Genomic DNA, 144,179 nt, shown 5'->3' on the forward strand with positions numbered 1-144,179 from the left:
CTTTATTCTGCTAAATATTACAAGTCACAATTAGAAAACATTATACCTTAACTGTAACAAATATGAGTGCAACACTTAATTCCTATTAGAATGGATTAATCTAATCTATTAATTAAGGAATTAACTGGTCGCTATCAATAATGACAAAAAAAACTGAAAAAATGAAAAGCAGGAAATTTAAGAAATCTAACCAATACATAAGATTAACAAGATGTTATGTGTGCATATGTAATATGTATAGGTCCATGCATACACCATAATTATTACCAAAAACAAGTAAAATAAACATTACATAATAGTTATAATATAGCAATTTTTAACTCATTATAACAGAAATCAATAATGAATCAGAAATCAAATATAAGCTTCTTTCTGAAATTCGACACAAATCTTTCCTTTTAAATAGCTGTTACGTCAAAGAAGAAATACATATCTATAAAGAATGATGATTGAAATACTAGTTATAGGACATTTGGGTTGAATGCACAGAGATACAGAAAATTATCTACCTTATATGGTTCTTTCAATAAAAATAAACTATAAAATCTTACAGATGATGTGTGCAACTCACACTCTTGAAAAGAGAGCACACACGTATAGAAAGAAAAAAGATGACAAAATTGTAAATATAAATGCAGAATTAAGAGTTAGAAAGGAAAAAAAAGACATAAGAATTAGTTGAGAACCAAAAATCCAGATTAGATGAAAAACAAAATAAGATAAATTCTATCTAGCTTATTCACATAAAGGGGAGAATGCACAAATGTAGAAAATATTCTGACTAAAAGGACAAACTGAACTAACTTTAAAGATGACATTCCAGTTATGACACATGAATGAATCACATTCAGAATTTAACAAATGAAGTAAAAACAAATATCCTACCAATTTACATCACTAGGCATAGTCATCTTTGGCATTTGTTTGCCAGGGAAATGTAGCAGCATTATCATTTTCATAGAGATATATGAAATATGCTTCCCAATGATAAAGTGATGATAAAAATTCCCATGTGTAATTGTTCATGAGAGCAAATTGCAAGTCATCTCTGGTTGTGATACACCGATTACTGATGGCCTAAGAAATGTTCTGAGCCATATGACAGCTGGTTGCACTGAGACACTGGAAATTAACTCCTCCAGAATATGGCTATGTTCAGAATGGAACTACTTACAAGTGGCAAAGGAGTAATTTCCATCACTATAGTGGCAAAATAGTAAATAATATATCCACAATTAGATTTTCTCAATGTTCAATAATCATTTGTATCTTTAGGGGCTCTTTTAAAGCATGTGTCCTTTATCATGTCATTCAATATATGGAATGGAGCCTTTTAAAAAGTTGTTTTTTATTAAAGGTAATATGGTGTTAAAACATTGAAAAGGTTCAAAATAAAAAACAATATAAAATAGTATAAACTGAAAACTTTCTTATATACATTTCTATTTATCCCATATCTACTTCTTCAACCCTGGAGAAAAAAAATGAAGTTTCAAAAATTTTCTTCAAATCTTTATGCAAATAAAATGTATTTTTTATTTTCTCCCCTCTTTTCTACAAGAAGTATACAATATATGCTGCTCTCTACCCTCTCCATACCCTTTATCAATGTATCTTGATAATTTCTATACAACTATAGTGATCTTCATTTTGGGGCATGTCACTATTAAGAATTTATTTATTTTACTTTTTTGAGACAAAGTCTTGCTCTGTCACCCAGGTTGGAGTCAGTGGCATGATCTTGGCTCACTGCAACCTCAGCATCCCAGGTTCAAGCGATTTTTGTGCCTCAGACTCCCTAATAGCTGAAATTACAGGCACCTGCCACCACACCCAGCTAATTATTGTGTTTTTAGTAAAGATGGGGTTTCACCATGTTGGCCAGGCTGGCCTCTAACTCCTGGTCTCAAGTGATCCACCTGCCTCAGCCTCCCAAAGTGCTGGCATTATCTAAATATTCTAATTCTAATAAGTGCTTCACAGCATAGTACATTTTAAAATATCCTTAAAGAGAAGCACTTTAATTTTTTACATTTTATTACTTCAAAGAATATAGCAATAAATAATGATGTACAAATATAATTTTGTGTGTAAATGGATCTAATCATAGAATAATTTTTAGAGAAAAAAGTACAGAATCAAAAGGAAAATTTAATTTTAATTATAACAGAAGTTGGCAAATTCACCTCATTGAGAGATAAATCATTTTCCATTCTCAAAAGTCATGTGTAGACACCTTCATGAATAGAATGTGTTGTCAACTTTTGGATAACTGCTAATCAGATGGATGAGAAATAATTTGTCTTTGTAGCTTTAATTTTCATATATTTTATTATGAGTGAGGTTGAGGACCTTTTCATATATTTTACTATGATTCATATATTTTACTAATCATCAGTTTATTTCTCTTGTAGACATTTTATTAATGAGATATTTGTTCCGTTATTATTGATGTCTAAGAGCCATTTACATTACAAAAATAAATTCTTTGTGGCATGGGTTTCAATTTTTGTTTTTCAGTTTGCTACTTAATTTCTTTTAAAAGAAATGTGTAACTTTAATTAGCCAAATATATCAATATTTTGTTGTTCCTGCTTTTCTTTCTTTCTTTTTTTGAGACGGAGTCTCTGTCACCCAGGCCCGGAGTACAGTGGCGCGATCTCGGCTCACTGCAATCTCTGCCTCCCAGGTTCAAGTGATTCTGCTGCCTCAGCATCCCTAGTAGCTGGTATTACAAGCGTGTAGCTTCTATGAGCAATCAAGAACACAGAAAACATACTTTCCTGTCTTCCAAGAAGTCTTTCCAAGACTTCTTCCTGTTTTAAGATATAAAGAAAATTCCTAATTTAAGAATTCTCGTAAATCTATTTCAGTGCTTTCATTTAAAATACTGGTTGGTTAAGTTTGGTATAAGGTGATATTCATAATTTTTCTTCCCAGTGGTATTTATAAGTAAATATGATTGCCTATTTTTTGTTTATCTGTTTTAATATTTTATTATGTAAAAAATTTACATACCTAGAAAATTATAGAGAATAGTTTGGAAGGAAGGCAACCAGACTTGATCAGAGCAACACCACTTTGTTTCTGTATGCCATCTTACAACTGCCTGACCTCAGAATGCACTTGATGCTGCAGACAAAAATTGCTGACACTGATAAAAAAGACTTTATGCTGAGAACTAAATTTTTCTAAACCCCTGATTCAAGGACTTTCTTCTAGAAGCAGATGAATGGTTATGATAACATTTTACCACCAATCAAGATAGTAGGTTTTGAATGAGCTACTGAGTACTAATTTATTTCCTTTAAATATCTGACTCAAAAATAACTGGTCAGGACACAATTTCAGATGCCTCTGGAATCTGTTTCCTCAGTTGCCATTCTAAGACCACCAATAAATCCCTTTACTTGGATTTCAGTCTCTGTCACTATTTGCTTCACAATAGTGTAATGTAGCACCATTTATAGACTCCCCAGTTCAAAAATCATTAGTCATGCCCAATCATTGCTATCTTTGTTCACAATCCTTCATTTTTTATGTTAAAGGAAATCCTAGATATACGTTTTAAATGATGAATAATACAATATTTATCTCTAAACTTAAGGACTATTAAAAATAATCAGAATATCACTATCAACCTTAAAATATTTAGTAATAATACTTCTTAATACATTTCAAGTAATTAGTGCTCAATATTCAATTGCATGACTGCCATTAATATATTAAATATATTCATTTATCTTTTCAAAATTCAAATTCCTATAATCACTCCATAGAAGAGTATAAAAATATTGCTCATTCTTCCTATGGCTGCAGAACGTATTGTCTATAGGTGTATTCAGCCAACACCCTTTAAGATAAATTTTTAAATTAGTTCCATCCTCTTCTATGAAAAATATTCCCGTAATGAAGAGTTTTGTGCATATGCCTTTCTATATATTTACATTTTATATTTAGATAATTCCTTGAGCTGAGAAGGTTGCAACAAATGGTAAATGATATGTAATATTACTACAATTTGAGGTTCTTTAATATTCAGCAATATAAAATTGTTACTCATTCCAGATTATAAAGGAAAAAAATTTGCAATTTATCCCACGGTTTTTATGGTTGCCTTCTTTTTTTTTACATTCAACTCTGATTCGTTTGAAAATTAGCCTTGCATAGAAATGAGTTTAATTTGTAACTTTTGTCTGTATGTGAACATCAATACCTTATTGATTTGAAGTGTAAACTTTGTGGCAGTGGAAATACACAAAATTGGGAAATTTCCTGAATTTGGTATTCTGTTTTGCTGATTATGTTTATTCATCACCAATGCCATACCTCTTTAGTTATATAGGTTTTAAAATATGTTTTAATATCTGAACGCACTTACTCCCCTCCTCACTCTGCTTTCCCAGTATGTTTCTCTTCACTCTTTTGTGTTTGTTTATCCAAATAAGTTTTATAACAAACTTCTTTAGATCCCAAAAAACAACTGTTAGCATTTTAAACAGCTAACACACAATTACAGATTACTTAAGGGAGAACTACTATTTCTTAAGACTTTATATTCAAGAAAATAAGCTGTTTTTCTACTTGTTTATATCTCTTTTGTGTCAGATAGCTATCTGGATTTGCCTTGTTAAAATTTTGGATGTTCTATTAGTCTTTTTCTCACACTGTTAATAAAGACATACCCAAGACTGAGTAACTTATAAAGGAAAGAGTTTAATTGACTCACAGTTCCACATGGCTAAGGAGACCTCACAATCATGGCTGAAGGAAAATGAGGAGCAAAATGATGTCTTGCATGGCAGTAGGGAAGAGAGCTTGGGGAGAGGCATTCCCCTTTATAAAAATATCAGATCATGAGACTTATTCACTATCACAACAGCAGCATGAAAAAGATATGGCCCCATGATTCAATTACCTCCCACCCAAGTTCCTCCCACAACACTTGGGAATTATAGGAACTACAATTTAAGATGAGATTTGAGTGAGAACACAGCCAAACCGTATCAGACATCCTATTCTATTCTGCTTTCTTTTTAAAATATGACTCCTTCTTAACCCTAATATAAAGTTCTGCTGGCTGTAAGATTTTGAAAAATTTTTATGAAGATGAGGGTATAACATAATTATTGAAACTCATAAACATAAGCTAAAAGCAAAACTTGGGTTAATAAATATTATCTAAATCATCTCTTATTTTATTTTAGGGCATTCTGATATTCACAATGATGTATATATATTTTGGACATTCAGTACAGTCAATAAAGATTCTGAAGATAACATATAGATGCATAGCTATGTTTACCATTTTCTGGGTGAGAGAGTGAATACTATTTTACCAAACATAATATTTTCTGGAATTTTTCTAGCCTCAACTGTGTTTATGCTCATTAGTCTGTGCTCATATAGTGAAGAAGTTATTAGATAAAATGAGTGTCTTTACAATAATGATTCAGAATATACATTCTGCTCTAGTAAGCTGGGATATAAACATTTTTATTCCACACCAGATGGTATAGGCTCAGCCCCATGACAGTAATTATAGATGCATTTTTGCAACATTATGGGTAAGCAAACAAGTATTAAACAGCTTCAACAATACATTTGTAACAAAAAAGAAGTATTTCTGTGCTAATGTGTCAGCTATTACACACAGAGCTCATTGTCATTAACAGTAAAATTTTGGATTGATAGGGCTCTGTAATGTGACAATGCACGTGGGAATTACACTACTCATTAATCATGTGTAATGCTAGAATACAGCAAGTTGACATTAAGAGTTAGTTCTGAATAACACACTTCCAAGTGCCTAACAGAGAAAACAGCTGTATTTTCCATTATTCCCATTAACCACATGTTTGATCTGAAAAACCAATAACAAACTATCTGCAAGGATATCCTGATGAACAACAATAGCATTATCACAAAAATCTCATAGTATCAATCTCACACACATAAAGAATATATGAGAAACCATGTGGAAATAATTTACAGTTCAGTTTAAATTTTAAATAAACAATGGCTGCATTTGCTTTTTTCATGACTAATACATTGAAAAAGCCATTAACTGAATAGCAATGCATCCATATATTTTGATGTTAAAGTTTAGAAAGTTTAGAAAGTTTGGAAGTTGAAGTTTAAAAAGTTTAAACATTTAAATATGATTTCTCTCTTACAGAATTTCAGTCTAATAAGGTATATCTTTAAATGTTTACATTTTATGGGTTAATGTAATCTTTATAAAAGAATATTTTATAATAACATATGTTTCCTTCCATTTCAATCTATTGGTTATCTACTATGTAATACTTTAAACAGTAGTTCTTATTAAACTAGAAAGTATTCTGAATTAGTGAACCAAAATTTACAAATGTTAGTAACGAAACACAAGCATGCTGAAAGAAGAGAGAATTGAATGGAACAAAATATTTTGAGTTATAAATCCTATTACAAATTTCAAATATTCATGCATTCACAGACAAATAAACCTTTGATTAATTTTCTTTGAATACGGTAGCTTTTATACAATAAAACATACAAACAATTCTATTACCTCCTATGACACCTTTGTGGGTTAAATATTTGAACCTGCTAGAAACTAGAACACCCCTTCAGAGAAAAATCACACACACACACACACACACACACACACACAGACACACACACACACAGAGTTTGTCAGTCTTCTCTCAAAATTATTTTCGTTCTAAAGCCAGACAAAATGTGACATAGAACTTGCCAATCTAAAACAAATAAATGATCAAAACTCAAAATACTACAAATGTCTGTTTTCTTATTTTGATAAGAACTCACATTACATGTTTGTGCATGCTAGTACTTGGACAAATGGGATAATGAGATTTTGACCAAGTCATCTTCTGAGTGCTATGATTTTCATAGTGAAATGGGAGACTACATCAGTTACATAAGATGTAGTGGGAGGTAAAGCTAAGAGGTTGAGAAGAATGTAGAGGTATGAAATAAACACCCAGGAGAGACGTGGAGTGAAGACTGATGAAACAAATTAAAATTTTTGGGCAGTTGTAAGGAAATACTTGAAATGCCAGATTGCATTCAGTATAAACTTTAACTTTTGTAGCTATAAATTATAGTGAACAACTAGCATGGCTATTAAGTACTTTTCAGCCAGGTTCTGTCGCAGAGATTTGGATGTTTATTAGAAAGAAATTTGTATGTAATCAAAATTCTGCTGTTCTTACATGAGTACTACAAAATAAACAGAGAAATGGAGTTGAGGTACATGAAAGCAACTGGTAAAAATGACTGACTATGGAATTTCACCTTTAGCCTGTAGTACATGAGGCTAGAGAAAGGAATAAGGCAAAGGTGATATAATTAATGAAGCTTAAATATTCATTAGTCAAAAGATTTTGGTGTGAGGAAACTGGTGAGAATACATTCAAAGTACAAAGACCAATGAGCATCAAGTAGAATGTATGCTTTCTAATTATAGACAATGTGTTGCCATTGATAAAGATAAAGGGTTTGGTTATGACCAAGGGAATAATTAGTCACAATAGGATGGCGGACAACATTACAGGGGAAGACAAATTCCAAGAGCTGAGAATCTAGACTACTGGAAGGAACTTCTACATCTATATAAAATTGACCATGATTCAAGATCAAATTAGATTTGGAGATACTGAAGTTAGTTAAAAAAAAAATCATTTAAAAATGAGAAGCTATTGGCTGCCATAAGAGGACATAAGATTCAGGCCTGATGGTTTTAGGCAAGTTGGAGGCAAAATATTCTGCAGGTAACTCTCAGAAAAAGAGCATTTTTCAATCCAGTGTTACTAGAGCTGTGGCAGGAAACTCATACACTATCCTACATAAGTCTTCATTAAATTAAACTTATAAAAATGGTCAGTGCCAGTTGTGGGTTGAGTTGTGTTTCTCTAAATAATATGTGAAACCTAACCCCAAGTAGCTGAGAAAGTGAATTTATTTGGAAATAGGTTCTTTGCAGATATAATCATATTAAGACAAGGTCATTAGGATGGGTCCTGATCAAATATAATCAAAGATACTTTATAATAGAAGAAACACAGACATATAGACACACACAGAGAAAGCCATGAGATGACAGGAGCAGAGAATAGAATGATAGAGAGAATTCAAGGAATGACACAGTTACTGCCAACTATCAGAAGCTGGAAGAGATAATAAGCAAGAAGTCTTCTGTAGAGCTTACAAAGGGAAACACCTGCTGACACCTTGATTTTGGGCTTCTCATCTCCAGTCTTTGAGAATAAATTTCTGCTGTTTTAATACACCTGGTTTATGGCAATGGATTACAAAAGCCTTAGAAAACAATGCCTAAGACATTTGCAGGGAAATTGACATTTTCAGGGAAAAACATTATGTTTTTTTGTCAGAGTAATTAGGGAAATACAAGGGACAGAGTTGTGGTTTTGTTGATTATTGGACTAAATTCTAAATGGCAGAGTGAGAGCTTGTTATAAATATTTTCTCACAGTATAGATATTGGCTTAATGCTTAAAAATAGATTCCCATCTTTATAAATATACACATCGTCTTATCTAAAAATACATAAGACAAAGTTTATAAATTAAATTTAATTATTGTTTATTGTAGTATTGTGAATAGAATTGATCTGTTATTTCTAACACAATTAAAAGCTGTAAGGATATAATCATTTTTATTTCAATAGGTGTATAAAAACCTCAATATATTGATTCTTTGTTAATAATCAATTTCAAAGAAATATTCTTCACATGTAAAACAAATAAAAACATTACAATAAAAATGAAAAGAAGAACATACATATGTTCTATTAAACATATATAATAGAAATAAAATACTAATACCCTAATTTCTTTGTCATGGACAATGTTTCACTTTTTAAAGTAAATTTGTTGATGAAAACAGACATCACTTAATTTCATCATAAATCCCAAAGAGAAATGGTAATAAAAATATGTCCATCTTCTTCTGTTCATTAGAAGCTATATTTATCTATGGGAGATGAGGCTGTTGTTTCAATTCAATTAAACTTAAACATAAATTAAGTATTACTATTTCAGAAAATATTTTTAAAAATCAAAGCAAGTTTTAAAATGGTAAGAGCCATGTCTTTGGCACATGCTGAAAAAAATTTTGCTGTTATAATGAAGCAAAGGTTCTGGTTACACAGTGGCTGGTAGTCAATTGTTTACAAGTCTACTCAAAGTTTTACTCAAAGTAAAATATGTTACACAGTAGTCATTCCACTATATACTGTTTGGTATGCTTTGTAGCAATCTTGGTAAATGCCAACATTGACATTTAATAATTAAAGGGTGGTAGATACTAGCACTGTAAAAATATTCTCCTCTAGGCTTCAAGTATATTAATTTATCTAATTTATCTTTTTTACTCAATTTAAACTACAGATAGATATAGTTATATAGAGATATATACAGATACATGGATATTCAAGAGATGGATATGAAAGCTATTAAACAAATGATACAAATAAATTATACTGATCTTTGAGCACTTGACCCTATCTCTCTTCCTTTCTGTAGCAGTTCCTGTTGGTACCCAATGATACTCAGTTTTGCTTGTATACACTGAAGAGTTTCTACTTTCAGAACCTGTGATTCCCTGTGAATTTCATCGGCAGGACAAGTTCAGCCTAAGTACAGGCCAGGTCAGAAATGCTACTTAGTTAATGATCCCAGTAGTGTCCTCACTCAATGATAGAAAGGAATTGGTGAGTAAATTACTGCAGCTCTTGTTCTTTGAGAGATAAAACCCTGAGTATACTCCATGTGGTCTTTCAGAGGTCTCAGTATTACTGAAGGGTAGTCCTTTCTTATCCCCTCTTGCTTTGACTGTTCCCTTTGTCAGGGATGTTCCTCTAGATATTCACTTGTCTAATTTTCTTTAATATTTGCTTAAGTTTTATTAATAAAATATACCATTTCCATTATATTTAAAGTGAAATGACAGCCTATACTGTCAAAGGTATAGGCTCAAAATAAGTTATTAGTTCCAATCATATTTGGAGTATCAAGCATAGGTCCTGGGTCTTAGTAACCCCATTCTTCGATAATATTTAATTGCATTCGGATTGTTAATCCTATCCACTCATTTCAGCAATCATGATACAATTAATCCTCCTCAAGTTTTCCAAAACATTAAAAATTTTAATATATTATTTATGCACGATATTTACTTTTTATTAACTCCTCACATCACAGAATGCATGCAAACCAGCAATGTATTCAAAACATATATGCAGCATTTAATCTCCTGATATACTTTATGTTCCTAGCACAGTGTCTTCCATGGAATAAGCACACAGCCAATATTTGACTGAGTGAGGCAATTAACAAAGAATAGCTATTAACATTTTCATTTCTATGCATCAAGAGCACAGGAATTTCAGTCTATTTCTGAAGTGAAATAAACATTTTAATTTACATTTCCATAGTTCTTTTATTGTTAACACTATTACATTTGAAGACTTACGAATCTATTTGATGAATACACTTAAAGGTATCAAAAAAGTATACCTAAATACCCACAGTGGCTAGGTAAAATTATTAAAAATGTATCAAACCAAAGGCTTAATTATCTAGATTGATGTTCTGAAACAAATCTCTTAGTTTGTGGCTCTCATTCATTTAATATAAATGTTCATTCTTCTTATCTCTGTCCACCTCCTTTATATTATTAAATCAGTTGGACAGAAAGGTATAGGCTCAAAATAAGTGATTAGGTCCAATAATATTCAGAGTTTCAAGTGTAGGTCCTGGGTAGTGACCCCATTATTAGATAATGAATTGTATTCTGATTAATTTTCAAAACAAATGATTGTTAATTTTCAAAATGAATCATGCTCATTATCACTCAAATTGTTTACTCTCCATAGCAAAAGATCACAATACACACTTGCCCAGAAGAAAAGAAATATAAATAAAGTCATGAGTATAAAAACATGAGATGTGGAGACTCTTTTCTAATGCAGCATTTATACCCTCTCCACCTAAATGTTATCTTAGGAAAACCTTCTGTGTTTTGAAGAAAAAGTGGGTAAGCATATTTGTAGAATGTGAAACAATATTTTGTTTGTTCCTTTGTTTAAAAATATTGTTTGAGCTACAACCATCCAAGCCAAACCAAACTAATATGTGAAATGGATTTGGCCTGCAGGCTACTAATATGTGACTGCATTACTCCATCATCCCCAGAAAAATGACAATCTATTAATCACTGCATTTTTCTAGGTTAGCAAACATTTAATAAGATTAAACAGTGTCTGCAGTATTCCTTAATCTTTAAAACCTAGTCCACAACTTTGTTTTTTCCATCCATAGTCCCAACACTTAATAGAGAGTTGTAAAGGAGAGCGATTTTCTGATAGTTTATGATTAACTCATAGTCGTATTTTCTCTGTATTTTATTATGTTTTGATTTAAACAATGTACCTGTGTACCTACCTGAGTTTGTAATCTGGATGTATATGTATGAATGAGTACCTCCTTTATTTTCATTCTAAAGTGTCACATCAGTACAAAACAATAGTAACATCAAAGGCACAGGCAGCAAAAGAAAAAGTTGACAAAATAGACTTTGTGAAAATTTAAAATATTTGTCCATCAAAAGGCGTTATCAACAGAGTAAAAAGACAATTCAAAGAAGGGGCGACTATTTGTAAATCATATATCTAATAAAGGATTGATAAACAGAATATGTTGAGAACTATTAAAATTCAACAACAACAACAAAACAGATTCAAAAGTAGGCAAAGGATTTGAGTAGATGTTTCTCCAAAGAAGATGTAAAAATGGCCAAGAAGTACACAAAAAGATATTCAATATCACTAATCATTAAATAAATGAAAATCAAAGCTACAATGAAATACCCTTTAGGAAGGCAACTATTTAAAAAAAAAAGAAAAGAAAAGAAAAGAAAACAGAAAATAACAGAGGAAGATGCGGAGAAGTTGGGTTCCTGTGCACTGTAGGTAGGAACACAGAATAGAACAGATACTATGGAAAACAGTATGGTAGTTCCACTTACAGTTTTGTACCCCTGCCCCAATTAAAAACCAAATCTTAAAGCGATACTTGTGCACACAAGTTTTTGGCAACATTATTTACAATAGCTAAAATGTGGAAGCAGCCCAAGTACCCAATAACAGATACACGGATAAGCAAAATATGGTACATATATACTATAAAATGTTATTCAGGCTAAAAGGGAAAATAATTTTTTAAAATTTATTATACTTGAAGTTCTGGGGTACACGTGCAGATCATGCAGGTTTGTCACATAGGTATACACATGCCATGGTGGTGGTTTGCTGCATCCATCACCCCATCATCTACATTAGGTATTTCTCCTAATGCTATCCTGCCCAATCCCCCAACCCTGCTATTCCTCCCCTAGCCCACCACCGCCCAGGAAAAGAATTTTGACACACACTGCAACATGAACGAGTATTGAAGGCAATATGCTAAGTGAAATAAGCCAGTCACAAAAATACAATGACTGCATGATTCCATTTATATTACCTACTTAAAGTAGCCAAATCTATAGAAACAAAAGTAGAAGAATAGTTGCTAGGTGCTGGGGGCAGGGTGAATATGAATTTATTGTTTAATGGATGCAGACTTACACTTTTACAAGATGAAAACAGTTACAGAAGTGAGTGGTGGCGATGTTGGCACATAACGAATGTATAGAAGATCACTTTAAGTGGATAAGGTTGCAAAGTTTATGTTACATATATTTAATCACAGTAAAATACAATTAAATAAATAAATAAAACAAACCCCACAAAAGTCACTTACTGCAAACTGGTGGCTTTACACTGTGGCTTAAAGGTATCCCAGTAAAAATATGAGGCATCATACCATCCTAGGCTTCCTTCTTAAATAACTGCTGATAGAATAACACTAAAATCAACACTGAAAGTGAAGCAGTTTAACAACAACAAAAAAAAATTGTATTGGTCACACTACATATCCAATGAAAGTTGGTACATAAAAGAAGGTATTCTACAATGGCACTCAGGGACTCACTTGAATCAGTTTCCCCTTCTAGAATGTTGCTGATCATCATAGCAGGAGAAGAAATAGGATTTGCTCACAATACATTGCTCAAAATGAATTACTTGGCCATGCCTAACATCAAGAAACCAGAATATGCTGGACTGGAGATTGAGACCCACTGTCTGTACCTAATTGGAACTAAGGTATTTTTTGTTGTAAATTTCTTCCTTTCAGAATATTTTGTTGTCAGTAAAGTATATCAACCTGAAAACAGTCAACATGTTCTCAAAATTAAGTTTATTGTAAATATTGTATCATTCTTAAATGTCAACTTATAAACGTAAATTTTCATATTCCAAATCATATTGTATTGATAGGAAGTACATTTTTGTGCCATTAATTCTTCCATTAATATTATCTGACTAGTGATTTCAGTGTGTATGAATGCAGCTTCACATAATACAATTCTTCAAGAAACTTAAAGACAGCCAGCAATTTTAGAGGAGCAACTATTTTATAATAACTTAGACTCCCAGCACTTTGGGAGGCCGAGGCGGGTGGATCACGAGGTCAGGAGATCGAGACCATCCTGGTCAACATGGTGAAACCCCGTCTCCACTAAAAATACAAAAAATTAGCTGGGCATGGTGGCACATGCCTGTAATCCCAGCTACTCAGGAGGCTGAGGCAGGAGAATTGCCTGAACCCAGGAGGCGGAGGTTGTGGTGAGCCGAGATCGCGCCATTGCACTCCAGCCTGGGTAACAAGAGCGAAACTCCGTTTCAAAAATAAATAAATAAATAAATAAATAACTTAGACTTTGCCTGTGAAATGTGTGTTTATATATATATATATATACATATATATATATATATACACATATATATGTGTGTGTGTGTGTGTGTGTGTGTGTGTGTATTTATATTTAAGTATGTGTACATGTAGAATGTGTAACATTCTATTTGGCCATAAAAATTCTATGCAGTGCATTGTTTAATAAAATTATTTATAAATATTTCAAATTTTAATTAAATATGTGACTTTTTATTTATGTGACAAGTAAAATGGTGTGCAACAGGCTGTTTGAAATATATACATATATAGCAAAATGGCTAAATCTAGTTCATTCACATATGTGTTACCGCACAGTGAGAACATTCAAAAATTAACTTCTTTGTATTTTTTCAGAAGGGAAAATATTATTATGAACTATAGTCACTATGTTGTGAAATGAATCTCTTGAATTTATTTCTCCTAACTGAAATTTTGTATCCTTTGATCAACATGTACCCAACACACTCACTGCTCCATTGTCCCACTCCCTGGTTACCACATTTTACTCATCTAAAATTATAATTTAATATATGTTAGAAAATTATGTGTTAAATAATTTTATGAATCACATCTAATTATATTTAAATTTTAAGATCAACACAGTTTTAAAATATGCAATAAAATGAGTGGTGAAATGTGATTTAAAGCAACATTTAATCATCTTTAGGTTTTTAATACATGCAAAATAACAGATGTTTAAAAAGAGATATGATGTACCATGACTTTAAGGGTAATGGATGATGATGATAATAATAATGAGGAGGAGGAAAAGGAAAAGAAAGAAGAGCGAAAAATAAAAGGGAGAGAAGGAAGAGGAAGACAAGGAACGTTTTTGGGAGGTAGGTTAAAATTCCTTTGATAATTTTGATGTAGCAACCCCCACTATATGACTTAGAAAAAGGAAGCACTAGCTTTTCTGAAATACCATGGAGTTCTGAATAAATAAAAAATTACATAGTAAACAAATAAATTGAACATTTGGAAATAGCACAGTTAATATATTAGTACCATCTTAAAAGTTAATGTGATCCATGACATTCACGATTTGATCTATTGTATATCTTTCCCATTAAGTTAATTTTAATGTTAGTTATGCATAATTTCATTCATAAGTGGTTATGATATCATGCAGAATTTGTATAAACAGTGCTTTCTTGTATATAGGTTTTGAGGAGTAAAAAATTTTCTCCTTATCTATGTCCGGATAAAAATCTTACCAGACCACTTTATTCCATGATACCACCCACCAAATGAAAGGCCGTCATGTATTATTATGACTTATAACCCTCATTACTAATGATTCTTTAGATAAAAAAATATATATATTACCCCAAAAATTTCTGGAGAATGCTTATTAAATATGATACCTCAGATTGGTACATTCTGCCACATAAATAAAACTGCTGCCTGCTTTGAGAAACCTATCTTTTCATACTTAAAGAAAAGAAAAAAAAAATTTAAGCTAGACAAGCCCTCTCTGGGCATGCAGAAGCACTGTTACTTGGTGTCCAATTATCTTATTATTATTATTATTTTTAATGAGAAGGAGTCTCACTCTGTTGCCAAACTGAATTGCAGTGGCATGACCTTGGCTCACTGCCATCTTCACCTCCCTGGTTCAAGCAAGTCCCCTGCCTCAGCCTCCCGAGTAGCTGTGACTACAGGTGCTCACCACCATGTCAGACTAATTTTTGGTATTTTAGTAGAGACAGGGTTTCACCATGTTGGCCAGGATCCTGACCTCGCGATCCGCCCACCTCGGCCTCCCAAAGTGTTGGGATTACAGGCGTGAGCCACCGCACCCTGCCCATCTTGTACATTTTTCACATCATGCAATTCATTACATATCAAGTGCATGACAGGCGCTGTGCTGAAAACTAGCCATGTACAAATGAACATGCATCCCATGCCCTCTTCCCAGTAAACTTTGAATATAATAAAATAATATATTTAATAAAATAATAATATTTAATATAATGGGTCCAAAGGAAAAGCGACTCCAAAGTCAGCAAAAGATTTGAGAACAAACTTTATAAGGAATATAACATGCCATTAAAATTAACAAATGATGACGAGGCAGATTTACAGGCAGTTGGAACAACGTAAAGTGAAGCATGTGACGGAAAAGAGCCTAGCAAGTTCATAAGGAAAACAGCCAATTATAATATTTTTTAAAAATAATTGAATGGGAGGAGTCACAGGGCAGGTACGCGTGCTCGCAGCTCCCGCGGGGCTCGGCGGTGCAGGAAAGGGCTCCCGAGAGCGAGAGAGCGCGGTGGGGCGGGGCGGGAGAAAGTGGCAGCCTTGAGGAGGTTGGCGTTTGCTTGTGTCACGCCTTTGAATACTGTTCCTGCCTCGGACGGAGGAGTTCGCTCGAAAGCCCCCGTTCTCCGCCCGCAGCCCACTGCAGAGCTCGCTGACCGGAGCCAGCGGGGGCGAGGTGGGAAGTGCGCCCGACCCGCGCCCGGAGCCGCGCCCCCGAGTGCCCACGGCTAGGCGGGTGCTGAGCAGGAGCGCCCGCCTGGGACGAGCCCGTGTTGGCGCAGCTCAAGCCGGTGCTGAACGCAGAGAACCCTGCCCGCGACGCGGCGCTCTTCCCCCGCGCGGAGCTGAAGCAGCCGCACCACCGCCAGCAGGTGCAGCCTGCGCGCCCCCGCAGGCCCCGCAGCCTGCCCAGCCCCCCGCGGCTGCCTCCCGAGGAGCTGGTCCAGACAAGACGTGAAATGGAGAAGTATCTGACACCTCAGCTTCCTGCAGTTCCTATCATTCCAGAGCATAAACAGTATAGAGGAGACAGTGCCTCTGTCGTAGACCAGTTCTTCGCTGACACTGAAGGGTTACCTTCCAGTATCCACATGAACGTCTGCCTCCCTCACATCACTCACCTGAGAACTGGCCTCGACAAATCCCAGAGACCCTGCGTCACACACATCAAGACAGAACCTGTTGCCATTTTCAATCATCAGTGAAATGGCTGCTCCTCCTCCGCCCCGACCCGGGCCCTCCCCGAGTTCACCAGTATATTCAGCTCACAGCAGAGCGTAGCTCCAGAGGTGAACAATATTTTCATCAAACAAGAACTTCCTACACCAGATCTTCATCCTTCTGTCCCTCCCCAGCAAGGCTACCTGTACCAGCTACTGAATACACACCGGATCTAAATATGCCCAGCTCTACAAACCAGACAGCAGCAATGGACACTCTTAATGTTTCTACGTCAGCTGCCATGGCAGGCCTTAACACACACACCTCTGCTGTTCCGCAGACTGCAGTGAAACAACTCCAGGTCATGTAATTCCCTTGCACATACACAACGCTAAGTCAGTTTCTTCCACAAGAGGCCACTTACTTTCCCCCTTCACCATCAAGCTCGGAGCCTGGAAGTCCATATACACAAGCAGAGATGTTCCAGAATTTAACACCACCTCCATGCTATGCTGCTCCAATGGCTTCTAAACTGGCAATTCACAATCCAAATTTACCCACCACCCTGCCAGTTAACTCCCAAAACATTCAGCCTGTCAGATACAACAGAAGGAGTAAGCCAGATTTGGGGAGACGACGCATCCGCTACTGCGACTACCGTGGTTCCACTACTGCGACTACCCTGGTTGCAGAAAAAAAAAAAAAAAAAAAAAAAAAAAAAAAAAAAAAAAAAAAAAGTCTTCTTATTTAAAAGCTCACCTGAACACTCACACTGGCGAGAAGCCGTACAAGTGCACCCGAGGAGGCTGCGACTGGAAGTTCGCCCGATTCGATGAACTGATCCACCACTACCGGAAGTATACGGGCGCCAAGCCCTTCCGGTGCGGCGTGTGCAACCGCAGCTTCTCACGCTACGACCGGTGCCCATGCTGCGCGTTCCAGGTCTACTGGGCTCCGTTTCAAACGAGAAACCTAACTCTTCCTATTAAAAAAAGAAAATCACTCCTGGCCATCATGGTGAAACCCCATCTCTACTAAAAGCACAAAAAATTAGCCGGGCGTGGTGGTGCGTGCCTGTCGTCCCAGCTACTCCGGAGGCTGAGGCAGGAGAATTGCTTGAAACCGAAAAACGAAGTTGCAGTGAGCCGGGATCGAGCCACTGCACTCCAGCCTGGCGACAGAGCGAGACCCTATCTCAAAAAAAAAAAAAAAGAAAAGAAAAGAAAATCACAACAATAAAAACAGAAAACAACAAAGACTGGAAATGTATGTATTACACGTTTGAGAAAACAGGGAATACATGGTATCAATACCAAAGTGTTTAGTCTTTTCAGAATCTGGAATGCTTGCTGTAATGTATATGGCTTTACTCAAGCAGATCTCACCACATAGGCAGCCACATCTCGACATGGGTAAGGGGTAGGGGTGGGGGGAGTGTGTGCAGCGTTTTTACCTAGGCACCATCATTTAATGTGACAGTGTTCAGTAAATAAATCAGGTGGCAGGCACCGGAAGAAGGATGAATTGTATGTCACGATTTTACTTGGCATGAGTAGTGTTTTTTTAATAGTAGATAATTCCTTAGAGGTATACAGTGTACCTGGCAATTCACAAATAGCCATTTAACAAATGTGTGGGGTTTTAAAATATGCATATATAATATATATATATGTATATGAGTTGCCTATATTTGCTATTCAAAATTTTGTAAATACGCAAATCAGCTTTATAGGTTTATTACAAGTTTTTAAGGATTTTTTTGGGAAAAAGTCATAATTCTTTTGAAAATAACCATGAATACACTTACAGTTACAATTTGTGGTAAGATACCTCTCAATATTAATTACCAAATTCATTTCTTTAGGGGGAAGGAATAATCATTCAAATGAACTTTAAAAAAGCAAATTTCATGCACTGATTAAAATAGGATTATTTTAAATGCAAAGGCATTTTATGTGAATTATAAACTTAAGGGCTTGAAGATATTTACAAAATACAAAAGTTCAACCTCTTACAATAAGCTAAACACAATGTCATTTTTAAAAAGAAGGACTTATGATGTAGTTTTCATATATGACAATGTCGCATTTATGATATGGTTTCATGTACCGAAACACTGAATTTATGATGCAGTTTTCATATATCAAGATGTTCCCTAGTGCAGTACTGTTGGTTAAATGACAATTTATGTGGATTTTGCATGTAATATACAGTGAGACACAGTAATTTTATCTAAGTTACAGTGAAGTTTAGTCTATTGTTAATATGGCTCAGTGTCTGCTTTTAAATATAAATGATACATTGAAAACTTAAGGAAGCAAATGCTACATATATGCAATATAAAATAGTAATGTGATGCTGATGCTGTTAACCAAAGGTCAGAATAAATAAGCAAAATACCAAAAGGGGTCATAATTGAAATGAAAGTTTATTTTTTTAGAAAAATATTGTTTATTTTGTGGTAATATACTAAATTTTTTAGAAGACAATTTTCATAACTTGATAAATTATATTTCTTGTTGTTAGAAAAGTGGCTTTTAAGATGTGCAAATAAATGACAAATGATGTAAATAATTTTGTAAGAGCTTCAAAATTTTTTTATATGGGAACACACCTACATGAAAAGCATAAATTGGTTGCTGTTTTGTTTATTTTTCCTTCTTATTTTTGTATTGTGGTCATGTCCTATGTAAATAATGGAGCAAACAGCTGTATAGTTGTAGAGTTTTCTTGAGAGAATGAGATGTTTATATATTAATGACAATATTTTTTGAAAATAAAAAGTGTCTAAAAAATTTAATGGGAGAAAACATAATTACAGAAGATTAAGGGCCAGATCCTGAAAGTCTTTGTGTGCAAAAGTCCAGTCACTGGAAATTCTTGATACATAAAGAGGAAAAATTTGACATTTCTCTCAAGATTTTCTTTTAGTTACTAGGTTCTAGAGATTAACATTTTCTGAAGTAGATTGAAATGCTAAGTAGATTAAAAATGTTTAATATGTGTAAAAGTGAAATGTTATGGTATGTTCGGTTGAAAATGTACAGTAAATTATTATGTACATGGATAGCCAACTAGTAAATTTTGTCCTGAAGACTAAAATCAGGGTCTCAGTTTATACATGGTGGTTGAATAAATCATCATGGGTATAAAACATGATTAGGAAGAATATATGCGATAGTGTCTCTCCACCTATATTTTTGAAACATGTATTGAGATGTAATTGACAAATAATATACTCTCTTAAAGTATAAAATTGAATATATTTTACATATATTTAATATTGTCATCTGTACATCAGTGGAACCATTAGCACGATGTAAACAATGAACGTATCCATCACAATCAAAAGTTTCTCTATGTCCTTTGTAACCTTTCTCACCAGCCCTTTAGGATTCCTCCTCTCCATCCCCCAGGCAAGCATCTATTTGCTTCCTGTCACATACATTAGTGTATATTTTCTAGAATTTTATATGAATAGAGCCAAATAGAATGTACTCATTTTTTTCTCTAGCTTCTTCCAGTCAGCATAAGTATTCATGATTCATTTATGTTGTAACTTGTACCAGTAATTCATTTTTACTCCAGAGTAGCATTCCATTTAATTGTGTATTAGTCAGAATTCTCCAGAGAGATATAACCAACAGAATATATATAAAAGGCAGTTTATTAAGGGGAATCAACTTACATGATCAGAGGTAAAGAAGTTCCACCGCAAGCCACCTGCAAGCTAGAGTACCAAAGGAGCAGGTAACATGGCTTAGTCTGGAAACCCCAGAACCAGAGAAACTGACAATGCAGCCATCAGTCTGAAGCCAAAAGACCTATTGCCCCTGAGAAGCCACTGGTGCAAATATAGAGTGTAAAATCCAACACATCTGGAGTCTGAGTTCAAGGGCAGGAAGAGAGAAAGCATCCTTCCCCAGAAGAGAGAGAGACAGTCCTCTTCTTTGTTTGTCTTTCTTAGGCATGCCCCAGACAACTGGATAGTGTCTTCCTGCATTAAGGGAGGGTCTTCTTATGCTCAGTCCACTGGCACATGCCAGTCCCCTCTAGAAACAGCCTCACAGTTACAAATCAATTATTTGATAATGGTACTTTACCTGGAATATATTACTTAATATCACTGAAAGAGGCACTGAAGAAGTCAGAAAAACAGTCTTGAGTTATTGATGCAACCCCTCCCCAACTAATGGCATAATAAAAGGAATATTTTTCAATATAAAATGTGCGAAATTTAAACACTTTAATGAAGAAGATATAGACAACAAAGAAGCACTAGAAAAGACACTCAGAACTATCAGTCATTAACAAAATACAAGTTGAAACCACAATATGATACTTCTATGCACTTACTAGATTGACTAAGATTTTAAAACTTGAAAATGGCAATTGTTCATGAGAATGTAGAACAACTGATATTCCTCTATACTGCTGGTAAGAAATGTAAAATGTCATATCCATTGAAAAAACAGCATGGCAATTTTTATCTTTTCAAAATTTCGAACTCTTTTTTGATAAGTATGAAATGTTTTTGGCATTTTTAATGTGACTTAATTTTAATATGATTGAATGTTATGATAAAAAGTATGAAAATAATGATTTATGGTTTTGCCTTGCTTGCACACTTTCTACAAGCTCCCTGTGAAATAACCCAGTTACCAGAGAAAGCATCCCTCACTCACTAGAGAGAGAAGTATACAAGATTATTTGATAAATGGCATTTACAAGATAGAGTGAGAAAAAGACATTCTCAAGATGGTACAAATATTTAATACATTAAAATACAGTTAACTTTGAAATTACAAGTATAGAAAACAAAATGATACCTCCTAGGTGGAAGTTATCAACTGCAGGTTTCCCTTACTCAGTGAACTCAGTCAAGTTTCTTAAGAGCCCTGTCCTCTAGTCCCTTCATTTGCAAAATAGAAATAGTGAACCTAACTCCTTGGTTCATTTTAAAGATTAAATGATTTAATACACAAAAAATGTTTATACTCTACCTTTCCTACAAGAATTCAAAAGATAGTAGTGCTCATTATTTTAGACAGATAAAAGTTACTAGAAAGCACTTTGTGGTGAAAGGAGTGAAGCAAAATAGCTGACTAGAAGGCTCCATTAATCATCCTTCCAGCAAGAACACCAATTTAACAACTATATACACATAAAAATCACTTTCATGAGAAGCAAAAATCAGGTGAGCACTTACAATACCTGGTTTTAACTTAAAACCACTGAAAGAGGCACTGAAAAAGAAAAGCAGTCCTGAATTGCTGATGCAACCCTTCCCCCACCTTATGGAAGTAGCATGGTGCATGAGTGATGCTGTGCACTGGAGAGATGGCAAGTGCAGTGATTGTGAGGCATTGAACTCAGTGCTGGCCTATTACAGCAGAAAGAAAAACTAGACCAAACTCAGCTGATGCGCAACCACGAAGGGACCATTTAAACCAGTGCTAGCCAGATGGGAATTGCCAGTTCCAGAGGTTCGAATTTGATTTCCCACAAGCCTTGCCATGATGAGCTAAAGTGCTCTGGGGCTTTGAATAAACTTGAAAGACAGTCTAGGCCACAGGGACTAAAAATCCTAAGCAAGTCCTCGTGCTGAACTGGGCCCAGAGCCAGTGAGCTGGTGGGGGTGGGATGTGACCTACTGAGACACTGGATAGAGGGTGGGCTAAGGGAGCTCTGCAAACCCCAGGGTACATAGCTCATGTCTCCAAAAAACATTCTTACCTTCTGCTGGAGTAGAGGAGAGGGAAAAGTAGGGAGGATGGTTTGCACCTTGAATGCCACCTCAGCCACAGCAGAATGGGGCAGTAGTCAGATGGGTGAGGCCCCCTTTCCAGGCCCTAGCTCTTGGACAACATTTCTAGACACACCCTGGGCCAGAAGGAAACCCGCTGCCTTGAAGGGAAGGACCCAGTCCTGGCAGGATTTACCACCTGCTGCGGAGCTCTTGGGTCCTGAATAACCATCAGCAATATCCAGGTAGCACATTGTGAGCTTTAAGCGAAACTCTGAGACTTGCAGGCAATGTATGAGACTCAGCACATTTCCAGCTTTGGGAGCCATGGGGTGAGACTCCTGCTCAAGAAAAGTGAAGGGAAAATTAAAGGGGACTTTGTCTTGCACCTTGAGTAGCAGCTTGGCTGCAGAGGTGTAGAGCACCAAGTGGACTCTTGGGGTGTCTGATCCCAGGAGTTGGACTGTGTTTTATGGTTTGAGTGCCAGCTCAGCTGTAGCACAATAGAACGTAGGTAGACTTCTGAGGATTTTGACTCTAGTCCCTGGCTCCTGGACAGCAGCTGTGGACCAGCCCAGGGCTGGAAGTACTCATTGCCTTCAAGGGAATAACACAGGCTGTCACCTGCTGATTGTAGAGCCCCAGAGCACTGAGCAAACGCAGGTTATAACCATGGAATGGTTACATCAGGCCTTGAGTGAGAACCACTGCTGTGCTGGCTTTAGGTCTGACCTAGCACAGTCCCAGGGGTGGTGGCCACAGGAGTGCTTGTGTCATTCCACCTCCTGCTCCAGGTGGCACAGATACAAATAGAAACAACAAAATGATAACGGACAGGGAAACAAAGTTAAGGCATAGAATCTTTTCCTTTAGTTTTCCTTTGCTTGTTTATGAAAATAATGTTATGTTGTTATCAGTTTAAAATGATGGGTTATAACATAGTGTTTGTAAGCCTCGTGGGAACCTCAAAACAAAGGAAAACAACAAATATCAAAAAATAAAAAAGCAAGAAATTAAATGATATTCCTAGATAAAATCACTTTCACTAGAAGGAAGACAGAAAGAAAAGAAGGAAGAGAAGATTAAAAACACAACTAGAAAACAACGAGCAAAATGGCAGGAGTAAGTCATTACTTATCAATAATACCATTGAATGTAAATGGGCTAAACTGTCCAATCAAAAGACACATAGAAGCTGAATGGATTAAAAAAAAAAAAAAAAAAAAAGAGCCAATAATCTGTTGCCTGCAAGAAACAGGCTTTGTCCAGAAGGAAACACAGTTTGAAAATAAGGATATTGGGACAAAATAGATTTCCAGACAAGACATATAAAAAGAGACAAACAAGGTCACTATATAATGATAAAAGAGTCAATTAAGCAAGAAAATAGAATTATTGTAAATATATATGAACCTAACATTGAAACACCCAGCTATATAAAGCAAATATTATTAGAGCTAGAGAGAGAGAGAGAAAGAGAGAGAGAGAGAGAGAGAGAGAAAGAGATACCCCAGTAAAATAATAGCTAGAGAATTCTACACCTTACTTTCAACACCAGACAGATCTTCCAGACAGAAAATCAACAAGGAAACATCGGGCTTAATCTGCAATACAAACCCAATGAATTTAACAGATATTTACAGAACATTTTATTCAATGATTGCAGAATACACATGCTTTTCCTCAGCACATCAATAATTCTCGAAGATAGACCATATGTTAAATTACAAAACTAGTCTTAAAACATTCAAAAAATTGCAATAATACCAAGCATCTTCTCTGACCACAATGAAAAAAACTAGAAATTGATAATGAGAAATTTTGGAAACTATAAAAATAGATGGAAATTAAACAATATGTGTCTGAATGACCAATAGGTCAATGAAGAAATTAAGACAGAAATTAAAACATTTCTTGAGACAAATGGTAAAGAAAACACAACATACCAAAAGCTATGTGATACAACAAATGCAATACTAAGAGAGAAGTTTATAGCAATAAGTGCCTACATCAAAAAAGCAGAAAAACTTCAAATATACAATGAAACAATGCATCTTAAAGAACTAGAGAATCAGGAGCAAACCAAATCTGAAATTAGCTTAAAAATAATAAATATCAGAGAAGAAATAAATGAAATTCAAATGAAAAAAACAATACAAAAGACCAATATAACAAGAAAGTTGCTTTTGAAAAGTTAAACAAAACAGACAAACCTTTAGCCAGACTAAGAAAAAAAGAGAAGACCCAAATAAAACTAGAAAAAGGAGACATTACCGCTGATACCAAAGAAATTCAAAGAATAATTAATGACTACTATGAGCAACTATATGTCAGTCATCTGGAAAATCTAGAATAAATGAACAAATTCCTAGACACATATGACCTGCCAAGATTGAATCATGAAGAAATCTAAAACCAAAGCAGACCAATAACAAGTAATGAGATTGAAGTCATAAAAAAAATCCCAATAAAGAAAAGCCTGGAACTGGTTGGTTTCACTACTGAATTCTACTAAACATTTAAAGAACTAATACCAATTTTACTAAAAATGTTCTGTGTAATAGGAGGAGGAAATACTTCCAAATTCATTCTATGAGGTCAGTCCTACTCTGAGATCAAAATTAGATAAAGACACATCAAATGAAGAAAACTACAGGCCAGTATGTCTGATGAACATTGATGCAGAAATCTCAAAAAAATACTAGCCAACTGAACTCAACAATACATTAAAAGAACATTCCTCATGACCAAGTGGGATTTATCCCTGGGGTGCAAGGATCCTCGAGCCTTGAATGTACATAAATCAATTCATGTGATAAGTCATATCAACAGAATGAAGGGCAAAAGAAATATGATCATTTCAATTGGTGACAAAAAAGCATTTGATAAAAGTTAGCAGTGTTAGTGATAAAATCCCTCAAAAAACAAAGAACAGACCTCAACATAATCAAAGTCATATATAACAGAACCACAGCTAGTATCATACTTAATGGGGCAAAACTAAAGCCCTTTCTTCCAAGACCTGGAGCATAACAAGAATGCCACTGTTTCACCACTGGTATTCAACAAAGTACTTACTGGAAGGCCTACCTATCAGACAAGAGCAATCAGACAAGAGAAAGACACGAAAGGCATCTAAATGGGGTCAAATTATCCTTTGTTGCAGGTGATATGATCTTACATTTGGAGAATCCTAAAGACTCCACAAGAAAACTATTGGAACTAATAAACAAGATCAGATATTTGCAGGATACAAACTCAGCATTAAAAAAAAAAGAAAAGAAACAGTAGATTTCTACATGTCAATAGTGAACAACCTGAAAAATAAATTAAAAAGTAATTCTATTTATAATAGTCTCACATAAAACAGAATACTTAGGAAATAAGCAAAGAAGTGAAAGATTTCTAAAATACAATCTATAAAATACTGATGAAAGAAGTTTTCAATATGATTATTACACATTGTATGTCTGTATCAAAACATCTCATGTATTCCATAAATATATACACATACTATGTACCTATAACAATAATTAAACATTCAGAAAAAAGAAAGCACTTTGTTGTATAAAATACCTCCTGGATTACAAAAGAGAAAATTAACAACACTGGCACAGTGTAGTTCACTAGTGCTGCCATCACAAAATACCACAGAGTGGGTGGCTTACCAGAAATTTATTTCTCACATTTCTAGAGACTGGAAGATCAGAATAAACATGTTGTCACATTCGATTTTTGGTGAGGGTCCTCTTTCTGGCTTTGAGAACACCTTCTTCCTATGCCTTGACATGGCTTTTTCTCTAAAGGCACTTCCCTGGTGTCTCTGTCTTACTAGGACACCAATTATATTGAATCTAGGCCCCACTATTATGTCTTCATTTAACTTTAATTCATATTTAAAGTCCTTATCTCCAAATTCAGGTATAATTGGGGGTTATGGCTTCAACATATAAATTTTGTAGAAACATAATTCAGTCTATAAGACAGCATATGATTTACATAAACATTTATGAGACAGTTTGAATTTAAAATGAAAACATCCAAAAATATGAAAAACATTGAAATACATTACAACTATACTGTTAGTAAATTCTTTTTATTTAAAATATGTTACAATGATATCATGATGTTTTTTTCCCTTTTACTTTCCCAAGTCTTAAGGTAAGTCAATAAAAAAAAAAATTCCCATTTGTGGAAACTTTTCACTTTTTATTTACGTTGTTTTGTATATTCTTATCCATCATTGGATTAAGTGGTAACGCAATATACAAATAATAATAAATAATCTTAAATATTTTTGAATATATAAATATATTGGAGAAAATAGTATTTTATAATAATTAGTGCCATTCTTCAATAATTACTATGAAAGATACATTAGAATTTCATGTTTATACAAAATCAGCCCATTCTGATACTCTGAGACTCCATGATCATTTGAGGACTAAGAAGGAATTGTGTGGTGCAATTCTAACAGTCAGCCCAAAGAAAAGCAGTATTTTTATTTACTCCAACTATAAAACAAAGTGACACCTATATAAAAAAGGGAAAACTATACTTAGTGGCATACATTTCTAACCCAAATTGAGGCTATTCAACTGTGTCAGTATAATATATATAGAAATGGTGGTATAGACAGATTACTTAGCTAGAAGAAATTATTTATTGTATTTTTACATGGCTTTTTCCCCCAAATGTGATGATCTCTGAATACGTTTGTATTTACATTTTGTGGCATTTATATTTTTCCTAGCATTACTTAGCACTCAGATCTATATAACAACATGAAAAGGTGATGAAATTATTGTTTTGTGAGATGAGATAGTGGTATGTATTATTTAGGATAAATTAACAATAATTCAAATGAAAGCTGTGCGTGTAAACACAAGTAACTTATAAATAACAGAAATATACTTTAAAAAAAATTAGAAAATGCAACATTTTGGCCAAGTACAACATATCTATTATAGTTAATGTTGCTGTCAGCAGAAATATACATATATATTCCGTTTTGCACTGAGTCATGTTTGACTTCAGCCTTCATGAAATTCTAAGTAGCAAAATTCATGACTTTGCTGTAGTAATTATTGAGACTTATTTTGCTCAATATTAATCTCATAATACCATTATGCATATTCTCTGATCACTGTTTATTTTTGACCCCATCAAACAAATGTCCTTCATATACCATTAAATTATTCTCATTACTATTATTATTTAAATAGAGATCTTACTGAAATCCATCTCATAATGTAGCAATAGTTTCACAACCCACATTTTGTTTAGCTTAAAATTATGGTTGATTTCTACCTCTTTGTAATGTAAAGAGACAATATACAGTTTTTAGGTTTTCTTAATTAAAAATATATTGTCTAAGTTGCTCATGTTAATGTCAACAGTAATAAACTCAAACAAACAATGAATAATAATTTCTATATTTTATGCCTCTAGAATTTTCTGTTTAATTTGAATCAGATATCAAATAAATCTAGAGACAGGACATGGGAGCACTTATGAACATGAAGTAAAAGCAATATGTAGAAAACATAATGGAAAACATGACAAATATTTTACTTAGTAAATAAAACTGTAAAAGCTACAAAAAGTAAGGAGCAAAAAACAAAAAGTAAACCTAACTCTAGTTTACAAAGGCTCCAAATATGATAGTTCAAGCCTGAGACCATTTTTTTTCAAAATGTTTACTATTTTCACCTACATTTCAAAACTAAAAAAAAAAAAAAAAAAAAAAAAAAAAAAACTTTTGAACTGGGGATATATTTCTAAAATTATGTCAATACAATGCTCAAATTTTGATGAAATCATAAGAAAAGCAGAAAATTTTGTGTCTGAATAGCATATAATAGGTTATGTGAAATATGATAGCACGATTTGCATTAAATTTTTAATGAACATCATGGAAAAACTATATTTTATGACACTTCCCACACAAACAGGACTAATTCTTCAGTTTCAGTCCAACTTTGTGTGTATGTCTGAGACCAATCATAAAATAATTAAACTGTGACAGAGAGTGCATTAATGAATAAGGCAGTGATTTCCTCACTTGAGAAATTACACACAACATACCGAAAGAAATTTGACGCATTCATAAAATCTAATTTAAAACAGGATCTGAAACTTTCAAGAGTTTTCTGTTTGCACATAAGATTGTATGCTTGTTACTTTTGAGCAAGTCACATATCATAGGTTCACAGAGAAGTTTATGAAACTTAAACTAACAAATGGAAGAAAAAATAAATTATGCATTATTATATTTGCATAATTAAAGGTAGCACTGTATGGCCAAGCAAGCACACAAACCTAATCTTCCTAGAAATAAAATAAATGTAAGCATAGAAGCTGTAGAATTTCATTCACTATTTTCTCTTCTCAAAGACTCGATCAAATATTGCTAACTATTCAGTAATATAAACAAAATAGAAACTTTATTTCTTACTACATATAGTAGAAACTGTTTTTCAAGTGTGCAGAATGAGACACATGCAAGATATTGATAACTTTAAGAGTAAAAAATAAAGGTTGAAAATTAGTAACAATTGTCCAACATCAGGAGAATTAAAAAATTATGTTTCATACATGAGATATTCTGGGAATCAGTTAATATCAAGAAACATGAATCTCACAAATATAAATATAAGCACAGAAATAAGTGGCATAATAATAATATATACTAGATAATGTCATTACACAAACACACAATGCAATGAGGTTCTGAAATAATAAGAAATTGATTACTGATACATGTTGCAACATATATAAACGCCAGGACAATAACTAAGCAAAAGAAGCAATACACTAAGGTGACATACTACATGATTCCATGTGTGTAAAATTCTTAGTAAAGTAGACCAATGACTGCCTTTATCACATGGTTGGAATAGCAGAGTGCAGTCTCTCATGAAAGAACTTAAGAGGATTATGGAAATGTTCTAAAACTGCATTTTGCTGATGGTTGAATGAATCTACATATTTACTAAAAATTCTTGCATTACACTGTATTACATATGTGTGAACTTGCATTATATATGAATGAAATCAGCTATATGCAAATTATACTTTGGAAAATCTGTTAAAGGTAAACAAGAAGATATAAGAGTCCCCACAATATATGTCCATGGAATTGACATGTTATTGCTAAACTAATCCATGGCATGTATCTTAACATTAAAAAAATTTCTAAACATACAAAAACATGATAATTGATTGGTCATTGTTTTGGTTTCTTAGGTCTGCCATAACAAGTTATCATGAACTTGGTGGGTTAAAATAAGATAAATTAACTCTCTAAAAGTTCTAGTAGTTGAAAGTCTGGAATCAAGCTGTTAGCAATCAAGGTGTTGGCAAGGCCATGCTCTCTCTAAAATAAGTCTCTGGAATAGAAGTCTTTTAGTCTCTTCCAGGTTCTGGTGACCCAGAGAGTCCTTGGTTTACGGCAGCGTAACTCAATTCTCTGACCTTAACTCCATATGGCTTCCTCTCTGTTTCTCTGTGTGAAGACTCTTCTTATAAGGATACCAGTTATCGGATTTAGGGCCCTCCATAATCCAGTATGATCTCATTTTAACTAATCACATCTGCAAAATTGTATTTCCAAATAGTGTAACATTCTGAGATTCTGGATGGATGTGGATTTGGGGAAGACATTCTTTAACCCTGGTAAGAATATTGACTCGTTTAAAATTCAAGAATATTATATGAAGTGCCCTAGGAAATTATTCAACAATCTTTTTGCAAAAATGTTATAAAATAGCATGCTTAATGTGATGTAGTGGTTTTCACTGTGGCGACTATTGAGTTACTTAATTATTTTCCTAGGAATGACTAGTTTGCATTCTCATAGACATATTCAACTAACTCTAAAATTTGGAAAGAAGAATGTCAATGGATCGATGCCAACACGTTAAATTATTGACTTGTTTTGTTTTTTGACCGAAGAGTTTAATTTTCTCAGCAACTTGAGCCAATTTATCTCTGCTTATAGCCATGGCTTCATGCTCTGCTATAGAAAAACATTTCTCACTTTTTCCACAAGAAATTAATAGACATGCTGTGAATAATGGGTTCTTTAATTAAATATAGTCAGAGAAAAACCTCGTTCATCAAAGCAGGTTCTTTCCTGTCAAACTTCAAGTAGCTCCAAATTTGCTAACCTGTATAAACATAGTCCGAGAGTAGAATCCGTTATGCAGTGTTCAGTAAGTTTACTTGAAATAAAACTCCTGTTGAATGGACTATCACAGACAACTATGAAAAATTATGCGCATATGCCATCCCTTAGGTAGGAGATGGGTATGTCATTGCTGTGGCAAATCCACCTCCAAACGTGTAATCCAAGTCTTGTTTCCAAATGTAAAGCTGTGCCTTCCTCCCGGTTTATGGTAATTGGATTTCTATCTACAGCTGAAGTTTTGATCTTGATAAAGTAGTAACACCAAGTCATTTAAAGGGGAGTCCTGCCTTGTGTTTGCCAATCCTTTTTGAGCAATGTTACGCCTTAAACCAAAAACTGTGCAGCTTCTCAGTATCTGACAACAGACCTTTTTAACAAGTATTATATTTCTTAATATCGTCATCTTGAGCATATTCCAGGACAGCAATTAATTCTACTGTAGTTCCCTTAGCCCAGTTGCTCTCCAAGTCTGTCACCACTTGCTGGATCTCCCCATGGATCTTGTCACCATATGGTATTATTCCACCTCAAGTTTTAAAATTCAAATATGCACCTCTTTTACTCATATACTTCCAGGAATTTCACCATATCACTCACATCTCATTTTTTCTTCATATATTCTATTAGATCTAGGTTCTTTTTTTTCCCAGAACCTTCCACCCCAACTATTCAAAAACATTTGCTTAGAAAAATGAATTGCATTAAAAAACAAAATGGTGGAGAGTTTTACATTTTCACCAAATCAGTTATTTCTTTTCTTCATCAAGCACAATTATGATATGTCAGGTAATTCTCTAGGAGTCAGGAATACAGTGATGAAAGAGAAAAAATATCCTTGCACTTACATTTCTTACATTTTGGTAGAGAAGAAAGACAATAATCAAGATTAATATAGTATAACAATCAGTGAAAAAATTATAAGGATAACAAATTACGTCAGAAGAGGGCCTATAGAATATCTGGAAAACACGTTTCAGTTTTAGGTAGGGTGGGAAGGCAAGTCTTTTCAGGGAAGTATTTTCATATGGAAGGTCACTTTGCAAAATAACTGTGGGAAATAAGGGAGCCTGTTGTGCTTACATAGATGAAAGTTATTGAAAAGGAACAAATGCATAGAGAAATGTGCCTTGTAAATAATGCCCAATAAATTTCCCATCACATTTTGGCATGATAATGATAGAAAGAATACACTCAAAATTTTCGGAAAAATAAATGGTGTACTTATGAAGGAAAAGCGAAAGAAAAATCTTAATAAACTATACAATGTTTGAAATTCTTCCTGAATTTTCCTTGTGTATTTTCATTGTTCTTTTTTTGTTGTGCTTTCTTTGTGTATGTTTTCCACCTAGTCCATCTCTTTTATGCTGTTGGTTTTCTTTAACAGCCTTGAGACCCTTATAAAATATTTTCCCTGAATTTATGAGCTGGCATTGTGGGCAGTGTACTTGGGCAGTGTTTGCTGATGGCTGACTGCATCCTTGGATGAGTAAGGAGAAATAAGTAGAAGGGTTTGATCGCCTTACCTTCATTCCAATGCCAAATAAGGAAGACTTAATTGTGGTTACTGTGACCATCATTAAAAAAAAATAAATGTATAATTTTGAAATATTTTCCCTTATTTAAGCCGAAAGACAAATCATGCAAATCCCAGGGTGTGTGTGTGTGTGTGTGTGTGTGTGTGTGTGTGTGTGTTTGCATGCATGTCAGGGAGAGGAAGATAAAGGAGAATTGTACAGTCATTATACAGCCAAATTTGTAAGTACACAATTTTTTATCTGGACATCTCTGAAGAATTTCTCAGAAAGAATCAAGTCTATAATTTCTCAGTATTTTCTAAAATGTGGCCATCTCTCTTTTATATATTTATATCATCTTTCCTTGTTCCTAAAATTTTGTCAAAATCTTTAGACCACAGATCACTTCCAAATCAATCGTTTCCAAGAGGATTGAAATTCACTCTCCTTCTTATATTTCTGCTGTCATTTATATGAATTGTCACAGGATGATTGTTCTGAACACTTCCTGTTCACCCTGTTAATGGTGAAGAAGAAATCCCTCATTATAAATAGTACAAGGCAGTGGAACACAGAACACTTGACAATGAATAGATGTCGTTAGCAGCAGATTATTAGTCACCTATAGTCACAGCCCAAGAAAGGAGAATGTCACATGCAACGCAAGGCTACACTCAGGACAGAGTGCAACAGGAGGAGATGTGAGAGGCAGGCTTTATATTGATAGGAAGGTGGGGTGTCACCTGGTTCCCATGGGGGTTGTAACTAACTGGTTTGAAAAGGATCTTGTACCGGCAGGAATGTTGAGGACCAAGCTGGGTGCAGGTGGTTCAGCTGCAAGTGAACCTAGCTGGCTGGAGAGCCTTTCCTGCTGAGTGGGAGGGCATGTTTGATAAGAAAAAAGGTTGTAGCACTAACACTTTGGAGCCCTCAGAGGTTCAGACATCAAAGGGAGCACATGGAAGGTTGGTTCTTTCCATGCAGAGATGATCTATTTACTACCTTGGATAGAACCTTATCATTTTTTTTTTCAATTTGTACAGACCTATAGAAGAGTTTGTAGTACTTGATTATGTTGTACTGTTTTTATCATTTTTACTGTATGTACTTATGAATATAGCTGGCTGTTCTTTCTCTCTTTATTCTTATGGATTTTTCTTCAAAATTACCTACTCATGTTCTATTGTGACAAGGTACTTCTACATCTATACCTGAACATCTTCATCTCATCCTCTCTATCTTCTGAATATCTCCTTCCAAACATCTTCTGAATAGTTTTGTACTTCAGTGTTTTGCTGTTTTGTGTTTTTTTTTTTCTTCATTCTACTCATTCTTTAGAGTGATTACTCACTTTCTTTTCTGTTTCAATTAACAACCAGGGCTGATAATTCTTCATTCTCAATCCTGACTCTTCACTAAATTACACTCACTTTATTTTAGACATTTATAATTTCCTTTCTCACAGGCAACTCAAAACCAACATTTATGAAACTTAAGTTATCATATTTTAAACAGTATTGGTCTGAGGAGTCTAACTCCTGATTACAAATCTACTCGCTATTTACCAGGTGTGATCATAGATGGTTACAAGGGCTTACCTGGCAGGTCTCACGATGGAAGCTGCCCTTCCCACAGCAGGCTTGGTGCCCAGCCAGGGGATGGCAGAAAAGGAGTCAGGCCAGGCTTCTCTGGGCCATCATGTTCTTCCATCATTTGCATTCTAAGCCCAGGCAGCTTCGTTCTTAGGTGTCTTTATCTGAGGTTTTAGGTGGAGGCCTTCTTCAAATACCTCCATTAAGGCCTCCTTACTGGTGGAAGGACAGGGAAAACATGAAGACAATTTCTACACTTTGATTTCGTATCTAGTACTTTTCCACTCCTGACTCTCGCCTGCATCATCATTCTAGTCTGGATTTTTTTTTTTTTTTTTTTTTTTTTTGAGACTGAGTCTCACTTTGTCACCCAGGCTGGAAGTGCAGTAGCATGATATCAGCTCACTGCAACCTCAGCCTGTCAGATTCAAGCAACTCTCCTGCCTCAGCCTCCCAGGTAGCTGGACCTATAGGCGCATACCACCACGCTTGGCTAATTTTTGTATTTTTAGTAGAGACGTGGTTTCACCATGCTGGCCAGGCTGGTCTCCAACTCCTGACCTAGTGATCTGCCCACCTTGGCCTCTCAAAGTGTGAGAATTACAGGTGTGATTACAGGTGTGAGCCACCACACCTGGCCAGCTTAATTCTTTTGTGCTTGGCTGGTTGCTTTAATAGGCTACCCTGATATTTGTCATTTGTCAGCTTAGCTCTCTCCCCTCAGCTGGGCTCCTGACACTCCCCTAGACTCTTCACTACATTTTATGCAGCATCATATATTTTCACCATAATTAATATACCAGGAGATATGTTTGGCTTGCCCCAAATGTTTACTACCCACTACGATAGTTCAAGTTATGTCCACTTGGCTTCTTAAATATTGTAATTCTATATTGAATTCAATCTTTCCTTTTGAACACTTCTAGTATCATCTAAATCCAGTCTTCATTTTTAATTCCTTGCTTCCTGAAAAGAAATAATAAATATACCTAGAGTTACCTACAAATCTGTCTATATTGCTACCATGGTGACAAATTCAAAACCTAGACCCTGACATCTATGATCTCATGGTACCAAATCACTCCAGTTGGATGAAATCTTAGCTTATCATTATGGTTTGAACATTTTTACTTTTCCTGCCTCATAACTCAGCAATCTCTTCTATTTACATTATTTCCCGAAAGGCTAAACTTCTTCCATAGCCAAAGTGTCTTAATTTTTTAATTGTTTATTTACTTACTTCAATTTTACTTCCGTGGTTTTACTCATGCTATTACAATTGCTTAAAATACTTTACTGACCCTTTATAAACAAATTGAAAAATATTTTTATGAGTGCAAAATAGGTGTGTATATATTCATGGGATACATGAAATATTTTGATACAAGCATACTAATCATAGTAACCACATCAGGGCAAAGGAAGTATCCATCACCACAAGCATTTATCATTTCTTTGTGTTTCAAATATTGCAATTATACACTCACTTACTTTAAATTGTACATTAAATTATTGTTGACTGTAGTCACCTTGTTGTGCTATCAAATTCCAAATCTTATTCCTTCTATCTAATTAATTGACTCTTTACCATAAATACATCATCTCATTTATCAAATCCATCAAGAAAACGTGTGTGTGTCTGTGTGTGTGTCTGTGTGTGCGTGTGTGTGTGTGTGTGTGTGTGTGTTTAAAACAAAACATACCAGCATTAATTACCAGCAGGAGACTCTTAGTGCATGGAAAAACATACTGGCAGAAGGATCAGCAAAATTACTGAAGGGACTCACTCGAGAAGAGAGTACAGAAATGGGAGTGAATGTCAGAGGCTACCAGATGGTGGAAGGAGCAAAGACCAGATTTTTCCTTTAAGCCTCTCTGGAGAAGCAGGGGGTGAGGGTAGAACCCTGCAAACACCTTGATTTCTGCCTAGTGAAACTTATTTCAAAGTTTTGGCCTTCAATATTGTGAAAGAATAAATTTCTGTTATTTTAAGCCATTAAGTTTATGGTAACTTACTATAGCAGTCATGGGAAAATAATACAGATTTATTGGCCAAATTCAGCCAATTTCCTGTTTTTGTACAGTCAAAAATTTTGAGTGTTTTAAATATTTTTAAATGGTGGAAGAAAATCAGACAATAATATTATCTGACACGTGAAAATTGCATGAAATTCAAATTCAATTGTCCTCAAGTAAAGTTTTGTTGGAATATACCCAGGCTCCTTTGTACGTCATCTATAGCAGCTTTCATCCTGAACAGCAGAGATTTGTAGTCGTTGTAGAGACAGTGTGGCCTGCAAGGCTGTTGATAAATGCTCTCTGGTCTTTCCCAGAAATGATTTGCTGTCCCTTATCATGGAATATTTTATAATTGCCACTTTTTATGTTTGCCTTTTTATTGAATTATGAATTACTCGAGGACCAAAATTTTACATATAGTCCAAGTTAAACAAATATTTAAAGACTCAGTAAACTTTTTGTTGTCTCTGAACAATAAAATAATTTCATTCTAATGTCAAATATCTAAGTACCGATGATTTACATAGTTATGGTTTTCTTAATTTCAAAGCCTTCACATTTTTACTATATTCTAAATGATGTCAGGAATTTAGAATGATGCAGTTATTTGGACTAACACATCTAATATCATACTGTATAGAATCAAGATGCCTTGCAATAGATGAATTTTGGGATTATTAAAAATGTTATAATGTTGGTAATGACAAAATAGAAACAAAGAATAAATGTGAGAAAAATATAAAAGTTATCAATAATAAAAGTTGTATAACTTCCTATAACATGTTTATTAAGATAACAAATAAATTATGTTTAAGGACCAAAATTTTTAATAAAACATTGATTTTTAATTTGAACAGAGGATACTTGAGACTTAAATATTTAGATTTTAAAATATGGCAGATACATGCTAATTAAATATAAAAGAGCATAAAATATTAACCAACATACAATGTTATGGTTTAATATCTGATGGAAGAGTTCAAAGTTTTATATTCTTCTGTAATTCATGTTTCATTGCTAATTGACTTTTCCTAAATGACAAACTTGTAATTGGTAGTTACTGAGGCACATATTCTCAAAGGTTGTGACACCCCAGAGAACACTGAGTGAGAAAACTTTCTCATAAGATATAGTTATTTCTGAAGTCAGCATAAAACCAAGCTTTGTACTTTATCAACTTCTGAAGTTTAAAGGTTATGCTAATACAAAATAGATATTCATTTTTATAAAAGACTTCAAAAGAGGAAAAAAGTCAAACACTGCTCTATGGAAAAAATGAAGAGGAACTAGAAAACTTTAAATTAATAGCATCTTACTAGTTTCTAAGTTTAAAATTGACATTAAACTATTGAGCATAGAGAACTATAAAATAATTTTGTTGTTTATTTGCTCATATGGCGAAGTGACCTTTTTGGACAATTCCATAGGGGAATATGTATTAAGCTCTCTCAATTCATTTCATATTTATTATCTCTTCTTTTATAAGAATACAAAATATTCTCCTGTTACTGGAAACATGAATTACGTTTGTACTTGAAAAGAGAAGGAGGAATTTTCTGCCCTTAATTAAGAATCACACTTTTTTTAGGCACAAATCTATATGTTCAATACCAATGATTAAGTCAGCTTTGGAAAGGTATAACTAAGAGGCTAGAAAAGGCATTAATAGTGGCCCATTCATTTTTCTACTTAAAGCACTTTTTATTTTCTCTTCTCTCTTTTTCCTATCTTCTTAAGTCACACTTAATTTATACAATGCTAAATGTGTATTTCCCAAGAAACATGTGTGACCATAATTGTCATGTTACTAACCAGTCTCAATGATACTTTTTTAGATGATAGTAGGGCCACAGCTTATTGTGGGAAATGGGCACATATTAAATATTTAGAATAGAATATACTTTTTAATTAAAAAACATAAATAGCAGTAAGTCTTAACTATCTGTTGAATTGTATAGTACAATGGTTCACTGTTACATAAATGAGACAATCTGATTTATATCTTAATGAAAACATTTTTAGTTTTGTGGTCAAGAAAAAGATATATGAAATCTCATCTTGTGATTCTTCACTGAATTCTCAACCTATTTTACAAACTTAATATATAAGTACATGCATCATAGCATTCATTATTAGAAAGATTAAAATTAAATAAGCCCTTCGTTCATTGTCACAGTAATTTGAGATTTTATTTACATGAAAAATAATTGTCACCAAAATTGTTACATTTTGTCTTTATTTTTGAGGGGAATAGAAAACTGTCAACATTTTATTTTTCTGCTGATTATGTTGTGCTTTAAGAAAAATCATGTGACTAAATTTAGACTAAGTGAGCCCATCTAAATTGTTTTGTCATTTTTAATAATAAATGGTTAATAATGAATGCTATTGAGGATGAAATACAATTTCAACTTAATATTCTTGACTTCTCAGGGAGGACGATAATCATTTTATAAAAATAAAGTTCACATTTAAATCGTTAAAAATCAATTATTTCACAAATCTGCGCTCTTTCTTACAAATAATGGGAGACAAAGGTCACAGGCAAAGTTTGTAATTTTCACACTACAGAAATAAAAATAAAATAGGGCTAGTCTATTCTTGGCTGTAGAGAGGCATTCAGAATCTCATTCCAGAGCTGCTGACTGTTACATAGTTGCCAACTAAAATTTATAGGTAGGTACATAATTGACTATATATATACTGATTTATATGTATATACAGATATATATGTGTGTGTGCATATATGTGTATATATACATATAGCAGCATTAGCAGATCAAGTTATATTGTGTTTATTTCAGGTCCCTTAATATAATGCAGCCTATTATCAAATGTTCTCAGTGAGGAAGCATAGGATAATAAACAGATGATACATTTAATTTGGCCACATACACATCTAATTTCAAACTCCTATAAGCTTCTTAAATATTATATAATTTTATACTAATTATTTTTTTTACTTGACCTTTGTTCCCTCATCTACAAAATGGAGACAATAAAGTCTAATATAAAATGTTTGTCTAAGCCTTAAATGAAATAGAAAAGTGGCTGATCCAAAATAAGAACTCAAAAACTTATATTTTTGTATCAAACAAATGATTATTAAGTGATAGGAATTGCTCAAACCTGAAATCGGTCGTGTATATTAAGAGAAAAGCATCAACTTTCAAAAGGAGCACAAAAAATTTAATTGTATTATTAAATGCAGAAAAATTGACATGTTCAGCACAGCAATGTTAAGGAGAGTGAAATAACAAGACAGCTTAATCATGTTTTTAAAAATCATGTTTATACATTATTTTATTTTTATCATAAAGGAATTAAATTGAGGGAAGCTAAGAACATGGCAACCCTCTTAGGGAGCAGACATGAAGATCTTGTACAGAGAACATTGCTCAGACTCCACTCTGTTTATCTGGAAATGGCACCCAATCACCTTATGGTGTATTATGACAGTGTCACAAGAAAGAGATATATAGAAATAAGTTAATTTATGATTAGCACCACCACTGATATAATCAGCTCCACAATAATGTGACTTCTGGGGGGAAAAAAGAAACTGGGGGGATCGATCTTCAGACAAAGAATGGGGCTATCAAAGGGCCGACTCTGAATCAGGTATAAAAGGAGTAGCCAGAACTTCTCTGAGGATTCCAATTCTGTGGCTACTCCTAATAACTTTTATTTAATATTTTTAGGTAATAAATAGTTTCCATAACTCTGTTTTCTGGCAGGTTCTAAATCTTACCATAAATTTTTAGAGGGGAAAAAAATTTTAGGAAGCAATTGAAGCACATTATCCTGAGTCCTTATTTTTAAAGAGTGCCTAGAAAATAAAACAGTTGTAAATATGCTGATTTGGAGGCTACTCCTACCTTTAATAATATCCAGAGGGTCAGGCATATCAGTGTAGGGAGGAGAGGAAGGATTCCCCTCACTAATAACAGTAGCATCAATGCCACCTCCTTGAATTATAAGAATTATCTGTGAATTAACAAATCTAATTCTTATTATAGGGTAAAGCAACTAAGATTTTAAAAGATTAAATCATTTGTTTAAGTTGCATGCAGTAAATAATGAATGGGTCTACATCACAGGCACAAGCTTTGGAACACATTGTCTGTATCTATTTGTGAAAATGCACTTTAATTTGTTCAAAATATATAGTACCTTGCAAAATTTCTCTAATAAAATAATATTTTCATTGTTCCAATAAAACCTATGAAGTCACTTAGTGTATTAATAATAAATCAGAGAACTGAAAATATTTCAAACTTGCAGAGAATTAAAACATATATATTTTTTCTTTAGTGAGCTTGAAAAAAATTAAATATATATATGTATATGTATATATTCCAACTCATAAATGTTTTAATACATGAATTCTAAAAGCCATTTTTGGCAAGGTACTGGATTAACCATTTGAAACACAATACTCATTATCTTCCCAAATATTTTTTTAACCGATTTTAATATAAAGATCAGGATTGTAAAATTCCTTCAGGAAGACATATAATTACTTGTCATCGTCTTGTTCTACAATTAACACCATTTTCCACTGAAGTGAACCATACCTGCAAGCAATGGATATCGTCATGAGATTTTGATAATTAACCTACAATTTTAGCTATTAAAAAGGTTTTAGGAATTGTCTTTTTGAAACACTTGCTACATGACTATAATTTATTTACTTTAAAAATGTCCCAATTTTAGCACCTCAACATACAACATCTCATAGAAGCTATATTGACTTAGCTTTCTCACATCAACTTATATCATTTTAAGAAATGTAGGCTGGAATGCAAGTAATTATTAGAGTGCAGAGAAGTTTCTCTACAGGCGTAGCTACTGTTAATGCTCTTTAGCCAAAGACCACCAGGAACACAGCTATAGTTGAAAAAAAAAAAAAAAGGATTTATTACTCTTTGAACTGAGAATGACTGGTTACTATAGGGAAATGATGGATATCACAATAAGAAGGATAAGAAAATCACTGGTCATTAGGGAAATGCAAATCAAAACTACATTGAGATACCATCTCACTCCAGTTAGAAGGGTGATTATTAAAAAATCTGGAGGCAACAGATGCTGGAGAGGATGTGGAGAAATAGGAACACTTTTACACTATTGGTGGGAGTGTAAATTAGTTCAACCATTGTGGAAGACAGTGTGGCGATTCCTCAAGGACCTAGACATAGAAATTCCATTTGACCCAGCAATCCCGTTACTGGGTATATATCCAAAAGATTATAAATTGTTCTATTATAAAGACATATGCACATGAATGTTCATTGTGGCACTGTTTACAATAGCAAGGACTTGGAACAAACCCAAATGCCCATCAATGATAGATTGGACAGGGAAAATGTGGCACATATACACTGTGGAATACTATGCAACCATAAAAACCAATGAGTTCGTGTCCTTTGTAGGAACATTGATGAACCTGGAAACCATCATTCTCAGCAAACTGACACAAGAACAGAAAATCAAATACCGCATGTTCTCATTCATAGGTGGGTGTTGAACAATGAGAACACATGGACACAGGGAGCGAGGCTCACACACTGAGGTGTGTTGTGGGGAGGGGACTAGGGGAGGGTTAGTGGAGAGTGGGGAGTTGAGGAGGGATAACATGGGGAGAAATGCCAGATATACGTGAAGGGGATGGAGACAGCAAACCACATTACCACGTAGATACCTATGCAACAATCCAGCATGTTCTTCACATGTACCCCAGAACCTAAAGTGCAATATAAATAAATAAATAAATAAATAAATAAACAAAAACAGATAATTTTTTATAGGATTGGGACTTAGTTTGGGTGATTTGGCAGAAGGTATAGGGAAGCAAGTTTTGGGGATTTTTATGTATTTCCAAATAAGACTTCCACATTGATTTTAATACACTGGTTGATGTAAAAAGAAAGCAGGGGCAATTTTATGATCAGGTAAAAAAGAAGTAGCTGTGACTAGTTTAGCTTAAGAAGGAAAATATTGTTTCTTTATGGGCTGAGGAGAATCCTAGGTTTTGTTCTGCTTAAACAAATTCGTGACGTAACCTTGCTTTGTCTCACTGTGTCATGGATTTGAGACCTGTCTGAGGTTGAAGTTCTGTTAAATTGTTACATAAGAGAATAATGTGTCCTACAATGAGTGCTGGGTTACCTTCTGAATGTCAAGACATGCTCTTTGTTCTCTTAGTCACTGTGCATACCATAAGGATAATGATTAAGAAAAATGTCTACAAGATATTGTTTAAAAATTAAAGTATTAATTTGTATTCATTTCCTTAGATCAATATTTCTATCCTGATTCTTCAAATGACTTGAGAATACTTTTCAAAAATGGTACTTGGTATAAATTAATAAGAGAAAAATATAACTTAAATTAGATTTTTCTGGCAGCAGAGACAGAAATCAAAGTAAATTCAATTATATATTTTCATGATGTAAAAGAAACAACATTGTGCTGGTCGTCTTTCGGTTTTCTCGTCGCAGCTATTCCTTATCCTTGTTCACCCTTCTCCTTGTCCCCAGGTTGTTGGCTAGATTGTTGCTGTCTGTCTTCCAGGTAGTAGCTGCCAATAGGCATTCCCAGAGGGAGATCAAATAGGAAGGAATAGAGTGACATCAGGGTAGATGTTAGCCATTATTTTCTTTATGTCCTGGATGTGTCCCTGGACCAAAATAAACAGCTCCTGGCTGGCAGACTCCCCATGCAGCTCTTTTTCTGGATTCTCCTATCTTCTTTCACCCTTGGCCCCTTTTGGCCCACACTGTAAAGACACTTATTTTTACCAGCCAGAGGGCACTGCACTATTCATTGTGGATTCACTGCACATTGCTTGTTTCCATGTATCTCTTTCACTCATTAAACTCTTTGCAAAGTATCCTTTTTTACATTGCTAACAGTTCTTTCTACAGTGTACACATAGTATTTATATTTTGAAATAAAAGTATCATATTGATTTTGATACATTGGTTGATGTAAATATATTTCCCTATAAGGCTTTTACTAATATTCTCCAAAAGCAATGTGGAGGATTCCATATTGCTGTCAAATTGATATTTTGAAATAATTTATTGTTTAAAATGCCTATTATTTATATTATATGCCAATTCTGATAACTAATCTAGTTGTGTTTTCACCTTGATCTGGACAATGGTGTTTAATATTTCCCAAATAATCATGATGTCATGAAAAACTTATATATCATGACTTGCCTGGGAGCATCCTGGCTTATACTCATGGTCCCTTTTACCTCCAGTTTAATATGTATTAAATGTTTTTGTTTTAAAAATGTATTATTTATATTTGTATTAACACAAGCTGGAGGATTTGCTATACATTCCAATTGTTCTTCCAGTTTCTAGTAAAGTGTCATGTGGATGCATGTGAAACAAAAATTTACTACAATAATACATCACTAAACCTGAGGTGAAGGAGAACAAACCTGTCTTTCTTTTATTGACCTCACCCAGAAGCTAACATCTTTCCCAGAAGCTATCATAGCTAACATCTTCTCTGCATGGGTAGACTTGACAGGTGCTCACTGATAAAACACAAGCCTGCAGGGAAAGCTAACTACTCACGCTTGTTGGCAGGGGTCACAGAAGTAGAGTGCTGCTTTCTCTGTAAGGAATCTGGTTTCAATTTCATTAAAAAACAGAGCATGGCAAGAAAGAGGATCAAAATTAACAAACCCAGAAGAAATGAATAAGATAGCAGTTCATTCCCACAACTAATACATATATTCAATTTTTCAGAAACAAAGTTCATAATTCCTTGGATAAAACCTGTTCCGTACCTTGTGAGAAGGAGAGGTGTCCGGTTTCTAGTCAGTGAGGTCATTGAAAACTCCGGAAAATTATAGGTACAAATTAAGCAAATTTGTGCAGGAAATCGTAGTGGAACAGCGTTATGTGGCTCACAGAGAGTATACTCTAAAGGTTTAAGATAGTGTTTTAGTCTTTTGTGGTATAATACAAATCTAAATCTATTTATATAATTTATTATTTCATTGTATTCTTTTTAGGCCATAATTACATTTATCATTAAAAAGCTCAAAGAGTTTGATTAAAAGAAATAATAAAAATTAATATAACACCTACAGGCTTTCATTTTCTTTGGACATTTTTCATAAATTTGTAATTAGAAACAAAATATTTGAGAAAGTTATTCATGTTAGGGTTTATACTAATAATCATGACAAGATGAAAACCAAGTAGCACCAAACTAATTAAGAAATGTCATCATTTCTTTCAAAAGTAAAAAAAAAAAAAAAAAGTATTTAAAGAAAATGTGTACAAAACTGATGCTTTCCCAGGTGCAATTGTAGACGGTGCATTTCTATTTCTGTGAACCTTGTCACATAATTTTCTTCATATCCCGGATGTGTCCCTGGACCAATATAAATAGCTCCTGACTGGCAGCCTCCCTATGTACCTTTTTTTCTGGATTTTTCTATCTTCTTCCACCCTTGGCCTCTTTTGGCTTGCACTTCAAAGTCACCTATCACAGAAATAGAATAACTATCTCAATGTGGCTTTGATTTGCATTTATCTAATGCCTAGTGATGATGAGCTTTTTTTCATATGTTTGTTGGCTGCATAAATGTCTTCTTTTGTAAAGAAAACATTTATTGCCCACATTTTGATGAAATTGTTTTTTTCTTGTAAATTTGTTTAAGTTCTCCATAGATTCTGTTGGATAGGGATATTAGCCCTTTCCCATTCTGTTTGTTGCTGGTTCACTCTACTGATAGTTTATTTTGCTGTGCAGAACCTCTTAAGTTTAATCAGATTCCATTTGTCTATTTTGGCTTTGTTGCCATTGCTTTTGGTGTTTTAGTCACAAAGTCCTTGCCTATGCCTGTGTCCTGAATGGTATTGCCTCGGTCTACTTCTAGAGCTTTTATGGTGTTAGGCATAATGTTTAAATCTTTAATCCATCTGGAATTAATTTTTGTATAAGGTGTAAGGAAGGGATCTAGTTTCAGCTTTGTGCATATGGCTAGCCAATTTTCCCAACACCATTTATCAAATAGGGAATCCTTTCCTCATTGCATCTTTTTGTCAGGTTTGTCAAAGATCCGATGGTTGTAGTTGTGTGGCATTATTTCTGAGGCCTCTGTTCTGTTCCATTGGTCTATATCTCTGTTTTGGTACCAGTACCATGATGTTTTGATTACAGTAGCCTTGTAATATAGTTTGAAGTCAGGTAGTGTGATGCCTCCCTTTTTTTTTTTTTTTTTTTTTCCTTAGGATTGTCTTGGCTATGCGGGCTCTTTCTTGGTTCTGTATGAAGTTTAAGATACATTGAGATACACCTCCTGGCAGTTAGAATGGCAATCACTAAAAAACAGGAGACAACAGATTCTGGAGAAGATCTGAGAAAAATGAATCCTTTTATACTGTTGGTAGGAGTGTAAATTAAATCAACTATTGTGGAAGAAAGACAATGTGGCAATTCCTCAAGGATCTAGAAATAGACTCCATTTGACCCAGCAATCCCATTACTGGGTATATACCCAAAGGTTTATAAATCATTCTATTATAAAGACACATTCACATATACGTTTACTGTGGCACTGTTCATAATACCAAAGACTTGGAACCAACCCAAATGCCCATCAATGATAGATGGCTTAAAAAAATGTGACACATATACACCATGGAATATTATGCAGCCATAAAAAGGATGAATTCATGTCCTTTGCAGGACATGAATGAATCTGGAAACCATCATTCTCAGCAAACTGACACAAGAACAGAAAGACAAAGACTGCATATTCTCACTCATAAGTGAGTGTTGAACAACGAGAACACATGGATACAGGGAGCAGAATATCACACACTGGAGCCTGGGGGTGGGAATTGGGGGAGGAATAGCAGGGGTTGGGGGGATTGGGGCAGGATAGCATTAGAACAAATACCTAATGTAGATGATGGGGCGATGGATGCAGCAAACCACCACCATGGCATGTGTATATCTATGTAACAAACCTGCACATCTGCACATGTACCCCAGAACTTAAAGTATAATAAATTTAAAAAATGGATATGAGTCAAAAAATTTGGGGACAAATGCTTTAGAAATAATGCACGCCCAGGGAATCAGGAACATTTGTAAATTGACAAATTATCAATAATTTAGTTGAAACTAATAAAAAGAAAAAAAAACTAAAGAGAAAAATTAAAAAAAAGAAATAGAATACCTATCATGCTATATTTGGTTAGAAATAATTTTATCTAAAACTTAAAATTATATTTCCACATTCATATTGCTAATTTTTTAAGTGTTTTGCACATATATTCAAAGCAAAACAATAATTTTGTATTGACTTTATTATCAGAAACCTTCCACAAATAATGACTTCAGTATTGCATCAATATTATCAGAGAATTCAGAGTGAAAATCAGTAAGAATAATTCCAATAAATATTTTGAATTTTTAATTTGATTCATTAAATCAGTCAAATTTTTGAACATTCATTTTGTCAAAGTAGAAAATCTTCATTATTATAAGTGTACTTTACATTCATTTACTATTTTAATAATGCATACCAAATTATTTTTTAATATGAATAAAAATTTTTGTTTGGTGGTATTAAACCAAAACAACAACAATAACCACCTAGATTCTTATTAAATTAATAGATATATAGGGTAGAAATGTACTTGAAATTGATCATAGAAACTTCTGAAAATTTATTAATATATATTAATCGTAATATAATGCATATTATATATGCATATGTATATTATTAATGTATAACATATAAATGAACATTTTATGTATTACACATGAATATAAATGTGTATACTTAATATATAATTTGTATATAATAATGTATAAATATTCACACACATACATATTTAAAACACATATAAATAATTAAAATGAAAAAGGGAATGTTGACAACACAAACCCATTTCAGGGGGGTGTATCTGGCATGAGAGTAACCTACAGATGAACAGAACCACAAAAGATAAATAAAATATTTAAAAATCACTGAAGGCATTTGTAAAACAACAAAGTCTGCCAGAACTGCAGAGCCACAATCCTATGGGGCAGGGTTATGCATTGAGGTGAGCCCTGCATTTACTGCTGCTTTTTTCTTTTGAGCCTTTATTCAGTTCTAGGTGCAAGACATAGGGCAAACCAAGAACAGTAATCCAGGACTTGTAGCATTCCCTTAGCTGAGAAAATAATCACCAAAATGTATGACTTCCAAACATCCAAGAATGCAGGGCAATATCCTAAGAGAAAAGAAAACCGTAGGGAAATAACCCACACAGTCTGAGTACAATATTGCTGCAAGACATTATTCAACTTTTACACTGTTTGAGTACAGGTGATGACTCAGGTAAAGAAAGCATAAAAACAGCTGCTCAGAAACCGCAACGCACGGCACAGATGCAACGGTATCACAGCTCAGGAGAGACAAATACAGAGTTTAGGAATCCCTCAGCAGAAGAGAAAGGGCCTTTGTACATACCGTAGGATTTCACCCAGGAGACTTGAAAAGGTAAAACTCTACATGTAAGCACACACCAGTCCTGTATTTCTTGTTCTGTGTAAGGAGGTGAATATAGGTAGATTTTCTGCAGAGAAAAATAATACCATGCACACACTGTATAATTCTTCATATATAAGTTTAGAGAATTTAATTTAAAAATGAAGAGTGTTTAGAAAGAGGATGAAATGAACAAAAACCAGGAGAAAGGCATAAGATACTGATTCCTACCCACAACCAGTAAAGATGTTGGAGTTATCAGAGACGAAGTTTTAAATTACTGAGATTTAAATATTCAAGAATATTGACAAAAATTGAATTTCAGCAAAAATAAAAAAATCAATCAGATGGCAGGTTTAGAACTGAATAATTCAATAATAAATTATAAATTTAATGGATTGGTTTAAAAAACACTGTAGTCACAGCATGAAAGAGAACAAATAAACTGGAAGTTAGAGTGAGATAAACTGTCTGAATTGATGCATCCAAAATAGATTTAAAATACACAATAGTATTTAAAAGACATACAATTCATGATGATAAACTCTACTGAAGCTCCCAAAGGAAGAGAGAAAGATGAGTCGGAAACAATATTTGAAAAAATAAAACTGGACAACAATTTTCTAAAACCTCATGTAAATCTACAACTTTAAGGAGATCTAAAACAATACAAAACAAAATACACACACACACACACACACACGAAGGGTAAATACAAAATAAAAACACACCTATGCTACTTTGCTGAAAAAGGAAAAAAAGAAATCTTAAAAGCAAAAGGAAGAAAACACATATTTCTTAAAGAAGCAATAATAAGAATGACAGCTAATTTTCAAATAACAATAGTGGAGATAAAAAAATGAAAATATTGCTTGAAAGTGCTGAGAAAAAATAACTGGCAAGCAAAAATATTTTGTACAGAAAATATCCTCCAAAAATGAAGGTAAACAAAGATATTTTTGGCAAAAGACATAAACAGAGTAAAATATTCACGAGTAGAGCTCTGCCTTAGGAAATTATAAAGTATATCATTTATGCAGAAATAAAAATTAGTCCAAATAGAAACTGTTACACAGGAAGGGATAAATAGGAATACAGATGGCAAATATGTGAATAAATCTAAAATATTGACTACAAAAAACAATAATAGCAATATCTTATGAGGCTTAAAATAAAATTCAGAAACATAATGCACAAGAAAAAGTGGGAAAAACTGAGAGGGACATAAATGTAGGCAAAAATTCTGAGGTCTTTGAATTTCTTAGAAATAATTAGAAACATACTGATTTTATTTTACTAATCAAGAACAAATAATATAATGTGTGCAATAACCATTAAATAAAAATAAAAGTAGTTTCAATTAGCAAGTTAACAGAGGAAGAAAAGAAATATGTATTTGTTATATAACATATAGTATTCCATGAAAATAACATTTTTAAAAAAGAATAAGGAATGGTACAAAAACATAAAAAATGATAAAGTGGTACATTTAAATATAAAATCCCTTCATTGTATAAAATATAAATTGGATATATTATGCAATTGAAAGCAAACATTGTCAAAGCAGCTGAGTAACAAATTTTAAACATATGTTAGCATAACAGTGATGGTGAGCATAAATCAATTTTTTTTCAATAGCTATGTTTAAAAACATTATAAAAGAATCTAAAAATAAACTGTGGAATATTTATGATGAATTTAGTAATATAGGATACAAAGTCAATAGGCAAAAAGAAACCATATTACCAAAATAAAAAGGAAAAATGATTAATACTCTGATATAATTCATATTAGCAATTCAAATTATATATGACCATATTGGGATTATTTCTTTCTTGTAAAAAAAGCAAGACTTTCTTATTTTCTGATATGCACAGAAGACAGGCAAGGGGACCTGGAAGCTATACTTATCAGAATCTCTTACCCGTCAGTTTCTTATCAAATTTTGCCAGTGAGATGTAAAAGCCAAGAATAAGAAAAGATAATCTATATTCTGCTTCAGAATCCTAGAGCTGAAGCAACAGTCAAGGAAAGGTGATTGAGGCTCTCACAGGGTTGTTGGCCCACCCAAAGGTCTCAGTGTGTATGGAGGGACCCAACCTCTTGTCAGTGAGGTGTGGCTTCTGGTTTCCTGCTCAGTGAACAGGGTGTTCAAGGACAGTGTTCCCACATACTTAGTTCCATGTGAATTTGTGAGCTCTGGCAGCACCAACTCTCCTTTTTGATTCTTGCGTCTGGAAGCCAAGTGACTATACATTTACTGATTTCTGAGTAGAATCACTTTCCCTTTAAGGCTCTATCATTTCTAACTCTTCTACTTAATTCCACTATACTGGAAATACAACAGATCCTTGAATAACATCATTTTCTTAAACAATATTTCATTATAACATTGATGAGAAAATTTAAAAAAAATGTATTCCTGGCCATGTCCATTGTCAGTATGGAGTTTTTACATTCTCACCGTGTTCATGTGGATTTTCTCTCCAAGTTCTCTGGTTTTCTCCTCTATCCCAACGATGTGCACATTAGATTCATGGGCATGTCTACACTGTCCCAGTGTTTGTGAGTGAGAGGGGTGTCTTTTTTGTGCACCCTGTCATGAAATTGCACCCTGTCTAGTATTGAATCCTGCTTTGAGTCTTCAGCTACCAGGAGAGGCTTAGCCACCCTCTATCCTGAACTGGAATAATAGGATTGGAAAAGAGATCAATGAGTAAATGAATACAAATTATTCTCAAATGAAATTCATAAGGTATATGATAATCAAACAAATGCACAAAAACTGAAAACGTTGGCATTTGGAAACAAAAATTGACATGACTAAGACTCATTTGTTGGCAAAACATGATGGAAACTGATAGTGAAGCTATTTATAGTGTTCATTCACGTTACTGTGAATATTCATAGAAGTGTCCATTTCCTGACATCATAGTCCAAACTAGGTATTAAAAATAATTTTATTTTTGGCTATTTGACCTAAAATATTTGATTTTATTTTTGCTTGAATTTGTACTTCTATAATGATGAAGAAAGTAGTGAATATTTTCATATGTTTATTGGTCATTTGTATTTGTCTCATGTTTATGTGAATTGATTATTTTTCTCCTTTTTAAACATATTGATATATAAGCTGCCTTGTTTATTAATATAATTAGACTTTTGATAAATATTGCTTTTCCAGTATTATTGTTTGTGTATCTTATTTTATCCATGTTGATAATTAAAAGATATATTGCTTTAAGTTTCATGAGGCAAGCTAAATACCTATTTCCTGATGATCTTCATTGGGCCCTTTTTTGTTAATTATTTACTTATTTTTAGCCCATATGTAGTCTCCAAGAGGGAGTACTCTTCAGCTCTTTATTCCATGAAAACCCAATAAGAATAATGTAATTGGAGAAAAGCCTCCAGACATTGCCATTAATGTTTGGACTATGTTCTTATAATTTTGTTAATGTTGTTACCACAGTTCGCAGGTTTTCTGATTTGTAAGTCAGTGGTAAGAGATTAACATAGGTCTGGCTACTTCATTGGAAGTGTTACCAGATTTTCAACCTGCGAATTCTGGATTCTCTCACTCTCATTCTCTCTCCTCTCTCTCTAGACACACACACACACACACACACACACACACACACACACACACACACAGAGAGAGAGAGAGAGAGAGAGAGAGAGAGAGAGAGAGGTCTGTCTCCTTCATTGGACCAAACATCACTATCTTTCTGTTATTTTAGAATCCAATTTCCATATTCCAAATTCTGTAATGATTACAAATTACGTTCGGCTTCTTGTACCTAGTAAATTACAGTGGCTTAAACATCATAGACCGTTACTTCCTTTGTGTAAGAACTAATCCTTGATGTAGCCCTCCAGGAATAATGTTATGGTCTTATATATTTATCATTGACTAGGGATCTTTATATTACTAATTCTTCTGGTATAGCCCTTTACCCTAGAGCTCATTCATCAGGTAGGAGGAGTGGCATAAGGGCATACCTTCTCACTTTGAATGAGATTTCCCAGAATTCCCATAAAACTCTTGAGATTATATCTCTGGCCAGAATAAGTCACCTAGTCAGATATAGCTGTAAGGGATATTGATGATCATATACTTTATTGCAGGCTACACAATACCCAACCAAAATATTCAGGTTTTTGCTAAAGAGGGAAGAAAATACATATTGATAGACAATTAGAAGTGACTCCTATACTGTTATTTTTGATGCAATTTTCCAAGTACTTTTCTTTATATTTCTATATATAATAGAGGAGAAGATAGATACCTGCCCTTGCATTGCTTAATAAATGTTAATGAGCCAGTAAACTAAAAAATCCTTTACTTTGTGACTTACATATGTTGTAAAAGTGATGCAAGTTCCTTTGATGATAAGCATAACCTGTGAAAATTTTATTTTTAAGATCTTACTTGTTTTTATTATTTATTTTCATTATACAGGTAATATATTAATTTTATTTTCCTATGCATAAATTTTTACATGTAAATGTGTAATTACACGTTTGGAGTTATCTCTAGAGTAAGTATTCTAGTTTAAAAGTGTGTCTTTAAAATTCTTACATACTAACTCCAAGCATATTCCCTAGAGTAGTTTAAATAAAGGTTCTTTATATTTGAACACAAAACTTCTTATTGGGCACATATTTGACACAGGAAATTTTATATTTAATATTTCCCATTTAATATTCCAAAGTAAGATAATATTTTGAGACCAAACATATTAGTATGGATTTCAGGGGAATGTCAACTTTCCTTAGGGAAAAAATGAAAGAGAAAAATGCCTGCTAGAGGACACAGCAAAGCATTATACCAATTTTGTAGCCTCCTACATGGTTTGAATTTTTTCCCTGTTTATGCATATATTCCTTAAAACTCCCCTTTTTTTTTTTCTGCAGTGAAAACAAATGCTACTTGATAAGTGGTTTTAGTTACAAAATGAATTAATTTTGTATGCTGGCTGATAAGAAGAAATATTATAAGGATATGAATACAGAACTGATGGAAAATTATGCAGCTCACTCTACACATGTTTAAACATATGCCAATGGAAAGCAAAACTGTATGACACCATACTGGAATATTTTAACTAAGTGCTCCAGTTTAACATAATTCAAGTAATTTTTCTTGTTTCATTTCCAACTAGCAAATTATTTCAATGCTTGTAGATTACATCATGAAAGAAAGAAGAAATGAAGAGTTAGATTCAATCAAGCAATAAAACCTGCAATTGGTTAGATAAAATCTGGCTGCATTTTAGATTCGGACCATCTATGTCTAGTTCTCAATCTTAGCCACAATAAAGACAACCCAAATAAGCAGCCCAGTAAAGGTCCTCTTAGTAGGAGACGATGAATGAAAATGCATAGCAGCCTGGGAAACTGAAAGTAAAACTACACTTTCTTTATATAAATACAACATAATAATATGATATTATAATTTTACCAGTTACTGGATGTTGTTAAATATAATAATAGCTGATCATGGAAACATAACGTATATTTTTTCTTCATTAGAATCTAAAGAATATTTATTTGAAATCTGCAATTAGTGTTTTTCTATGTATATCAGCATGATTTTCTCTGTGGTGTAGGCATTCGCTGATTAAAAATATTAAGGATTTCTCTGGGCTCATGAATATGAATTTGTTCTTTTTCTTTTTTAATTAAAATTTGACAGCATAAGTCCTACAAATTTTATTCCTCAATTAATTTGGAAAAGCACAAGTAAATAACAAAAAAATGACAGAAAGTGTTTAGTTTTTATTTTACAACTATACTTCTCTGAAATCACACAACTCAAATTAGAAAACTATAAAATCTATGGATAACATTCAACAGTAGATCAAATTATTTAGCCAGATATACTTAAACTTTAACCCTCAAGTCATCCAGATGTACATCATTATATGACTTATAGCTTTGCTAAGCAAAATATAAATCTAGTTGATAAAATTGCTACTGTATTTCCATGTCAGCATAATTTACATTACTGGCAAAGCAAATCAAATTAAATTTGTTACCCTATGGCATAGTTGGATTGCAGTCAGTGTTTTCTAATTGCACTTCTTTTGTTAGCAACTTTTTTGCAGTTTTAGTTAATGGTCATTCTGAAGAATATTTTCGGAATAAATTACAGGAAATTCATTGGTTTTAAAAAATTTTCCACTCAAATTTGGTAAGACAGACAACATTATCCGCAAACTTGGCAAGCCTTTTTCATATATTCTTATTAACTTCTAACGGATAAAACAATGCAATGAGATATATTTTAAAAATATATTTCTTAATAATTATATGTATAATTTTAAAATTAAAATATCCATTCCCATATTGATAAACATTTCAGTTGTTTACAGTTTGACAAATAATGCTGTAATATATTTGTATGTGTGAAGTAAAACTATGGAACTATGGATAGGAAAGTTACATATCAGTTTCAGAAGAATGATTGACTCAGTGAAAGTGGAAGGGATGAGCAAATCCACATAGTTTCCCTGATGTTGATTAAAAAAATTCATTTACAAAACCATATATATCAAATGTGACACTCCTTGTAGCACAGTGCTTAAGTTATTCTTGTATTTTAAATATCATTAAAGTTAAAAAGCCAAAAGAGAAAAAAGAATGTAAGCATTACTGCATGAAATGAGTATTGTAAGTGCAGGAATTGTTTGGAACTTGTCTCTGTAACTGTATTTAATTACACCCATCTTAATCATACTTCTTAAATTTAAAACCCAGTTTTCTGACTATTATTATAAAACTATTCCTAGAAATTGGGAATATCACCTGACTGTCTTTGTATTAGTCTGTTCTCACACTGCTAATAAAGACATGCCTGAGACTGCAAAATTTATAAATAAAAAAGGACTAAGTGACTCAGTTCAGTATGGCTGGAGACTCAGGAAACTTATAGTTATGGCAGAGGGGAAGCAAGCACGGTTTTCTTCACATGGTCGCAGGAAGGAGAAAAATGAGAACGGAATGAAAGGGAAAGCCCCTTATAAAATCATGAGATCTTGGGAGAACTTATAACATGAGAATAGCATGAGGGTAACTACCCCTATGATTCAATTACCTCCCACCAAGTCCCTCTCATGATGTGTGGAAAGTATGGGAGCAACAAGTCAAGATGAGATTTGGGTGAAGACACAGCCAAACCATGTCAGTCTTTTAAAAGGTAAATGAGTTGAATCCATGTGTAGTAGAAGTCAATACGAATGCTTTTATTTTAGCCAGGAAATTAGCAATGAAATTGGTAGTAATGAATCATCAGTTTTAAGTATTGTCTTAGGATTCAGATCACTTGACTCCTAAGATAAGAGCTTTGGGGACTTGGTTAAACAATGTCTCAACATAGGGCAATTAGTACTGAAGGTTATTGGGTGTGAACACAGTGGCAACTACCACATTTCATCATCTGGGTTTATCAAAAAGAGTTAACAAATTATTCAAAACCACAAACAGTAAGTCTCAGAACCAGTATTTGATTCCAAGTGGGAGGAATTCTAAATGGAGGAAGAACCTCCAAATATAGTATCAGCATACTTGTCCAAGGCATTTATATGGAACACTTAAAAATATGAATCTTGAAGTTATGCTACCTGGCTTAAAATCTCAGGGAAACCACTGGCCAGCTGCTAGCCTTTGCATACAGGTCTCTAAATTCACATGCTAACATCTGCCTATCTGCAATTCCAAAATTCAATGGCTTTGACATATAAAATATTGTAGTGGTTTGGTACAAACTTAGTTGGTGTCCTTTAAAAGGACATTTAAAATTTTTATTAACTCTGTTACCTATGCATGTCCCTATGTATAATACAGACATGCTACTATTTTCAATGTTTATCAATATCTTTGATTTTACTGCTATAGATACTTCTAGAGTAGTTATCAAATAGAGAGTAAATGGGTCACATCATATTTCTGAAAAGTTTTAGACGCTCTAGTTTAAATAATTCTGCAAAATAAATTTGTGGTCCTTTTTTAACAATTGTAGAATTGGAGGAAAAAAGTATCTACTATACAGCATTTTCATAGAATTAAAATAATGTAGGTTAGTTACTAAGCTCAGTATCTGCCTTTTAATATTACCCAGTCCATGTTTACTACCATTAATACACCCCCAGGGTAAAAGTCAAAACTGACTTGTAAATAAACTGTTATAAAATAGTCTAAGTAACTTGAAATTTCTATCTGACCCAGATCATTGCCCTACTTCCATTTCTTTAGCATATAATTGGCCTATGTCTATAAAGAAAATCACATAAAATGAACAAATAAGGTTAACTTGAGATAGAATTTTTCTCAGCATCAAGTTCCATAAAAGAGTGATATGATATCTTCAGACTATGCAGAATCCATAACTACATGACCTAGAATTTAAATGTAACCATAAAGAACAAATCCTAAAATATGAAACTCAAATCTCAAGTTTCAAAATAGGAAGACCTATTTGATGGTGGAAACCTGGAACAAATATAAGAAAAGTCAAAATAAATAATGCAAACATGCTGTTCGGTGGTGACACAAGGTCAAGCTCTGAGCGCTGAGCCCATTTGCAATAGGATAGGCAGCTGGTAAGAGGCCACCTGATGGTCCCTGCCTCCTGGTACTTAACACCCTTGAGTAATTATTTCCTCTTAAATGTGGGCTACATTTAGATGTTTCCTTCTCATGAAAAGAATATGGCAGAAGTCAGTTTCAAGTATAGGTTGCAAAAAGTCTTTCATCTTGTGTCCTGTCTCTCCCTTGCTTGCTGTGAGATAAGACAGCTACCGAGATGTGAGCTGTACTAAGGAGATGCCTAAGTGGAGAAGTCCTGAGTCCCTGAGAAACTCAGGGCCTCTGCCTACCATCAGGTGTGGAATCCTGCCAACAACTGCATTCTAGCCTGTAGCTTATAAGAGATCAGGAACCAGAGGCACTCAACTAAGCAACCTTTGGAATATTGCTCCACAGAAACGGACAAGTAGCAAAGGTTTTCAGGTTTAAGACATGAAGCTTTGGGATAATTGTTTTCAGGGCATTAAAAAAAAAAAATTAACTATAGAGATAATGCTAAATGGCTTCTGTTACATCACTGAATATAATTTTTACGAATATGAATAAAATTAAAATGGATAGTGTAATTGGAGGTGACAGAAGGAATAGTATAATTGAGTGAAGAGCAAGTACAAAGAAATATATGTGTTCTAATTTTTAAATGGATATTATAGTAGAGGAAAAATACTATCTAGATTTCAAAAATTACAAAATGTAAATATAGGAACATGATCTGTCAATAATATGCACTAAACAAAACTGAATAATATAAAATAGTACACAGATACTGCATAATAAAACATGGGTTTTATTAAGAATAATAATGAAGAGAAGGGGAAAGGGGAAATAGCTAACATAGAGTGAGCAGTTTTTATATTGCTGTATTAGTCCATTTTCATACTGTTATGAAGAAACACCCAAGAACTGGGTACTATAAAATGAATATCGGATATATTAATTTTTAGAACGTATTTTTAATCTATGCAAAGTGTTGTCTTCATTCAGTCATGACACACCAATTTATCATGCATTGCCATGCCATTACTATATATTCTTGAATCTCAAAAATGAACCAAACAAGGAAAAAACAACAAACAAAAATCTGTTTTCAAGGATCTCAGACCTCAGGATCTATTCTAGAGAGTAGACAATTACCAGGAAAATTAAATGAAAATACAACATGGTAGGTAGTGAGGAGTATTAAGGAGAATCTGCAACAAGGAATGTGGATAGAGATTCTGTGGGAAGGTGTAAATTTTAGGTATGGGGTAAAAAGTGACTCATGGGAAGAGTGACATTGAAGTAAAGAGGTGGCCTATTGAAGAATTTCTGGGGAAGACATTTCACAATGGAAAGAAAAAGAAAAAGATATTATGGAAAGTGGTTTATTCAAGGGCCAAACAGCCAAGAAAGCAGTGCATCTGGAATGGTTAACAAGCAGAGAAAAGCCGTGAGAAGAAAAAATATCATTAAGTTCTACAGCACTGTAAGGATGTTTACTTTAATTCTAGAGTACCCATTGCAAAGTTTTATGGAGAGCAACGGCTGTCAACATTTAGTTGCATTAAAATTACCTAAAAGAACTGTCAAAAATATTGCAGAGCTCTCTCCAGAATTTCTGATTCAGTAGGTCTAGAATGTGTCTCCAGAATGTGTTGTTGGATCAATGGCCACACTAATGCCATGGGCATGGAAGAGCAACATGACATATTTTAACCAAATTAATCTGGTTTACTTTTGGAAATAGACTAACGTGGGTCGAGGATAAAAGCAAAGGTGGCAAACTTCTTTCTTTGAAGATTGTGGCTGAATTTATTTTCAGATTTACATGTTTTAGTTGTATCGTGTTAGAGTGTGTGTGTGTGTGTGTGTGTGTAATGATTTTCAAAAGACTACAAAGGCTACTTCCAGGGTAATCCCCAATCATGGCTATGTGTGCACCTTTTTTGCAGAAACCCATCCTCAGAGGTGTGTTGGGGTTTCACCAGTCCTGGGCTGAACATAACTCAGAGGCTTCTGCACAACCTCAGGCCTGAGTCTCTGAGCCATCTGCTTCTGGCAATCAGTTTGTCCCATAATTGGATAAAGTTAATATTATTTAGATGTCCACATTGTAAAGAAATTGTTAGTTGCTTGGACCTCTGGCTACTTTCTTGAAGAAAGTCATCATGCCTAACTTTAGGTGAGCTGATATGCGATGGACATGCAAGCTGCTTCTGAAGCTAAGAGGCAGAGGACTAAATAAAACTTTGGTAGGATCAGTGAAACCTACAGCCAGTCAGTCTTTGAGGTTTCAGAGGAGATGCCCGTTTTTATTCATTCTTGAGCTCTAGAGAGGGAGGCCTTGCTTTCTGTAGCCCGCCACCTTTGGTCATGGCTTAGTGGAATTTGTGACAACCCTTGCAAACCTCCGAGAGGAATTTAGCTACCCATCCTTTTGGATTACTTGAAAGACTCATTGTCCATCAGCCATGGGCACAACCTCTATGGCTCCTGTGTTGATACATCCTGGAACGTTCTAGATGATACCTTTTCCAGTTCTGTCTGCCATTTTTATTGCCCAGACAAGAACTTCAGGCAACATCTCTAGCAGGTAATTTGACTGAAATTGCTAAGGTACTGCAGAACAGAAAAAAAAAAAAAAAAAAAGAAAACACAAGACAGAATACTATCTATAATAAATAGAATCCATTTCTGACTCTTCTTTGTAAGAGGGAGCTAGAGGTTTTGTGAAAACAGTGCAGTTTCTCCTCAAAACACTGGAAGCACTACATTTGCTTCATTAAGACAGCTGCCTCCACCACAGGAAAATTCTTCAATGTAGCATGGAATTTGAAGAACAGTGTGGAAGGAATTGAATCAGTGATAAATTTGTAAGCCAACAAATCAGTGGAGTTGAAAAAGAATGTAAGAGAAGAAAGAAATGCAATCTGAATTTGAGCAACTTAAATTGTTTTTACTGAGTGACCAAGAGACTATTATTAGGCAGATGCAAGACGAAGGGATGGACATTATAAAAACTTAAACAAAAACCTTACACAATTCTCAGATCATGTATTTACATTAAAATATCTAGTGAGGGAGGTAGAAAGCACATGTGTGCACTCTGAACTGGAATTATTGAAGCTACAAGTATCCACCTGAATGACAGAAACTTAAAATATCCTGATTTATTTTTGTTTTGATTAAAGAATATTGTTTTCTACAATATTCTGGGTTGGACAAAATTATTAAACTATTTCAAGCTGATATGATTCTGCATCTTGAAACAGCACATCCTCAGCTTAACATCTTTGAGTATAGGAAAATTATGCAATATGGAAAGACAAAACAATCTTTGTTATAAAACAAGAAAGCTTTATTTCTGCTCTGCTGTCCTGATTCTAAGAAATATAATTATGGCAAGCATTACTGGGAATTAGACTTGAGTAAAAAGCCTAAATTGAAGTTGAGGGTTTGTTAAGACTGTCTTGCTCAGAACTGACAGAATCAGCTATTATTTCTAGATGATTCTTGGGCAATTAGGGGATATGCTCAGAGCAGTTATGTTGCATTGAGTCTTAAGAGAATCCAGCTTCTTCCAATAGTAAGACCCAGTAAGATGGAATTTTTTTTTATACTATGAGTTTGGTGAAGTTCCCTTTAATATTAAGAATTTATAGTTCTCTTCTGTACACTTTTAATGGTTATTTAACAGAAGCACTTTGACTTTATTTTTACACTAGAACAGATTTCTGAAGCACTTAAAAATTTTCTTTGGTAACAGATTATGAAAGGCAAAGTACCAGAAACACAACTGTTTCTTGCCATTTTCTTTCTATTTGCAGGTATAACTTAAGCAGTAAATGTAGTCTTAGTGATTTGGATTCATTTTAAGTTTTGTACCTAAAAAAACAGAATAGATTCTTCTTTCTCATTTTTAGCAACTATAAAAACATAGCAGCAATACAAATTTCATAGATGCTTTGGGTGTCAATCATCAATTGTTTAGAGATTCTGAGATAAAATATTTGAGATTTACATTACTTAGCAAATTTATGCTACTATAATTTTATGTCTCAGTGTGGCTAGGCTGTATTAGAATATTTGATCAAACATCAGTCTAAACGTTGTTAGTGAACGTATTTTTTAGACAAGACTAATATTTAAATCAATAGACTTTGAATAAAGCTGATTATTCTTCATAATATAGGTGAGCTTCACCCAATTAGTCAAAAGACTTAAGAAAAATAAAAAAAAGACCTTGAGAAAGTGAAAAATCTCCCTATGATCAACCTTCTGGAGACTAAAGCTGCAACATCAACACTTCCCTGGAATCTCCAGCCTGATGGTATTCTCTGCAGATTTTGGAATAGCTAATCTGTGCAATTGGGAGAACCACTTTCTTATAATAAATTTCCCTCTGTGTGTATATATGCATATATTGATATATATACACACACATGTATGTACATGGATACATATACATATATATTCTTTTGGGTCTGTTTCTTTGTCAAACTTTGATTAATACAACATCTAATATTTTTTTAATTTTAAAAAAGGCAATAATGAGCATGAATGGTATTACTTATTTAGAACCCTCTTTTCTGGAAATTTTAGTCTTCAAGAATCCTTCAAAGAAGAGAAACACCCATCCTCCATGTATTATTTTAAAATAGTCAAAATAAACAGAATCAGTGACTTTGTTAGGTGGGGAGACTTTTAGATAGAGTCACTGATCTGTAAAAAGAGACTCAATCACGAAACACGATGAAACACTGCTACATGGCATTTAAAACTGAAATCACAATGCTTGCCAAGAAATTATGGACATCTATGCATTGGAATTATGATATCTTAGGGGAACCTCACAGCAGTGGGAACAAAGTCATCTGCGAACTACTTTGGAGGAGTGCTGCATCTCACCCTAACCACTCCTTATGTCTTTTCCCACTATGATTAATGACTGTTAGATTAGAATGCATATTGATGTTTGTGATGACATTTCACGAAAAATATTAGTCATACCAGCTAAAAGTGTTTAGATTCGTACCCTTTCAAGCAATTTTTTATGGCTATATAAGATGATGAAAATAAAATCAAGATTTTCTACTAACAATAAAAACATAAAGCACGTACCTCAGCTTTGGATAGTGGTTTTAAGAATTTGAGGGATTCAGTCAGGGGTGTTGGTTCACACCTGTAATCCCAACACTTTGGTAGGCCAAAGTGGGTGGATCACCTGAGGTCAGGATTTTGAGACCCACCTGGCTAACATGATGAAACCCTGTGTCAACTAAAAAAATACCAAAACTTAACTAGGCATGGTAGCGGGTGCCTGTAATCCCAGCACTCAGGTGGCTGAAGCAGGAGAATTGCTTGACCCCAGGAGGCAGAGCTTGCTGTAACCCAAGATCATGCTGCTGCACCCCAACCTGGGCAACAAGAACAAAACTCAGTCTCAAAAAAAAAAAAAAAAAGGATTTTGGGGATTCGAATAGTATGTTTAAGGAATAATTCTGAAATTCAATGTTAATAAAGTCCACAATGTGAAATAGATAAGTCAATCGATATTTAAAAGAGTTATGAGTCCAGCAAAACACCAAGTGTCACAAACAAGAGATTGTTCATATTGTCCTTTTGGAAAAGGGTAGATACAGGAATCTACATAAACAGAAATTAGTCAATTAAGGCAAAATAAGCTACAATTAACTATTCTTCTCGATATCTTGCTCATTAAAAAATAATAGGAGGTGGTTAATAAATTGTGCCTGTTGACTGTTACTTCTCTCATTTACATCAGAGCCCTTATCCACTTAATGTATTTCCTAGCATGAAGACCATTGCAAAACTACTATTTATTTTCCGGTTTAGGAAATATGAAACTTATGAGCAATCTTCCTTTAACTCTCTATTGCATACACAGCACTTGATGGTGGCAAAATACAATCATTAAGACAATAGTTGGCAGAACTGTTAGACCAAAAGCCAAAGTAAGTGTGTGTGAACTCAAAACAGCAGCCACGCCTCAGCCTCTCTAGTTGCTGCAGTGGGATATTACTTTGGATTGTGTCCTTATTCAGGCATGTAATTGTATTGTATGTGGAATATTTCCAATGCATTTGATATTATTAAAAGTGATTTGTGGCAACAAGAGTATAAGTATTAAGACTTAGTTTATGCTTTGATTATCTGATATCAGATTTTAATGCAAACATTGACATTCTCTGCACAACAAAACTTTTCCAGACTTTACCCTTTTCCTCCCTTCATTTCCTTATAGTTTACTTTAAAAGTGTCTTTTCTATCTGCAATTGATGGCTGCTGTCCTGTAATAAATCAGAGTTCTAAATAATAACTTTAATAACTTTTCAGACAACGATTGAGAGAGAATTTGATATGTTGGCTTGTCAGATGATAAGGTTTGAGGATATCTTGTATAATTTACTATTGTATAAACTGGAAAAATTGAGAGTTCCAGAATCCAGAAAAAGAAAAACAAAAAAAAAGGAGAAAGGATGAGAGCTATGATAGTGGAAGTCACAGAAAGAAATAACGACAATACACTGGTTCCTGTATATATTTTTCCTTGATATTCAACCATTTTTCATTTTGCAAAACAGTATATGAAGTATGATTTCATGCTTATGTTTTACATATTGAAGTTAAAATGCTAAAAATAGTAATGTTAATTTTCTCTGCATAGACACATTTTCCTAATATCCAAACTTTTATTGTTCATATTTTTTACTTTCAGGAAATCTTTCTATTTTTTTTAATTGCATTTTAGGTTTTAGGGTACATGTGAAGAACATGCAAGATTGTTGCATAGGTACACACATGGCAGTGTGGTTTGCTGCCTTCTGTCCCCTCACCTGTATCTGTCATTTCTCCCCATGCTATCTCTTCCCACCTCCCCACCTCCCCGCCCCTCCCCCATTTCCCCCCAACAGACCCCAGTGTGTAGTGCTCCCCTCCCTGTGTCCATGTGTTCTCATTGTTCAACACCCACCTATGAGTGAGAATATACAGTGTTTGATTTTCTGCTCTTGTGTCAGTTTGCTGAGAATGATGGTTTCCAGGTTCATCCATATCCCTACAAAGGACGTGAACTCATCGTTTTTGATGGCTGCGTAATATTCCATGGTGTATATGTACCACATTTTCCCTATCCAGTCTATCATCGGCATTTGGGTTGGTTCCAGGTCTTTGCTATTGTAAACAGTGCTGCAATAAACATTCGTGTGCATGTGTCCTTATAGTAGAATGATTTCTAATCCTTTGGATATATACCCAGTAATGGGATTGCTGGGTCAAATGGGATTTCTATTTTTAGGTCCTTGAGGAATTGCCACACTGTCTTCCACAATGGTTGAATTAATTTACATTCCCACCAACAGTGTAAAAGTGTTCCTATTTCTCCACATCCTCTCCAGCATCTGTTGTTTGCAGATTTTTTAATGATCGCCATTCTAACTGGTGTGAGGTGGTATCTCAATGTGGTTTTGATTTGCATTTCTCTGATGACCAATGATGATGAGCATTGTGGCTCACGCCTGTAATCCAAGCACTTTGGAGGCCATGGTGGGCAAATCTTTCTATTTTTAAGACAAAGGTATCAGTCCATTCTTACACAACTAAAAAGAACTCCCTGAGACTAGGTAATTTATAAAGAAAAGAGGTTTAATTTGCTCATGGTTCCAGAAGCTGTACAGGAAGCATGGATGAGGAGGCCTCAGGAAACTTTCAATCATGGTAGAAAACAAAGGGAAAGCAGGCATATCTTACATGGCCCAGAGCTAGAGGAAGAGAGATAAGTGGGAGGTGCTACACCGTTTTAAACAGCCAGATCTTGTGATAACTCACTATTACCAGAACAGCAAGGGAGAAATCTGCCCACACGTTAATCACCTTCTACCAGGCCCCTCCTCCAACATTGGGGGACAGAAACCCAAACCATATCAACAAACAAACATGCCTTTTATAAAATTTACAAGTAAGTCAAAGGCAAAATAATAGCATTGGTGAGAATGAATGAAATTGGCAACTTCACACATGTATAGGATTTTCTGGTATAATAGTTAAAACACTTATTGTATGCATGCAAATTTTTAAAATATATTTTATTTGATATTTATATTTATATATTATACACTATTGATAATGTATAACATATGATGCATTGAATGTATTGCACATATTAAATATATTTGTGTATATATTATACATATACAGTAAAAGAATTGTATGCTATTATAATCTGTGACTGACTTATTACATGTAAATAATTGAAATATTTGAAAGGACACTTGAAGATATTTTTAAAAAGTCAAATCTCAGTTAATTTATCTCTAGGAGTTTAAATATCACCAGAAACCTTCGAAAAATATTTTAGTAGATTCTTACGTACTAAGAACAAAGCATGATTAGACAACTTTTAAGATGGTTTATAATCGTATATTTTAAAATACATACATTGGAGAAAAAAATGAGGGAGCCAGAGCTAAGGACACAGTTAAACAGGATTTAAAGCAGGCCAGAATGTTAAACATACTAAAATAAGCCAATAAATATTGAATAATTACTGTGGTTAAATTTGTGAGTACTTTAATCCCAGCACTTTTCTTGGTTTTCCTTCTTTAATATTTAACAGCTGTGTGCCCTTGAGTAAATTGCTTAAGTCTATATTGCAGCTTCTTTTTATATAACATAAATAAAATTGTACCTACCAAAAGGAGTTCTCTTGAAAATAAATGAGAAAATATAATGCAACTGTGGTGTAAGGATGTATACATAATGTTGATTTTTCTTACCCGGTTCCTGGTTACTAACTCCCATAGCCCTTGTTATATTTGTCTTTTGTTATAATGTTGGGGGTGCCAGGCCTCAGGACCAGGCCTCAGGAAAGAGAATCTCTCTGACCTTCTACTGCCCTCCTTTCACCTGTTCCATGGCAGAACTTTAAACTTCCCCTGCCTGCTCTTCTGATTGCAGGATATAAGACTCCCATTCTGGAGAAGAGCTTGCCCCTTACCCTTGGAGAAGGAATGTTGACATCATGAAGCTTCCATGAAAAACCAAGAGGACTGGGTTCAGAGTGCCCCCTGATGCTGAACACATGGAGGTTCCTGGAAGGTGGTGCACCCAGAGGTGCCATGTAAATTCTGCTCTGTCCTCCATACTTTACCCTGTGCATCTCCGCAACTTTATCTTTCAGAATATCCTCTAAAATAAACTGGTAAATGTCAGTGCTTCTCTTGAGTCCTGTGAACAGCTCCAGCACATTAATCACATATCAAGAGGAGATGTAGAAACCCCAACTTGAAGCCAGTTGGTCAGAAGTTGCAGAGGCTTGAACTTGTTACTGGTGTCTGAAGAGGGATCAGTTCTGGGGACTGAGATCCCAGCCTGTGGGATCTGACATTACCTCCAGGTAGATGGTGTTGGATTTGGATGGAGGAAACCCAGTTGGTGTCCAGGGCAAAACTGATGGCTTGCTGGCTGGTGGGAAGATATCCCCTCATATTTTTAGATCACAGAAATCTTCTATGTTGTTGTGTTGGTGTGAGATCACAGGGAAAACATAGTTTGAGAGCTTTTCCAAAACTACAACACCATATAATTCAATAGTTTTAAAAAAAAGCAAAAAATAAAAGTTTGATACATAATTATAATAAAAATACTTTTCTACATTATTTACATTATTTTTATAATTAGAAATGATATCTAAGCTAAGGTTATTCTATAATTTATCTAATATCAAGCTTCTTCCATATCATTGGTTCAATTTAGAATTTGGAAATATAATTAGTTTGCCTTTGTGGGAACTCCAGTATTGTTAATTGCAGAATTCTTATCATGCTTGCAATTGGTCAATGAGTTTCACTATGTACTTATATATTTAATTGTATTTCACATATAATTTGTATTAAAAAGCTCTAAGTAAGTGTGAATCCTTGCTACTGCTCTTGCTAAGGGAGAAAGGACATAAAAAGATTAGCCCTACTGATGGCCAATTGACACACAGCCATATGGGGCATAACGACATTTCCCTCAAGCAGATACTACGTATCCAATGGTGGTCTCATATGATTATGAAGTAGTAGAAAAAGTCCAAGCACCCTGTGATGTCATAACCATCTTAACTTTGTTGCACAATGTGTTACTCATGTGTTTATGGTGATGCTGGGGTTAATAAACCTGTTGTTCTGCCAGTGGTATGAAAACAGGACACATGAAATCATGCACAGTACATAATACTTGATAATGGTAAGAAACAATAATGTTACTAGTTTATATATTTAGTATATTTTATTTTTATTTTATAGTCACTCCTTCTAGTTATTAAAAAAAAAAAGTGAACTGTAAAACGGCTTCAGGTGGTATTCTGGAAGGAAGTATTATTATCATAGGAGACGACAGCTCCGAACGTATCATGGATCCTGAAGACCTTCCAATGGGACACGATGTGCCAATGGAAGCTGGTGGTAATGATGATTCTGACTATATGTGGGCCTATGCTTATGTATGTGTTTGAGTCTTAATTTTTAACAAAACAGTTTAAAAATTTTTTAAATACAAAAATAAAAATAGGAATATAAAGAGCAAATTTTGTAAAGTTGTGTCATTTGCTTGTATTTCAAGCTGAGTTGTTAAAAAAGAGGCAGAGATTTTTCAAAAAAGAAAACTTTAAAGTTTCTAAAGTAAAAATAGTTTAAATAAGCTAAGGTTAATTTATTATTGAAGAAAGAAATTTAAAGAAATTTTGTGTATCCCAAGGATACAGTAAAGTCTACGGTAGCGTATAGTCATGTCCTAGGCTTTCACATTCACTCACCCCTCACTGATTGACACACAGAGCAACTTCCAGTCCTGCAAGCTCTATCCATTGTAAATGCCCTATACGGGTGTGTATCACTATTTGTATTTTATGCTATATTTTTATTGTAAACTTTCTGTATTTGGATATGTTTAGTTATGCAAATACTTACAATTGCCTACAGTATTCAACACAGTAAAATGTTGTACAGCTTTGTACCCTAGGAGTAGCAGGCTTAGCCATAGAGATACAACCTAAGTTTGTAGTTAAGTATCTAGGTGTGCATAATTATGCTCTGTGATGTTTACATAATGACAAAATCATCGAATGACATACTTTTCAGAATATATCTTTGGCGAGTGAATCATGATGATAAACAGTTCCATCTCAGGAGGAGAAAAACAGTGTACTCAAACATGGAAACTTTTGGGCTCATGAAAATTGGATTTTTAAGAATATTAGATACATTTTTATGAAATAACAAAATTGCAATTTTCATAACTGTTTTCTTTTTATCAGAAAAATCAATGTTTGAATTTTTTGCCTTACTAAATTAAAAAAGTGAGTATCCTCTGTGTTTTGTGATATTCTGTTAGCTCATAGACTCTGAAGTGTGTTGAAATACACTCTATAATAGTGTAGAGAGAAACCATGAGGAAGCTTCCAGAAAGTCGTCCTGCATCTGCCTAAAGATATGGCCTTCGCAGATAATGTTTTCAGTTCCCTTGCTTACCATTTCTTTTTCTGCTATTGTTTTATGTTTCAGTTGCCTCCTTGACCATTTTGAAGAATGTTGGTTGAAAGAAGTTGTAATGAGGAAAAACATCAATACATAAACCATGTTTTTAAAATTAATTTAAATCTACATTAACTTCTGATTGAAGGAAAATAATTTGTTGTTCTAAAAGGCAGTTTGTAGATAATGGGTATCTGATCACATAGCAATGATGTAGGAACTAGGTGTTCAGCTAATTAGATACTATGCAGGTAAGTAGACAAGATTTTAAAACTTAATAAAAATTTATTTATACATACTAATGATTTTTAAGAGAAACAGCTGGGTTTCAGGTCAAATGAGTTATGCATTTAGTGTACATGTATTTAAGATATATACTAAGGAAAACAACAACAAAAATAATGGAAGAAAAGAGGAAAGAAAGGATGGAAGGAGAGAGCGAAAGGATGAAAGCAGTGGTAATGTAACAGAGACAGGTATTTAAAATGATTCATGAATTATTTTATTCAATGAGCATATGCCATGAATGAAAATGAGATGGGAGATGTTACATGTCTTTGCCTTCGTTCAATTTTGTCTCCTGTGTGTCTCACACTGTGACATTCTCATTTTCCTGAGTGTGAATCCAATATTTAAAGATATAGTGAAAATTATTTTGTTTCTGCCCCCTAAACACAAGCTACTTTATAGTGGACTTGACCAAGAAGCTGTGATCTGTTCTGTTGCTGGCAGAAAAACAAGGTGTGACAGACTTGGTAGATGTCCCTAAATGTACTTCATGGTTTATTTAAGAGAATGCCAGTGTGTAATGCTGATTGTAAGAAATTTCTGCCTAGCCAGAAGATGTTAAGACCTAATTAACATGTGCATAGCTCAGTCTCCCATCTGGTAGCACACAGCTTCTGAAAAGCCATGTCTATAAAGTTTGGGGTACAGTTATTTGTTAGTTTCAGCATCAGTTACTATTTATTCTAATTCAGTTTTACATTTAATATTCATCTATTTCTCACCACTCACATGTGCTCTTTGTAAGGCAGCTTGGTTCTGTCCAAACAGGAGTACCGTACAGGTTTCTGAGTTAGTGCTCCTGTTTCATTCTTGCTAACACTGACACGGGAATAGCATGTTTAAAGGCAATATATGTCTGTGCCTTCTCTGCTTGAAGCTCTTGATTTACTTCACATTGTTGTTATGATGACGTGTGGACTATTTATTATGACTTACAGATTATTACTGATGTCCTTGAAGCATGATAAATGTCATGTGCAAGTTTTTTTAAATTAAAAAATAAATAGGTAGTCCTGTCTCTAAACTCTGACCCTCAAATCTAGTCTATTTTATACCTAGACTTTTTTTCTAAGATGAGAATAAAATGATTCCACTAGCCTAGTATATCATGTCTATAGTTACTTTTCTGTTTTCTTTCAACAAATGTAAGCTTATTTCTCACCTTTTCTGTTATCCACACATCAACTATTACTAAATATTTTTAAAGCAGTCTACTTTTTTGCATCTCCATGACAATAAAAATGTCCATTATCATTTGCTTTCTTTCCTTACTCTTTAATATTTTCCTAAACTAAAGCTCTCAATTATATCCTCTCCTACTTACTTAGAATTGCAATTAGTAAACAAGTAGAATTCTACATATGCGTCTATTTGAATAGACTTTTGTTGGAATTCTAAGTATGCCTCCGTTTGAAGATACTTTTATTAGAATTCTAAATATGGTTGGCCACGCTTGGTGTTTTCCAAAATTCAGTTTAAAAGGATGGAATTCAGGCCGGGCGCAGTGGCTCAAGCCTGTAATCCTAGCACTTTGGGAGGCCGAGGCGGGTGGATCACGAGGTCGAGCGATCGAGACTATCCTGGTCAACATGGTGAAACCCCGTCTCTACTAAAAATACAAAAAATTAGCTGGGCATGGTGGCACGTGCCTGTAATCCGAGCTACTCAGAAGGCTGAGGCAGGAGAATTGCCTGAACCCAGGAGGCGGAGGTTGCGGTGAGCCGAGATCGCGCCACTGCACTCCAGCCTGGGTAACAAGAGCGAAACTCCGTCTCAAAAAAAAAAAAAAAGGATGGAATTCATTAACTTACAAATTCTTTCCAGAATTATTTGCTCCTTTTTATACCCCTACTTATGTGTTTATGGTTCTACCATTATGTGCTCTTGAGAAATGGTCATGTATGTGCTAAAGAAGACATTGACAAGGATTACACAGATATATACATCATAACATGAAGAAATTGTAGAAATATTTACTTTAAATTAAAAACAAGTTTTAAAATAATGGAGAGCATTAAAGAGAATTTAGATAATATAAACAAAGAGACAGATATGTCTTATAGGAACTTACTTCCTTTCTATATACCTTAGTAAGGTTTTTAATACAATAATAAATGCAGTGGATTTGAGTCTAGGCAAAATGAAGCCATGGCTGATGATCCTTCTTTCCAATGCTGCTTCTATCTGTATGGAAGGGACACCACACACATTTAATAGAAGAGTATTAATATGAGTGTTAGTGGGACAGAAAGAATGTCATATATTTATGAGATATGTATTTTAAGAAGCACAGAGTCCATTGAAAATTCATGAAACCTAGCTTATGGTGATTTCTTTTACCACTTGATGCTTGCGACATCAATATAGTTGTTAAAAGTGTATGGATGTCACTTTTAATGTTCATGGAGGGTTTCTAATTTCTAAAATTAAATAATTATAATAAATATGCAGCTTACGTGAGTTAGCAGATTCGATTGTGTTAACATGATTAAATGGTTTCTTCAGGGAAATATTGCTGAACATTGTTTGTGTTAATTTGTAGACCTGTAACTTGAAGACACCGTGAAGTACATATTAGAACACTATGGCCATATTTTAAAAATTAAAGTAGCATGCAAATGTCAAAAATTGTGATTTTTAATATTGAGACATTTTGAAAATAAATATAAGGCATATTTTGTTCTTATTCTAGAAAAATGTGAATAAAAATCAGAAATATTTTGTATTTTTCTAAAAGCACTGATGGGAAAGTCTTGAAATGAGATGTGTAGTTTAAGAAATTAAGGGCATTATCAGCTCATTTCTATAGTTTTGTTAATTCAGAATTCGTGGTAGAGCACTAAGGCTTATAAATACAAATACATCTGGATGCATTGAGAATATTTCTTCATGAATTATGCAATGCAATTTAAATCAGTTTACCTACTTCAAGCATGCTGGCCAAGATTATTAGAAGAAATATCTTGGGAAGTTATAAACTTAGAAATTGTGAATTACACAAAATCCAGAAAAACAACCAGTAAATAGCGGTACAGTGTGCTGTTAAATTTTTTTCCCATCAGTTCTTCTATTTAACTCACTAATAATTAAACTAGCAATAATTAATCATATTCATTTTATCTATTTATGAATGAAGGCAGAATGCAATGGAAGCTCAAATATTACACAAAAGCAAGGGAAGGAGACATTATATTTTTTTTCCTAATTGTAAATACTCTTTTAGAAAATGATTTTCCTAAATCTTTATTTATTTAAAGAACTGATCAAGGTCACAGATTCATTTGCTAACGTATACAATGTGAGTAATTATCTTAATCCAAAATTAAACTGTATATAGTTTTTCCTATTTTTTATATAGGTTTGTGCATTCACATGTATAGGTAGCTAGATGCATAGATGAATAAATATAAATATAGATACAGATATATACAGATAACGATTTGGGAGAACTGATAAAAGTGAGGAATCCAGATGGAGTGGATTTGGATTTCATTCTTAACTTTAAGTCAATAGAGATAAATCAGAAACTGTATATACATTATTTAGCATGCTTCACCATTAATAAGGATTTCACAAATGACAGTTATCACCATAATCATTATGCTTAATAATTATTTTGTCCCATGATTAGAATTTCTGTTTAAGAAAAAAATAACAAGTCAGTTTAAACGGTCGCTTAATTTACTAGGTAGTTTGATGCCTATCATTTAATTTTGTATTCACCTTCATATTAAAAAAAAAGGTTAAGTGATTTACCAAGTACACAAAGCAAAGATGATAGCTGACTTTGGAAAAAAAACAGTAATTCCTTTGTATTCTTAATGCAGTTTCTTTTTACAACATTATATGTCTTTCTATTTTGTCAGGAAAAAAAGAAATGAGTGAGAGAGGCATGAAGACTGGGTTTCAGAACAGGTTCTAAAATTTACAACTCTGTAAATTATGATATTTTATGGAGAACAATTTCATCATGGTTCAATTGGGACAAATAATACTTTTCCCTATAATTTGCCTAGATTATAAAAAGATGTGATAGTAGTAATTTAGCTTCTAATAGCTTGCTAGTGCTTAATTTGCAATTCATATGTATATATATTGTTTGAAAGCAAGCTTCTCCAGGTGTTATTATGCTTAAAAGATGAGCTGCACAGAAAAAAAATATATTTATATAGTGACTAGCTTAAGAGAGGAGGGATGAGTTGTAGCTGACAGGACAGGTGAAGGCAAGCTCTGGACCTAAGTAGTATTGACTCAGGTGTTTCCTTCATATTATTGGCTAAATTGTATGGTTTTATTATATGCACCTTCCCACATTCTTAATTCACAATAGAACATTGAAAAGATTCAAGTAAAAACATATGTAATATAATATTTACTTCTGAGCAATAATCATGCAACTTAATATACAGTGTTCCAAGAACCCCAGGGATTGCCTGAAACTGTGGATAGTCCAAACCCTATAGATGTCACTATTCCCCTACACATACATACCTATAATAAAGTTTAATACATCAGACATAATAAAAGATTAACAACAATATACAATAAAATAGAATAATTGTAAAAATATGCTGTAAAAATATATGTGAATGTGGTCTCAGTCTCTCTCTCTCTCTCTCTCTCTCTCTCTGTCTCTCTGTCTCTCAAAATATCTTGTACTGTACTCACCATTCTTGTGTTGTTGTAAGATGATAAAATGCCTCTGACAGGAGCGAAGGATGTGAATGTCTAAAGTGAGGGTAGCATCTACAGCATGGATAACCTGAACAAAGAGATGACTCACGTCCTAGGTGGGACAGAGTGGGAGAGCCTGAGATTTTATTATGCTATGCAGAGTGAAATGAAATTTAAAATTTATGAATTAGTTTATTGAATGAGATAGAGACATGAAAGCAAGTAACAAATGCTTAAGCAAGTAAAAGTAACAAAATCGCAAACTCCGAAGAAAAGGCCAAAATTTCCTTTTTCTAATGTGCTTAATTTAGTAATAAGTAAAATCATCTGACATAAGTGAGGTCACCATTGTGGCAATCTTGGGAGACACAGAAGAAATGTAACTTTTCATTCCTGTAGAACTCAGATTCGGAAAAGCAGTTTAAGAGCACCAATCCAGAGTGATAAAAAGCTGCCTTTAACCAATAGCAATGATTTATAAAGATTTCTTTGGATACAAAAACAGATAAGCCCTGGTCTCAGTATAGTCAAAATTCATCTTGAAAAAAATGACGTCTGAGCTGTGAGAACATTCATTCTAGAAGCTCAGAAGGGGAGAAAAGGGAAACCAAAAATCCATTTTTTCTACTATTTTCTTCTTTGTTTTTTCCAATTCCCAACAAGCCAATACTTTAACTGCTGATTATTGTGTCTATGTAAGTAAACTGTTAACATACATTTCCACAAACCTGTGATAAACTATTATCCCAAAAAGAGAAGTGATATTGAAAGAGCCCATTTACTGTCATCCAATTTTGGGATTTCAGGCACATTAATACACATAAAGTGGAGAATCATATTTTCAGCATAATGAAGGTGAGTATAAAACTGCAAATTGTTACCATGTATGCGTGGCTGTAAAAGTACAAAAGATCAGCCTAGAAATGAGGCAAGCAGAAATACCCTTTCTGTTCTTTGTGATATATCTGGAGTCTTCAAGGATATATCTTAAAAACCTATATGAGGTCAAATCTAGAATCTTCCAACCTGATAATTTTTAATGGTACACTGGTACCTTGGGGCCATCTAAAATGGCTTAGTTCAAATTTTGGCATAATATCACTTTAACCTACAGATTCAAACATTACAAAAGGTGCTCTTTGGGGGGTACCATATTTATTTCTCATTTATATTATAATATATTATTAAGGCAGCAGAATTTAAGACCTACATTATTAGTGAAATATGTGTACAGACCAAATATATCTAAGAAAAGTTTTTAAAAATTCCTGTCTTCATTCTGTCTAGTCAAAGGTTGGTAATAATTGATCAAATGCATGAGAAAAATGCATCAACTTGCCCATTTGCACGTAAATCAGAACATATACTCATTTTTAAAAAATTCCCTGGGCTACAACTGAATATAACGATATTTAAATAATATTTGTACTCAAAGTATTCAGTTCTTGTTATGTACAATCTACCTTCTTCTAGTAAAATTAATTTCCTAAAACAATCACAGTGGTTGGCTAGCTTCATTTGTAAGTGAGAATAAATTAAAAATTCACAGAAAAATTAGAGGAATTAATTTAATTTACTTTTCTACATAAAACAATATATATTCTCCAGTATTGTTTTCATAATTAATTTAATAGTGGTTTATCAGTTTAATTGCATATCAGCCTAATATGCCTAGGCTGATCAAATGCATGAGAAAATGTATCAGCTTACCCTTTTACACACCAAGCAGAACACAGACTCGTATTTTTCTATTTTTTTAAATTGTACTTTATGTTCTGGGGTACATGTGCAGATCTTGCAGGATTGTTGCGTAGGTACACACGGGTTTGCTGTCTCTGTCCCCCATTACCTACATCAGCCATTTCTCCCAGTGTTATCCCTCCTCAACCTCCTGCCTCCTGCTGTTCCTCCCCTGGCCTCCTGCCCCCGCCAGCATACCCCTGTGTGTGATGTTCCCCTCCCTGTGTCCATGTGTTCTCATTGTTCAGTACCCACCTATGAGAGAGAATATGCAGTGTTTGATTTTTTGTTCTTGTTTCAGTTTGCTGAGAATGATGGTTTCCAGATTCAATCATGTCCCTACAAAAGACATGGACTCATCCTTTTTTTTTGTCTGCATAGTATTCCATGGTGTATATGTGCCACATTTTCTTTATCCAGTCTATCATTGATGGGCATTTGGGTTGGTTCCAGGTCTTTGCTATTGTAAATAGTGCTGCAATGAACATACCTGTACATGTGTCTTTATAATAGAATGGTTTATAGTCCTTTGGGTATATTCCCAGTAATGGGATTGCTGGATCAAATGGAATCTCTATTTTTAGGTCCTTAAGGAATCGTCACACTGTCTTCCACAATGGTTGAATCAATTTACACTCCCGCTAATAGTGTAAAAGTGTTCCTATTTCTCCACATCCTCTCCAGCATCTGTTGTCTCCAGATTTTTTAATGATCGCCATTCTAACTGGCATAAAATAGTATCTCAATATGGTTTTGATTTGTATTTCTCTAATGACCAGTGATGATGAGCATTTTTTTCATATGTTTGTTGGCCTCATAAATGTCTTCTTTTGAATAGTCTCTGTTCATATACTTTGCCCACTTTTGAATGGGTTTGTTTGGTTTTTTTCTTGTAAATCCTTTTTAGTTCTTTGTAGATTCCGGATATTAGCCCTTTGTCTGATGGGTAGATTGCAAAATTTTTTCCCATTCTTTTGGTTGCTGGTTCACTCTAATGATTGTTTATTTTGGTGTGCAGAAACTTTTAAGTTTAATTAGATACCATTTGTCTATTTTGGCTTTTGTTGCCATTGCTTTTGGTGTTTTAATCATGAAGTCCTTGCCTATGCCTATGTCCTGAATGGTTTTGCCTAGATTTTCTTCCAGGGTTTTTATGATGTTAGGTCTTATGTGTAAATCTGTAATACAGGGAGTAAATTTTAGTGTAAGGTCTAAGGAAAGGTTCTAGTTTCAGCTTTCTGCACATGTTTCTGTTTTTTAAAAATGAGTCCAATCTTGTCTCCAGTCATAGTTCAGAACGTAGAGCCTTGTCTGCGCACTGGGAGTCCCATGCAAAAGTCCCTGTGCACTTTGAGCCCCTTTATCTTCCTATCATAACAAGAGGTCCTACTTATTCCCAAAAACTTTTATTTGTTTAACATATGCTAACACTCTTGTGTTTGCATTGTAGTGGCAAGATTTATCTAGCTAAGAAGGTGCCTAAGTTTAATAAAGACACAAGTTTCACTACAGAATAGAGGTAAAATTGGCTGAAGGTGAAGTTCTTTGGAGGAGGTAAGTAATCTGAACTTTCGTTTTTGAAAAAAATTTAAATTTTATTTTAGATACAGATCTAAAATTTAATTTTAGATACAGATCTGGTTACCCTGGTAGTGAGCTTAGTACCTGATAGGTAGTTCATCTATCCACCTCCCCTCCCTCCACCCTCTAGTAATCCAGTGTCTATTGTTTCTATATGTTCTGAATGCTTAGCTCTCAGTTATAAGTGAGAACACGTGGTATTTAGTTGGTTATTCCTGTATTAACTTGCTTAGTATTATGGTTTTATCCATGTTGCTGCGACTGTGTGGTATTGCATGGTATATATGTGCCATATTTTCTTTATCCAATCTACCATTGATGGGCACCTACATTGATTTCATGCCTTTGCTGTTGCTAATAGCACAGTGATGAACATACAAATGCATGTGTCTTTTAGGTAAAATGATTTATTTTGGGAGTGTATATCTAGTAATGGCATTGCTGGGTTAAATGTTAGCTGTGTTTTAAGTTCTTTGAGAAATCTCTAGATTGCAACTTCTGAAACTGAATTACTAATAAAGGACTTTTCAAGCAAAAAAGTTCTGGAGGATGGGTGCATGGTTGAATTCTATGAGACATACAAAGAAGAACTGATTCCAATCCTGCTAAAACTAATACAAAAAATTGAGCAGGGTGAGCTCCTCCCTAACCCATTCTGTATAGCCAGCATCAGCCTGATACCAAAATCTGGTAGAGACTCAACAGAAAAAGAAAACTTCAGACCAATATTTCCTATTAGCATAAATGCCAAAATCCTCAACAAAATACTAGCAAATAAAATCCAGCACCACATCAAGAAGTTTATACGCCATGATCAAGTAGTTTTTGTTCCTCAGATGCAAGGCTGGTTTGACATCCAGGAATCAGTAAATGTGACTCACCATATCAACAGAATCAAAAACAGAAACCATATGATCATCTCAATAGATGCAGAGAAAGCTTTCAATAAGATGCATAATAAAAACTCTCAAAAACCTGGACATTGAAAGATATGCTTCAAGACATTAAGAGCCATTTGTGACAAACCTACAGCCAACATCGTACTGACTGATCAAAAGCTCGAACTATCCCCCTTGAGAACTGGAATAAGATAAGGATGCCTATGCTCACAACTCCTATTCAACATATTATTGGAAGCCCTAGTCAGAGCAATCAGGCAAGAGAAAGAAAGAAAAGGCACAAAAATAGGAAAAAAAAGAAGTAAAACTTTCTTCACTAATGATATAATTCTATACCTAGAAAATCCTAAAGACTCCTAGAACTGATAAATAACTTTAATAAAGTTTTAGGATATAAAATGAATGTATAAAAATCAGTATCATTTCTAGGCACCAACAATATCCAGGCTGAGTGAAATCAAGAGCACAATCCCACTTACAATAGCCACAGAAAAAAAATACCTAGAAATATATCTAACCAAAGAGGTAAAAGATATCTGCAAGGAGAACTGCAACACACTGCTGAAAGAAATCAGAAATTACACAAATAAATGGAAAAACAACCATTCTCATTGGAAGAATCAATATTGTTAAAATGACCATAATGCACAAAGCAATTTATAGATTCAGTACTATTCCAATCAAACTGCCAACATCATTCTTCATAGAATTAGAAAAAAAAAATATTCTAAAATTTGTAGAGAACCAAGAAACCCCAGACAGAAAAAGCAATCCTAAGTGAAGAGAGAAAAACTGGAGGCATCACACAATCTGACTTTAAATTATACTATATGGCTAAATTAACCAAGATACATGGTAGTGATACAAAAACAGACCCATAGACCAATGGAACAAAATATAAAACTCTGGAAGAAAGCTGTACACTTACAACCATCTGATCTTCAACAAGGTCAACCAAGACAAACAATGAAGAAAAGACACCTCATTCAATAAATGGTGCTGAGATAACTGGCTAGCGATCTGCAGCAGATTGAAGGTGGACTCCTACATTTTACCACATACAAATATTAACTCAAAATGTATTAAAGATTTAAATGTAGGACCTCAAACTATAAAAATCTTGGAAGACAAAAATAGGAAATGCTCTTCTCAATATCCACCTTGGCAAACTTTCTTTTGCTAAGTCCCCAAAAGCAATTGCAAAGGAAACAAAACTAGACTAGTGGGACCTAATTAAATTAACAGCTTCTTCCCAGCAAAATAAACTATTAATAGAACAAACAGACAACCTACAGAATGGGGGAAGATATTTGCAAACTATGCATCTGACAATGGCCTAATGTCTAGACTCTCTAGGGAACTTAAATCAACAAGCAGAAGAAACAAATAACTCCATTAAAAATGGGCAAAAATCATGAACAGATAATTCTCAAAAGAAGACATACAAATGGCCAACAAACATATAAAAAACGTGCTCAGCATTACTAATCATCAGAGATATGCAAATCAAAACCGCAATGTAATAGCATCTCACACCTGTCAGAATGGTCATTATTAAAAAGTCAAAAAACAACAAATGCTGGTGAGGCTGCAGAGGAAAGGAAATACTTACATACTGTTGGGGTAGGAATGAAGTTTCTTAAGTCACATGAGCAACCTACATTATTTCATCTGTAGGTCCACTTGAAATGGGCTGATAACCTCAACTGCATAATCAGTTTTTGTGCCTAATATTCATTCACAAATTTTTTTCTTTCATCTTAGAATTGATCCATGATATTCTGAAAGGTTTGAGAACCATACTACAAATGTGTGGACAAAATAAAAGTAATTTTTTATTATAGCCACAGGATATTTTTACTTTTAAGAGAAATGTCATATCTGCCCTTTACGAATGCATAATGGTTACTTATTTTTGAGACAGGGTCTTACTATGTCACCCAGGCTGGAGTGCAGTGGCACGATCTCGGCTCACAGCAACCTCCATGTTCTGGGTTCAAGTGATTTTCATGACTCAGCCACCCCAGCAGCTGGGATTATAGGTGTCTGGCATGATACCCTGCTAATTTTTGTATTTTTCGTAGAGACTTGGTTTCATTGTGTTCGTCATGCTGGTCTCATACTCCTGACCTCAAGTGATCCTCCTGACTCAGCCTCACAAAATGCTGGGATAACAGGTTAGAGCTGCCAAGCCCAGCCACATAATGGTTAATTCTATATTATTTACTACTTTCATATTTTGCATGTAATGGTAATGATTGTAGAACTAATCAGAAAGAAAACCCTATTTAAAATTACTACATTGTTTTTTATTGGCAAAGCACAATTTACTTCTACACACATATACACACATCACACAGAAAAATACAGTTTACCTTCCAATTTACAATAAAAGAGTAATAAAATATAAATTATAGTATATCTTTAAAACAAAGAATTAACTAAAAGCTGGTGCCATTTAATGGCTTTTGATGCAATCTATGATTAATGTAGAATTTACCACCTTGTTCTCTTTAAAAGTTCTTTTTACCAAACCTAATTTATTGATTCCATTCCATATTTAAAACTCAGCTATGTATATTGATCAAACTGACCTCACCCAAAATAAAACTGAAATAATATACATAATTTGGACATAGGATTTTGCTCATACATTCCACATTAGGTATGTCATTTGTATTTGAAGCATAATAATGACCTCAAACGATGAATCTGTCATTCACAAAATAATTCAAAGATATGGCATTCCCCTGCCTCTGGCCCAGCTTTAGAGTTGCCAACCAGCCGTTTAAGTTAACACAGTGGTATTGTCAATTTTTATTTGTAATTACTTAATTCACATTTTCCAGGGATATAGGTAACACAAACTGTGGCTCTTCTGTGATGAATGACTCTCAGTGTAATATTTGATTACTTCAGAGGACATCTCATCATAAATTGGCTTCATTTCAGAACTTTTATTAGGATGAGAGTAAAGAAAACATAAAATGCAATCAACAGGAAGGTATAATTGATTTTCAAGCAAAGATAAAACTATAAGTCATTCACCTCATATAATTATGACAAGATTTTCCATACACATCAATCTCTAAGATATTTTAGAGAAAAATGGGAGATTAGCACTGAATATAATAATATTAAATTTTGGAGAACAAACTACATCAGATAAATGAAATAAGATGTTCAAATACAAATAAAGTAAGGCTGGTTTAGACTCAGGGTTGAAACAATGGAACATAGTATGTACAGAGGAATATTTGCACCAGGTAATCCTAAAGAAAATGAAAACTGAATTCATTTTTCAAGTAATTATCTAAATAAGAATACATATTGAAATATGTAATATTTATATATATATATATATATATATATATATACATTAAAGGTTAGAGAGAAAAACTATTAAAATATAATCACTGATCTAAGGGGCAGATCAACTCTGAAATAGAAGCAAAATATCTTTGAAATCAATTCCCTACCAATAATTTTATTTGTTGTAACAAATTTTTATTTGATTTAAATATTTCAAGTATTGTTTTATGGCAATTCACACGTCAGCTTGCATCACTTGCTACCTTTCATGTGAGTTGATGACACAGGAATGTCCATAACAAAATGTGAGGAATTCTCCTCAAGAGCATATATTTTTTATAGAAGTGGGTAAACAAAAATAATTTTCTTAGCTTTAAACAATATCACATCAAATATTAAAAATTACATGATTTTATTACACATTACATTTGTGTCACCATTGATGGATGGATGGACAGATGGATTTATTTATTTAATTATAACATAGCTTCTTCTTCATTTGGAAAAACTAATACTGAGAGGAAATCTATATACCTTTCACCCAGTTTCCTATGGTGGTAACCTCTTGCAAAGCAGCAGTATAATATCAAAACTAGAAAATTGATATTGATCTGATCTATTTCAGCAGATTTACATGCATTCCTGTGTGTGTATGCATGGATATATGTGCACGTGACCTTAGTTTTAAGCAATTTTGTCCCAACTGTAGATGTGTTTTGCTACCCTGTCACAGTCAATATACAGGACAATTCAATCATAAGACTCTCTTTTGTAACTTAGCCACCTCTAGCCTCTGCTTCCTAATCTCTGGCAAGAATTTACCTGCTCTCAGTCTCTATATTTTATTATTCCATGAAGGTAAAATAGATGTAATTGTACAGTATGCAACCTTTTGAGATTGGCATTTTCACTCAGAATAATTATTTTACGATCTATCTAAATTGTTATCTCTTTTTTATTGCTTTTTATCACTATTACTTTACAGTATAGACATACCACAGTTTGTTCAACTTTTCCTGTATTAAAGCATATTGGGATTATTTCCAGTTTGGGGCTATTATGAACAATGGTGCTTCTAAATATTTATTTTCAAGCTTTATGAATATAAATGTTAGTTTTTTCTTGATTAAATACTCCAAAGTACAATATCTGGAATATATCATAAATAAATGTTTAGTTATGTAAGAAATTGCCACAGCAATTTCTGCCACCTTTTCAGGTGACTGGTCTATTTTACTCTCCAGCTAGCAATGTCAGAGTGGTCCAGTTGGTTACTCCATATGCTCATGAACATTTGATGCTAATCTTATTTTATATGCCTCATTTTAAGTGTCTAGTGGTATCTCATTATGGTTTTAACTTGCCTTTCCCTAATGGTTAATGATGTTGAACATCTTTTTTATGTGCTTAATATCAACTGTATACACTATTTGGTAAAATATCTCTTCATCTATTGCCCATTTTCTAATTGGACAATTTGGTTTTATACTGTTGAGTTTTGAGAGTCTGTTATATATTTTAGATCAAATACATTTGTGGGCTATATGGATTGAAAATATTTTCTTTCAATCTATAACTTACATTTTTTTTTCTCTTCACAGGAGTTTTCACAGAAAAAAAGGTTTTCATTTTGTGGATGTCCAACGTATCAGTTTTTACTCCTATGGATTGTGTTTTGGTGCTAAGACCAAGAACTCTTCATTTAGCTCCATGTCTTAGCCATAAGATTTTTTTTTTTACTATTTTATTTTTCCTAAGAAGTTTTTGAGTTTTGCATTTTAAATTAGGCCCATGATCTTATTTTCAGTCATTTTTTATAAAATATGTGAGTTTTAAGTAAAGGTTGTTTTGTAAAAGATTGTGTACTTACGGATATCCAATTACTCTACTACTATGTACTGAAGTTTCTCCTTCCATTGGATTATTTTTACACTATTGTCAAAAATCTGTTGGTCATATTTTTTTGAATTTGTTTCTGGATTCTCTGTTCTCGTAGTTATTGCTTCTGTGTCATTGAGCTGAACCTCCTCCTTCATTAATACCACATTATTTTACAAATTGTATCTGGACAGTAAGGCTTAACATCTGACAAAGCAATTGATGCCACCTCTTTATCAAGGTAATTTTAGCTATTCTTGGTTCTGTGCTATTTCATATAAATTTTAGAACAAGCTTATCTGTGCTTGATAAAGAAAGTATCACTGATATTTTGATGGACAGATACAAGAACCTATAAGTTATTTTGATTTTTCTATCCATTTACACACTATATCTCTCTATTTAGGCCTACTTTGACTTATTTCATCAGGTTTTCATAATTTTTAGCATATAAATATATATTTGGTTAAGTGCAGAGTTATCTACTTTTTGGCAAAATAGTAAGTAATGTTGCATTTTTAATTTCAGGTTTCACTTGTGAGCATATAGAAATAAAAATAATGCATATTTATATAGCAATTTTTATAGTGATTGTATTTTTAGTCCATTTTATATTTCTTTATACAATTGCTCTTGTATCCCGTGACTTTACTTAACTCATATATTCCTTCTAGGAGATTTTGTGTGTGTTTATGTGTGTGTGTGTGTGTGTGTATGTGTGTGTTCCTTGGGATTTTCTACATAGACAATCATGTCATCTGAATTTTAAAAAACTTGATTTCCTCCAATCTGATGCATTTTTTTCTTTTTCTTCTTTTCTTGCAATGGCATGATCTTCCAGTATTAGCAGAAGAAATGTTGCAAAGGCAAACACCCTGGCCTTATTCCCAATCTTAGAAGAACATCATTTGACCTTCACCACTAAGTATAATGTTAGCTGTGGGTGTTCTGTACATGCACTGAAGTCAAAGAGGTTCCCCTCTATTTCTAATATTTTTAGAAAAATATTATTCTGAATGGATGTGGAAATTTGTTCTGTGTAAATGGTAAGATTACCTTGATTTTTTTCTTCCTCCCAATAATGAAGATTTCATTGGTTTTCAAATGTTAAAAAAAAAGTCTTGCATGACTTGAATAAAGTTTATTTGGTCATAGGGTATAATTATTTTTGCACATTTCTGAATTGGATTTGCTAATATTTTGTCGATGGTTTTATCATCTATGCTTATGGATGACATTGTTTTCCAGTTTTTTTTCCCTTTTTAAAAACATCATCTTTGTTTAGATTTGGTGTCAGAGTTATACTAACTTTACAAATTAGTAAGGAAGTGTTCCCTTACAAGAGACTGTTAAAACAAAAGAGCATAGTTAATTATTCTTTAATTGTTTGATAGAATTCACGGTGAAATAATCTTATCCTGGGCAATTTTTAAACAGATTTCACTTATATATTCAACAGATTCAATAGTTATAGAACTGTTTACATTGTTCATTACATTTCGGCTAAGTTTTGATACATTTTAGTTTTCAAGACGTTGCTCCATTCTTCTGAGATGTTGAAATTATACATGTAAATTATTCAGCGTATTCACTTACTATACTTTCACTAATTGCAGTGTCTACAGTGGTAACTCTATTTTGTATTTGGCATGTTAAATTATGTCTTCTGACTTTATCGTTGTTCTTGTTAAGTTTTATAAATTTTATTTTATGTCGGAGAAGCAGTTTTTGTTCCTCAACTGGTTTATTTATTTTTTTCAGTTTTACTGATTTCTGATCATTATTATTTTACTCCTTTTTCCTTCTTTCAGTTCATTTTGCTCTTTTATTTCTATTTCTTGAAGATAAAACTTAGATGATTGATTTGAGAGCTTTTGTAATTTAAAATGTAAACATTTAATAATATACATTTCCCTCTCAGCACTGCTTTAGTTGTATCCCTGTATTTTGATTTGCTGTATTACTATTTTCATTAAGCCCTATGTATATTATTAAATTTCCTTGGAGACTAACTTTTTGATCTATTTATTATTTAGAAGTCTATTATCAAATTTCTAATGTTTTAGAAAATATCCAATGATTCTACGTTTCTGAAATCTAGTTTGATTCCATCGTGGTCAGAAAAAAAATGCTGTAAAATTTTAACTTCCTTAAATTTAGTTATAGTTTTATGGAATGTAATTTTTTTATCTTTGTTGAATGTTTTATGAGCATTAAAAAGTTCTTGGCTAACATATTCTACTTATAGCAATTATATCCTCTTATTTTGTTATGTTGGTCATTTATTGTTCTACATATAGCAATTAGATTCCATTATTTCGTTCTGTTGGTCATTTATTCCTTGCAGTAGGGTAGAGGCAGAAGTTCAGCTCTCTGCTGAGTTCATTGTCACCATGGGAAGTTGATGAAACTAAAGTGTCATCTAGACCTCTCTTCCATTTTCTTATTCTACTTTTTTTGCTGCTGGGTAGGGATAGAGACTCAGCTCCCTATTGCAATCAGTTGACTACAGGGTTGAAGAGAAGTGGCATTCCGACGGGCCCTCAGTTATATAGGCCTGAGTCTTGAGTTCAGTCTTGATGATGCCAACTGGATGAGATTCAGCTCACTGTTAGTGCCTGCCAACCATGTGTAAGGGTATAGTGAAGTGGAGAGGCAATTAACTCTTGTTTGTAATGCTTTATTAGGTCTCATTGTTATAGAGTAGGGCTGGAGGTAAAAACCACGTTTGTAAAACTTATCTCAGTGCGAGAAATCTACTCTAACTGACTCCACGTTGCTTTTAACCTCAAAAGCTAACTGTCTTTGCTAATTTTAAAGCAAAGATGATAGTCACTTTCCAAAACTAACACTTTCCTTGCTCAGGAACCAAAACCATCTTTGTAAGACTAATAAAAATTCAGAAGAATATAATTATGATAGAGCCCTGAATTCTGCTAGAATGTGTTCCTGGTAAAATGATAACTGGTCATTGTTCTCTATCTTGCCTTTATATAATCACCTATTGCTTGACAATCATTGCTGGAGGTCACAAGATTTGTAACTTCCCCAATTGTCCCTATAGATAACAACACTGTTGTCAGAACTTAAGATTAGCATTTCAGATATTTTTCACATTTTTGCATTCTGGAAACTGACTCTATCTATGATTCACACTAAGAAACTGGCTTAATCTGTCATGGAATCCCCTGTTAGAAACTCCCAGCACATGAATACCATTTGGACTCCTGTGATTTTATCTCCAACGAATAAACAGCATCCATTCCTTCATTTCCTGACAACCAAACAATTCTTTAAAACACTAGCATTTGAGCTTTCCAGGAGACAGATTTGAAAGAAATTTCCCATTATCAAGCTTGGCTGCCCTTATGATGATTAAACTTTCTTTGCTGTAATATCTGCTGTTCCCAGTGAATTGGCTTTTCTGGGCAGCAGGCAAGATTAACTTGTTGGACTGTTACAGAGGTTCAGCATATCACTAACTGTGACACTACCGTGACATTAAATTGGAGCACCATGTCCTTCCTCTGGAAGATCAGCCCTCATTCAGTTGGCTAGCACCAAACATTGAGGAAGACATCCTGTTTCCTTCTACCAAGCAAATGGGTGAGGTTGAAGATTTACTTTATTCTTGGCACAAAAACCATGAATATGGTACGGATTGTTATGTTGGTGCTTGGCTACAGTTGGATTAGTGTTGCCAAAGAAGGCCTGTGGTGATACCACCATTTTCCCACACCTTGGATAAAAAGCAAAGTATGGGAATATGGAGCTTTTATTCTCATACTTTTCTTTGGATCTTTTTTTGTTTGTTTGTTTGTTTTATGCCTGTTGGTTCTAGGGCAGAGATCTTTATGATGATCTGTATAGGAAAAATGGAAGGAAAAGAGAACACCTAGAGAATACAACACTGTGTCAGTCCTCAAGCTCCTATTTCCTTATTAAGTTTGCTTACTTCTTTGAGACTTTCAGTCTTCTTGCTTATATTATTATGCTATATCCTGGGCCTTCTACTTGTAAGTGAAACAAACTAGGGGAAATGTAGCTAATCTATCTTGCCTGGAAGCCGATGTGTATGGATTGAATCTCAATGATTAATTATACTGAATGAAATATTGAAACTAAATGCAAATGACAAAATATTTGTTGTGAATAAGGGGCTTCGTTTTACTTTTTAAAAATGCTGCAATCTTCCACACATTTAAAAAAAAGTCTTTCAAAATTCTAAGCTTGTAGTTTTGACATCTTTTCTAACTTTGCTGAAATAGAAATATTACATGTGGGACTTTGAGAATAATAATTATGCCATTTTCTTCATTAATATTCTTGACATCAACTCATACTGAGATTCATGATTACTTTCTAAATTTTAATATCACCTATGTGAACTAATAAGGCATCTACTTTAGAGTTTTTGTGTTGATTTAAAGATTTACATGTTTTACGGTGTATGTATATCAACACTAGATTAATACGTAGTGGGCTTTATTTAAATGTTTCAAAGCTTTTCAAAAATTATAATAATGATTAATAACAAGTTTATATTCTGCTCATGTTAGTTTCTCCTATATTCCTTAGGGATTTTAGAAAATAAAATTTTCAAGGTAAGTGAATTTTATTTCAACTACATATGTACAGTTTTACCTAAAAATTCAACCAATGTTTACATTTGTAATTTAGAAAATGTTGCTTTATTTCTGAGCAGGGAATTCCTAGATTTTTTGCATTTTAAAAACTTATCCAATATCAATAAAAGAAAACAAGATGTCATCATTCCATATAAATCTACAGTATGTGTATTTATATTTATGAGACACTTAGATTATTTTTAAATCATATTAATTTTTCTAATTAAAAAAACAAAAGGTATAAAGATTTTAGTCAAAAGTAGTTACTGGCCTTTCTTGTAATATAATGAGCAGAATTGGACATGAAATATTAATCTGTTTATGCGGATTATCTGCATAAAAACAGTTATCTCAAACGTCAACTGAAAATATTTAAGAATTACTGAAAGAAACTTTTAAACTGAGATTTTTAGAATAAAGTTAATTTCAATCTTCTATGGAGCTTAAATGATCCCTGTAAACTGAGCTCTTTTAACAAGACATTTAAAGGAAAGCAAAAGAGGGAAAGTAAAAAGAGATGAGAAACCTTAAATATTTAATGTGGAGAAAAAAGAAAAAAACACTAACTACTGTTAATGTACTTTATTCAGCAATTACTGGGCCCAAGGTAAACTGCTGTAAGATCTAACCAAAGAATTTAGCTTGCAATAGATGTAGTGGTGGTGGCTCTTCTTAGATCATATCTGAATTTCTTCAGAATTCCTGTTTTCAGTGACTTATTAATATGGAAAAGAATTTGTGTAGAGTATCAGAACATAACTCAACAAGTCTGTGTTTCTGTGTGTGTTTCCGTGTGTCTGGAGGGGGCAGTAGTTCAATGATACTTTAAAAATAATATTCCCTAATTTTTCCCCATGAAGGTAGGACCTGAAGTCCACACAACTCTTTCCTAGTGATGTGGACATTTGCAGTAAGAACCTCCCTGTCCTCCTGTTCTTCACATATTTATCATTATTATAGGAACATCTGCATTATCGTATTTGGGGTAACAGGTTTTTCTGATTCGAAGTATCAAATTATAAACGAATCTTATTTTTTCTATAAATCTTATTTTCTTAAATTACCAGTATTTAAAATTTAAGAATATGGATTTTGACTTTCTTTTTCCATTATAAAGATAAAATAGTCCTAAGTAGTATTTATTAGGGAATGTCCCATATTTATACTAAATCTGCTCACTTTGTTATTTTCTCAAAATATTTTCTTGAAAAAATTATTGGTAGATTTTTCTGAAGATAATTTTTAAAATAAATTAACATTTAAATAATGTATGTAATTACATTTAGTTACCTATCATTTAAACAATGGAATTAGGATCTTAATTCAGTGGTTATTCAACTTATGTTTCACATATTATATCTCTCAAATAAATTTTCAAATTATTTTCAACTTTTGTTCGAAATGAAGTCTCACTATGTTTTGTTGGTTGGACTTGAACTCCTGAGCTCAAGCTATCCTCCCAGCTTGGCCCCCTGATTAGCTGGGACTTCAGGTACATATCACTATACCCAGCAAATTTCAAATTATGAAAAGGTTAGTTAATATACGAACATCAAGATTAGAGAATAAACCTACATTTTAGAATATCGCATATAAGTATATATCTCTCTCTCTTTTTACATATATACACTATAAAAAAATGAACTAGAGTTGTGGTCACTTATTTTAGAGAGTTAATATATCTCCCCCTTATCAATAATTGTGTTAATGTATTTATATGTTATTTGTTATAAAAAGTAAATATTAACTAATTTTAAATAGTTTTAAGTTTTAAAATATAGTATCTACTATAAATTAATGAATTAGACGTCACAGTCATTAACATTGTGGCTGTAATTAATTTTATTATTTATTCATATTTATGAAATTCAATAGCTTTTCTATTTCACACAAATTACACCTATTTTTCTCAATAACATATGGCTATAGCTAATCCAAGGTGAAAGACTTCAGTTTATTAGTAAATTTTATCCTTAGCTGATGGATGCCCCATAATAATAGTAGAAATGATAAAGAAGAAAGAAATTATTTGTATAGCTTTTTGTGAAAGCCCATGATTTAGTGACTAATACAGTGGAGCTTATTGTGCAACTTACTGTGAAATTTTATGATTTATTATGCAGTTCTTAGGAGCTTATTGAGTGTCCTTATTGTCACACTTTATGATTTACTGAGTAATACAGAAGGGCTTATCACATAACGTGGTAGTGAAATTCTGATTTACTGTGAAATAGTTGTTCCAATATGTTTCTACAATGGGAAGAGTTTATCTAATGTTTTCTAATTACAGACAAGTCTCATCGGACACTTCATTTTCAAACCAAGTACCATTTATAAGAAGGCTTTGAATACGTCTTTCGCAATGGAAAAATTTCTCTCTTCAAAATGATCATTTATCCTAATTTCTGAAGCATTTACGTCTTAGAGTTGGCCCCAAGAAAATGAAAGGCCATTTCCACTTTCTTTAATAATGTACCATGATGACATGGCAGTCAATGATATTTATTTTTCAAGAGATTAAAGTTAAATTTTTCTAAAAATAATAAAGTCACTATCCTTGAATGAATTAAAGGTCTCTAGTTATTTTTATAATACTTGGATTAACTGTTTCTCTCTTTCACTAACCATTAAGCAAAGCCTTAAGGAAGAAATTTTATAATTTTATAGCATGCAAAATTATAAATTTATAAATTACCATCAAAACTGCAATGCTTTTGCAATATGTGTATGCTAACTTTTGATTCAAATACATGAGGAAATTTTATAACATGAAATGTTTTACTAATTTTTAAGTTCAAGTCATTTTCATTTCTTAAACTTTATATAAGCTTAATAGTAATTAAATATCTGTAATATCAAATGACTTACTTAACTTTTGAAATAATCTATGACTTTGATGTTTAATTTTACTTATCTGAAAACTAAATTGTGCAAATGAGGATTATTTTATTTAATCAATGCATAGACTTTGATATAGAAGACATTAAATGTAGATTGTTTGCAATTATAAAAATAAATACACATATAAACCCAAATATAATATCACTTGTAGCTTATAGAATGCCACCAGGCAGCATGAAAAATACAGAGAATTATTATTTAACCATTAACATGTCTACAATTAGAAAATATTAGATCTCTTGACATTAGGGAGAAAAGAGAAAGGAATGGAGAGCGGACACAAATTTTGGGGGAAATTGATAGCTAGGAACAAAAAAGGAAAAGTAGGCCAGGAGCAGTGGCTCCCGCCTGTAATCCCATCACTTTGGGAGGCTGAGGTGGGTGGCTCGTTTGAGGTCAGGTGTTCCAGATCAGCCTGGCCAACAAGGTGAAACCCGTCTCTACTAAAAATACCAAAATTAGCAGGGCATGGTGGTGGGTGCCTGTAGTCCCAGCTACTCTGGAGGCTTAAGCAGGAGAATCACTGGAACCTAGGAGGTGAAGGCTGCAGTGAGCCGAGATCACACCACTGCACTCCAGCCTGGGAAACAGAGTTAAGACTGCCTCAAAAAATAAAAACAAAAATAAAGAAGGAAAAGTAGAAAGAGCAAAATGGAAAAAGAATAGTTAGAAAGCTAAACAGGGAATCTGAGAATACAGAGCCTTTTTATTTACTTTAAACTTAGCCAGTTTTAAACCCTCTGGTAGGGCCTGTTATTTTCCTGGTAGCCAGTAGGCAATTTGATGCAAAGCTAAAACACTGTTAGAAAATACAGGCTCTTGACAGATAATGTGAAGAAAAAAATCGTATCAAAAAATGGCATTACTAAAATCTAATGAAATATATTGCCTACATACAATGCAATTGGTAAAGACAGATTAATTACAGTAGATGTAGATCCTACTAGATAAAAATAGTACAAAAACTGCTAAAGTAGAATATGCATAAAATAGTTCGTATATTAAAAGAAGATAGCAGAAATTTTCATTTACTTTTATGAAATTAAAGACATAACAACAGAATCTTAACTAGGAAAACTGAAGGAACTATGTTAAAGGAGAAAAACCACAATTCTCTGAAAGGCATTGTGTGATAACATGACAATAAAGAAATAAGATGGTAGGAAGTGGAATCAAATATTGACCCCACAACATATCCTTCATCTCTTATGAATCCCTAATGAGAATGTATTTGTGGATATAACTTATTTAGTAGTAATTTCCATAACAAATGCTTATCATATTCACTTAGAATGTATAGATGATTATTATTCTAAATCCTTATGTTTGTGTTTGATATACCAATGACCAGAAACCTCTAAATCAACACACACACACAAACACACATGCACACACACACACATACACACTAGCACACACTTTCACATTTTTTTAATTGCATTTTAGGTTTTGGGGTACATGTGAAGAACATGCAAGTACTTTCACATTTCATTATTATTTTTTTTTCCTGACACGGAGTCCTTCTCTGTGCCCCATTCTGGAATGCAGCAGTGCGATCTCGGCTCACTGCAACCTCTGCCTCTTGGGTTCAAGTGATTCTCCTGTCTCAGCTTCCCGAGTAGTTGGGATTACAGATGCCCACCACCACGCCCAGCTAATTTGTGTATTTTTAGTAGAGATGGCGTTTCACCATGTTGGCCAGGCTGGTTTCAAACTCCTGACCTCTGGTCATCCACAGGCCTCGGATTCCCAAAGTGCTGGGATTACAGGTATCAGTCACCATGCATGGCCCACATAGACATTTAAACACAATTTATCAAAGAGCAACATTTAAAATTTGTACACCGTTGTTCAAAATTCCCAACCTTAGTCAAGTAATAAAGCAAGTTGAATGGAAACTATTTACTTCATTTCTCTACACTCCCTAAAGATTCCTTTTTGGCCTTTGGCTGAGATCGAGAGCACTACCTGAAGATGAAAGATGAATGGAACTCATGTGCAGAGTCTCTCCCTATACATTTTGTTGTATCGAATTTCAGTTTTATTTTATTCTTTCATCTTTCACTGAATGTTACAATAGTATAGACTAACAAAGAATCCTTTTGAGCAAAAGTGTGTATGTGCTTTGAAGGTCAACATTTTAAACTATCCTAAAAAATAATTGTTTCACTGAAGAACTCATTTTACAGCATCACTTTCAATATGGATTCTATCAAAGGAAAACCAACTCATTCTCAAGATGAAATTTATCCTTTGTATATTATGTATCAATGATATTACTCATCCAGTGCCAATTATGGAAAAATAAGTTTCAATATAGAGTGGCTCATACTGTTTATTTAATAAGGCTTTCAGAATGTGTTTCTTTTATAATTTCAAATTATTGTAAGTGTTAAAGTGGGTCCTGCTTAGTCTTTACAACACACACACACAAAAGCTTCAAGGGAATCGTATACTCAATAGCACTAGAGTGGGGTTATTGAAAAAATAATGCCATTATTGCAATAGCAAACATCGTCAACTATATAAAGACCTTCTTGTCTCATTTGAAAATGCACGGGGCTTTATGCCATGCGTTTTGAAAGTGTGTTATTGTCTCCCACAGCAGAGACCATTGTAGGATAATAAAACTTGAAAAGCTTTCTTGTGCATGTATTGATAGATTATGCATTATTAGATGTGTATTTGAGAATTATGCTTTTATGGAAAGAAATAAGTGCTCTATTCAGCAAAAATGTGACTTTGTTTCTTAGACTATATAATATGTTTGGCTTCCAGTGGTAGGCTTTTCAACCAATTTGTTGGAGTCTTTCCAAGGATGGTCAAAATGAAATCGGGGTTGCAGAATTTTAATATCTCTTTGAACTTAAGCATTGCTGAAGTACTCAGGAATCTGCAAATCTGCCAACTCTCTTGTGGGCCTTTGTAGAGTGTAGTAGTTAATTAATTACTCCCTAGTAATCAACTTTGCAGTGTAATGGCAAGTGTTTATTTTATTAACTTTATCAAATGCTGAATGAAATATTAACCTGTACTATGTGCTGTATTCAGTTGTAAATTTATATAACATTAGCAGAAACATGTAGACACAAATAATAAAAAAGTTATCTGAATATAGATCTGAGAATTAGGGAGCTTAATAAATAGGAAAGCCAAAGTACTTTTAAACTTTTGTTTTTGGTTATGTTGAATTCGGTATACTTTACATATTACTTCCAGAGCCTTAATAGAGTACATAACTCAATTTCTGATTCTGCTCTCAAGGGCCATGTCTCTATTACATCATAAAATGCATATTTGTGAAAGAATAAACAAACACGTTTCTAGTATCAGAAGAAGGAATAATATTCATTGATAAAACTGTTTGCTCTTTTGCATCTGACTAATATAACTCAGTTGTAGAAGTATGTTGCATTTTTTGACCCCTAAAATAAAGGTACCCAATATTAAGATAGCCCTTGACTTTGATTTTAGACTTTCTAGTACTTTCATTGACCGTTTGTTAACTCCAGGGAATTGTTTATGCAAGTATTGCTAGCCATATAGACATAGCAATTGTAGTGGCTAGGCAGAGAGGGCACAGATGATAACTTATTGCATCTGCCCGTAATCAACTACCATTGTTCATATTTGCACCATTATTCTTAAGACAAAATGAGCAATTCTGTGACCCTAATGTAAGCTAGGCAAGATCCTAATACGTGCTAAATTCCAAGTATTCAAAAAGATTTTTAACTTCCCTTATTATTTTCATAATTAGAATAATTCTGAAAAATTAATAATATTTTATTTTGGTATGATTTTGTTAAAAAAACAAGTTATATGTTAATTTCCAAGGGTCCAATATGTTTTCATTGTAACTTTTGCTTTTTTCTTTTATATATGAGTTACACAATTACTTGGATAATTGTCTTTAAAACATTGTGTTTTGGTTTCAAATGCATGAAAGACATGTTAAGGAATTATTCAATTATTCTTACTTTACTTTGAAGATTTTATGAGCTATGTTACCAAAAATAATTACTTTTAAGTATCTCATAGCCATTAAATACATTTTACATTTGCCTTTTTCTTTTAATAATTATATTACTACATTTATTTATAGGGTAATTCACAACAGGTTGAAAGACTAAATTATTATTATGATATTTAAAATCACCACTATTCTTTCTTATAAAAAACTGTATTTTGATTTTTTAACCTCTTATTTTTGTCAGCATTTGATATTAAACTTCAATAGTATCGATACATTAAATGGGAAAGCTTTCCTCTAAATTTCTTCTCTGCAACATGAAAATGGTTTTCTGTGCCAGGAAAATGATAAAAAAAAATCTTACTCTAGCACCATGTTGGCAGGCTGCCTACCTTGGATATAATTCTTTGAAACCTTTTTCTATTTCCTCATCCATTATTAAGTCTGTTTAAATTTTCCTTACTTTATAATTAAATTTTGATAATTGATATGCTAGGGCAAACCACAGTGTCACACTCACATAATAATGATATACAGTGTCATACTTGGCATTTTATATTTGTGATCATAATATTCCCTCTGTCTGCGATTTTATTGCCTTTCTAATTGCTCGCTTTGTTAATGTGACTGCATAGAGTTAACAGGAAGAAGCCCAGCGACCTGCTGGAATCATCTGTGGTTTGTCCTCATGTTTGGCTTTGTTTATTCAGTACAGCAGATTTGGAATACTGATGATCATCTACCTGCAGTAAAGAAAAGCTAGGAAAATTTTTGTTTCCTTTCCACTGGATGAGCTTACTTCTATTCATTACCTCCCTCAGTTAGCTTTTTGTATCTTTCTACTTATTTTCTGTAACAACAAAACCCTTTTTCAGAAATATTTTAATCACTGCTTTAATGCAAATTTATCAACCCTTATATCACTACCCCGTCTTTGGTATATGCTTTCAATCAATTGCCTTTTTGAATAGAAATAGCAATAGAAATACCATAGTAACTATGTTCAGAGCTTCTGTGTTGGGGAGGGGGCATGTAGGAGGAGCTGGTAGGTATGGAGTTTACAACATTGTCTTGATTTTACTTTCCTTCCAAATTTATATAATTTTTCATTACGTCAGAATGTTTTTAAGAAAGAAAATAGATGGCATATACTGTTATTGGCTGGGTACTTTCCTAAATGTTTAGATCTTAGGAAATTTACATTGATCCTCCCAGTTGAGCAGATTATAGAGCCACACATTTTTCTCAAAAATATGTGGCTTCAAAATATGTGGCTTCAAAAATATATGGTTCATTGTAAGTTGTCTTGTGTTATGCTAGACTATTCTTTTCTTTTAGCCACTGCAGGTTTTTGGAGCTTTCTCCCTGATCAACATTGCATATCCTTACAGGACACCCAGGCTCTTCTCATTCCAAAATAAACATAACTAATCTCATGAGCATTACTTTACTGAGGTATGCTAATTTTCTTTTTTTTTGCTAGTAGTGGATAGGGTAGAATGATGAGCAGCTTATATCATTCTCTAATGGGGTGTGTTTTGTACATCTACATTTTTCTTAAAAATCTTTAGGCTTTTCAAAATACCTTCTTGTTTGACAATAGCAATTCTTCAGTTAGAATGTCCTAAAAATAATTAATCCCTTATTAAGTTACTGATTGGCTATTGATTATACAGAGTCTATAATTAGTATAACTAACATTTCATTCATGTATTGGTTTTTTTTTTTTTTTTTTTTTTTTTTTTTTTTTTTTTTTTTGAGACGGAGTTTCGCTCTTGTTACCCAGGCTGGAGTGCAATGGCGCGATCTCGGCTCACCGCAACCTCTGCCTCATGGGCTCAGGCAATTCTCCTGCCTCAGCCTCCTGACTAGCTGGGATTACAGGCAAGCGCCACCATGCCCAGCTACTTTTTTGTGTTTTTAGTAGAGACGGGGTTTCACCATGTTGACAAGGATGGTCTCGATCTCTCGACCTCGTGATCCACCCGCCTCGGCCTCCCAAAGTGCTGGGATTACAGGCTTGAGCCACCGCGCCCGGCCCTCATGTATTGGTTTTAATACTTTCAGTTATGTTTAAAGAATTGCATTTGCTCATAAATCTATGAAGGAAAAAATTTATGATACAATGTTTAGTGATGAGCTTCTATGCTACATATGATGATACTGTGATATTTTCATAACTAAATGGTAGTATTTTCTACCACACTGTGTTCCAAGATTAGTGAGAGGTAGCAAAGAAGTCATAAATTTTCTGAATCTTTGTGTAAGGGAAATATGTTCTTGGTATTACTTTACAAAGTAGGATATTAAAATGGGAATCATAAAAAATTCTTAATCTTATACTTAATTACAAATTTCTGTGTATTATCACCTATTCCTGCATTATATTCATGATATACAATGGATATTTACTCTGTATTACTCTACTATGCCCGATGACTGGAATTATTAATAATAAAAACAATTTAATAAGTGATAATTGTTTCATTTATTTTAATTTGAGAGATAGAGTTTGATAATGTATTATTTCTTTGTGTACTATGTAAACTATTTAAAGAAGATAAGATTTTTGTCCTCTCTAGAAAGTTATGATTCAATTTGTGGTGGCACATGATGACTTTATCTATATTTATGTATGTAAAATATTTAATATGTCTTGTTATTGTTAAACCAAACAATACATTTTCCTGTAAGTTCACTTTGGGTTCACTTACAGTTTACCCGAAATTATACATATATGTAGATACATATAGATAGATAGATACATACATACATACATATCACCTTTACATTTGATTTACTAAAAGAGCTTGTAAAAAACTCAGTAGTCTTAAAAATATGGTAGGGTTGGGACATAATAAAATGTATACAAAAGTATGTATTTTATATATAATTTATATTAGCAATTCATCATAAGATAACCCAGGGTCTCTCATATGAAGTATTATCTTTAATAAAAGGTTTGATTTACTTCACAGTCTTACAAAGTTGTATACAGAAATATGTACATGAAGATAAATTATATGTTTATAATCATTGTATCATATGAATCTTACTAAAGTGGTTTGCTATCTTGGAACACTTAAGAGTGAAGTGATATGAAAATATTTTATGTTATTTAGTTACATAGCAAACTAAAAATGGGTAAAAATATCATCATGTCCAATGGGGCTCATATACTTTTTTCAATCTATCCAATCCTACATTTTGCTGATGTGTTGGATTCAGGCACTTACCTCTAAATATGTATTCATGGGAAAGTAAAACTGGTCTCCTGTTGAGCACCAATACTTGGAAATATGTCAAATTCTACAGGTTAGTTCAGAGTAACTTTGATTTGAATATATCAGAGGAAGGAAAATAAAGATTGGGAGAAACAATTCCTTTACTACAGATACATTATCAAATTTTTAAAAACTGGTAAATGATTTACCTACCTCCTCATCTTTCTAAAATGAAATAGAACCAACATTGCTCTCAGAGTGTCTATGCAGGACAAGAGAAATGTGACACACTTTGATCTCATTTGAATATATTAGCTAAATATATTCAATAAAACAAATTGTTGAAAAAAATTACAGGGACAATATTTAAATATGAGGCTAGATAGTGTTGTTTTCTCCAGATAATTAACATTTGAATTGTCCAGATATAATATATCTGAATTTGTATGTAAAATTTTTTGACCAAGTTATTTCAATTTTCAGATGTTCTGTGTGGGTAAAATAAAGACATGAGACATTTAGGAAAGAGCAACATTTCCAGAAGGTAAATACAAATAGTCATCTTATTCTCCTCCCATGGTTTAATAATGCTTTCTGCCTGTTCTGAGTGAGCATTTTCGTAATGTAGCCTAAAAAGTAAAACTGGGTGAGGGAGTTGTAACTTGGTTTTAACATACAAATATAATAAAATAATATTAATTCTTCCTTATACATCATATTTATTTTAATTAAGCAGTCAAGTATAGATGATACTACCACAAGTTATAGCTTTTGCTTATATTTTACTTTGCTATCTTTGTGAACTCTGAAAATCTGAGACAGGTCTCAGTTAATTTAGAAAGTTTGTTTTGCCAAGTTGATGATGCGAGCCCGTGACACAGCCTCCGGACATCCTGAGGACATGTGCCTAAGGTGGTCAGAACCCAATCTAGTTTTATACATTTTAGGGAGACAGGAGACATCAATCAACATATGTAAGATGAACACTGGCTGGGAGGAGGGGAGGCAAACAACTCAAAGAAAAGGTGAGAAGACTGGAAGTAGGGTAGGGTCTTCCAGGTCATAGGTAGAAAAGAGACAAATGGTTGCACTGTTTTGAGTTTCTGATTAGCCTCTCCAAAGGAGGCAATCAGATATGCATTTATGTCAGTGAGCAGAGGGGTGACTTTGAATAGAATGAGAGGCAGGTTGGCCCTAGGCAGTTCCCAACTTGACTTTTCCCTTGAGATTACTGATTTGAGGACACCAAGATTTATTTTCCTTTCACATCTTTTAATCTATGATTTTATGATAAACATAGTTTTAAACCATATCATCAACGTATCTTCCAATTTCGACTTTTGCTTCTTTGCAAATGCCCTCCCATACTTCAGCAAGTATTATAGCACATTAGATCACAGGATTTAATAATTCCAAAGTTTTGTTCACCCAATCCCAACCTCTTGACTTCAACTGTGTCTTCTCTTTTACGTTCTTTATTGGAGTTCAGATGAAAAAAAACTCAGCCCTCCAATTAATCAGGTTGTTCTTCCATTACCTAAAACAGGTATGCTGAATTTAGTATCCTGAGCTAGTATTTTAATTTGTTAATCTCTTTCAGCAAAATTTTATTTCAATTGATTCAATCTGGAATAAATGAAGATAGTATAATGGAACCTTTTACACAAGGGTGGTTGCTTGAACTGGTGTATTTGTCTTCCTCCTAGACAGTGTGAATGTGTGAAAAAGTCTCCAGTAGTAAGCTCCCAAATCTACTTTTGTTTTGTCCACTTCTTTGTGAAAAAACTTGACTATTTCCAGTTGATTTAACTCCTTCTTATTCCGATGTCCTTCCCATTTTTCTATTTTTTACACTTCCTCTTTATTCAAATAGCATAAATCTGTCTTCCTCATCAAAGCCTTTTTGTCCCAGACATGATTGTAATTTGGCTACAGCTTCTTGTATAACTCTTGGAGAGTCTAACAGCATATGTTTCAACAAATGTTTAATGCTTATTTCCCTGCCCTAGTCCCAGAATCAGGCATTGCTCTATTTAATTACAGGGTTGTTTTTATTAGAAAGTAGTATGCAGAAAGCAAGATTTGGGTGCTAGATACGCTAATTGATAAGAGAGATTTTTGCTCATAATGCTTCTCATTGCATACAGACAGAAAATAAGCATATGCGTGGATATGTACAGTACATATACATGCATTTAACATGTGCATATATATATACGTATTAGTCGGTTTTCACATTGTTACAAAGCCACCAGCCATGCTTGGTGGCTCATGCCTGTAATTCCAGCAATTTGGGAAGCCGAGGCAGGTAGATCATGAGGTCAAAAGATCGAGACCATCCTGGTCAACATGGTGAAACCCTGTCTCTATTAAAAACACAAAAATTAGCGGGACATGGTGGCGCATGCCTGTAGTCCCAGCTACTCGGGAGACTGACACAGGAGAATTGCTTGAGCCAGGGAGGCGTAGGTTGCAGTAAGCTGAGATCATGCCACTGCACTCCAGCCTGGTCAACACAGTGAGACTCTGCATCAAAAGAAAAAAAACTCCCTGTGACTGGGTAATTTATAAAGGAAAGAGCACGTTTCTTTTTCTCCTTCCCTCTGCTCACCTCAGTTCTTCTTTCTTCCTCCCCTGCACCCCATATCTTAAAATAAAGTTTGCACTTTATGTGTTTGTTGTTAAGGATACTGTACTCATAGTATATAAATGTTCAATTAGTAAGAATAGCAATTCATCCATGATTTCGAAGTTCAGAGTTGTCAAAAAACAGTATCTGAAGAGATTATTTCTAAGAGAAAAGCTATATATAATGCCGAGTCATTGCCTAGTAAATACTAAGTTCTTAATAAATTTACTATTTAAAATTATTAAGAAAGTAGTGTTAAAATAAACATAATAAACTTGATTATTCCTATCAATTTCATGAATATAGACTCGCTCTCTAAAAGAATAAGGAGTAAAATATCACAGGTCTTCAGCGTTATTTTTATAAATCAAGCGAGATTAAATGCACCGTGTGTTAGTAAGTTTCCATTTTTCACTTCATTGCAAAGCCTATCTTTTGGAAGCTGCAGCTAGTGAAAATGAAAAAGAAAAAGAAAGGGAAATAAATGAGAGCATTTGTAAAGTATACCAGTTACATCAGTTAATTTATTTCTGGCATGTAAGCCTGATAAATCAGATTTCACATGTTCATCAGATTTTTTTGTTTTGGGAAGAAAGTATTGATTATAAATGTAAAGTCAATTTCTAAAAAGAATAGTTCAAATATGACTGCAGTTCCTGAAAACGATTACATGGAGCTTTAGGAAACTGACCATAGAAGTACACAAACTGCTCACAGTCTAGTGTGATAGGAAGTCAATTTATTACTGTGCATCCGTCAGGATTCAAACAGAGAAATGGAACTAGTAGTATAAAGATTCAAAGATGCATTGCAAGGTTTTGGCTTATGCTATTGTGTAGGCTGGCAAAGCAAGTCTGAAACCCACCAAGTACCTCATCAGAAAGGCATGCAGGATCTGTCAGGTACAAGCTGATGCAGCTATGCACAAGCATAAGTTCCTTATTCTTATGGAAACCTCAGTGATGTCTTCAGGATCTTCAACCATTGAGTCAGTCCTGCCCAGAATACCCAGGAGAATCCTTTTACTTCATGTCATCTAATTACGTATTTCAATCACCTCTGTGAAATACCTTCATTGTCACACCTAAATTAATGTTTGACCAAACAACTGGAAACTAGAACCTAGCCAAAGTGACACATTAAACTGACCATCATACAGTGGTCTGTAGAGGTGTAATAACAGGACATTTGAAAAATCAAGTGCCAAAATATGAAGTATCACACTTTATAAATAAGAAACAGATATATTAATCAATAGAAGGTAAGGATTAGAAATTAGAACGTCTAAGACCGCAAACTGGACCCATAGCCTTCCATATCTTTTCTCCTATCCTCCCAATAAAAAGAATAAACTAATACTAGGGCTTAGAATGGCATAAGAGAATGTGATCGCAAACAACATTTATTTAGAGCTTCTTAAGCAGTTTACATGTATTGACTCTCTTAATCTCTTAATCCTTAAGAAATCTATATAACAACTCTGTTCTAAGTACTTTTATGATTGTTATTTTATAAAGGAGAGGATAGGGGAGAAAATTGAAACTTCAAAATAATGTATTTTGTATATTGTCAAAGTTACAAAGCTGAGAAGTAGTGGAGCTGAAATTTGAATTAAAAAATTTGTTCCTTGGGGTACAATTTTAGTTTCTATGGTCATTATGCTACTGCTTCTCTGTGGAATAAATTGTGAAAAAGTTTTGGTACTAATATTACAATATTGTCATGCCAAGGAGTACATTAGAAAAAGGACTGTGCTCAAAATATACAATAAGTAAAGATTTTAAAAGGCTTAAAATTATCTTTGAAAACATATTTGGTAATATCTGTACTAGTCATTTTCATACACCCCTTAGTTTTACTTCATGCAGAATATTCTATAATTCATTCAGAAACAGTAAGATAAAACGTCATAGCCTGATATTAAAAGATATCACTTTTTTTTTTCAAATAAAGAGGATAAACATTTTAGACTATATTTATGAAAAACAACATCAAAATTACCTACCAAACAACAAGATGAGGTGGTCACAGAAATGTTGGTTACCCTCTCTTTCTATGCACGAAGCATCATTAATTCAAATAGGATAAAAGTTAACACAAATTGTCTTTAGAAATAATATAACAGAAACACCCTTTCACTGAGGAAAGTAAGCTGACAGATTCTCACTTGGATAAAACAAAAGAAAAAAATTCTTTAAAATATTCAGCAATCGTTCATGTTTTCTGCTGGAATAATAAGGCCACTAAGCAAATGAGCAAAAACAAACAAAAGTCTTACGTGTAAGTAGAGTGGAAAATGGCAACATCTGATTAACATTTTCCTTTTCTAAATGTGCATCTTATCACGGACAAAGCATTTTATAGATCACTGGATTCCCAGTATTTAGGAGAGAGATTGTTATGCAAGGCACAAAAAAGTGTTTAGCAAATTAATCCCTCTGTGACATAAATATATCCTAGCCGTTTACACTTATTTGCCCTTTAGCTATTTTATTCTATATTCCTAATTTTCCAAAATTTGCCTTTCATTCTGTATGTATTTCTGAGTATTGAGTGGTATTAATTCCAAAGTAAGTTCCTTTATTTTCTCCTTAAGTAGGACTTCTGATTATTTTCTATTTTAGATATTTTTATTTCTCCGAATTTGTTATTTATCAGGAGTGACTGAAATAAAAAATATAATTGAATTTCATCATCACAGGGTAACCTGGCCAGTGTCATCACCCAGGATCTTAACTTTGCCTTTAAAGACAAATACAAGCTGGTCTTCCTGGGTGGTGTGGACAACAGGACCCAGTTTTGGTGCTGCTTCGCAGGAAATCTGGCATCAGGTGGTGCTGCTGGGGCCACATCCTTGTGTTTTGTGACCCTCTTGATTTTGCCTGTACCCATCTAGCGGCAGATGCAGGTAAAGCTGGAGCTGAAAGGGAATTCTGAGGCCTCGGTGACTGCCTGGTTAAGATCTACAAATCTGATAGGATTAAGGTCCTGTACCAAGGCTTTAACATGTCTGTGCAGAGTGTTATCATTTACTGAGCTGCTTACTTCGGTATCTCTGACACTGCAGAGGGAATGCTTCTGGATCCCAGGAACACTCATATCGTCATCAGCTGGATGATCACATAGACTGACTCTGATATTTTAATCTATGAGATTGGGATTTCTCCATATATATAATTTTCATGTAGATTTGGATCTGAATTTTATAAATCTCATAAAACATTTATGGCAGTGAAGAAAAACCTCATAACTTTTTGTCTATGGGACTCCGAAAAAAATGTTATATGTACTTGACAGAACTCTTGAAATGTCAACTATAAACGAGGTACACAACCAAATTTAATTTTAAAAATATTTTAAAAATATTATTGGTAGTGCATTGTAAAAACCATTCTGTGTGAAAATGTTTGTTTCTGCCTGACCAGACCTTTTTGAGTAAAATACATACACAAGATGAGTGAAAGAATAAACACATGGCAAACAAGTCTTAGAAGTTCAAGACTGAGATTTCCAGAGAGATATCCAGGCTTATCACTCATGGAGCCTTTTGCTGCCATCCTAGAAAACAATCTCCTTTTTCCCAGAGAACTTATTTAAGAAAGGTAAGAATTCTCACTCTCTTCCAGTGAGGAGAAACAGCAGCCATGTAAACTTCTCTTATAGATGGGCAGTTCAACTTGTATTGAAGGCTAGAGAATTCATATTAATGTTTTTGTCAAAATGGAACCTTTATTCAGGATATAGATGAACAACAAGTCTGCTTCAATATAATCTCATTTTTGTCTCCCTGCCTCAATCATTGGGCATTGAATGTTCTATGATATCTTATCATCAATAAATTACACATAATCATTTTCTATAGCTAGTTTTCTATCTTCTATATTCTTCAAATATATTAGGCGTATTCCTAAATTTTCCATTCATCCACATTATAAAATATACCAGGAGCACAATGCTGCATTCATTACTCACCTTCAAGCTCTCAATATAAGATCAAAGATGTATGAAGTAAACTAAACATCACCACACAATGTGTATACAATTACTATATGTTAGACAATATGGTCAGAGCAAGCATATATGAATAGAAGCTCTGAAGAATTGGCAACTGGTTCCTTGATATCTACAAATACTCAAATTTTTTATTAAGAAGACATGACAAGTTTTACTAGGTAAGTCAAAAGAGCAAAATACATTCTGGGGATAGAAGAGTGTGAATAAGGATAAAGTTTAGAGCCTTTGTGGTGGCTCACACCTGCAATTCTAGCACTTTGGGAGGCTGAAGCAGGGGGATCACTTGAGATTAGATCAACCTGGGAACACAGTGAAACCCAATCTCTACCAAAAAATACAAAAATTAGCCCGGCATGATGGTGAATGCCTGTGGTCCCAGCTACTCAAGAGGCTGAACTGGGAGGATCACCTTAGCCCAGAAAGCAGATGTTGCAGTGCATAGTGATTGTGCCAGTGCACGCAACCTGGGCAACACAGTGAGATCCTGTCTCCAAAAAAAAAAAAAAAAAAAGACAAAGAATAAGACATGCAGACAATGAAAGAAACATTGTCATACATATCAATCACACATGTATGTATATGAGTATGTTTACACTCATACGTGTTATACATAGACGTATGCATGCCTATGTTTATACACACAATCCATATATGGTTCATGTATTCATGCAAATATATACACATACATTTGTGAGTATATAGTCATGCATGTGTATACGTACACATATAACACATGCACACACATTAGCCAAATACCCAAAAATCGGACATTTCATTAGAGCAAACTTCATAAAGATAGGGGACTCCTCTATGCTGAAACAGAGGCTGCTATATTAGAAATTTCACATTAAATATTTTTTTGCACAGGGAATAAATAAAAAAAATTGTACTTATACATAAAAACACTATTGTATACTTAAAATGTGTTAGGGGTAGATACCATATTAAGTGTTATCACAATAATTAAATAAAATCTTAAAAATTTCAGGAAAGTTATTGTATTTGTCCTGCTTGTTTAAATGCTGAGGTGATCATCTGTAATCCGAGAATGAAGTGTGTAAAGCATATGGCAATAATTCAAACTTCATTGTTGGAATACAAAAATGAAATTTGTATTGCTCATTGTTGGAATGATATATTGTTTTATTTATGCAGTGTTCTTTCCAATCCCTTGCTAGTAGAAGGATTGGAAAGAATACTGCATAAATATAACAATGTATCATTCACCACTCTTTTAAAGTAATCACACAAATACATGACAACTATAACTTCCCTAATATACATGTCTAAGAAGTAGTAAGTGTGAGATGTGATATCTCAAGGATAAAATTGCTAGAGTGGTGAGCAATAATTTAAGAAGTGAAGGGAAACTTCCCTAGTGTTCTATCTTGGGGACTTGGAGGAGAAAGGTATTTACGTGTGGGGATACCTCTATTATGGGAAAGCCAACCAGAGATGTCTTGAAGGCATTTGGGCACATACTCGGATTTCATGAGTTGCACCTTGCTTAGAGGGCTTGTTTAATTTTTGTCTATTCCTGATGAGGCAGAGTGTGAACTCTGAGGAGGAAAGAGGGCTTAGGCTGAAACTCTAAGTGGTAGTGTAAATAGGAGCAGTAGATTTTTTTTTTTTTTAGGTAGTCATAGTAACATAAAAAGAGAAAAGGAGGAAAAAAAATAGTATTCAAATAACCAGCAAAAAGCAAGGACTTTGAGCAGTTTCAAATTCTAGAAAGAGTGTAGATGATGCCAAGTGTGATGCCTTACACCCGTAATACCAGCATTTTGGGAGACCAAGAAGGGAAGAGCGCTTGAGACCACCAGTCTGACACTATCCTAGGCAACAGTGCGAAAAACTGTCTCTAGAAAAACTAAGAAAAATAAAAAAATTAGCCTGGTGTGATTGTACACACCTGTCATCCCAGCTACTCAGAAGACTGAGGTGGGAGGTTGGTTTGAGCTCAGGAGTTCCAGGCTGCAGTGAGTTAAAATTGTGCCACTGCACTCCACTACACTGGGTGACAGAGCAAGTCCCTGCCTAATAATAATAATAATAATAATAATTATAATAATAGTCTAGAATAGAATAGAATGAGTTTAGTTAGAACACTAAAAATTGTTTATTATAATGAGCATTTGGGAAGTTATTGTTGAAATTGATGCTAGCTGCATATTAAGGAGCTGGCGGAAGAAACAAGCTTATAGTGTATGATGCAGTGACTGAGTTTAAGATAGTGCAAACTACACTATCTGAAGCCTAGAGGTTATTACAACTATAGGTGCTTATTTTCTAGAGAGTGCTTTCCTATGGCACTATAGGAAACATTATGAAAACTATAATGTTCATGATTTAAACATTCAAAAATAGAACAGTTTTAAAATTTTGAACATTCTTCAATTATTGTTTGATTTGCACGTTAATATTTTTATTTTGAATTATAGTGAATCCAATTAATTTTATAAAATTAAAATGCACTGCTCAATAATGTATCACAAATCAAATACTAATGTAACAATAACAAAGGTTAAAAACTAGTACCTTGTTGGCATTTCCTAGAATTTCCCTGCAATCTCTGTCTCTCTATCCTTAAAGATAACCAGTACCTTAGATTTGTCTGCATGAGTGTGTGGATGAGGGCATAACTTAGGTATGCATCACTTATTTCCCTGCTTTAAAACGATATATAAGTTAATTTTAAGGAAAGATTTCTGACAACAGTATGAGTTCAACCACCATAATTGATTAATATTGGCCAATTATAGGTAAATTTTTTATAAGCACATAATATACACTTAAATATATTTATTGAAGGCTAGTTATGTATGTACATTATTTTAATATATATGTTTGCTGGTCATATTTTTCATATCTGTATTTACCTAGTAATTATTTTCTGGGAGTTCTTAATTACTGAGAGGTTTGTGTTATTGCTCACTCTGAATGTTATTTTGATTCGTCTTGGTTTTAATTTTGACAGTTTTTGCTTCTTCATTTTAAAAATTGATTTATATAAATTTAGAATTGTAATTTCTTCCTGGTAAATTGAAATTTTTATTATTATAAAATTTCTCTGTTTATAAAAGCTTTTTGTCAAATGCCAGTTTTCTCTGATATTAATATAGCTCTCAGTTTTATTTTGCTTAGTGTTGACATAATTCGTTTTCTTTCCTTTGTATTACTTTCTGTATCTTGACATAGTATATGTTTCTGTTGTAAAGCGCATATATGATAAACAGGTAAGCCATAATATTGTAGCTCTAATATAGCGTACATGTACTTCAGTTTTTAATGCGTATTTTCCATTTTTCCTTTTCTAATCAGACTACTTTAAAACCTATCTTAGTCCAGCATGGTACATTACCTCATGTGGTCATCAATTGTTCTGGAATCCCTCATTTTTCTTCTAAGTGCCCCTTGCTTTTGTTCACATTAAATTACTATTTAAAGATGAATAACTTCCTGTTAATGTGATTGCAAACAGAAATGGACGATGAGTCTTGTAATTGCAGAGCACTACTCAATTATAAGTTGCTCATTTAGATGATAGAACATAGGCTTATATAATTTAACTTTATAGTGAAAAAATACACATAAGCTCATATAGGAATTTATGGACACAATAAACTTAGAAGTTCCTGAACACCTACGAATTTATTTCCAGGCACAGAATTGTCCTTCGAACTCAGGTTGAGAAATTTGCTCATCTTAGAACCTAAATACCTGTCCAGCAAATGTATATGCAGATTCTTTCCCATTCTCCTGTTCTCTCAAACACAGTCCAGTCAGGCTTTTGCCTGAAGCATGGTACCAAACACAGCTTCTGTAAATGTCCCAATGTCTTCTTTGATCCTACAAACCTATAGACATTATTAATTTTCATGCTACTGGACCCATCTTCGTCAAAGATGATTACCACCCTCCTGTTAGACATTATTCATTTAATAGCTGTTAAGAACAGAACACCAACCCCTTTGCTTTTCTCAGCTTTGTCATGGATTCCTCAATCTCCTTTGCCGTTTCCTGTCTTTTCACTGAATTCAGTCAAATTCCTCAGGTTTTATCCCTTGATCTTCATTTCTATTCATAGTCACTTTCCAGGCGATTTTATTTGGGGCTGTGTTTATATTCACATATATGCTTAATAATAAACTTATTTTAAAAAGAAATATACAGTTTTTAATTCAAGTTACAGTGGAAAACAAAGATTTTTCCAATATGTATATAATAAATATATTTTTGTATCTACTTATAATTTTATATAAGCTGATAGACATTTTATTTAAAAACGTGGACATTTATCACATCCAGTAATCTTCTTTAATATATAGGCCAGAATATTTAATATTGTGAAAAGTTTTCTTACATACAATTTATATAGTAATGGGTAATAATCTAATAATTTCTAAAATTAATGTAGTTTAATTTGATTTAATTAAAGTTACAATAAAAACTGTTGAATATGTTTCTTGAATAATTGTATTTCATTAAGAAATAATTATATTTTTTACAGAGTTAAAGTACAATGTATAATGCATGTATGTATAATTTAGAAGATTATAAATGTCTATATTATTAGTAAAAATGTATCTTAGCCTCTGGTTTTGCAGAACTAAGAACGAGTATACTATATTCCATTTTTTGAAAATGAACAGATGAAGATTATAAAACATAGTTGCAAAGCTAATAAAAACGTCTGGTTACATCTATCAATGAATAAAATTTATTAATTTAAAGTGGTTATTAATTTGGGAAAGAGAAGTAACCATGTACATTGTTTATAAGTTATAGACATCAAATAGTTTGGTACTGGGTGGTGACTGATCTGGGTTATAGGACTAGAGCATTTTTAAACAGGTGCACAGAGATTCAAATACACTACAAACAAAGGCCAGCTCTGCTATAGCAGAATCCCATTATAGATCATCCTCTCTATTGATTATAACTAAAAGCACTGAACAAAATAATAATGCATAAGGCTAATGTGAATACTAATAAAATACTAGAGAACTTTATGCTGGGTAATCAAATATGAATAATTTACTCATATGGGGAAATAAAAGCCAAATTAAGACATTCTCTGGTTAAAGAAATCTAAGAGAATTTTTTATCATGAGACACATTGTAAGAAGTGCTGTGAAGAAAATTCTCCAGGCTGGAAACAAATTACTTTCAAAAGGAAATGAAGTAGTAACAATAATGATAGTAACTATCTGTATAAATATAATATACTTCTTTTCTTCAGTTAAGTTATTTAAAATGTTTTGTTGTTTAAAGTACAAATTAGTGTCTGGCAAAGTTTTCAACACATCTAGATGTAATTTGTGTAACAACTAAGACACATGTCAATTTAGGAAGGGGTTAAATAGCTAGGTTTCTACATTATGTGAAGTACAATTATATTTTTTGCCTATACATTTGAGGTTTTTACATTACATGAAGTAGAATTTAACCTGATTCCTAGGTTTCCACCTTATGTTAAGTAGAATTTATTCTTATATGCAGATCATGAAAGATTAAATAGTTGTAATGTTTAGAACAACTGCCAAAGAGGTAGCAAAGGGAGATATACTCAAAATGATAATTTTTAAATTGAATAATGAAAATACTCAAATAATCCAAAAAAAAGCAGGAAAGGAGAGGGGGTGAGCAGAAGAGAAAAAGCAAAACAGATGTCATAAAAAACAAATATAAAATAATACATGTAAACCTAACATTATAAATAATTACATTTTCTACACAACTAACTAAAAGGCAGAGATTGGCAGAATGCATAAAAAGCACACCCATGCTATATACACTGTATACCAGCAGCATACTTTTAGTTCAAATATGGAAATAAATTAAAATAAGTAATGCAAAATATATACCATAAACAAACAAACAAAAAAGCCCAAGAGTTCTATGGAAGCTATGTCATTATTAGATAAAATAGACTGCAAGATGAGGAGTGTTACTAGAGGTAAGGGGACCCAATGATAAAATAGAACATTCATTAATGAATGTGTATGAGCCTTGAAATATACAAGGGAAAAATTCACAGACAGACTTGAATGAAAGAATAGCAATAAATTATACATCTTTAAGCAATTGGTAGAATAATTATATCAATATTTAGGAAGTCATAAGGCGTATAAATGAAATCATAAAAATTATTGATTTGATTGACATATATAGAACAGAATGTTACATCCAGCAACTATAGAATGCAGATTTTTTTTCAAATGCACATAAAGATATAAAACATTTTAGAAATTGGAACTCCCAAATATATTTTAAAATTATCGAAATCCTGTGATGTGCATTCTCTGACAACATGAACATAAATTTCAAAATAAATTATACTGTTATATTAGAAACCCTAAAAATAAATAAATTAATTTCCCTTTAAATAATTAACAGCTCATAGTTTAAATCACAGGGTAATTAAAATATAATTAGAATGGAATGATCATTAAAAGATAATATATGAAAATTTATGCAATGCAGTTAAAAGTAGTGCTTAGTTGGAAACATAGCAAGCCATGAAGCCTAAAATAAAAATGAAGCAATGAATAGCATATTTTAAAGCTTAAAATAGCATTGAAGAAATATCATAACATGATGATCTTACATTCAGTCATAAAATATACAATACATGGCCAGGCAAAGTGGCCCATGCCTGTAATTCCAGCACTTTGGGAGGCTGAGGCAGGTGGATTGCTTGAACCCAGGAGTTCCACACCAGCCTGGGCAATATGGTGAAACCACATCTCTACAAAAAATACAAAAATTAGCACAACTGTGGTTTATGCCTGTAGTCCCAGCTACTTGGTAAGTTGAAGTGGGAGGGTCATCTGAACCTGGGAATGTTGAGGTTGCAGTGAGCCATGACTGCACTTCAGCCTGGGTGAAAGAATGAGACCCTGTCTCAAACACTATATGTATAATGTAATTAATAATCCCAATGTAAATAGAAAGAAGATGATAGAGATAAGCATAGAAAATAGAGAAATTTAGCAACACCAAAAGATATTTCTCTAAAAACATTTTTTAAAAGCAGATTAATTGCTGTATTATTAAAGGGAAAAAACAGAGCTAAAAAATTACCACATATGGGACCAAAGTATGGTTAGCAACAGAGATTTTACAGAGAGAAAATGTGTAAATAGTATAATATGAATAACTGTGTAATGAAAACATTAAAACTCAGAAAATAATTAAAAATTCTGATAAATATGACTTGCCAAAACTGACACAAGAGGAAATACGAAAACTAAATAGTCCTATATCCTTTCAGGAATTGTAATTCATTTTATAATTTTTTTATTAATACATAATATTTGTACATATTTATTGCATAGATATAATATTTCAGTAAATGCATATAATGTGTAATGATCAAATCAAGGTGTTTAGTTTATTCATCACCTCAAACATTTATCTTTTACTCGTGTTGAAAACATTACAATTCCAATATTTTATTTTAAAGTATATAGTAAATTATTAACTATAATTTCTCTACTGTACTATTGAATATTAGAAGTTATTCCTTTTGTTTAAACACATTTTTGTATCTCTTAACCACTTTGTCTTTATTTTTCCTTTCGCTTATCCTTCACAGACTCTAGTAACTACCTCTCTATTCTCCATCTCCATGAAATCAACTTTTTTAGCTCAAATATGAGAGGGAAAATGTGGAATAGTTTGACACTATTTAAATTCATAATTATGGAACAAGAGTGAATTTCCTAAATAAGGGATAGAAAACACACAAATTATGATAAAAAGGATTGTAAATTTTTCACTGAAATTGCTAAGATATGATTATAAAAGACAGCATAAAGTCATTGGAAGATAAACTGAAATTACACATAAGATTAGCAACTAGAATATGTATGCACACTCACACATATATGTAGACCTGAACACACAGTTATGTGTTTGTAGTCTGCAATTTAAGAGGACAAAAGACAAAAACATTGAAAATTTGGGCAGGTACTTGAATATCCAATTTCAAAAAGAGCAATAAAGAGTGGCTATATTTTTTAAAAAGTATTTAACATATACATTAATCAGGTGTCATCCAATCTAGACCAGCAAAAAATTAAAGGGCAGAGAATTCCAAATGGTAATATGGAGCAGGATGAGTAACTTCTTTATTGCTTGCAAGAGTACTAATTAGTACAACCGTTTGAGGAAACATTTTACATTCACACTATGACACATCAATTGTACTACTTTGTGTGAACTACAGAAAAACACTTCTCAATATACATAAAAATGTTCACATGAACACCACACAGAAGAACAAACAGCTGAAATGTCCATCAAGGTTGTAGCATGTGAATATATTTTACTTAATCAATATAATGAATAAATATGACTTCATTGCAAGATTAATGTTGAGTAGATTTCTTCAAAAATACAGAAAAATACATGACTTTATAAAATGTTTATAAAGAGAAAAATATGTTCTTTACAGATACATAGTTGGTAAAACAGTGAAGAAAAGTAAAGTAATAATTGACACAAGTGTGGAATATTTTATTTCTCTGGTTGAGAGAATGACAATAGTGAAAGGGAGAAATGAATGAGAAGGGCAAACAGGATTCCCAGGAGAAACAGGTAATATTTATAGCTGTACCTTGCAACAAAAGCAAAGTTTCTCCTGAGATGTAGTCATTAGCCAGCTTGTCAGAGATTCTGAATTCTAATCCTTTTCTACAGTGGCTAAAATATATTAATACAAATAAACATAGTGATCTCTTTAGGTTTAGATTTTTCATAAATCTGCTACAGTTTTCTGTAGGATGTTTTCTTTTGTAGACTGTTCTACTAAGTATATTTAAGTTGATACCTGTTTATAGAAAGCAATTTATTTTTATGTGTGTCTGTTACTTGAAAATTAGAAAAGGAAACTGTGATGAACTGAGCACTTTATTCTATGAAAGAAGGAAGTTTTTCAAATTCCGCACGGTTTTACCTATTACTTCTCTTGGAATGGTTTGTCTGTTCACATAGAGTACTAGTGAAAAATGGCACCTTCTTAAGAACACAAGTATTATTCTTACTATCATGCTATTCAGAATATAAGATTATCCTATTAGAATATGCTAAAAATTATATTCAAGCCGGGCACTTACAAGTGGAAAGTGAATGGCTTATCAAATTTTTAGATGCACAATATTCACTAGCTAAATAAGTAAATTCCAAAACTATAAGCTCTTGGGATAAATTTCATAAATACAGAATGATCGTATTAAATCTGTTTTCACAACAAACATACAAATTGATTACAAAGCAACAACATTGATCTACGCACACAAGAAGAGTAGATACCGGATAGGTAGAAGCAGGAAGCCAGTGAGCAATATCAAAGCTAAGGGCGAGAGCTTCCTCAGTATGCACATGCCTTTGCTTTACCTTGTGGCACTATTGTCTGTTGCTCTTTTGATATAATTTTGTTGCCTGGTTCCATAGTACTGACTGGGTCTGTGAAGGAGTCTTACTATGATCTTTTTTGCTGCAGCAATCGAATCCCTTCTGACACGTTGACAGTTCTGACCTCTAACTTAAGCCAGGATATAAGATAATTTCGGTGGGCAATGAAAAGGAAAAATCGAATGTGGAATTAGTCAAGGCTGGGATATTTGAGCTTAATTATTCACAATGGTTACAAAATTAGGAATTCTATGACTTTTGCAGTGTTATATTCATTATAGCTGTTCAGTGATTAAGCACCGTGTTTAGGCTCAGCTCTTGCGTTATAAAATGTGCCTCCGGAGCAGCACTGAATTGCAGATGTGACAGCGTTTACTCTCTGTGATTCCGAGCTTCTATAGATGATTGTTTTTCAACAAAGCTTCCGTATGTAAATACATTTCAAAACTAATATGATGAAAACTATACTTACAAAATTATACTTTAAGGTAACATTTTGTTCTAGAAATGTTATATAAATCTTTGAATTTATGCCCAAATCCTGACAAGACAAACTGAAAGTGATAAAGAAGCTGATTGAATACAATGTGTCTAATAATTGACAATGCTGATGTTGACATCAAGATTCTTTAAGGACCAATTTTGATGCTCTAATTATGAAGTACTGTGTTTTTTGCTACACAATTCATGGTGAAGTACTTCTTTTACAAGATTTTACAATAAATGAAACTGATTTAGTCATATTTTATGTTATTAAATATATGAACAGTATACCTGAACTCCCCAGTAAAAATGTTGATTTATGGAGAGACCTATTCCTGGGGTGAAAATTAGCCTCTATCCCAAGAACAGAGTTCAATTTTCATGCTTTTCTTGAAATATCTATAACATTGAAAAGATAAAGAAAATGTGGAATATATATATATAATGGTATACTTTTCACATTAAAAATAAAGAATATACTGTGATTTACATGAATAAATTTAGAAGATTCATTTCCTTTTTACTCTTTTTGCATTTTATTGCCTTGAAGTAGTATATAGGTCATAACTAAAACTATACATCATATTATGTTTATCTTTCCCTTATTACTATGTAGGATTTATAAAGAGTTGGTAGTTAGATACATTTTGATGAATTACAGATAGTTGAATTTCAATATTGAAAAAAGAATGTTCACATTCATTAAAGACATAATAAATTTCAGGTACCATAGTAGGTTAACATAATGTATAATATACAATAGCAAATGCTTGTTTTTCTTCAGTACTGTAGTCGTGACATTGAAATTAGAACTCTGGTTTAATTTTCCAACCATGTTTAAAACACTGGCATAGATATTTGTATTAATTATGTAGACACATTTATTATAAAGTTGGTTTTAGCATTTAATTTACATATTGTTGTCATAATTATTTAATAAAAATATTTTATTAAGAACTTTTTCAATCTAGAAGGTGTGTGTTTAATACATAATTTATAATTTTAAAGTGTTGTTTTTATATGCTGGTTTTTGCTTTACTAGAAATCGAATGAAAATGCTAGACTTTTTCCTAATGTCTCAGCAAAAAATCTCTGCTTTAAATCCTACTATAACTAAGAAGCAGAAGTTCCCAAAGGGGCATACAGAAGAATTCTGGCTTTTCTAAAACAATTTCCAAGCAATAAGCCTAGAATAATATAAATTCTACATCTTCCTGAGGATGTTCTGATAGCTTAATTTTTTCCTAATGTGAAATTATTATGTTAAGAAATAAACTGAAAAGCAGTCTTAAAATGACTAAAAGTTATCTTAATATTCACTATCAACAATCCCATTTTCCCATTAATAACTGGAACAGCTAATTCTTAAGTAGCATTTGCAGTTGTAAAAGCCCAAGTGGTAAATGGAAAAGAAAAAGAAATACCCGGGATTCACACACATTTTGTTTTTCAGGAAGGCTGAGAAAAATGACCCTCAGTAATATTTTAGCCCTATCATTTATCTAGTAAAACACAAAGAGAGAGGTGGGACATCCACATGACATTATTGTGCTGTAAACATACATCCCAAAAGGAAATTTCTAGAATTTAAGATGATTTCCAAGTATCTCTTCATCTTCACATTAGCTTAAGATAGAACTAACTGTAATTAACAAATTATGACAGTAATTAACAAATCAAAAAGAGAACTTGGTTGAAAAACAAATACAATGTTAAAATTGTTTTCCAGTGAAAAACTGGATGTACTATTTGTTTTCCACATCTTTCCCAAATTAATGTGTGCCGAACATATTTGTGAGAGTAGGTTTAATTAGGTTTAATTTTATACCTCTTGCATCCTTCAAAACTGAGGTAAATTGTCACTAGGTTTTAAGGCTCATAAAGTAAAAGAAGTCCACATCTTTGTAAAATGCTTGCTTATACATCACATTGTGTGATTTTATATTACTTTGAATCACCTCTATGACATCATCTTCCCGTCTGCGAGGCACAGGTCTTGTGCCTTCTTCTCAAACAGGCAGTTGCACGTGAAGCTTTTGCTCACATCCTTTGAAATCACTTGGATTTGAAGTTTTGGCTTGGGTATTACTGGCTTTGTGGGCTTAGGCAAATAATCTCTGTAAAAGTCAGAATTTTTATATTCAAAATGAAATATTTTGTGGTGACTTCCTCCATGGCTTGAGTATACAAAAAAACTTTCAGAAGAAGAAATTTTAAAAAGGATTGGTAAATTTGACTATACAAAACTAAAATTTTTTATGAGAAAAATATACAATAAGCAAAGACAAAAAACAATTGACTGGCTACATGAAACAATTTTTAACATATATTTTAGATAATGGCTTAATGGCATAATATTCCAAATATGTAAAGAATTTTTAAAAGTTGAGCCAAAGAGACCAAAACAATAGAGATAAATGGGCAAAATACATGAACAATTTACAAAAAAAGATATAAAATTGTTCTAACACACACACAAACATATATGGGTATATATATGAAAATAATATATTCAACATATATATATATATGACTATAATGAATTCAATATCACTTATAATAAGGAAAATTCAAGTTAACTAAGAAAAAAATTAAAAGTGAGGTACAATTGGTTACAAATTGGTTCAATTAGAAAAGAAAAGAAAAGCAAAAGAAAGGGCTGACTCTGTAGGAAAAGGATCATGTTAAATAAAGAAAAAGACAGTGTGAAAGATTATATATACTATGTTAGTTTTAAGTAAAATAGAAGAGCATATGAGAAAATGTAGTTTTATCAGCTTATGTTTACAAAAATAAAAATTAGAAAGGATAATTAGAAAACACTGAAAGTGAATATATATACCAAAAGTGGACAGTAGTGAAATAAAAGACATGCAAAGGAATGATACTGCTCTGTATACCATCTTCCAAAATAATTTTGACTTTTGGAACTATGTAAATATATGTTCCATATTCTAAACATAATATTATAAAGTATTCCACTGATTTAAATGTGAATTTCACCTTAAGACACTCACAGAAACATCCAAAGTAACATTTGATCAAAAGTTGTGCACCATGGGCCTGCCAGGTTGACACAACATTAAACACTACACTCAAAATAAGAACAGCATTACTTGTAAACCAAGAAAAAGGAAATGATTAAGTGGAAGTTATCTGAATATTCGAGTCCAACTTATTAATTCACTCTTTTTTTTCGGTTTGGAACTGAGGAAAGGTAGAAATATACTCAAATATAATGCATTTGTATTTGGATGTGTCTAAGATTTTATACACAGATTTTATATTGTTTTCACTTTTGTCAACTTCTTAACATTTTCAACATGCTGAGAGTTTAAAAATTAATATAATGAATACAACATATACCACCCCTACTTAGGTTCCCCAATTAGACAAATGTTAGTATATTAATTCTCTCTCCTTCTCTTCTTCTGTCTCTCCCCTACTTCTCCTTTTCAGAATGAAGTGTTGGTAATCATTGAAATATTCCATCAGGTAAAGTTGGAAGAGAAACTGAGATTCCGGCTGAGAGTAACAACGACAAAATGAAATCTGTCTTTGAAGAGCAAAGTGTCAGATATTTTCTATGATCCATGACGAACTACAGAAACAAGAAGTATAAAAGTTTGTATGTTTCCCAACTGCTTCTTGCGTTCATGCATTTATTTTACGTACTAATCAATCTTTTATTTCCTCTTTTCTTGCCCTCCTCTTTGGATATTTTATATACTAGTTATGGGAGGTTAATTTGCAATTCAGTATTAAGTAAAAGAATATTCAATGAATCAGACTATTCAGTTAAACCACCTGCCAAATTTGAAAAGTGAGAAATGCAGCCCTTAATAGATACAATAACTGTTGGAAATGTGTGTCTTCTCATTTTGGAGAATAGTGAGACTTCCTCTACTGGTAAGGAGAGATGTGTGCCATTTAGGTAGACACGTAGAGTTGACTTATTATACTGAGGAGTTCAAATATGTGTAGAGGGATGCTTATGGAAGCTGACTAACCAAAGAACGAATAACCTGAACTTAATCATGTTGTTCACTATCAATTCATTGCCTTTCAGGTCTGAATGTACCCTTCAATAAATGGTGTAGAATAAACAGCAGTATCCCTTTGGACATTTTTCCTTTGAAGTGAGCATGTTAGGTTCTCCCAGTAGAGAGCTCTGGAAGGACATTGTAGGAAGAAGAGAATCTCCTGCTAATTAGAGTTTGGGCAGAGGAGGACTGTTGATGCCTTTCCGTAGACATCTGGACACTGAAAACTACCAGCTGCACTGATGACCAACAACTCATGTGGCCTACTTGCCATAACGTCTCTTGCCCTACTGGTGGTGCCTGACTTCCTCTGTAAGCCTTTGTACAGCCTACATGCAGCTTGTGGCCAGAAGGATCACCCACCAAACTGTCACTCTTTCCACAGGACCTACACAGTCTGTGTTCTCAGAAGGTTACTTGTACCTACTCTGCTCAGATTCCCACGGCACACCTGTGATACCTGTTACTCATTTCTTGTTTTCTAACCTGTAGTCCAGAAGAGAGGTGGCCTACTGCTTTCTCAATAGTGACAGACTAGCTCCAGCCTGGCCAAACAAGTGACTATTATAGACATCTGAATTATATCTTCTCCAGCTATGTCTCGACCTCTTCTGAGTTTATCTTCCCTTGGGTACTCTCCCATGTTGAGCTTCCGTATATACTATAGGTTTTGTTTTATCATAGCTATTAAACCTTCACATTAAACTTCTTGTTACTGTGTGTTATCTATATCTTTACTAGTTTTGAACTGCTATGTAGAGAAGTATAAATTAATGCAGATTATATAAAGCTTAAGGATTTTTTAATATAAGGAAATTGGAACTCTTAAAGTTTCATTGTTGATATGTTTGTTGTTGCTTGTTGTTTCTTTTATATGAAGAAAACCTGAAACATACATTTTTATCAGATTGTTTCAGAATACTGATTAAAGTGGTGGCAAACTACCTTCTCTTCTATATCTGTGACATTAAATATCCAGAATGGTAAAGTCTTAGAGAGAAGATTTGTTTTAAAATTCATAAGTGTTTTGTTGACTGTTGACAAAAAATTCAAATAATTGAGTCATATAAAATACTATTTTCAAATCCCTAACTCAGAGAAAAAGTCTATACACATTTTCAGCTTAAATCTCTGCATGAAAACTGTTTCTTGCAATAAAATACAACAATCCACTCATACGAGGAAGACTGACTGAAAGAAAAAAAAAAACAAGGGAGACAAATAGGTTTGCTTGTTATTGTGATCTTTGCACTTTGCCCTGGAAATATTTTTGTAAACATAACTTGAACATTAATAACTATACAATAATATCAGACTAGCCCATAATGTGCTAGCTAAACTAAAACATTTCTTTTTCTTTTTTTAAATATAAATTTTATTGCATTTTAGGTTTTGGGGTACATGTGAAGAACATGCAGATTGTTGCATAGGTACACACATGGCAGTGTGGTTTGCTGTCTTCCTCCCATTGCCTATATCTGGCATTTCTCCCCATGTTATCCCTCCCCAACTCCCCACCCCCCCGCTGTCACTCCCTGATTTCCCCCCACAGACCCCAGTGTGTGCAGTGCTCCCCTCCCTGTGTCTATGTGTTCGCCTTGTTCAACACCTGCCTGTGAGTGAGAACATGTAGAGTTGAAGTTAAAACATTTCTAAATCTTTGTAATAGTCTTGATTCCAGTTCCATAAAGAAAATATCTCTAGATAATAGTAATAAGATATTCTAACTTAAAATAATTAGAAATTTTTTAAAAAATGTAGTTATTATACAATCATCTGGCCTTTAACACAATACTGATTTAAAGTTTCAATTAATGAAAGAGAAAATTTACCTGAAGTTTTATTTCACCTTCTACTCTTCTAAAGAGTTTGAGAAATGAAATCTAACAGGTGGTAAAAGTGACAAATTAAACCATACAGAGAAGGATGGGGCATGGTGGCTCATGCCTGTAACCCCAGCACTTTGGAGGCCAAGGCAGGTGGATCATGAGGTCAGGAATTCGAGACCAGCCTGATCAACATGGTGAAACCCCATCTCTTCTAAAAACACAAAAATTAGCTGGGCATGGTGGCACATGCCTGTAATCCCAGCTACTCAGGAGGCTGAGGCAGGAGAATTGCTTAAACCTGGGAGGTGGAGGTTGCAGTGAGTCAAGATCACACCACTGCCTCGGTGACAAAGCAAATATCCATCTCAAAAAAAAAAAAAAAAAAAAAAAGAAAACAAATAGAACCTTTAACATACTGTGTAGCAAACCATTAGTAGAAATATGAAAATGGTATCTCCTGATTTTGTGTTGGGCCTCTAAAATATTATCAATTTGAATATGAGCTTTAAATTATTCAATATGCTATTAATAATTTTGTTACTATCAAAAAATCCATTGCATGTACTCCAGACATCAAAGACTTACTCAAAGGCTGAAATGCCTTTAAATATGTGCCTTTGCCTGCTTACAGTCTGTGGGATGTGAGCTATAGAGTTGTATCCACATGAAGCCTTGTGGATACCACTTCTATGACTATACCTTTATATATAAACATTATGGAAAAATGCAAACCATTTTGCTGCTAATTATATAACTTTTCCTTCCTGTTTATAATTTTTCTTCAATCTCACTTTGGAAAAATTTTCCTCAAAATGTATCTTCATGAAATTTAGCATATGCTTCTTGCTAAGGTAATCAAAGGACAAAATGAATGGGGAAATAGGTAGGCTTAGGCAATAATATCTTCAGTACATTGGAACGTAAGTGATTGAAACAAAGACCAAGACCAAGACTTAAGTGATTGAAACACAGGCCGGGGACTGCGTTCATTACAGTGACAACTGCCATGTGTTGACTAGTTTGTTCATCAGTGTGAGCTTTGCTGTGGTTTCTCCTGCTCAGTCCTCCAAGGCCCTCTGGGAACTACCACTTCTGCAAGCCTAATCCATCTTACTAATGATTACAAGAGGCCCAGGTTTTTTGAAATCACTTTATTTAAAAGTACATAGAGACACTAAAAGCAATGGCAACAGAAGCCAAAATTGACAAGTAGGATCTAATTAAACCAAAGAGCTTCTACACAGCAAAAGAAACTATCATCAGAGTGAACAGGCAACCTACAGAATAGGAGAAAATTTTTGCAATCTACCCATCTGACAAAGGGCTAATATCCAGAATCTACAAAGAACTTAAATAAATTTACAGGAAAAAAACCAAATAACCACATCAAAATGTGGGCAAAGGATATGAACAGACACTTCTCAAAAGAAGACATTTATGCAGCCAACAAACATATACAAAAAAAAAAAAAAAAAAAAAAAAAAAAAAAAGCTAATCATCACTGGTCATTAGACAAATGCAAATCAAAACCACAATGAGATACCGTCCCGAGACAGTTAGAATGGTGTTCATTAAAAAGTCAGGAGACGACAGATGCTGGAGAGGAGATGGTGAAATAGGAATGCTTTTCCACTGTTGGTGGGAGTGTAAATTAGTTCAACCATTGTGGAAGACACTGTGATGAAAGAGAGAGAGAGAGAGAGAGAGAGAGAGAGAGAGAGAGAGAGAGACAGAGACATGCTGTTATGTTTGCAAAATAACACAGTCAGTTAACAGGGTAAAGTGATTCTACCTTTATACATCAATTGTGTATTACTGGTTGTGTTTGTTAAACTTAAATTATTATTATAGTTTTGGGATATTATATCTTTGTTCCACTTCAGATAAATTACTAGCCCCAAAAAGGCAGTGATAAAAATGCAACTACAGAACCCAGAAAAAAAAAAAAAACACTGAAGTTTGTAGTGAATATAATCTGTGCAAATACAAATAAATCAGCAAGTATGAGTCTTTCACACAAACATCCAAAAAACAAGTTTGAGTTGGAACCAGCATGATCCCTTTGAGTAATTTGTTTTAACAAATTAATGTAATGAAATTATCAAGGTTTTCATTCAAGTTTTATACAAACACAGTGGAGAATCTAATAAAATATATATATTCTATAAGTACGTGCAATGTTATTGCCAAGACATTTATAGTGGCAAACAGAACAATAATACTAAATTGTGTGCTATATGAGGAAACACGATGTGTGTTTTCTAACAATTCTTTCTCAAATGATACAATTCAACATTTCACATATGAATTACACAGTATAAAAGAGCAATTGCCATTATTTGGACTTGGTGGTAAGTATTTTACCTTATAGTTCAATAAAGTATAGTTCAAAATCCTCTGACGTCCAGAACATGTACCAACTCTTGCCATATTTGATTCCGAAATAAAAAATTACAGTTGTTATTTATCACTGAAACTATGGTAGGAGAGATTTTCTTTTATAACCATGTTAGGCATTATTTGAGCTGTAGAACTTCTAGAAAGAAGTACTGTAGGAACAGTACCGATAGAGCATCAGCTGTGTGTAAAGCAAGCACACTGAGGCATTCTTAAGCAAATGCAAGGTAGAACTAACTGCCAGTTCACACACCATTTGATTACTCAATAAAACAGTGGGTGATCATTTGCACAGCTCATCTGGATTCAGTGTTAAAGGAAGATTTAACTGTTTTGATACAATCAAATTCTGGTCACAGTTTACGTACCCACAACACATGGTGTCCACCACAACAAACAGTGAAAACAGGATATAAGTTTTCACTTCAATACACTGTATTTGCCCTTGATATTCTCTGTGTATACATCTTCACCTCGATACACTATGTGTGTCCATGTTCACCTGGATATATTATGTCTGTCCATGTTCACCTTGATACACTGCATCTGTGCATGTTCACCTTGATGCACTATGTCTGTCAACTGCCCATGTAGTTATTTCAATGTGGAATGAGGTTATATATTATTGGCTAAGACCAGTTAATACTATTTCTTTGAATTCAAGTGGCTTATTCCAAGGACCTGTCTCCCTGATCATTATCAGAGAAGGCTAAATACCCATTTAGCTTACACCATATTTCTTATGAAGAAAACACAAACATGCAATGTCTTTTTGCTTATGGTATGTTTGTTTAAATACAAAGGAACACAGAAGACAGTATTCAATAAGAAATCTCTCCGCATGTCCATTTATTTTTCTGAGCATTGATACTACATGTCAAAGCCTTCAAATACTTGATCTCATACCTGAAAATATAAAATTATGAAACAGGTAAATCAAATATAGTAGTAACAAGAAATGCAAAAAGTAGGTGAGAAATCTAATCTAGAGTTTAAGTTGTTATACATTTTATCTAATTGGTAAGTATTATTTAAATATCAACTCAACTAATAGAAGTCAATTACCATCATCTATTTTAATACACCAAATATTTATAACTTAAGTATAGGCTAGGCATGGTGGCTCATGCATGTCATCGCAGCAGTTTGGGAGGATGAGGCAGGCGGATCACTTGAGGTAAGCAGTTTAATATCAGCCTGGCCAATATGGTGAAACCCAGTGTCTGCTAAAAATACAGAAACTAGCCAGGTGTGGTGGGGGCTCCTGTAATGCCAGCTGCTCAGGAGGCTGAGGCATGAGAACAACCAAGGAGGTGGAGGTGGCAGTGAGCTGAGATCATGCACTGCACTTCAGCCTGGGCAATAGAGTGAGACTCAGTCACACACACACACACACACACACACACACACACACACACACACGATTATTATAAAGAATTTTTGCTAAAATTGTTTGTCTTATGCATTATGAATGCCCATTAAATGGTTCCTGAAAATATTGGTAAGTAAGTGAATAAGCTAATCATAAATTATCTGGCCAGCGTTTTATAGCATGAAAACTAGTCCTTTTTAGAATAAACAGCCTGAACATGAAATGACAATAAAGAAAGTCTAAAAATTCTAGACTATTCATGTCAACTCTGACATGAGTAAGTATGAGTAGCAATAATGATCATCGGTTCAAACCAACTCTAGTGTTATGTTTTCTGATTTAAATGACTAAAACCTCAAACCATTGTCATCTGCAAATGACAAAGAACCTTAAACAACAAATATGCCTGATCACATAATAGTATGTCCTAACGACACAAGTAAAACAAAATCAAATAACCTGTTTTTCATATGTAAAGAAGCTGCCATGTTACATTTGCTTATCTAGTAAACAGTCTTAAATAATACAATGTTTATATGTCAATTTAAAAAAAAAAGAGTAAAAAACAAATGGAGAAAACCTGAATGTAAAAAATACACATATTTTGCTAATATTCTAGTATATCATTAATATTTTGCATAGAAAGTAAGAGTGGAGCAAAGACAGATGCTGGAGAAAAATCGATTTGGTTTGGGTTTGAATTAGAAATCTGTCTTCTATTAGCACTACTTAATGAATGCGGCTCAGCTGATCCATGCCTTAGTTTTATTTCTAAAATCATATAACAACAGTGTGATAATATCAGGAAATTTGAAAATTTTTGAAAGGATGATAAAGTGATGTAAACAGATCTTAGTGAAGTAGTCATTCAATTAAAATAAATAAAAATTCATTTGCATTATTATAAAGATAGTCTGTTTTGGATAGAATATTATCATATTTTAAAGACAGCTATTCCCAAATTAATCTTTAAATTAGTGTCCCAGCTGGATAAAATAAAAGTTCAATTTTAAAAAATATATATGAAAGAAAGAGTCATAGTCTCGAGGTCAACTAACAACTGAAATGGAAATTGACTTAATAGTGATATTAATATATTCTTAAAAATACCTCATAACATTCAAGATAATTCTGCAAAAAAAAAAAAAAACTTCTACAGAAAAAAATTGGAAAAACATAGAAATAAGCATATTAAGAGATGTTCAAAGTCACTCATACTTAAGAAAATACAAATTAAAGCGATAAAGGGTTTAATTCATCTTCAATAGAATGACAAAATGTTAAAAACTATTCAATGCCTTGCAGTATGGGGGAATGTAGGAATATGAACATATACATATACATATATATGTATGTGTCTATATATATGCACACATATATGTAGCTTATAATAACTAAAAGTTTCATAGCATTTGAACATATGAACAAGTGAGAAACTGAAAATAAAAATTATACTATGTGGTATGACTATGATGAAAGTGTTGACATGGAAGAACAGAGAAACAGGTTACACTGCATATTTTTTGATGCAGTCTGGATTCTTCTCCATATGCGTATGTGTATGTATATACATACAAAAATAATACATATGTATTGAACATAATATCTACACATTAATACATATATAAGAAAATATCTATTGGAGCATATATCAAATTATAATTATCTGTGTTTTTACCTTGATTCTTCTTTTCTGAGCTTATCTACATTCTGCATTTAAATAATTTTCACTTATATTCTATACAATAATAAAAACTAACATTAATAGATATAAGTTTTGAATTAGGAGCTGCTGCTAGCTTTGCAATGTTAGAATGCTATTAAGTAACATGTATTTATGTCTATTGATATTTCAAAAAATTATCAAGACACCATTTCTTGATTTACTATGTACACATATTTAAATTTTTCCCTTAAAACTTTAGAATTCAACAAAAAGTAAACACGTATTCAGCAAACAGACTCAGAAATTCATGGTACTCCATCAAGCCTTGCATTTTTACCATACATTTACTTTTCACTGATCTTGAACCCAAAGGATAAATGCATTCTGCAATATTGAACAAAAGGACTTTCAAACACAGCTAGACTGCTGACCCTTCGGTTCAAATCTTGGATGTTATTTGAGTGGCAAGCATCAAAATAGTTTCTAATTTTCAAACACCAAATTAAAGTCAATCAGAAGGAGTATTTCCTTATTGTCTTGCATCCAGTAAGGCTTCTAACTTGCAGTAAGTTGGAGAAAGAACATTCCACTGTGGTAAAATGTTCTGAGTTGAAGGCAACCTCCTAGGTCTGCTGGGGAAGTTGAGACATACATCTTTGGGCATCTTGCTCCTCCTGTCCTGCCTCCCGTCCTTGCTCCTTGGTGTACCACTCCATTCACTTGCTGAGGGCCCTTGGGAATGTGTAGGGAACTGAACAATGCACACTTGATTTATGTCTTAAGGAGAGCAGAATTCTTACATGTGATGCCAGCCCAAATGTAGCAATTAAATATTTATTAAAGTTCAGCTCTTGTCTTATTACTTCGATCTTCTTTGGGAATAGCGCCTTGGTTGTAGCAACCCTGAGTTTCTTCTTTCTGGTGAAGAAATTTATCATTTTTCAGAGACTTAATTCATTTAGGTTTTACTGAGTTCTCAGATACCCAATGCTTCATTAAAAACAGACAAAAAGCACACACCCCAACACCAGATAAACTAGTCTATGCAGCTTTTTTTCATTATTAGAATGGAAGGCACTGTCTTTTTAAATTCCACATTTTGAGCATTATTACGACAGCGATAAAAGACATTTAGTAATTCCTCATTAGAAAGTTGCAGAAACTATAAAACTCTGATATCAAGTTCAAACTAGTAGACAAATAAATAAATAATGCAAGATGTAAAAACTAGTAAGAATTAAAGTATTAGAAATTTTAAGTCAAAATTATAAATTAAATTGGTTGCTAAATACATCAAATTGCTGTGCCAAATTTTCCTTCATATATATATATATATACATACATACATACATACATACATACATACATACCAAACGCAGATAAAAAGGACTAAAAACAAAAAACAAATACATTGGTATTGTTTGGGTCTGTGTTCCTGACAAAATCTCATGTCAAATTGTAATTCCCAGTGTTGGAAGTAGTGCCCAGTGGGAGGTGATTGGATCAGGGGGATGATTTCCCTCTTGATCTTCCCTCATGATAGTGAGTGAGTGCTCCTGAGATTTAGTTGTTTGAAAATGTGTGGCATCTCTCCCTTCTCTGTCTTTCTCCTTTTCTGGCCATGTGAAGATATGCCTGCATCACCTATGATTTTCCCATAATTGTAAGTTTCCTGATGCTCACCAGCCATGCTTCCTCTACAGGCTGCATAACTGTGAGCAAATTAAACCTCTTTTTTTAATAAGTTATCCAGCCTTAGGTATTTCTTTATAGCAGTGTGAGAATAAACTCATACATACATAAAAGAGTAAATGGTAGATACGATGATAAAATGTGAAAGATTATTATGTTTATGTTTTATCTTATTTAAAATTAATATGAATTTATTTTTATCAGAATAAAAAAACAAAATATAAAAATATGAATTATTAGTTTACTTTTGTTACAAGTAACATACCAAATTAATTTCTTTTTTTGTTGGTTTGTGTTTTGAGACAGGATCTTACTCTGTCATCCCAGCTGGAATGTAATGGCTCACTACAACCTCTGCCTCCTGGACTCAAATGATCTCTCAGTTACTGTGCCCAGCCTAAATTAATTTCTTAATGTCACATCAATTAGAAATTGAGATTTTTACAAAATATGTGTTTACTATCAATTCATTTTCTTCAGGTTTAATTTTGGTTTGAAAAATTTTAGACATGTTCGTTCATTGATGTGGCAGTGGCATTTGATACTTTATAGAGAAAATCACTTGACTTTTTAAATTATAAAATTAGATGTCGAAGAAATATTAACCTTTATTTCACTATAATTTCAGAACTATTTTTATTTCCATTCACTTTAATGTAATACATACTATTACTTAAATAGTCCTATCTTATGTTAAAACATTTACCCTCACAAGTTGGTAAGACAAATAAATACAGGAGTGAAAATAATAATAGCATACTATGCTTACTAGGTCTAGGCATTTTGGGGTAGGTTTTATATATTATTTTATTTTTACAACAAACTTTGGGAAAATAATCATTATGCTAACTGTGTTGGCAATTAAGGAAACCGAGATGCATATACATCACACAACTAGACACAGGACAGCCATAATGCCACCTGAGAATACCTGGCTTTATATTCACTGTTCTTCACACTTAGCTCTACTCTCAAGTATGATTTTTTGGTTTCTATTAGGAAGCACTGCAGTTAATTTTTTTGAGTTCTCGATGACTGATTCAACTATCTGATTTAAATTTAATCTTCCTATTGAGAAACTGATTTTAGATGATCACTACGGACTATTGATGCAACAATTAATAGAGTGGTCTCTTCAAGGAGCTGAAATACCTTGGTGTAAATGTCAAAAATAAGCACATCTGTCACCAAATACACAAACATCAGAGAAAAAAATAGATCAACTGGACCTCATTAAATATAAAATATGTGTGTTTCAAAGGACAACATCATAAAATGGAAAATGCAATCTACATAATAAAGAAACGAATTTTTCAAGTGAAATGCTTGACAGAAGACTAAATACAATCTATTTAGATTATATAGAACAAATCTTGCAACTCAATAGTGAAAAGCCAAATATCTCAACTAAAAATGGGCAAACAAGCTGAATAAACAATACTCTAAAAGATATTTACAAATATCCAAAAAGCATGTGAAAATATGGTCAACATTATTAGCCACCTGAGACATGAAAATCAAACCCATGAGATATCAATTCACACTAGCTGGGATAGCTGTGATTTTAAAAATACAGATAATTACAAGTGTTGGCAAGTTGTGAAGAAATTAAACTTTTATACACACTGCAGGTGGAGATGTAAAACGGTGTAGTCACTTTAAAGCACAGGGGGCAATTACTCTAGAGACAAAACAGAGACTTACTCTATTAGCCAGCAAGTCCTTTTCTATATACACTGTAAACAGGGGCCCCTAAATTCAGGGCTGCAAACCGGTATCTGTCTGTGGTTTGTCAGGAAAGGGGCAGCATTGTAGAAGGTGAGTGGCTCAGAGCATTCCTGCCTGAGCTCGGCCTCCTGTCAGATCAGCAGCTGCATTAGATTCTCATAGGAGCAAGAGCCCTGTTTTGAACTGCGCAGGGGCAGAATGTAAATTGCATGTTCCTTCTGAGACTCTGACTAATGCCTGATGATCTGAGGTGGAAAATTATCTTCCACAAAACCTATCCCTGTTGCCAAAATGGTTAGGGATTGCTGCCATAGAGAAATGAAGGCATATGTCCACACACATACTTGTACACAAATGTTCACAGCAGCATTATTTCCTATAAGACGAAATGTGGGAAAAAATAAATATCCATCAACAGAGGAGCATACAAGCAAATTTTTTACGTGATCATATTAATAGTAAAATATCACTCAATCATAAAAAGAAAGAAATACTGATGCTTCCTATAACATAGATTGACTTTGAAAACATTGTGCTAAACACAGAAAGTCAGTCACAAAGGACAACCTAAAGTAGGATTCTATTTGCATGAAATATTCAGAATAGGCAAATTCTTAGCAAGCAGATGGCTGCTTTCCTAGGACTGGTGGGGTGAGGTTGACAGAGAAGGAGGTGACTGCTGGTGGGTACATGGTTTCTTTTAGGGGTGATGCAAATGTTCTAAAATTGACTGCAGTGATAATTGCACACGCGTGTGAATATTATTTCTTAATCATTTGTAAGTTAAGTGAGACACTATGCTTACATCCAAATTATACAAATAAATATAGAGGTCATGATAATCATGACTAATGTATCACAGTTACTAGATTGCATACACATGTTTGTGTCTGTAAATTGTACACTTTAAATGGGTAAATTTCGTGGGATGTGAATTATTTTCTTTAATAAAACTACTAAGAGAGAGACACAGAGACAGAGAGAAAGGTCCGTAGTCTGAGGCTTTGGACATGGTGAGCAAGACCCCCAGGAAAGGCTGTAAGCAAAGATTGTGGGAGAGTGATAGAGAGTCTAGGGAGGACGTGAAGCTGAGGAAGGTCTCCATTGGATTTCTCCATTTGATAACATGTCTTCTCCCTGGTGATTTCCTATCCCAGAACCTTTATTCTCTAATAGTGTGGTTATGTCATTAACATTTTTTTCCCACCAACCCCACCAGACTGAGGGCTTCTGAACTCAGTACCTTACAGCCTTAACAACCCACTGACAGCCAACATAGAATCTTCAACACATGTCTATTGACTAAGTGAGCAAAAGGTAAAAGAATGAAAAAGAAGTATGACTACTTATAAAAACATGTTACTACACTGATAGAAAGTTATTACTATAAAGACAAATTTATTTCTATTTAAAATGTCATTTCCACAGTAAAAAGCAAAATTAAATAAATGTAATGGTGTTAAGCATGAATTCAAAAGGAATGGCTGAGCGGTTATCATCAATTTACTAACTGCCATGATTCCACCTTATCAAAAAAAGTAAATTTGAGCAAATTGCTTAGTATTTCTGACTCCTGGTTTTCTCAGTTATCATACAGGACTAATAAAGGTACGTATTTTAATTTTTTTTTTTTGGCAAAAGAAAGTCAAATAAATGAAAATTTCTAGTAGTGGCGAGTGTGACCCCTTCCATTTCCTTTTTTTCTTTCCCTTAACAGTAGTCATAACAGCGGTATACAGGAAATTTAGTTAATGGTTATCCAAGCCACTGTATATAAAATTGCACCTCAGTAAAATTATTATGACGTTTACCTACTTTTTATTATATATTTGCATATTTTCAAATTGACAGCCAATGGAAAGGAAAAAAAAGAGTTGTTGAAAGTATTTTTCCCTGTGTTATGAGCCTCTAAGATGCTTTCTTATGTTAATAAGGAACTTTTGGTTTAAAACTCTGAACATAATCAGGGGATTGGCCTAAAAATATTGTACCATTAGCAGAAAAATCATAACTATGCTTGTTACCACTATTGTTTAAATTTGGTATTTTCAAACATTCTCAGTTTATTATATCTCAGTTATTAGATACTATATGAAAATGAAATTCATAGCAATAAGGAAGAAAAATTGTGGTTTATATTTTCCAGACAAAATTTGGCTTTTCAATATCTATGTCCTTGAGAAATGATACTTTGATATGTGCATTGGGTAGATAAATAGATAAGTAGGTATTTAATAGATAGATATTTCAAGGTTTTTTGTTTTGTTTTGTTAATGTAGTTATTTAAAGTGTGTTAGGTACAGTATCTCCTTTCTCTCTTTTATAGATAAGTAGATATTTAATAGATAGATATTTCAAGGTTTTTTGTTTCGTTTTGTTATTTAAAGTGTGTTAGGTACAATATCTCCTTTCTCTCTCTCTCTTTTTTTTTTTAACTATCCAGATGTCATTATGTGAAAATTTTACCTAGGTTAAAATTAGTTTCTTCTCTATCATCTCTACCCAGAAATTAATTTATAAGGCAAGAACAAAATTCTCAGGCTCTTTGGTGAATACTAGCAGTTCTTTCCAACTTACATTATTTAAAGATTGGTGTTGGTTTATATTATTTCTATGCTTCTCAATCTGATTGGTTGTGCCATTTATAAAATGTCTAACTATTTATTATTATTTTCAGAGACGTTAGTTCTTCTTCTATTTCTTCTTTTCTGCTCCACAATCCCTGTCAAATGTTGCATTCACCTTCCAATTCAAATCACCATGGCCAAGAGTGTATAAAGCTTCTGGACCCAGATTATCCCCTGTAGTTTTATGTGAAATTGCTTTTTTTCTTGTTGTTACCACAAAATAGGAAGGTGAATGTAAGCGCTGTTATTTTAGTGCGCTTAAACACGGAAAGATAAGATTATAGTGCTTGAGATTTTTGTCTTTTAAACAGTCACTGTCAAAATGAAATCTCACAGTGTGTAGCCTAAAGAAAATAAAATTTCTATCATGGAAAATAGACACTTCACTATATGTAATGAAAGGGAGGCCCACCCTGGGGACGTTGGGAGCCATGCAGACTTTCAGGGTATGCAAGTTAATAAAATCTGTTGTTTTCCCACCTTGAGTCTTGTAATCTTTCTGGAGATAGATGAATTGAATAAAGTTTTGGACAATCTTCTGAGGCCTGCTCCTTTGTGTGGAGAATTGCTTTCTTCCTGCTCTAGGGCTCATGGTAGGGGGACAGAATTGTGCTTAAGCATCAGATATGTCTGACTGTGAGTGTTACACGTGCCTTGGAACAGGTAACTGTCATACATATCTGTATCCTGAAAATTCTAAACTTCTATCCATATAAATAGCACAATATTTTTAAGTTTTCTTGATATAGCATATGGTACTTTCTAGATGTAGCATATGGAAGTGAAGGAATACACGTTAAAGGCCTGTTGGTGAATATAGTAAAATTAAGTGGGATGTATGTTATGGACATGCACAAATGCAGAAGAAAAAGCAACTACTCAAACTCAACACAAGTTAAGGAGTCTTCATGAAAACATAAAACTTTTCTTTCACTAAGAAAATAAAGGATCTGTGATGGGATAGAAATATTTACTTCATTAAAAATCACTTGCATTTGCTATTCTTTATCAAATATTGACATTGATATTGAATATTGATATTCTTTGCCTATAGTCACCATTCTACTTCTGTAGAAAGAATTATATATATATATATATATATTTGAGATGGAGTTTCACTCTTGTTACCCAGGCTGGAGTGCAATGGCACGATCTCGGCTCACTGCAACCTCTCCTCCTGGGTTCAGGCAATTCTCCTGCCTCAGCCTCCCGAGTAGCTGGGACTACAGGCCGCGCCACCACGCCCAGCTAATTTTTGTATTTTTAATAGAGATGGGGCTTCACCATGTTGACCAGGATGGTTTTGATCTCTTGACCTCGTGATCCACCCACCTCAGCCTCCCAAATTGCTGGGATTACAGGCGTGAGCCACCACGCCCGGAGAAAGAATAATATTTCTATCATATCATATGAGCTGTAGCAAATGTCCATAAACTCCCTTGCTTAAAACAACACAAACTTATTGTCTTACTCTTCTGTAGGTCAGAAGTCCAACATGGGTATTCCTGGGCTAACATCAAGGTGTTGGCAGGGCTGTGTTCCCTTCTGCGGGCTCCAGGGAAGTAGGTGTTTCCTACCTCTTCTGGCTTCTAGGGCCATCTGTTAGCTTGGCTTTTGAACTTGTCTTTCATATTTAAAACCATGATTATTGCATATTCATAACACTTATTTCATAGTTACCTATGTTTTTAACTCACCTCAGCAGAGAATTATTTTCTACTTTTATGTATTCTTGTTCTGAGTTCACCCAGATAATCTAGGATAACCTCTCCCACTCAAGGAGATCAAATTATCAATGTCTCTTACCACATAAGACAACATATTAACACTTTTCAGGAATTTGGGAGTGTACATCTTGGAGGGAGAATCATTCTTCCTACTCGACTTCTTGGTAACATTATTTGTAAATACTTCATTCTTCCTATTAAAAACTGTTAATGTGTCTTAAGCAGCTTCATGTTCATTTAGAATGATATAAAATATTTTCTCTGATGTGTTTTTCCATCTCAACTATTACCATTTTAATTCAAAATATGTAAACATTGGAATAAAATATAGGAAGATACCCTCATAAATTTTCCTTTAAAAATCTAAGTTATGATTCAAGTTAGAATGCTGAATGTCACCAAAAATCATTGCTTTGATACAAAAAAATATAAGTTGAATGAACTATAACAATTAATGTTTTAAATACATTAGAGGCCTAAAGGTACAAAGAAAATTAAATTAAACAAAATTCCAAAAAAAGGATAAACTCCAGAAATAAAGAGATCTTTTTCTAATATTAGCCACTGTGCTACAGAGGGTGGAGGTGTGAATTCTTATAGAAGGGGTTAGTAATTAGCCAAACTAATTGCTTTGGTGGGCTCGTCTGAGGAATTAGAATTTCCAAGAACTCCAGTCATAAAGTCTACTGTGGGCTGAGACCTAAACTTACGGTGTAATATCATATGCTGGTCTTGACACTTGATAAAGTTGGGGGTTTCTTAATGGCCTGATATGGTTTAGCTCTGTGTCCCCACCCAAATCTCATCTTGTAGCTCCCATAGTACCCATGTGTTGTGGAAGGAACCCAGTGAGAGATTAATTGAATCATGGGGGTGGGTCTTTCCCTTTCTGTTGTTGTCATAGTGAATAAGTCTCATGAGGTCTAATGAGTTTAAAACAGGAGTTTCCCCACACAAGCTCTCTCTTTGCCTGCTGCTATGCGTGTAAGATGTGACTACCTCTTCCTTGCCTTCCACCATGATTGTGAGGCCTCTCCAGCCATGTGGAACTGTAACTCCATTAAACCTCTTTCTTTTGTAAAATGCCCTGTCTCGGTATGTCTTTATCAGCAGCATGAAAATGGACTAATACACGGCCTATTTGCAAGTTCACCTCCAAACTCTGCTCCTGCACATATGGTCTGTTAGTCACCCAAACCTCCTTATCAATATTCCAGGTGTAGTTCTTGCTACCTGAGTAGTGGTCTTCAATTCTCTGCCGACCTGAGGGACCATGTAGAGAAACTATTCACATCCTGCCATGAGCACCAGTGAGTACCTCACCCTCTTCACACTATAAAGTTGGTTTCCCACAGTCCGTAGCTGTTAACTCTTTCCAGAAGCAACTGCTACATGGCCTTGAATGACATGTAGAGTTATTCTCTCTTGGATGAGTATGTATGATCAATAAACTCCTGTCAACTTTGTCTGTTCATCATGGGGTGACATGTGGTCAATGATTCTCATAACCCTAGGATGGGAATCCCTCTGTCCCCAACGAGGTGAAGAGGAGGTGATCAAAATACCTATTCATAGAGAAAACATACATTCTAGGTGAAGGTGCATTCTCATTGAGGCAATATCACCCTTGAGTAGGTGAAAGTTGGTTCTTGTGGGGTTAAAAAAAAAGTACTCTTTTCACATATAAAATACACATATGCACACCATATATAAATAGATACACAGTTATCTGTGACCTTAAAATGCCATGAAGGGCAATTAGAAAAAAAATCTAAAATATTTGAGAAACTCTTAATTAGTTTATAATGGCATTAAGCCAATAGCTTGAAGCAAAACAGTGATCACAAGATACCTCCACCTCCCTGTATAGTTCAAGAACCTCTCTTACAGTTAGTTACAAATCAGCTGAAGCCTGAGACATAACAGAAGAGCTGCAGACTTCCCAAGTTGAATGTGCCATTCAGAAATGCATCAGTGGCCCTTAACAGACTGGAGCGGAGCAGAGCGAAAGGTTAGAAAGTCTCCTACAAGGCACACAAAGCTATTCCTGAGTGCACAGCTATTATAGCCCAACCAAACTGGTGAGTGGAAGCACTAGGTGAAGTGTCCCTGAAGGGCACAGGGCTCTGCTCAATAAAAGGCATAATGATTTCTGAGAGAAATCCCCCTAGGTGTTCAGAGTCTTAAACAAGACAAAGCAATGAAAGCACAGAAAGAATTTCCTAAAGTGCTGAAACCAGGAAAAGATCTCAGGAGCAAAGCGACCTCAGCAGCAAACTAAAAGCCAGTGCTGGGCTTCAGGGCAGAAAGAGGTCTCTATAGCTAAGAAATCTGGTATTTGGACTGAAAACGTTCTGATCCCGTTCTCAAAACATGTAAGCCATGGGCAATTAAATCTAATTCATGGTACAACAAATCCCACATATTTGTTTTCTGCCACTGAATAACACTCTGTCACAATTGAAAAGCTTAAAGCAATACAGATTTATTACCTCTAAGTATAAGTGTCTGACCAGGTCCTATTTCATCATAAGCAGCACCTTCTTGCTGTGTCCTCTGTCCTCGACAAGGTAGAAAGAGTGAGGGGTCTTCCTTAGACCTCTTTTATAAGGACACTAATCCCACACATGAAGCCTCTGCCCTCATTATCTAATCACCTCCATCTCCTATATCACCCCTTTGGGGGTTAGGATGTCAACATGTTCATTTTGGGAAGACATAAGCACTGGGTACAGGTTAACTGAGTCCTAGGCTCAAGGTGTCGTAAGTGGTCAGCCAGGGCTGAGCTCTCATCTGAGGTTTGGAGTCTTCTTTCCAGCTAGCACAGTTTGGGCAGTATTTAGTTCCTTGAGGTTGTAGGAGAGAGGTTCCTTTTTTCTTGTCAACTGGCATTCTGTGGCTGCTCTCAGCAACTACAGGCCTCCTGCAGGGCTTTACCCTGCAGTTCACAAAACCAACATGGTAGATTACTTGTCCTAAATGACTGGGAGACTCTTTCTCCCTTTGCGTCTCTAATCCTTTGAAGCTCTGACTCTCATCTGAATAAATCAGACCCACCAAGGATACTCTCCCTTTTGATTATCTCAAAATTAACTGTTCTGAAACCTTAATGACATCTAAAACATCCTTTGGTTTGTGATATATTACAAACTAATCACAAGAGTGGGTGCTCCATCATATTCACAGTCCCACCCACACTTAAGGGCATGGTCATATACACAGCGTGTGAACCTGAGGAGGAATTGTGGGTGGTGGCTTATGCCTGTAAGCCCAGCATTTTGGGAGGCCAAGGTGGGCAGATCGCCTGAGGTCAGGAGTTCAAGACCAGCCTGGCCAACATGGTGAAAACTTGTTTCTACTAAAAAGAAAATACAAAAAATTAGCTGGGTGTGGTGGTGGTGCCTGTAATCCCAGCTACTCTGGAGGCAGAGGCAGGAGAATTGGTTGAACCCAGAAAGCAGAGGTTGCAGTGAGCTAAGATCGTGCCATTGCACTCCCTCAACCTTGGCAGTAGTCTTTCTTCTGAGGACACATTTTATTTGCATTAAGTGCTTCTCTTGTTTTATACAAAATGTCTAGAACATAAAAGCAAAGCAAAAAAAAAAAAAAAAAAAAAAAAAACACACACAAAGAGAAAAAGCAGTGCAGTTCATAATCAATGGACAAAATACTCCAAAGAGGCTAATGTAAAGAGATAGATAACCTATAAGTCGTGATTAGCAGCTAATGACTTAAAAGCAGCATGGATAAAATACAAAATTTGCCACTGGAAAATGTGGATAATGTACATGAAAAGTGAGGTATTTTAGAAGAGAAATGGAAGGAAGAGAGAGAACAAAAATATTAACGACAAGATGAGTTGTCTTCTGCTCAGCACTGGGAATCTTTACCTAAGTGCCTAGAGCTTTCTCAGCCTAGGTAGGTCCTCATCTTTCTCCTCCATGTCTACCTTCTTCATTCTTATTTATTTTTAAGAGTTACAGCAGCTAAAAATATGGCTGAAATTTCAGATTTTCAGTTCCAATAAACTGTTGTTTACATAAACTATTGTTGACAAACTCTAGGAGTCAATGGAACACATTCTTTTTTTTTTTTTTTTTTTTCAAAATAAAAAGGCATTAGTAATCTCAATGTTTACCTTTACAACATTCTGCACCACAGCGGATTCTACATACATGTGAATTTTCAGTTGATTTCACCTTGCAATAGGAAAACAATGGAACACATTCTTAAAACTATTACTGTTTATTGAAAAGTCACTGTCCTATTTTCAATCTCAGCTTGTACTCCCACTTTTCCTCTGTTTTGTTTATCCAAGCTTACTGGACAGAGTTCCATAATAGCAATTATTCTACTGGCAATCATTTAATATGTCATAACATTAAGGATAAAACTTATTTCTCATGTTCAGAGAGATTTCCTAAACATTCTGCTTCCATATAAAAATAAATCTCAATAAAATTAGTTCTCAGTTTAATTTTATAAAGTTAATTAATAGTCATAAACCCCCCCCATTAATATGTCTTACCCAACCCAGACCTGTGTGTATCTAGGTTCCTTATATATTGATATAGGTTTTTCATATTATATGATAAGACCTATTAACTTCTTGAAAACTTTCTAAGTGGAAGTTTTTGATTCAAATACTCTCGAGTATCTTACTTCTAAATTACCAGTGAGGCATAAAATACATTAAACTATTACATCATGAGTCAACAGCTACGAAATTTACAAAGCATAAATAAAAGTCAGAACTAAATATAACCATTTCTGCCATTTACACTCTAAATATAAATTCCTTACACATTACTGTTCTCAAGTGTAATTGACAATTGAAAACCCTAGAACTAACTGCAAATTCTGTCAATACTCCTGTTGCCAATTGAGTTTTAATATTCTCTGAGGAAGAAATGTAGACAGAATAAAAAAAGAGAAAAAATAAAAAGAGAAAACACCTTTGTTTTAGTTCACTGAATGGTGAGTTAAACCAATACCAGTTTTCAGAGTCTAATATCTATTAAGTCATTTAGGGGAAAAATTCTATTAAGTATTTTATAATTCTATTATTTATGAGATTAGTTGTGTGGCCATATAAATGACTCCAAATGAAAATGTAATCACCAGCTAGGTGTGGTGGCTCACGCCTGGCCTGTAATCTCAGCACTTTGGGACGTTGAGGTGGGTGGGTCGCCTAAAGTCAAGAGTTTGAGACCAGCGTGGCCAACAGAGTGAAACCTTGTCTCTACTAAAAACACAAAAAAATAGCTGGGCATGGTGGCATCTGTAATCCCAGCTACTAGGGAGGCTAAGGTAGGAGAATCACTTGAATCTGGGAGGCAGAGGTTGCAGCGAGCTGAGAGCATATCCTTGCACTCCAGCCTGGCAAACAGGAGCAAAACTCCATCTCAAAAAAAAAAAAAGAAAAAAAAAAAAAAAAAAAAAAAAAGAAAAAAAATGGAAAAAAAAAAGGGGGAAATGCAATCACCATAATTAAAATCTAGGATATCCAATGCCTTATGGTGCTATTGCTTACCATGCTCTTCTCTCTGTGGAAAAGCAGTAAGTTATGTCATGGTAATAATACCCTATGAGTACATTGTTTATCTGAAGTGCATACCCACATTTTATCTTAATAACTGAGTTAAAATGTGATAGTCTATGTTTATTAAGAAAATAAGGCACAGACATGTTGAGCAACTTCCCCAAAATCACCCAGTAAGTAGAGCCAAGAACCAGCGTGGCCCTAGAGCCTGCACTTTGAATCACACATTCTCTCACCAGAGCGCTTCTCTCTTTCCGATGAATGAAAGCTTTCAACTCTGACCCATCAATGAAGAGATGTAAAATGAGACTACAAATATTTTTCCAGCCAAAAGAGATTTCTGTATTTTATTTGGCAAATGTTTTTGAAGCACCCATGATGTTTGAGGCATGGTTCTAGATGTTGGGAATTTATCAGTGAACAAAACAAACAAACAAAGAGAAAAACCAAAAAATTCCTGTCTTTCATTAGGTAATACTTTAGAAGGAAAATTGACAAATTAACACAAATAATTCGTATGATAACATATATAAATTCCTATGGATAAAGAGGTAATGAAAAAGGAGATCTACGGTTCTTGAGAAATTATTTTAATTTTAGTGTGTACCTGTGTGGTGGTAACACATTCAGGGATCAGGCCAAGTCTCATGAATATGGTGATATTAGAGCAAAAACCTCTACGATGTCTCAATTTAATAGCTTGATCCCTTAGTGGCTAAGAACAGGAATATCTGGCTCTTTTTATCAGCAATGACAACAAAATTTGCACCAGCTGGAAAATATCTAGAGGGGAGAAAAAAAAAACCGCAAAATTTTATGTTATTATATTCCTCTCAACTATTCTATCTACTAGCATTCTTACTGTGAAAAAAATCATATCTGAAATCAGCCAGGGAACCTCTCTGTAGGCCATCTAGGAGTAAAAGGGTTAGTTACCACAGCTTGAGACTGGTAAGAAGTCACAAGAATTTGGGAATTGTCATCTGGTGAGTTAGAGTGCTCCTGGTATAGAGAACAAATAATTTATAGAAATAACACCAGAAGGTATGGGTGAATGCTTTCTGTAACACTCTGCAAAGTAAATACATTTTCTCCTTATCATCATCTCAAGCTGAGTGATTGACAGGACTTCCCCATGCATTATATTATTTTTTCTTCCATATTTTCCAAATTATGTCCTAACTTCTGGAATTGCACATTATTATCAAAGTGAAAAGAGAAAATGTGCAATAATTTTTAAATCATATGTACTTTTGTACACCTTGCACACAGGGGACTAGTTAGAAAAATATCTCTAAGTATAAATGTGGTTGGAAACAATTCATTATATATTATAATCAAGACATCAGATATAGGCATGTTTAGGCTATGTAATAGAATGTGACTACAATGAGGACCTAATGTATCTTGATTTCTCATACAGAAACCTGAACAGTAATATAATACTAAATGTTAATAAAAAGTGGTAGCCACATAAATATTTCCTCCCTTTTAATATACAAGTGTGATTGTTTTGCATAATGATAAACAACCAGGACTAGATTGGTTCTTAATCTGGAAATAAATAATTGGACAAATCTGCTTAACAATGGGGTGAGTTCAGTTCAGTTCAATTTGATTGAGTGACCAATTTTGGCAGTTTAAATTACTATAATGCAAAACAAAGGCAAGCTTACCTTGATCCTGCAGCAGTAAAATTTCAGCATGTCATGGCGAATTAATGTTGCTGTAGTGTGGTGTCTCCTGTTCATTGGAGAAGCAGGGAGCATCAGGAGTTCAAAGTAAGTCTTGGCTGAAGTGATCCCAATGGGGTGAAGACCCAGGAGCCCACTTCCAGACTTGAATTGACACGTGTTTAAAAGAGCTGGGTAAAAAGTGTTTGTTTCTTGGACTATAGTAAATTTGAAAATAGGTTTTTTGTTGTTGTTGTTGTTCTTGATAATATCAGTTCTGACATGGAAAGTATGACCAGATTGTCTGACCAATAGAATAATAAAGAGTGGAATGAAATGATTCTCTCTCTCTGCCTCTCCTGCCTCTGTGTGTGTGTGTGTGTGTGTATGTGTGTGTGTGAGAGAGAGAGAGAGAGAGAGAGAGAGAGAGAGAGAGAGAGAAACAGAGAGAAAGACGAAATACTACAAACCAGTTTGCTCATATTATTAAAGTTGTGAATGCCAAATTATTTCAGAAACATACGAAGAAATTGCCAGTGTTTTTATTTAATCACATGAAAGGAAAATCATATGTAGGGACTCTAACATGTATATAGTCAGTATATCACATCTCTTTATAGATTTGGAAATCTACACATCTCCAGCTTCACAATTAATTTTGCCAAACAGAACATTCTGGATTTCACTGACCCGGATAAACACAATTCTTCAAAATCAGACTTAACACTTCCTCTGAAAAGATGAAAATAATCTATCTTTCAAACACACACAGAGTCTTTAAATATTAAGATGCTTTCTTCAAGAAGCTGACTTGAAGAAATCTGCCATTGAAGTAGAATTTATAGTATCTGCTTTGAATAAAGGCAAACCTCGACATTAGTAACATTTCATGTTGATAAGTATTACAATTAATACTATAAGTATTACAATTAATAAGTATTACAATTAATACTTATTATAGTATTAATTGTACTATAATAATACTTATAGTATTAATATAACATTTCATATGAAGTATTACAATTAATACTTAATATAACATTTCATATTAATAAGTATATTTCATATTGAAAGTATTTCATATTGATAAGTATTTCATATTGATAAGTATTACAATTCATGACACTTTAACACAAAAAAATGCATAATTTTTCCAATAATTGATTGAAATAAAGGGTTCTTAAATACAACTTTGTAGGCTTTTCAATCTTAAACAATTACAGTAAATATTTGCTAAATGTATTGCATTAATTTTACTGTACACACTTCACAATTTAATTTCAGACTCTTAATTCATTTACAAAATATAAGATACTATTTCAAATTTTTCAGAGATAAACACATCTTTTTTTATGTGTAAAAAATAAAATTTACAAGAAAATATGTTATTTCTATACAACCATAAATGGAATTAGGAACAGAAATAAACTTTTGGTAGATTTGACAAGTGTGATAATGTGTATGTGTCCAGTTTACTGAGTAATTCAACTCCCAAGAATTCATCCTGCAAATACACATTCACAAACATGTGTTTTTGTATATTCTAGAATGTGGCATTTATTTCTAGGAATTTGAAAAAACCTATATACCCACATGATGCTAGTTAATTATGTTACTGAAATACATCCCCATTAAAAAATCTACCACTAGCTGATGTTAAAAATAGATTATATACATGCATACATACATGCATGCTGAAGTGAGAACACATCAAGAATTTTTCAAATGATTTTCAGAGTTTACTTCTCACACTGCTAGAAGCCGGCACTACCGGCCCCATTTCTTTATTGAATAATTATGTAACAAGTTAGTATTGTTAAGGAAAATAGTTCATGTTGGCTTAAGTTGGAATCGACAGGGCGTTTATTTGATTATATTTTACTTGGTTTGCATGGTAGGAATGCACATGAACTAATTTGGGAGTTCTGTGGTTTTTGTTTTAATAATATATTTTAATAATGTATATCTAATCATTATTGACAGTTTTTGTAAGAAGGCCTCACACACATGTACAGTAAGTCTATTAAAGAAAGCCATGATAGGGTAAACTAGACCAGCTTCACTTTTGTCTTTCAAACACCCAACAAAATTGAAAAAAAAACATTAAAAATTAAAACACTGCTTTTTAGACTTTGACCCATTAGGGAGCACATGACTAATAATCCCTGCTAAAATGTTTTGATTCATCAAAATCACCTCACTTTATGTAACATGTTTATTTTATTTTGTCATTTATTTAATTTTATAAAATATATTTTTATATTTGACAGCAATCTGATGACTAAATAAATGTAAACTGTGTTTTTATAATTTTTATTATTATAACCTCTAGGTAATATGCCATGTTCAAAGGTAACATTCTTTTCTAAATTGACCATTATCTTATGCATTCTGTAACACTGCTAAATTCCTAACAAGGTATCTACAAGTAGAGGGCTATGCGTATTTTTGTATGAAGATAACCACCATTACACTACTAGTAGAGATTTAAATGAACTGTCTTATTTTTTTTCTTGACATTGGTGACAATCTAATAACTGATTAATATTCTATCTTTGCAAATTTGTATATTGACTGCAGTTTCTAAGAGTTAATATGACTATAGCTAAAGCAATAATGAGCCTGATGTAAATCAAATTCAGTGGGAGCCTTAATTTTTCCTCTAATAACCTTAAAATGCCAACATATATTGTATAATATAGTAGTATCCAGAGGCAAGCCTAAAATTTGATGAATTTCAAAATTTTAATGATCTCAACTGTGTTTAACATATTGAAGGATATTGGGTTTTATTTATAGCTTAGTAACAGCTTTGAAATGAAAAAAAATCGGGACTGTACATACTACTACATTTTTTTAAATTTAAATGGTAAAACTGTGTGTGCCACATTTATGGCATATTTTCTCACTGCCAATTTCAACACCAGAATGTGCCTATGAAACACTGTATTTGCTGGAATATAAAATAGTTATCCAAGAGCATCTTGAATTGCTATCAGATAAATGGTAGAATATAGCTATTTCTTACCTCCCTTGAGTTGGGACAAATGACAAATGTTTGGCTCATGAATAAAAAATTTAATCGCATTAATTTTCTATATGGACACTATTTTATATAATAAAATTCAATGTCAGTGCTGTCCTTGGTAGTTATATGGAGAAATGCAAGCACTATAATTAGCAATGAGTTTATTTTCTAGCATACTAGGCAGAAATGTAGCCCCCCTGCAGGAAGATAAAAATGGAAAAGCAAATTAAAATGGATTTGAGCCAGGACATTGCTGGATCAATACCTGGCACTCACAGACCTGCTTAGCAAAAGTTCTATGGCTATTCAGCAATCTTGTTACTCCAAGCAAATGACCAAATGCTACCTATGCATGTTTTCTGAGAAGGCAAAGAATAAAATCAAAAAGGACAAAGACTAAGAGTAACTCTCAAGAATTACTCATATTAACATATCTAGAAGCAACTTTGCTATCAATCTTGTTATTAAATATCTTCCCAAATATATAATATATATATCCATATATATATACATACACATATATATATATATATATATATATATATATATGCTGAACTGAACTTACAAAACTGAAAAAAATTAAAAATGCTTTTTAGACTTTACACAATTAGGTAGCACATGGTTACAATCCTTGTCAAAATATTTATATTGTTTACATATGTATATATATGTATATATATATATATAAATTAGAAGGACTTTACAACAGCTTTTATTTATACATCTTCAATGGAGATTTTTGTTTCTGAAAATCCATTTCACTTCTGTATGAATATGCATAGCACTCTACTTGTAGATACCTTGTTAGGACTTTTAGCAGTATTACAGAATGCATAAGATAATGGTCAATTTAGAAAAGAATGTTACCTTTGAACATGGCATATTACCTAGAAGTTATAATAATGAAAATTATAAAAACACAATTTACATTTATTTAGTCATCAGATTGTTGTCAAATATAAAAATATATTTTATAAAATTAAATAAATGGCAAAATAAAATAAATGTTACATAAAGTGAGGTGATTTTGATGAATCAAAACATTTTAACAGGGATTATAGTCACTGTGCTACCTAATGGTTCAACGTCTAAAAAGCAGTGTTTTAATTTTTAATTTTTCTTTTTTAGTTTTGTTGGGTATTTAAGAGAGGAAAGTGAACTAGTTTACTTCATCATGGCTTTCTTTAATAGACTTACTGTACATAATGTGTGCGAGGCCTTCTTAACAAAAGTTGTGTGCAGCTATTGCTGGGTATGATACTAGCCCCAGGATCAAGTGTGGCCCTGGTTGGCCTACAGAACTTACCTAGTGTCTCATCTCATTTTCCATAGTGAGTGGTTCAGCTCTGGATAAAATGTCTAACTAAAATCTTCAATGCACGTAATAATTCTCCTGTCTACATTGTGTTATGTGCATGAAAATAAATTTATCTCTCCATTATTTTTAATTGACAAAAAGTATATATTTATTATGTACAAGATGTTTCAAAATATGTATACATTTTGGAACTGCTGATTTGAGCTAATCAACATCATGAACTACCTCTTACCATTTTTTTGTAGTGAGAACACATAATCTACTCTAAGCAATTTTTAATAATATCACATGTAATTAAAGTCACCGTGCTGTACAGTAGAACTCTTGAACCCATTCTTTCTATTTGAAGTGTTTTCTTCTTTGACCAATATCCCAACCTCCCCACCCAATCCCTTATCCCCTGGTAACCACGATT

The 144,179-nt window shown here is 33.6% G+C and overlaps 1 pseudogene; it reads left to right on the top strand.

The window, feature by feature from the left end:
* Window positions 1-15,583: 15,583 nt before the first annotated feature.
* On the top strand, window positions 15,584-102,101 carry LOC101032206 (Krueppel-like factor 5; annotated as a pseudogene).
* Window positions 102,102-144,179: the final 42,078 nt, after the last annotated feature.

This window comes from Saimiri boliviensis, chromosome 16 (assembly GCF_048565385.1).
Source record: "Saimiri boliviensis isolate mSaiBol1 chromosome 16, mSaiBol1.pri, whole genome shotgun sequence".
NCBI lineage: Eukaryota > Metazoa > Chordata > Mammalia > Primates > Cebidae > Saimiri > Saimiri boliviensis.